The sequence below is a fragment of the Semicossyphus pulcher genome, unplaced genomic scaffold (genome assembly GCF_022749685.1).
Source record: "Semicossyphus pulcher isolate SPU_LCO1_2020_fin unplaced genomic scaffold, fSemPul1.0.p SCAF_7, whole genome shotgun sequence".
NCBI lineage: Eukaryota > Metazoa > Chordata > Actinopteri > Labriformes > Labridae > Semicossyphus > Semicossyphus pulcher.
The window spans coordinates 4,977,917-5,096,689 of NW_027211748.1; the positions used below are offsets into that span (position 1 = coordinate 4,977,917).

Below are 118,773 nucleotides of genomic sequence, written 5' to 3' on the forward strand. Positions count from 1 at the left end.
CTAACATGGCGTGTGTGTGGATGAAAGGCCAAAACGCAGAGAAAAAGCTACGTTCTGTGAAAACACCCGAGCACGTGTGGACATGGCCTCAGACGTTTAGCTCTTATTAATCTCTTTTTTTTTTTATTTGTGGATTAACATGACAAACAAGAAAGTGACACTGAACAGAAAAAACAAACAAATGAACAGAACAAACAAACAAACAAACCCCAAAAAAAATAAACCAATTGTTTAGAAAAGTTACGACAGTGTAAGTGTTGATATCATTACAGTCTGGGAGTAGAAATTAGACTCAGGTATGGTGTGTGTGTGTGTGTGTGTGTGTGTGTGTGTGTGTGTGTGTGTGTGTGTGTGGCTGGATGTTTGTATGACCTGGACAGGTGGGGGGTTCGGCAGTTGTGGCACAGAAATAAGTGAATAAAATACAGAAATGAATAACTAGGTGTGATGTTATTGTATTAGTAATAGGGTAGTATAATAATTATCATAAACATGACAATCTCATGATCAGTTTAACCTGATACCATCAGCAACCACCAAATAATATAACAATATAATGATATCTTACCACAATACGATATAATATAATATGATATTATGTATGTAATGTGACATAATGTACAATATAGTATTGTGTATTATGATAATGAGTATTATGATAATTAATCAAAATGTTATACAGCAATGAAGAGCGAGGCAGACCAGGGCATCAGAGAGGCGAGCAGGACACCCCCGGCCCCTAGAGGCACAACCCGAAGCCCCGACAGGAGAAAGGCGGGACAGGTCAGCGAGGGCCCCCCCCCACACCCAAACACCCTTTATTTAATTATTTATTTATTTATTTATTTATTTGTGAGCCGTCCTACACATGGGGCCGCACCCAGGCCCAGAGGTGAGTGCTGGCCTGCTGCTGCTGCAAAAAAAAAAACCTCATGGCCCGATGGCCGTCCTGTATATGGACCACTCCCAGACCCTTGGTGAGGGAGTCGGTCCAGTGAGGGGGCACTTTTTTATTTTATTATTATTTTTTTTTTCAATCTTATTTCGAGTCGTACTCTTATTAGCTCTTATTAGTCTCTATAGAAAAACATTTGTATAGAAATGCAGACAGAATCTCTTGAACTCCTTTCTGAGCCAGAGCAGGCGCCCCATGTACGTGGTCAGATAAAAGCAGATGAGTTCAGAGATTGCATAAGATTAAGCATCGCCAGCTCAGGCAGCACTTGCATACAAACTTCTATCTGCTGTAAGTGCACTGTGTGGAAAACAATTTGTGATGAATTGTTTCAGGACTTTGCAGGTTTTTCCACCGTAGCGTACAGGCTCTCTGGCTGAGTGTTGCTTCTAGCCTCCGGGGATCCCACAGTGCCGGCGTGAGGTCCTACCAAGCAGTAGGTGGAGGTAGGAGAAACAGGTGCACTAGTTGTTGGGATCTGATTCAGAGGTTGGTTTGTATTTTCGACCTAAAAACATACAAACAAAACAAAAACAATAAAGGTTATTCAGTATTTTAAATTCATTATTTATTTCAAATGGTGAGATGGTGCTATTAGACTGTGTAAGCATATGAGGTAATCGCACTACAATAAACAACAGCTCCTATGCAGTAAAAGCCTTAAAAGTTATAACCCTGTTTTTATGTAACAATCTATTTTTTTGTGTATTATTGTTGTAATTTGCTGTCAGACAGCTGGGATAGGCTCCGGCCCCCACGCGACCCTGAACAGGATACGTGGTGTAGCTAATGGATGGATGGATTGCTGACTTTTGCAGTTTTTTTTCGAGAACCCTGTACGGTGTCAGACGTGGTTCCACTGTGCCTAAACATAATAACTTCTCGTTGACCTCCAACAAATCTGTTAGGTGCAAGAGATTCCTTTGCAAACAACAGAGCACAACACACAGCAACCTAAACACAAAGGGTTAAAGAAAGCATTTACACTTACTGACAACACATGCATCTGTTTTATTTAGAAATATACATTATCCATACCGCTTATCCTGCTCAGGGTTGCGGGGGGCTAGAACCTATCCTAGCTGTCATTAGGTGCGAGGCGGGATAAACCCTGGAATGATAGCCAGTCAATCACATAGAGACAGACAACCTTTCATGTTCACACTCACACCTACTGATGGGCAATTTTAGAGCCAGCAATTAACCTAATGAGTCTTTGGACTGTTTAGAAACAGACCCTATTTATAAACTGACACTGCAAAATATAGTTTTCTTATATTGATTTGCTACATATATTTTTTGTTCCCTTTAAACAGGTGGCCTTTAATCTTTACTGAATAAGAGCACAAGAGTAAAAATATTGGGGTCAGTAAGAAGTCATATTTAGCTTAGTATGCCTGGTGTGTGTCAGCAAACGGAAACAAATGCAGAAAGCAATGCATGGCCGAATGTAGATGGCATTATTGCACTGATGCTTTTATCGACACCAACATGTGGTTTGTGAAACTTTGTGTTACCTGCATTTGCTGTTTTTTGCAAACTACAACACACCATTGGCAGACAATGTTTATTTTTCTCAAAGATGGACTCTTTGTTTCTAAAAAAAAATACATAATTACATAATTAAAAAATATATATTGAAAAAAGCAGGCAAACATACGTAAAAAGCACTGCAGTCTGAGATAATAGGAGTCTTACTGATTGTGAGATGGCACAGTGGCAGCAGGTTGGAAGAGATGAGTCGTGGCTCGTCTTGAAATTAATCTGGTTTATTTTGACCAAAGTGAGACGATGAATCAAAAGAAAGCAGAATGACCAGAGGCACAAGCGTGTGGCAGGTAAGAGCAAGCAGCACGACCTGGAACAGCAGACCGATGCAGAGGCTTCTTTAGCAAGGACTCAAAGGTCAAGAACAGTTTATAGTTCACATTGTATGAAAATTGTACAGTAATTGGTGAGCATGAGCATGGCCAATAGACGCATAAAGTTTTTGATTTTGTTTTTTTGCCTGTTTCACTTCACTTGTTAATTTTCTCAGAATCTGAAAGTCTGTTCTCTAATTTGGGGAGTGAATTTGCGAGAGTGGTGTTCTTTGGTGGTGTTCTCCTTCTTACCTTTGGATCTTCATATATTGTATTTTCCGTGTCCACAGTTTTATCTGCAGGTCAGTCATAAAAAAAATGACATTAACATTACTTGAGCTGCACCAACATGGAGTCCATAATTTAGGTGTCTAAATAACTCTGTATTCAAACAGTAGCTTCCCAGCCTCTGTGTGTAGGGTTAGTTATTTCTTTAGATGTTAATAATTCCCATCAACAATAAGTTGTATCATAAAATGTGCTTTTGCAAACAGCACAGCCTGCAGGTACATCTGGCCCTGATGCTAAACATGAACAAGCTACAAAATAAAGACGGCACTGAGTTTAAGATTGTCTTGTTTTCCGACATTAAAAAACCCACTCTGGTAAAATAATAATTGTACAATTAAGTTGCAATATAATTAATAAAACATTGATATATATATGGGCTTAAATTTACGTAAAGCATTACATGTATTTTGTAAATGTATACGTACATGAGTACATGTAACAGTGTGTGCAGGGCTTCAGATGTTGATATGTGAAATGTTATTTCATTGCATAATAAAACAGGGGGCGGTGATTCACTTGTTTAAAACGTATATTTGAATGAAAAGTGAATAATTAGGATTTTGCTGATTTTTTCTAATTCTGTTAAAATGCAGACTTTGACTTACACTTTCCTCTCTTATAACGATGAAGAAGATAAAGAAGTAGAAGTACTGCAACAGCAATTATGATCAAAACGACGAAGGGAACAACAATTGCAGTGACATCATTGTTGTTGCCATGACCTGTGGAATCTGTGAAGAAAAACAAAAGCCAGATTAGAACATCATACCTGTTTGAAGTCATGCTGCTTTAATGACAGTTTGCTACTGTAGCTTCACATGCTGCTCACCAATGCTTTTGAAATAATGCAGTTTTACTCACAGAGCTGATGATTAAATATCATACAGTTTATTTCCAACAGGCATTGTTACAAATTTAAACTACCAACTTTATGAGTACATTTAAACAGCAACATCCTCCTGATTATACAAGTCACCCCTGCAGAGGTTAATTATGAAAGCATGTTTTGAAAGTCTAATAATAGTGGAGAATTTCACTCGCCATTTTTAGGTCTACAACTTTTCATCTTAGTCAATTTAAATGGCAAAACTTTTCTGTCTTTTCTGTAGGTGGTAGTTTTTATAATTAAAAAAAATGTTTTTGTTTCCTGTCCAAGTAAGCACACAGCAATTAACAGTGAAAAAGTCTAGCTCTTGATTTAATAATTCAAGCCTGCTATGGTTGGACCTAATGAATGATGTTGAATCTGCAACCAGAGCAACTGTTACTTGAAAATCCTTAAATCTTACGACCTACATACCACTAAAACAAAAGGACAAATACATGTTTTAAACCCATTTTTTGAAACAAACTGAATTTATCGATTGTTTCATCAAAGCAGCTGATTAACTTTTCATTCTAATCCAGGCTACAATAAACACTTTGCCTGACAGTAAGACAGTTGTTTTGTTTTTCAGTCTTACCATCAGACTTTTTACAAAGATCTTCAATCCTCTTGACGTCCTTTTTCCAGCTGACCTGGTTGCTATGGTTACAGATGACAGAGCCATTCTCCAGGTAGACACGGAGAGAAGCAGCAGATGTCGTAAACTCTGATAGTTCTCCTCTCTCATGAGAGCAGGTTTGGTTTACACATGTAAAAGTGCTGCTGATGAGAGAGTCCAGAGTGCTGCAGGTCACTGTGAGGTTACTGGAGTCTGTGCTGCAGTGTTTCACTGTCAGCTTCACCGGGGACACTGGATCTGCAGGGACAATAACAGGTGTGAAGAGTTTTGAAACAGAGAAGTTCTTTGTATTAACATTTAACATTTTAAGAAACTTACCCTGAACTGTGACCTTGTATTCACCTACATGTATGCGATGGTCAGCAGAAACCTCTGCTCTGTAATCTCCACTGTCATCCTCTTGCACATTCTTCAACAGCAAAGAGAGATTTTGTGCAAAATATTCAGCTCTTCCTGAATAACTCCTTACAATTGTTTTACTAGTATCAGTATATCTTGCAATATCTTTACTGCCATTGACACTCCATGTTAATTGATCTGACTCTCGTAGATCAACAGGTTTCTCCACATCCAGGAGTAAATCATGTCCTGTCTGCACAAACACAGGAGTCACAGAGCTGGTACCTGCAAGAAGAAAAGACATTCAAATAATCTGTACGTATATTATCTGTATTCAGTATTTACATATTGATCAGTCACACTATCAGTCAAGGTATTAACAATCTACATAACATTATCACCTAAATCTGCAGGTACAAAACACACCTAGACAGAAGTTAATGTTACACTTACACTACATAAATAACTCTTAATGAATGCTAATGTAGCTCTGTATATGATGAATGTTGTAGGAGCCAAATTTCGATTTTTGTTTATTCTAATGCTTTCTTGTTTCTTTATCATTAATATGTGAGAGTGTGTGTGTTTTGTGTGTGTGAGTGATGTAATATGGCCATAGATGGATCTAACCCCATCTGGTGGACACCTGAGAGGGGGAGCCCAAGAAGGGAAAAGTTATAATTACCCAGAGGTCACAGCTTCCGGGGGTGGCTGAGAGAGGCAACAGTTCTTTGACCGTGTGGCCATAGCTATACACTATATTAAGTCATTTTTGTTTGTTTTCAAGTTATCTGTTAAGCAAATTTCTGTAATTAATGGTCACTGGGAACGACTGGAAGACACTTCTTCTCCTCATCTTTCATTTGCACGTGTCAAACCTTGAGTCCAACACAGCCACCAAAGGAAACAAAGGAACCAAAAGTCAACTGGAAATTGCTGATACAAATGTGTATAACTTCAACAGTGAGATCTCTGTATTGTTGTGCTACAGGGATATTACAATGTTGGGGAGTGTTGGGTAAAACAAAACTTGCACTTGTCATGTTGCAGTTTATCCTCAAAAACTGTTCTCATGATCTCTTATGAAAAGTTAAGCACAATTTTTGGTGCTTAAAGGTACAAATGTGGCTTTGACACGGCCCCTCTTGTTACATAAAGATGCAGAGGGTAGTGACTGTATAGTGTCTGTTTCATGTAGCCCTTAAGCATCTATTTGTAGGTTGTTTTTCTCTCTTTCTAACACATTGTTAAACCTACACTGTTTAATTTTTTCTCTGCTTGATTTGATTTTATGCTTTTTTTTCAGCATCGTAAGCCTCCCTCTTTTTCAGGTCAGACCATAGACGGTATAAAAAGATGGACAAAACATGACAGCTCCCTAAAAGGAAGGCCAAATCATTTTGTACTCCCCTGCTGACTGGCTGCAGTACCTATAGGCCATAAAGCCCAACTTCTCCATGTTAACAGATGGGACATGGGCCAAACTATTAAATCAAAATACACGTTAAATACATTTTTTATGATGATTTTTGTCTGATTAGTTTAGTTTTAATTAGTTATTTGATTCCATAACACTCCTGCAGTGTTCTGTTCCTGATTACAGAAACGTAACTAAAACCATGACTACAGTTTTTGAACTTTCCATATCCATGATGAAATCCTTGTACAACAAGAGCTGGAGATGGTAGCTTTATAAGTGTTAAATAAATGTAAAAGTAGGAGGGAGAATTTCAGTCTGATCTGGTATGTTGCAATGTTGCATAGTTTGAAGTATTCAAATTGTATTCACACGTTGGACACTTTTCTCTGACTTCACAATCAGGGTGGGGAAATCAAATGCTGTAACGATGTTGTACTGTTAGCTCCCAGGTTGCAAGTCATATAACTCTAGGATATCTGACATAGTGTTAGCGACTCACAACTTTTATATTGATCACTAACTAAAAATATAACGGGTAGTTTCAGGTTATAGCAGCATATTCACAAGGTGAAGACGGTTAAGTCAATATAGGCTAACATTTAACCAATTCCTTGCTAACTGTTCTGTTAGCTAGTCCATATGTAGCTAGGAATGTACACTTTTAAATCCAACTTAAATGTTAGCTTGTAAGTTGTGGAATGCTAACATTTGCTGTTGTCTAGCAGTAGCTAACAGGTTATTAAACATGTTGTTTTCCTTGATATACGGCCCAATGTCACTACAGATATTCACTCTCTGTCTCTTCAGGAGGTGATCAGGCTTGGAACAGGGACATGATAAAGATTTGTCAGTTTACCTTTCAAATACTACTACCTGGAAAACCAGACTAAAACATTATTACAGCATTTGATGTCGCTCAAAGGAAAGCTCTCCAAAAACAACACAATTTGATGTCTGCAATTTTTAAGAATCAAGTGTACAGATTTAGATTGACGCTAATTTTATCATAATAAGTAGTGTTTTTAGTTTTTAGTCTCAACTGTTACATCTATGAAAATATACAAGTTAGTCAACAGATAAAAAAAAAGGTTTCAGAAACTAAATAAGAAACAAAATGAGCTGACCTAAAAAACAGTGTGACCGTGAAGCTGTCTGGTTTCAAGTGGTTATAGAACATAACATGTATCTCTGTTGTTGCACTTTGCTGCAGCTCTTTTCTCACACAAAATAGTATCTGCTGCTGTAAGGCTCTGACACACACACACACACACACACACACACACAAACCCTCATGTGCTAAGAGGAAGATCATTTTCAAAGTTCTCTTTTATCCTCTAGATTTGTTTCAAACTTTGTATTTAATTTAAACAATCGTTCCCTATTTAATTGTGTTATCCTTGTTGGCGTTACAATGTTCTGTACGCAGGACAAACAGCACTGATACTGAGTGACTTATCCTGCTGAAAGGAAGTACATTTAGTAGATTAAAGGCCTTGCAGAGAAAGTCCACCCTAAATTTTACAAAATATTATTTTCTGTGCTTTGTTAAAAATCTTTAATGTAAAAAAAATAGCAATGTTTGATTTAGCTGAAAACTCTCAGTGGTCAGTCAGAGTCTGTTTCCCCCGACCCTCTACATAAAACACTGAGGCGGCTGTTTACACGTTATCATTTCAAGTTGTTTGCATCCAGATTAAATCCGGATTAAAATCATTGAAGTTACACTTGTTTTCCACGCTAAAGATAAATACTACAAAGTTTCTCAGTAAAGAAAAACATAACGATATCCGGAGGGAGGGTCCAACCAGAATTTCAGGGTGTAGTTAGTTTAAAGCAATTTAATAGAATTACTTTTTGTTGAAATAAAAAATGTGTTGAAATTCTCCGTGACTGTATGAACTACTGCAGGTGCATAAAAGAATCACCATCATACTGAAAGCAAAGTGTTTGTAGCTTAAAATGATAGCCTGGTCCCCGACCTCTGAATTACCGCTCACACCTTTGCTTTGTGCAGCGATTCAAAAAGAGTTCATAAGGAGCTTCACTGTGATTAGCAGACTATGCTGATTCCAGTATTTTTTATACTCTGTAGTTAGCAAATTTGACTAAATGTCGTCCAAGAAAAATAAATCCATCGGTGAGAGAGATACAGAAATGTTTAAAGGTGCACAGATAAGGGGCGCCTCTTTAGGTCGTGGTTAAATCGTGCAACATATAGAGAGGCTACAGTCCTCCATGCGGCAGCCCCGGGTTTGACTCCCGTCCTCGGCCGTCTGCCGCGTGTCATCCCGACTCTCTCTTTCCCTGTTTACCACACTATGCACTGTCCTCTCTCTAACGTGTAAAGTTTGGTTAAATGTAATTATATATATCATCACTAGTGACGAGTCGAATCTCTGTCTGTGACCCCTCAGTCGACCCCTCGAGTGAGCAGTCATTTCTTTCCCTCCATGACATGCCCTGTTGGGGGCAACTGAAGAGAGATCACAGATCTGTGTGTTAATCAGTCGGATCTTTCTATTTGTCTGTCACTTCAGTCCGTGATCACGCTCCCTCCCTCCCTCTGTGCTCGTGCTTTCCCCCTCTCAGCGCTGCGAGTCTGCATCACAGTTTTTAGGATATGATGTTTTCAGTCTAATGAAGGTGAACGAGGCTCCTTATATTCACAGGGCCTAAGGCTGTAATATATTTAATCAGAGTATCCCTGATAATTGCTGATTATATAATAGTCAACTTTGTAACCCCTGTGGTGTTCCCGGTCATTTATTTAAATTATATTAAACCAGGAAAAGCCTCATTGAGATTAAAAATCTCTTTTACAAGAGTGTCCCGGCCAAGACAGCAGCAGCACAAAAATGACCACCAAAGGAAATGAATGCGTAACACTACATTATGTTCATCCATCAGATGGAAAACATCCCCATACACATCCACACACTCCCCTGCAAGGACAACACATTTCAGACTGAACCATTTTTGAACCAGATGAAGAGGAGACTCAAGTTGCTAGAGGTAGAGGAGGATGTCTCAGAATTGGAAGACAACATCAATGGATTTTGGAATACATTTTCAGTGTCTATTCATGTTAACCACTAGCTTGAGTCATTTTTTTACAGCTTAAAAAGGTATTAAATACAATTCTAGAGTTCTTACCTTGTGGTTTAAATAAAAGTAGTAGCGACGCACAGAGAAGTACGATGGGACCCATTTTTCACAGTGACAGAGAGAGGGAAGTGGTAAGGCTTTATGTGCACACACCGAACTTCCCACTGAAGTTTCCGGTTCAACTTAAATTAACATAAAAAGAGAAGTGGTCTCATGTCATCTCTCCTTCTTCTTATTTTACTTTTAAGATGTTGATGTTAATTCTTCTCGTCCTCGCTCTACTCGTCATGTCTTTCCATCGTTGTCGCCCATTTCAAACAGAATCCTTTGTAACTTACAACATCTCTTTCACATCATCCTTCATCACTCAGCTGTAGTCTGGTGTGGTCATCTTACAAGTCCACCTCATGTCCTTGGCATCTAAGAGGTAAAAGGGGCCTCGACAAAAATGTGACAACATTAGTAACTGGAGGGCTCCTACTACACACAGAAAGTTCACTGTAGTATTTTCAAACTGTAACATCCAGACAGCATTTACATGCATGTTATTTACAGAAGTTTTTGTGATGACATAAAGACATTAACCCATATAAAATTTTGCACTTGCAACAGTCTAAGTGCTTTATTAGTGTGATAAACATATCTTCTTTAATTAAGGCTTTAAACATAGGAAGCTAAACTTCCTGCAAATGTACATAGTGTATTTGAATAAAGTGCTAACTTTCTGTCTTTAGCCGCAGAAATCACCCTCATATAAGAGGATAGAAAACACAGAGCACCGTGAACACATTATATGTAGTCTAAAGCTTGTCTAAAGTAAACTTGTAGTGCTACATTAATGTGACACAATCTCCAACATGCTCCACCCAGCAGAGAGCATTTCCTTGTGCAGTACACACATTTTACACTTTGTTCATGTCAGTTGCTGCAGGTATTCTGTGGTTTTGAAACAGGAAGTTTCAAAATATCATGAGAGAGATGTAGGGGAGCGGAAACTGTGAGTGCTACAGAATGTGGCGTCAGTTTAGTTTTTACCTGCTAGAAGCTAACCGAGCTGAAACTTATAATAGTGTAGCTGCTTTCTGTGTTTGTGTTTTAACTGCATGGGTATTTTAGAGGACATATAGAGAGTTACACACATTTATACCAAACTGTGTGTGGGTGATTTCTGGCCCCATGACAGTGGAAACTTCACACTCATTTCAGCTTACACATTTTTATGACAAAGTTTTTCAGGGGGAACCCAAGTTTTCCGTACTTTCCCACTCATGGTTTTGTTTTTGTATTTATATTCCTATGGGGTTTTTTCCTCTGTGATCAATAAATCCACCCGTTATTAGTTTAGTTATGAGAGTGTCTACAGTATATTCTCCAAAATACATTCATTAACTAGAGTTAGGCTGAGTGTTATGCTGCCATGTTAATAGAGTCAAACCCGTGTAAAACACATATTTTCCCAGCCAACGTGCGACTTTGCCAACCGTGACGTTGAACAAAGCCTTCCATTTTTGCTGCCTGCATCATTTGGTGCTACTAGGACCCAGATATCTTTCTGATATGAGTCCAAACTGTCTAAAAACACAGTCTCAAACTGATTTTCTGTTGGCACTGAACTTGCCTGTTTCCTGCGCTCTAAATAAAATGCTCCAATCTCATCCAGTCCATCTCTTCACACACTGCTGATACGAACACTGTGAGGAGCGTCTCTGGCACGGCCTCGCTCCTCCCCTCTCTCCCTGTAGCTCTGCTCCAGACGAGTCTTCTCTGGATCGGACACCTCGGCCACAAGCCCACCCCCGTTGTTCTTGTACACGTGCTGGGGGCTGGGTGTCTTAAAGATGGGCGGGGTCTTGGTCTTGGTCACTTTGTCGAAGAAGGCAAAGTCCGCTACGTATTTGACCGGATCTACTTTTACAGAGTCTGCATAAAAAAGCATAATATGTAGGCGAAGGACCAGATTTTGGAATTGAAGGCTTTTGTTTATAATGCCTTCATAGTCCAAGTAGTATTGACCAATCATGTAAGCAGGCTTTGGTTGCATGCAAGTGTGGAGAGCAAAAGGGGCGGGAAGGTGGTTATTCATCTCTATAAACAGACATCTGCATGCAAGTGCAGCAAACGACCTGTTCTTAGACGTGATATCTTAACTGCAACTCCATTCTGGCTTCTCAAGTTGCTGGTCGGACTGTAAACAATGCAGCGCACCTTGGTTGTCAGACGATGGCCAATGGGTTCCGAGATTGGCTTTCTGACAATCATTGATGGTTACATTGATGATTTTACAGTAAATAATCGGAGGTGCAGATTTCCTGTCTACTTGCAGCCAGTGATGACTCAAGCAACACAGAAACCGTAGTTGAGCACACGGCTCTCACCTTCTCCATCACTAACAAGAAGTTTGGTCTGAAGAACATGCACTTTAACTTCCTGTCAAAAACATCTTAGTGAGGAACTTTTTCTTACTTGGAACCTAATTATTGCTGAAGTGTAGCTGTAGCTTATTTTAATGTATGTATATGTAAGTTTATTTTAACAGACCATACTGTAAAGATGGAAGTACAGACAGGAAGAGCAAAAGTATCTTCAACTCACTTTAAATCCGCTTAATTACATGTGTTAGGGACCAGGCAGTAAGGCACAAGACAGCAGGAGTTTTGAGTAAACTTTGGGTTTTTATTTTACCCAAAAAGAATATTAAATGTACAAACCAAAATTATAACAACTAGGCCTATAAAAGAGGTCAACTTAATATAACTCTACTTAAGCTGAGAAGAACTAAAGTGTGAAAATAACAAACAGACCTTCCATAATGAGATAACCAGGGAACATATATAGGGGTTTGGCCAAACCAACTCAAACACAAGGGGAAAACAAAATGGACACCAAGTGAAACTTAATACAAAGCTAAACTAACTAAACCCAAATCCCCCCCATGACATCAGAGCATTTGGTTGCTTCCAATGAGCTGTCTCCAGCATTAGAGAGTTCACAACCCTTGGCCAAGCCTTTTGCTCCAACCAGGAAGTGCCATCCCCCAACAGTCAGGTAACTCACGGACAAAGAAAAGATGATTAGTATAACAGAAATGTGTGTCTAATCTTACAGTGTATACATGTGCGCACTAAATTTAAACAATGTAAGCTCAACTGCAAAAATAAACTAATACCAAACCAAATTAAGAGTATAAATTGTTTGTGTGGTTAACTACGAAATAAAAATGAACATGTTCTGTTAGAAAACCAATGAGGTGAGAGTGTAGGTGAAGGCGAGGGTGATATTACCCTTGTGTGGCTGTGGCCATCACAACATATATGGTAGTGGGTTATTTTTTTGTAATCTCCTCTAGACTCTAGTATTCTGAAAATACAAGGTGTTAAATACAGACACATGAGAAAAGAGGACAGGTTTCATGTGAGTGCAGAGAGGCCCCAGCAAAACCTGAACTAATACACAGAACAAACTACAATGTTCTGTAGTTTTAATGTCCTGTTTCTTTTCTTGTTTTCGTTTCTCAAGTTTGATGCATTTTTCATTTCTTTTAAATAACTTTCAAATAAAGTTTAAAACATACTTAAGTTAGGTCTGGTGCAACATTAAAGACTAGCTTCTCTTAAGGGAGTAAATTAAACATAATAATGGAGCTGATGTTAATAATCTAGGAACCTGCAGGATTTGATGAAATACACTGCTCAAAAAAATTAAGGGAACACTTAATCGTCACATTATAACACCAAGTCAGTTAAACTTCAGGGATATCAATCTGTCCATTTAGGAAGCACAAGTGATTGTGAATCAGTTTCACCTGCTGTGGTGCAAATTAAAGAGACAACAGGTGCGATGGAGAGGCAAAAGCAAGACAACCCCCAACAAGGGAATGGTTTTGCATGTGGTGGCCACAGACAGTTGCTCTCTCCTGATACTTCCAGACTGATTCTTCTTTAGTTTTGTGTTCTGCTCGTGTCCTTGTCACTACTGGTAGCATGAGGCGGTACCTGCAGCCCAATCGGGTTTCACAGGTTGTCCAGCTCCTCCAGGATGGCACATCCATACGTGCAGTCGCAAGAAGGTTTGCTGTTTCTCCCAGCACAGTCTCAAGAGCATGGAGGAGGTACCAGGAGACCGGTTGTTACACGAGGAGAGCTGGGCAGGGCCGTAGAAAGGCTTCAACCCAGCAGCAGGACCGATATTTGCTACTTTGTGCGAGGAGGAACAGGAGGAGGTCTGCCAGAGCTCTACAGAATGACCTCCAGCAGGCTACTGGCTTGCATGTTTCTGACCAAACTGTCAGACTCCATGAGGGTGGCATGAGGGCCCGATGTCCTCTAATGGGACCTGTGCTCACAGCCCAGCACCGTTCAGCTCCATTAGCCTTCGCCAGAGAACACCAGAATTAACAGGTCTGCCGTTGGCGCCGTGTTCTCTTCACAGATGAGAGCAGGTTCACACTGAGCACATGTGACAGACGTGAAATAGTCTGGAGATGCCGTGGTGAACGTTATGCTGCCTGTAACATCATCCAGCATGACCGGTTTGGCGCTGGGTCAGTGATGGTCTGGGGAGGCATTTCCTTGGAGGGACGCACAGACCTCCATGTCATAGCCAATGGTACCATGACTGCTGTAAGGTACCGGCATAAAATCCTCCAAGCAATTGTTAGACCTTGTGGTGGTGCAGTGGGCCCTGGGTTCCTGCTGGTGCCAATGCCCGGCCTCATGTGGCTTTTTTGAGCAGTGTACATGATCTTGTTTATCATGCTTTTATGGGTTTTTACATTCTGATCTGCTCCCTGGACAAACTAACTTCATCAACAGATCTCAAGAATTAAAGCAGAACTTAGAGAGACGTACATTTATTCAAGTCATCAGCTGTGTAACTTACTGACAGTCTGTGGGTTTGACAGGAAGTCACAATGTCGACAGACTTTAACCTTTGGTGTGTTTGTTAGAGTTTAACAGAACACACGTTATAGCAGGCAGGACAACAGAGACTCTATGATGGTCCATCTGTGCCAATAATGCCAATAATAGTGGTACACTAGTGTAAAGATTAGCAAAAAATAAATTAGCTAGAGAAGCAAAGTAATGATAACAGGTTTATAATAATGAATTAGTAAGAACAGCATAGTAATGATAAAGGCTTTAGTAATAGTAATTGTAACAGTTGAAGTCAACAGGTCTACTATTAGCATTAGCAGCAACAATGATGATACTATGGAGAAGGCTGATGTTAGTAGTTGTTGCAGTTTGAGTCGAGGAGGTCCACAGCACCAGGTGGTCTGCAGCAACGATCCTCAGGAACCTTCAAGACAAGGGAGCACAAGAACTCCCGGGAAGATATGTGGTTAGTAATGTTAATGGGACCAGAAGATACAGAGTTAATGAGCTGCATTAATATGACAGAGAGGGGGGGGGGGGGGAGACAGAGAGACAGACAGAGAGGCAGAGGGAGAGAGAGGAGCTTGGTGTGTCAGATGGTCCAAGCCTGAGCCAGCCCTAACTATAAGCTTTATCACAGAGGAAAGTTTTAAGTCTACTCTTAAAAGAAGAGAGGGTGTCTGCCTCCCAGACCTTGACTGGTAGATTGTTCCAGAGGAGGGGGGCCTGGTAATTGAAGGCTCTACCTCCAACACTACTCTTAGAGACTTTAGGTACCACAAGCAGGCCTGCATCCTGGGAGCGCAATGTTCTAGAGGGGTAATATGGCACTATGAGCTCTTTAAGATATGATGGTGCCTGACCATTAAGAGCTTTGTAAGTAAGAAGAAGGATTTTAAATTCTATTCTAGATTTTACAGGAAGCCAGTGCAGAGAGGCTAATACAGGAGAGATGTGATCTCTCTTCCTAGTTCTTGTCAGCACACATGCTGCAGCATTTTGTCTCTGTAACAGGATGTGATGGTCTAACGTGTCAAAAGCGGCACTAAGATCTAACAGGACGAGTACAGAGAGAAGTCCTCTGTCTGAAGCAGTAAGTAGATCATTTGAAACTCGCACAAGTGCTGTCTCAGTGCTGTGGTGGACTCTAAATCCTGACTGACAGTCCTCAAATAAACTGTTGTTATGAAGAAAGTCACATAATTGATTAGCGACTGCTTTCTCAAGGATCTTTGAGATAAAAGGAAGGTTAGATATAGGTCTATAGTTAGCTAAGGTGCCTGAATCTAGGGAAGGCTTTTTAAGAAGTGGCTTAATTACAGCTAGTTTAAAAGACTGGGGTACATAGCCCGTCGATAAAGACATATTGATCATATCTAGTAAAGAAGTACTAATTGAGGGAAAGACTTCCTTAAGCAGCTTGGTTGGAATCGGGTCTAAAAGACAGGTTGATGGTTTAGACGAAGATATCAGAGAATTTAGCTCAGGAAGGTCAATTGGAGAAAAACAGTGTAAACATCAGGTTTTTGAGCAGTTTGCAAAGACACATCTGCACCAGTTAACGGCAGGAGGTTACAGAGTCTCTAATCTTTAGGATTTTGTCCTGAACTTTTTACCTGGCTTCGGACCACTGTACTGTACCTGTTGGCTGGATTATTAAATGCTATTTTGGAAATGAATAAGAATAAGAATAAGAACTCACTTCATGCTAACATGCACTCACATGCACTAATCACTCTCCTGGAACTTCAAATCTAAAGCCACCATCTAAGAAATCAAAGACACTGAATAGTGAGGAGGACGAGCAGTCTGTGCTCAACTCTCGCCTGCTGTCAGCCATGGAAAGAGTTGAGAGGATGCAAGAAGAATCCCTCAGACGGCTACGGTCTCTAGAAACAACTGTTAAAGGCAACACAGACACTTTGAAAAGCGTTACAGACTCCCTTGAATTTTTGGGGAGACAGGTGGAGGATGTGACAAAGAAAACTGACAATCTCCAGACCAGAGTAGAAACTCTGGAGAAAGAAAATACAGTGCTCCGCGAAAAATGCAACGACCTGGACGCCTAGAAGAGAAGATGGAACCTCCGGGTCGCAGGGATCCCAGATCTCCCCCGACATCAGTGACCAGCTGCCTCTCTCTGTGGACATCGTGCACAGGTTGGGTCCCCGCTCCGGAGAAGAGCGCTTCAACCGCCGGATCATTGTCCAGTTCCTGTCACGGTCTCACAGGGACAAGATCTGGAAAGACGCCAGAACATCTGGCTTACTCAAGGAAAGAAAAATTCAAATAATGGAGGACCTGACATAAGAAGTTAAAGACGCGAGGAACAAGCTGTGGCCGCTGGTGGCGCAGGCGAGAAAGGAGGGGAGGAGAGCAGGCTTCAGAGGTGCTGCTGCGCTTATTGACGGTAAAAAAGTTACAGTGAATGACATGTAGATGTTATTAGGCTGCTCTATCCAGCATCGCGGGCTCTGTGGCTAATTATAGGCCTACAGGATGTGTTAAAGTGCATATGATTCATAAGGATCTATAGACTGTGATGAACTTGTAATATTATCCCTTGTTATGTCATGAATACCTGGATAATATTGCATAGACCTGCTACAGTAATTTAGAGCGGTAGTTCAGGTTAAATCTAGCCTTTTTCTTTTTCTTGGTGTTTCAACTAGACTTAAAATCTGGGCTCTTTAATAAGAGCAAGTAACGTCTCTATGTATTTTATCTTAGATTTAGGTAGTCAAGCCAATATATTTTTGGGGGGGAAATGAAATGTAATAATCTCCCTAAGATCTCGACTCATTGATCTGTCGCAGATACAACAGCAGCTCATATCCTAAGAGAGGATTCTGAGTGCTTTTTTATTTTGTTCTCTTTTTGGGGTTCGGGGTTCGAGCTATTCTGCTCGGCAAGTTTACAGGCCGTGTAATTAAACAGCTTACAGATACAGAAGGGAGATGGATCATTTTGATTACTGAGATTGACCATCAGCAGTTCATTCTTGTAAATGTCTATGCTTCCAATAATAAAAAACTAATATGACCTTATTTCTAACAATAGAAAATAAGCTAAATCAGTTAAAAAACAACTTTTCGTGCGGTTAAGGTCTTATGGGGGGGGGGGGCTTTAACACAGCGATGAATGAGAGTATGGATAGGTGGCCTCCCAAGGATAAACAGACAAATGAATTGGATAGGCTTGATTGATATCTGGAGACACAGGCACTCAAATGAAAAAGCATATACCTGGAGTAACAAAGATAGGTCCCTTCAATCCCGTATAGACTTTTGGTTAATTTCGTCAGATATGGAGGATAAAGTAGATTCAGTTATAATAGAACCAACAGTTCTTACAGATCACAATGCTGTAACAATAAGAATTAATATGGGGGTAAGGGAACAGAACTTTAATAGAGATTACTGGAAATTAAACAAGACACTGTTACAGAATAAAGAATGTCAAAAAGAAACTCAAAATATTATAGATAAACACTGGAAACAAGCAAAGTTATTTAATAGTTTTAGCAAATACTGGGAGTTAATGAAATTTGAAGTTCGAAATCTTGCCATATTAATGAGTAAAAAGATCTCTAGAACAAACAAAGAGAGAGAGTCTCAAATGGTCACAGAGTCACAGAAATCATAAGATTATCAAGTAAATCAAATGTGTCTGTAGGAGAAATGAAAGATCTGACAATCGCACAAGCTGAACTGGACAAAATATATGAAGAAAAGGCCAAGGGTGCTTTTGTGAGGTCTAGGAGAAGATGGCTAGAGCAAGGTGAAAAATGCACTAAATCCTTTTTGAACTTGGAAAAAAGAAATTATGAACAGTCGTCTCTGGGCAAACTCAGAGTTAATGATGTAATATGTGATAACGAAAAGGAAATCTCAACGTGTGGCCAAGTTCTATGAAACACTGTACAGTGCTGATTCACTAGACCAAGATAATACTGCTGTGTTTCTTAAAGGTTTAGAACCAGGTATTAAAAAAATTGATGACATATTTAAGTGAATCTGTGATCAAAAAATTAGCTTAGAGGATGTACAAACTTTAAAGCTTTGAAAGAAAATAAATCACCTGGAAATGACAGGTTGATTGGAGAATTCTATAAAGACTATAGCAACATATTAGCTCCATTTTTAGCAGCAATGTTTGAAGAAGCTTTAGAAAAAGAGGAGTTACCGCCAACCCTGAAACAAGGTCTAATTAAACTAATTCCTAAACCAAACAAAGACAAACTTAGTGTTGAGAACTGGAGACCAATCAGTCTGCTGAATAATGACGCAAAAATATTCACTCACCAAAAGGTTAAAACTTGGACTAAATGATATTATTGATGAGGAGCAATCTGGATTTATGCCTGGAAGAAACATAGTTAACAACATAAGATAATACTAGATATGATTGATTATAATTATTATATACCCGATGATAGCCTTATTTTGTTTGTTGACTTCTATAAAGCATTTGACACAATCAGTCACCGGTTCATGATTAGAACTATTGAGTTTTTTGGATTTGGAGAAAGGTTCCAAAAAGCAGTAAAAACGTTATATGAAGGATGTAACAGCTCAGTAAAACTGGCATGTTGTACGACCCCCAGATTCTGTATCAACCGTGGAATTACACAGGGCTGTCCATTAAGTCCGTTTTTATTTCTTTTGGTTACACAGATCATGACTGTACACATTAAAAAGAATACATTTAAAGGTATAAACACTTTAGACAGAGAATTTAAATTGGCTCAATTAGCAGATGATACAACAATATTTTTAAGGGATAAATATGAAGTAAATAAAGCAATTAGCTGTATTGATGAATTCTCAGCTGTATCGGGTCTAAGGATGAATTTAAATAAATCTGTTCTATTGCCAATCAAAGAAAGTGATCTGTTGGACCTGAATGGTATTCCTGTAAAGAACACTGTCACTTACTTAGGTGTGGTTGTTGATAAAAATGAAAATGATCGCTGCAGTGTAAATTTTGACCCAATAAGACAACAAATAGCCAAGAGGTTCAATATGTGGTTGATGAGAGACCTGTCACTGAGTGGTAGAGTTCTTCTGTCTAAAGCTGAAGGTATATCCAGATCTGTATATGTGTCCCTGTCTCTTGAAATGCCCCCAGCTATTTACAAAACATTAGATAAGACTGTATTTAACTTCATCTGGAGGAATAGATGTCACTATGTGAAGAAACAAATTTTATGTAACCCTAAAAGTAAAGGAGGCATGGAGGTATTAAGTTTTGAAATGCTGAACAATACTTTCAAAGTGCAGCGGTTAGCAAATCTAATCAAGGAGAGAGATAGCATCTGGAACACTTTTCCTACGTTTGTATTTAATGCTGTTGGTGGAATCCATTTTTTATTGAAGCGTAACTACAAAATAGAAAAACTACCGGGTAAACTGTCAAACTTTTATAAACAAGCATTACTTGCCTGGAAACTGATTTATAAGCATCATTTCTCACCAACTAATCTCTACATCTGGAACAATGAGAATATTCTCTATAAAAACAAATCGTTATTTTACAGGAAGTGGTTTGATCATGGAATTATATATGTTAAACAACTTGTTAATGCTGGAGGACAACTGCTCTCTTACCAAGAATTCATGAATACATTTCAGTTTCCAGTCCCACCCAAAGAGTTTGCAGTAGTGTTTGACGCTCTACTAAGAGGTGTACTGCAGCTTCTCAGAAGCTCAGGAGCTCATGATGTCACTTTTCCTACAGCTGGTTCTTTTGATAGTCGAATTTTTGTGGAGAAATCGACATAACAAAGAAAAAATGCTCAAATAAATATATTAGAAACTGCATGCAAACCATATCTTTACCCTCAGGACAATCTTTTTGGAATTCATTTTATGGAGAAATTAACTGGCAGAAAGCATGGATGGTTGGTGAGAAGTTTTGTTTAAACAATAAAGTTAAAGAGGTTTCATTTAAGATACTACATAAGATTTATCCAACACAAAAAAAACTAGCAAGATTTAATATTGATATTGATTTGATGTGTACATTTTGTGGGAATGAAGAGGAAACAATTCATCATCTGTTTTATCATTGTGTATTTTCCAGAACATTCTGGACTGATGTACAGCATTATATAAGAACAATAACAGGACAAGTAATTCTTTTACAGGAAAAGGGAAACGGACATTTTCATTTATTTCGAAGAAAATTTGGATGATCATATAGTTTTTTTTTGTACAACTAATCCTATTGCTTGGGAAATTCCATATTCACAAGAAAAAACACTGATCTTTTTGTTTTGGAATTGCAGCAATACGCTGCTACAATTAAAGACTGTAAAAATAAGAAAAGCTATCAGAACAAACTTTGTGTTTGAAAGTATTAATATTTATCCCAGTTAATGAGGTATGTATACCCTCACTGGTGAACCCTGGCAATATTTGTTTGCTTGTAATAATTTTTCTGTTTCTTTCTTTTTTGTTGGTTGTTGGTTGTTGGGGGGCTTTATGTCTGTCTCCTTCTATGGTTGTAGGTATTTATTTTCCGTATTTGATGTCATCATGGCTGTAATGCAGCACTTGTGTAAATAAAAAAATAATAATAATACAAAACAAAAAAATGTACGATTATCCTTTGTCAGGAGTTTTAAATTGGACTCAATGTCGCCCGCTCTGGTCCCAGGAATACATTCATACTGGCTTCGATGACTTCACGTTTCTGACTATGGAGCTGCCAATAACCAGAGTTGGTTTCTCAGCGGGTGTGTCGCTGAGTGGGGAAAACTTGTTTGAAGCGTGAAGTGGTTGGTGGTGAACCGTGTGCTTCGTCTTGTGGCTATGCTTCCTTCTGAGAGTAACCCAGCCACTGCATCCCGGCTGCTCGGGAGTTGCCGGGGGAGAAGCTACGCTAGGTCGGCCCGCACCGGCTACAGGGCCTGGGGGCTTGCTGCTAACGATGCTTAGTTTTCCAAAGTGCGGACTGCGGAGCCGCGTCTCTAATTTCGTTATCTTCGCCTCCATAGCTCCAAAAATACTACATTTAGTACAAATACCCTTGTCTGTAAAGGAGGTCGAGGTAGAACTACACACCTGACACACCGAACAGAGCAGATCAGGAGAGCAAGCGGGAGAAGGAGAAGCCATTTCAATGGATTAAGCTAGCTGCTAAGCTAACAGCTAAGCGAGTATAAAGTTAAGGGTTTAGCAGATATGTCGCTAATACAACAACGAGAGTGCTTAATGAAAACTAGTGTCTGTTTAAGTACACAGCGGCCAAATAACCGCAGTGATGACAATTACAGCAGATTAATCGATTTAGCTCGAGCTCTAGCAACAACTACAAACAGCACAGGACAACACAGTAGCAGCAGCGAGAAAACAGGAAATGACGCAATACGCTCACCGTGGTACGTAGTCACGTAGGAGTCACCCTCTTTTGGCAAGTTACTTGAGTTGCTTGATCCTTTAAGTAACACGATTGCTGTAATGGGAGATTTCAGTGATGACATTTTGAAGTCATCAACAATCTGCAAATTCTTAGCAGGAGGCGGGTAAGTTCAGTTTGTGAAACAACCCACCACAGAGAGAGGCACACTGATTGACCATGTGTATGTGAAAACAACACAGTATGAAGTACAGTCAACCGTGTGGCCAACTTATTTCGTGATCATGAGGGGATCGTATGTTCTTTGAAATCAGCTTGTAAAATGAGAAGGGGGATTATATAGGGTTTATAGACTGATTTGTTGGCTTGTCTTGTGGTTGTGCCCTTCTTGGTGTATTTGCCATTGTATTTGTTGCTAGAGATTTGTCTTGGTTAGTGTATCTAGCATCACACCTATCAGAGGACAGTTGCCTTGTTGCCTTAATACATAGTGGTTTTGTGTTTGTATATTGAGCAAGGATTGGAGTGTCATCACTTCCACGATTGTTAACAGAATCTTCCCTTTATGTTTGACTTTTGTCTGTGTGTTGTGGTATATGTTTTCATATAAAAAAACCTGCAACGGATAGAGTTCATGTATTTTCAGCATAATTATTTTAAATCTTGTTGAATTTCATTGAATGTATGAAATAACAAACAATAAAAATTGCATGCCCACTGTTCAGCATTTGCATGTTTTTGCAGACAGGTTTCATTTCTTGCATTAGAACAGCATTTTTAAGTAAAACATAGTTGAGCAAAAATTTGCATTTATGATAATACCATTTATTGAAAACTGCAGCACTATACTAGATATGTACATTTGGTGAACCCAAAATAATGATAATGAGGCCATAACATGAAATCATGCTACTTGATGCTGTTGATAATGCTGGTTTTGCTTTGCCTTCCATGTTGTGTCAAAAAGTAAAAGATGGGGTTCGATTCCCTGCGGTGTCCTGCTGATGATTTGACATACGTGAAAGCAAAATTATTTCAACACTGTCAATATAGTCCAACAATTTTTAGTATCAGCTGCCATTACAATAAAATAAGTAAAAAAAGAATAGGCCAGAAAAAAAGATTAGACTCCCTGTGGCCACAAGGTGGCACTAGAGAATGGCTGTAAAATGCTAAATGTACTGTACGTGAAGTGAAGACAACACTGTAAAGTCCTGATTATGTTTGTCATGCAAGACTTTCTGTGTTTTATCAATAGGTGGTGTTATGTGTATGACACAATATGTACATACAGATCTTTTCAGGCTTGGACTGTGATGATGTTTGTGAAAGTTTGTGCGAGAACAACATTTGAAATATTTTAAAATAGTTACAACAACTTCTGTCTGATAATCATCGGTACTGCGATCAAACATTAGAAATTTGGAGCAGATTGAAGAACTCATTTGACAGTTACTACTGAAACCTGTGAAATTTGGAGCAGATCAAATATTGTATATGAGAATTAGTAATATAGGCATGAAGATGTGTTCAGAATGGGACCCTTATGAAAAATGTGAAATGTTAACAGATTCAACATAGTAAATAAGAGTCACTTGTGGCTTTTACAAGTAGGTAGCGTTTAGATAATGAGCAAATAGATATATGTTGATCCAGTCAGGCTGGGACTGGCATCATGTGACATTTTGAAATGATTAAACATTGTATATGAGAGCTACTACTGTGTCTTTCCACTAGGTGGCGGTATGACCATGACAGAAAATGTATGCAGATGTGTTCAGGGCAGCACCCTCATCCAGCCTGTCAAATTTGGAGAAGATAAAGCAATGTATATGAGAGTTGATACAGGCTGTCACCAGTGGATGGTGCTTTAGGTAAGAGAAAGACATTTGGATGTAGATATGCTCAGGGTAAGACTGTTATCAAGCACATATAATATGGTGTAGTTATGAAGAAGTACAGCCGAGTTATAAGAGCCTAAATGTTATGGCGAGGCATCATGGCATAGGTTGTATTCGCCGTACCGCCACGGACACACCCTCAAATGAAACGTGACAGTTTTTTCTCCTAACCTTAATGAAGGTCTTGAGGCTTTTCTGACAATAAATTGACATGTTTTGTATGTAGAGTAAAACCTGTTCCTGTTTCCAGTACTAGTACACTATGGTAAATGGTAAATGGACTGCACTTATATAGTGCTTTTCTAGTCTTTGCAAAGCTGCTTTTGCACTACATGTCACATTCACCCATTCACGGCAGAGGTTGCTACGTAAAGTGCCCAACTGTCAAATAATGTATCACATTCATACCCGTTGGCTATGCCACCAGGAGGTTCAATGTCTTGTCTAGCCCAAGAACACTTCGACATGTAGCCTGAGGGAGCTGGGGATCGAACCTCCAACCTTCCGATTGAATGACGAATAACTCTACCACTGAGCCACTGCCGCCCCAATTGGTGATGTTGAGTATGAGTGAAGGATAAATATGTAGACCTGTTCAGGCCGAGACAGTCATCATGCATGTGAAATTTGAAGCTGATTGAAAATTGTATATCAGAGGTACTACTGGCTCGTACCAGTAGGTGGCGCTAAAAATATGAGGGAAAATGTATATGTAGATCTGTTAAGGGATTGGTAAGAAAAGGAGTGAGAAGATCAGTTCAGGGCGGGACTCTTATCAAGCATATGAAATTTGGTGCAGATATGATGAAGCACAGCCGAGTTATCAATGCCTAAATGTTATGGCGAGACATCATGTCAAAGGTTATATTCGCCGCGCCGCCAGGGTCACGCCCTCTGTAGAAACCTCACAGAGTTTTTTCATAAACCATCCTCAAGGTGTTAAGGCTTTCCTGGGCAAAGTTTGATGTTGAAATGTTATACCACCTTGGAGGAGGGGCTTGTAGTGTAAAACATGTAATTTCCTGTTTCCAGTAGGGGGTGCAATGCCTGATGGGAAATTTTTTCCTGTAGTTCTATTAAGGCTGGGATGCTTGTGATACATGTGGAATATGAAGAACATTCTGTGGTTCCTTCTGTTGTCCCGTGTGGCTCCTTGGCTCCTGTCTCCCCTGAGCAGGTTTAGACTGGGAGGCCCTTTTGTTTTTCACTGTTTTAACTACAGTGTAAAAACAGTCAAGTAGTCAGGGCGATCACTCCTTAGGCCCTGTCTCCCCAGGCGGTCATGAAGACTTAAACAGACCTCTGTGACTCACGCCATTCATCACAATAAGTGAAACCGTACACCCAGAATGCATACAGTTAACAGTCGTACTGTAGACTATCAGTGGGTCGTCCAGTTCAGTGACTAACGCTGACTCCACAGTGTTCTGAGGTCATACGTCTTCACAAAGTAGATCCATCTGATAAGGGGTTTCAAGGTTTGAGTCTAGAACAAACAAGCTTTATATGCCAACCGCATGAACAATGAAAACCATCTGAATTTTTGGCAGCTAATAGCTATCTTTAACAGACTTTATCTGTTAGCAGTCAGCTGAAACTCAAGGAGCACACTTCTACAGGCTCAAATGTTCCTTTGTTTGTTATCTTTGGGTTACAATAGGTGTTTAAGTTGACCTCTTTCTGTCAGGAAAAAACCTCATTAAATAAATCTGGCTCTCACAATCCCAGCTCTCGCTTGCGTGCTTTACAACTAAATGAAATATCACTCCTCTGTATGTTTAAGACGAATAAGGGAGAGTGGAAACTGCAGCGCATTGAGCCTTTCCAGATCCCTGCAAATGATCGTCCATCTTAAACAAGTGTCTGTAAAGCTTTCAATCAAAAGGGCACTTAGGTACGGCTTAGTAATGGGGTTGTTTAACTGTCCCAGTTCAGGCAGAAATTAGTCACGGTGCTTATTTTCAATGAAAACAGCTCCACATCCTGTCTGTTGATTTGCTGGTTGACACTAACTGAGCTAATGAGTCACTCTCACGGACTCGCCGCCAACTGCAGATGTCTTTCAGTAAACAGCCGTAGAGCCAGCTTCTTCCAGAAATCTTCCGAGCCTCTGTGCCATTTTGGTGGTGAAACTCACAGACAGAGGAGCTTAACATGGTGACAAAAAGGGCTCTTTAACCTGCAGCAGTTCTCAGAGGACCACACGGCAGCAGCAATCAACCATCACCAGTCTGCTGGTTGTCAGGTATTCGACGTGGTGCAGGCCTGAGTGTGGTCCCCTCACCAGAGCCAAGGATGTCACCTTCTCTGTTCCAACGTCTGACTGTGCAGGAGTTTGGTTTTTGTGGGCTGAACATGCATTTCCATACCCCCATGAGGCTGTTTAAAATGTGAGGGTTCAGTGTGTGGTGGGCAGAGTCGTTGGAAGACTTCAGTTACAGCCCCTGTGGTGACGGAGCATCCCACACTGGCAGTCTGTGGCATGTAAGGCTCCATGTTTAAGAGGCAGACTTGTGACAGGAAGGTGGCCCTGTCTGGTTAGATAACTAGTATGCGCGGAAGGGAAGCTGTTCAATAAAACTTGACCTTTTCATAGCGTGACTATATGTTCTGACGAAAATTCATGCACACTCATGCACGTGTAAGGAGTAAACCTCTTGGAGCTATGTTGAATCATAATGCTTGCCTATCAGGGACTATCAACAGCAAATTTATAACAACACATTATTGACATACAAATCAGTGTTGAATTTTTGACATATGGTGCACCATTTATGCTTGACAAACACCTGCATTCCAAAAAAACGTTTAATATTACAGTTTTCTGTGGAGAAAAACCAGAACGATATGGTAGTGGATGTTGAAACTGGATGTCTGGAGACTTGGGACGCTCAGCTTGAAACCAGAAAATGACATCTGGTCACCTTGTAGCAGTTCAGGTACACTTCAGTAAAAGGGCTTGTGTGGGCTGATGAAGCAACCTGTTTATTCTCATTAACACACACTTAAATTTGATTTGTACTTAATTCTATAATCTGAAATTTTGGGAGTCGCGCATAACTCCTTTCTTGCTGAGAATGAGAAGAAAATATCAGTATGCCTCTCTCCCTAAGTCTGTTTGCTTAATATGAAGCTAGAGCCAGGAGGCAGTTGTTTACGTTAGCATAAAGACTGGAAAATTGTTAATAGCTTACTTTCCTCTGCCGAAAGTTAAATAAAAACACCCTTTAACCTCACAAATGAACAGGTTATGTCCCTTTCTGTACAACACTGAACTACCACCTACAAGTTTTTGTTTTAGAGGGTTGTATGTGAAGTATTTCAAGTCGCAGGAACATTAGTCTGCAGGCTACTTCTAGCATGTAGGCTAACTACCCACAAAACCACAAACATTTTGTTCTTTGTATGGATTAAACAAAAAAATTACATGTTAATAAAATCTTCTAAAATTTGGACAGTGCCCACCTTTCTGGGCTTGCTTCCTGCATTATGCTCACGTAAGCTAACCCCCGTTGGCTCTGGTGTCATATTACCATACAGATACCCTGGATATGAGCTAGCTTAGGTAGAGCTTCAATTTCTTTTGATATGCTAAGCTTATTGCCAGTCGGCTGTTGCCTCATAATAACCATACAGATATGAGTTAGAGTTGAAAAAGTACAAACTATTTGTTGTAAATCCTAACTAACACAGGCATTAATGTAGACACAACCTCTATTGAAAGCAGTTTAAGGTATAAGGGTATCCATTGTGCTTTGTTAGACAATGGAACAAAGACAAGACAATAGGAAATAGTGTAGTTTAGGTTGTGAATCAGACTTGAACTGATGAGCTGGCATTTACAAGTCATCCGTTGAAATGTGTTGCCACATGAAACAGGACGTCTCTGTAATGTGCTCATCTGTATTCTATGACTTTTTCAACTCAAAGCACACGCAGCCAAGCTAACTGTTTCTGTTTTAGCTTCATAAATCCAGTTGGAAACCTTCTTTGGCATCTCCTTCCAAATAGACTTACAGTATCTGTTTGAATTACACAACATTTCCTCTGCATGACTCACACATTTTGACAAATCCTAAAAACTAACAAGTCATGCCCTAATTATGATTTGGTAAGCAGTGTAAATCAGTACAGGACTCCTTTGAATTTGAATAAATAACACTGTCCCCTGATGTGACCCTAATGTTCTCCATTTATTGACTGTCTCCTGGTGATATTGTTCTGCCAAGCATTGTGACTCACTGGTTTCAGCTTTTATTGCTGTTTTTTTTAACATTACAGTGCTGTTTTTATAAGACAGGCTTTTTTTTTTTACGTGTTCATAAACATGCTTCCATGTCCAGCTGGGTTTGACCGGTATCCTCGTTTTGCTTTATAAAACTTTCTTAAAGAGATGGGTGTGAGGGATGTTGTGGTCAATAAAAAAAACAAAACAGCACAATATGAGGGTCTATTTTCGTCTCAGAGACTGAAGCCCGCTGGATGTAACGTTGTTGTTCGAAGCAGACCCACCACATCAAACCCTCAGCCCCCTCGCTCCCCTCTCCTCGGGGACGGTTTCCCCACAAGGATGCTGCTTTCTTTCCATACCGGTGATTATAGAGTGCAGGAACCCGTGACTTTGTCAATGAAAGATACTTTTATGAAAACATACAGTTTGAGCACTTTTCTGTGGAAAGAATGTAAATTTCTCTGTATTTAAAAGGAAGAGGAGGGGGGAAATAAGCTGGAAATTTGGACTGGTTCCATCCCAGTTCATCCCCTGCCCGCCCTCCTCTCCGTTTCGTTCTCCATCCTGTCTGGCTTTCAGCAATGTGTTTCTCGTTGTCTGCCTATAACTCTCAACGCGCTTGCTCGGCATATTTTTCGTGCTCGAAAACCACTCAAAACATCTTTTTTTTCCCCCTCTCGACAATGCTTGTTTTTCCCAGAATCATACTGAAATTTAATCAACAGCCAGATGAGAAAAACATATAGGAGCAATCTCCATCCGTGTGAGCACACATTGAGAATGATTGTCACATATACAGTGGAGGAAATTAGCACTTTTTTTCTGCAGGATCATTTAACGTTCCCTCAGGACACCTGGCCCTTTTCACTGTTATGATAAGTTAATTATACACATAAATTATCATTACTGGACATCTACTCTTGCACAAAGCACTTTAACATACACTATAAAGGTCATATTCAGTTTAAGAAGAAAAAACAAAATCTGTACTGTTTCTGCGTAATCGCCTTTACATAAAGTAGAAATTTAAACCTCAAATGTTTTCTGATCTGGAGGTGGATACAGAGTGTAAATAAATCTTTACAGGCACAAATGAAATGTGTTTTCCAGCTCCCAGTAACAACAGCAAAAGTTAAATACCATCTATGAGTGTTTCCACATCCTCACCAGTTTATCTTGGCGAGGTAGGAAGAGCTGCTTATAGATCCCATGACGTTAAAGCTTATGAATGAAATTAATACCCATGAAGTTGTGTTAAGAGTGGCGCCTCCTCTCACTGGGCCGACCTTGTACTGAGGATAACACTGTGGTATCTTAATAAGTTGGTCATCTTTTGGCAATTATTCTAAATTTCCATTCAACATCATGAGTATTTGGTGGGTAAAAGAGCCGTATGGCTTACTATAAATAGTAATGTACCCTAAATCCCGCTATGAGTGCATCTATTAAAATATAAAGACAACGATCTTCACACAGAGTCCATGTCTGTCTACAACAGGCACTTCAAGTCACTATTGAGGTTAATGAGGTTCATGTTTGCCCTGGCCTCCATAGCTGCCCCTGGCGTACAGGATCTCCTCAGTCTATGGGCCTGATCATCATTCGGACAGACTTCATGGAGTAGAAGCCTCCGCCGTAGTCGGCCCAGAAGATCCCGTCCTGGAATTTGCTGCGGTAGACGCCTCCGGTGTACCAGACACCGTTCAGGTTGGCTTGGCCGCAAGCATTGTACCACCAGCCTCCTTTATGGAAATGGGCGCAGTTACCTGTAGAGGGGAAACAAGGAGGGTCATGATTAGTTATACCAGGAATTGTGTTTAACTGAGAGAACAAATCAAAAAAGCATATCGTTGTCGTCAGATGTAGTTCTTTTTTTTACTTTTTCAGATAGACTGTTGGTAGTGTGCAAAAAGACCTCTTTCTCCAACCATTAATGTGACGAGCACTGCTACTGCGTAATTTGTTAATTCATTTTTTATTGGATGAGAGTGAATTACTTCATAAGGCATTGTGGGATTCCAGGGAGATGTGCTGCATTTGACATGTAAGAGTCGAAAGCCCTTTTTACATTGCAATGCGGCCACAGTGCCGTAACGATGTTCCGCCCTTGCCATTTTACATTGGACCAAGCAATGCAGGCGTAAAGCCGTCCCAGCGTGTGGTTATAAAAAGCGCTCCGGCATTGCAGAAGCAGAACATGCACAAGGTGTAAACAAACAGTGCACCTTTTTTTCTACTGTTGTTAAGGCAACCACCGAATCATTAGCTGTCATTAACCTTACCGATATATTGTAAACTGACAGAATGCTCGCCTCTCCTTTCATCCGATTGGACAATCAGAAAAAATGGCAATGACGTTGGGCGCTTTTCTGCTTTGAGTTTAAGTTTTTTCAACTCAAGGCACTCAGAGAGCGTTTCCTCAAAAACTCGAGGCGCACAGAGCGGGAAAACACGAGGCGCTCTGCAACGCAAAAGCAGCACGCAAAAAGCCTCTCACTGAAAACAACTACAAAAAAGCCACCCCCAGCTGCTAAAACAAGTTTTGTCGTCAAAGAGGGAGTTTACATGCTCATTTGTATCCAGGTTTTAAGCCTTGTCCTGGTAAAACTTAATCAGGGTGTGATGTTTACATTGAACATAAATTATTCTTAGCCCTGTATATTTCTAGGTAGGTCTATCTTGATCTTTTCTGTCCCAACAAAGACTGTTCAGAAACCTGGAAAAGGTGTTTATATGCCACAGTGTCCTAGTTATATTGGAGTACTTTTGGAAGCAGGTCGAGGTTCCTCAAAACCAGGATAAGGGCTTAAGCAGATATCTAAAACCAGGACAATGATTATGACCACGATACTAGTCTGATGTAAGCGCCGTTGACATTAGAGGATGGTTTGGCATTTCAACAAAATATAACACTTTAAATTTCACTACATGCTACAACAGCACAAAATAAGGAAATCTATGTTCGTGTACCTGTGAAGCCATCCTTGTCTCGATCCAGAGTGGTGAACTGTTTCCCGTTGTGGCTGCTCAACGAGTCCCCGGCGTTGCCCTGGTAAGTGCCCAGGCGCAGGCGGAAACTCTCGCTCTCAGGCTCGAGATGGAAGCTGCTGTACTGGGCATAGACCTTCTTGTCCATCCAGTCCTCCAGCTCCACCAGCAGCTTGTAGTCCCCCTGCCTCCCCAGGTTGTAGATGCCTTCCAGACCGAGCCAGTATTCCCCATCGATGTTTCCAAAGCCGCTCTGAGTCAAAGGAAGGTAAGGGAACGATTACAGAAAATAATAGAATAGTGTTTTCCATGTGGTAGCCCGAGGAGTTTAGAAACATGAGAATTGTTTGGGAACATGAAACCTAATTGTTGATGCGGCTGTGGGATTGTGAGTGAACAAATGAACAAATTTTCTTTTTGATGACGTTTCGGTCGTGGTTTAAGATAAACTACAAAACTTCACAAGAAAGATTACGCTGTGGAAAGAGAATGTCTGACTCTCTTTGAAATGACTAAAAACGACATGTTGTTGAGTTTATGCAGGAAAATAAGCATCCATCTCCAGAATTCTGGTTTCTCGCTCAAACCTCACAGATCTTTTGGATCACGGCTAATGGCGAAACTGGCCTGGGCTCATCGTGTTGAATAACCGCGAGCAATCTGCGTCTGGCATGTGCGTCCAGAACACTTCACTCGGTAGAGAAAGTTGAAGTTTGTGATTGTGGATTAGCTGGGTGAGCCAGCAGATGATGAATGATGTAGGGTTTCAGTCCGTGGCCTCGTCTCTGCTGCTGTGTGTGCGTACATGTGGTGGCTTTGTGGGAGAGCGCAGAGGCAAATCAATTTTGAAGAGAGCAATTTAGCTTCTAGTTACACATGCGCAGGCCCGGCCCGGCTGAATGGAAACCTGGATCGCAAGGGGCTGCCAGCAGTGATATACTCCGTCTCATTCTCACAGAGCTTTGATGAGTGGGCCTATATGGTGTGGCGGTGTAAGCCAACCATGCAATCCATCCAGGAAAGCACCATAGTAGTAGCGGTTTTGGAAAGAAATGGCTGCAGATTGAGCTGTGGAACATACCTTCCTAGTGGGGCATCTAATGTTTCATAATGGGAATCTCAAACCAAATGACCTTCACAAAAAGTGCTGCTGACAGGGCGTTATATTTTACAGTAAGTGAAAACACAAGGATTCCAGCCGGGGAAATAGTCCAAAAGACCCCTATTCGGATCATATAACATCACCCCTGTTGTCTCTGGATAGGTCAGACATTCTGGTCGTCTCAGTAGAGGAGAGAGAAAATAAGACAGACAGGTCAGGGGAAGTGTCATTGTCATCACCTTGTAGTTATCCCAGTTCCTGAAGAAGTTAACAGATCCGTCTCTCCTGCTCTGGATGACGGTCCAGCCCCCGTTGTCGATATCCTGTTCACACCAGACCTGCACTGGCCTCTCTGCTTCGTCTGGTCTGATCAGGTACATGCCGCTGGTGCTGTGGCCAGCTTCCTGCGCATCCAGACAGTCTCTGAACAGACCTGACAGAAGGAACAATAACAGAGGGAGGCAGGTGTTAAGAAAGGGAGGGCCGACTGGAAAGGAGAGTGTGTCACAGTGTAATGCAGAGTTGTGAAATCTTATTTGAAGGTTCATTTTGGACATTTATCGCAACTTTCACCCCACAATCCACAAAGATAACAATAATAAAGCTAGCTTTCTTTGTTCTACATTATGATTAGATTTAGTGGCTGCCTTATTTACAGTATGCGAGTAAAGAAAGATCTTTATTTTTAACACATTTGAGCAACAAAATGTTTTTTATTTACAGAAAACAGCTGGAAAATGGAAATAGGTTGAATTAGCTTTAGCTAAGGCTAGCTATTTCTGTCCTCAGGCTAGCCTAGCTAGCATGCAGTGCTGGTTTTTACTCTGTAGTTTCCATGACATAAAAAAATATAAATGGTTTAATCTCTGTCAAAAAATATCTCTATTACAAAGATGTGTAACACAATTGTTTTTTCAGATCCATGTAGTCACTGAAGGCTTAAGGAGAACCTGTAAACACTAGGTAAAACAGCAAATAATTAACCAATAACCGGTATAAGGGACCAACGTCAACAATATTCTCAATACAAGATATTTTTAAGATAATTACCACCAATCTTCACCACACAACCCCAAACAAAAAGCAAAACAATCTGACAGTCTATAATCTGTGAACGGAGCATCTTAGCTAGGACAGTTAGCTTTAAGAATAACTACTTTTCCTGGTGTTATCCCCTCCATTCACTTGACCTTTCAATATAGCGCCTGCCATGTCTATGAGCTAAGAATGACCAAGAAGTTGGCGCACTGCAATTGGTTTTTTGATCAGGAAAGAGGTAGGAAAAAGACAGCAAATAAGCTTTAGCTAAGGCTAGCTCTGACAGACTAATCTAAGATGTAGGCACTGTATGCTGTTTGTTTTTACTTCATATTTCATCGTTTCTGCAGCATAAAAATGGTTGATCTTGTGTCAAAAAGTCTGATTTAATTTTGACTAAGCATGTAGTCACGGTGTTTTTGCTTTGTAGGGCAGTGTCAGCCACATCTGGTGCCAGAGCACTGAGACAACACGATGACTGCTTTGAAATTACATAATAGACATTGTAGTCACTGTCTGAGGGCTAAATAAGTAGGAAAAAACAGTAAACAAGAACAAAAATCACACAAGCATGCAAAGTAATAGAAAACAGGATCCTATGCAAACATGCTGAGAATAGAATGGGGCACGTTACGTCACTCCAACAATAAACAACTTGCTTTGATTTGAGTTTAAACAACACATCAAAAGAGTGACAAACATCTGCCCTTTGGTAATTCAATACTGTCGTTATAAGATGTTTTAGGGATAATATCCGGCAACTTCACACAACTCATCAAAAATAAAAAAATATATATAGACAAGACCAGACAAATGTTTGAAACATGAACAGGGCATCTTAGCTAGGATGGTTAGCTTCAAGCAGGACTTTATCTGGTGTTATTTTTCCCTATCCTTTCCTCCTTCTCATTCGATCTATTGCCTGCCTTTTTCATGTGGTAAAAATAAATCTCAATTACTATGTTTGCATAACACAATTGGGTTTTCAAATACAGGATAGAGGTCAGAAAAATACAGCAAATTAGCTTTGGCTAAGGCTAGCTATACATGCCCTCCGGCTAGCCTAGCTAGCATGTAGTCAATGCTGGTTTGTACCTTTATTTTCGTAGTTTCTACAGCATAAAAAATCAAAACGGTTAAACTTCTCTGAAAAAGGCTTAATCTGGTTTTAACTAAATTTTGACTAAGCGTGTAGTCACTGTGTTTTTGCTTTGTCGGGCAGTTTAGCTACCTCTGGTGCCAGAGCACTGAGACAACTACGTGACCTCTATGAGTTTACATGAGAGACATTTCTGTCACTGTCTGAGGGATAAATAAGTAGCAAAACGAGTAAACAAGAATCACACAGGCAGACAGAGTAATAGAAAACAGATTTAGGTTCCTAGGCAAAGATGTTCATTATGTCCTTCCAGAACAGCAGCACAGAAAGGAGAAAATTACGTCACTTCAACAAGAACTTGCTTTCATTTGAGGTAAAAAAAACAATAACAAAAAAACTTAACAGTTAACCCAACATATAAGTGACCAACGTCTGCTTTTTCTCTAGGTAATTCCACATTCTCATTACAAGCCTTTTTAATTAAAACCACATGTCGTCGTAAGTTTATTTAAAGGTGGAGTAACCCCCTCCCAGCTAATAACAATAATAATGTAAAGGAAGTCCATTCAGTTCATGAAGTGTAGCAGGAGTGCGTCTACTCTGTGGTTTGTAGGATCACGGCAGCCTGGTTTTGTCTGCATCTCACATGCAATGGAACAGTCTCGCAAAGGATCATTTCCATACCCAGCCGCACTGAAATCCTACAGACTTTATTATTCTTGGGCGAGGGCGATCTAAATGTGTCAGGACTTTCTGTTGATGAGCAAAATCTCACTGGTTAGGTCTTTCTTTGCTTTGCTTTAAGTCCCCTGCCTCAATTGAGACGTTACAACATTTTTATTTCCATCCTGGTTTGTGTTCTTTCTGTCGAGCGGGGGAGCTGAGTTCCAGCTGAGTTTGCAAATCCTTAACCTTTCAAAGTAAGGCCACTGGCCCACCTGCAGCTGTATTTTAACTCTGTGATTATTATTTTGTTATAGTTGGCAAGAAAAGTCATGACTGCCATATATTTGACCATGATTTTTTTGAATTTCTTGACTGAATCAATGAAGAAAATAATGAAAATAAATTAGATGGATGGATAGATAGATTAATGGATGGATGGATGGATAGATTAATGGATGGATGGATGGATGAATGGATGCATCAATGAATAAATGGATGGATGGATGGATGGATGGATGGATGGATGGACCATTCACCATCTCACTCACTCACCTTCAGCACTGAAGTTTCTCTGTGGAGGTTTTTGAGCCTCCAGGGTTCCACTTGTGGGTGATGGTCCAGAGCGAGAGCCCCTTTCTCGGGCAAACCCTCTGTTGTTGTCCCTCTGGATCTCATTGGTGAAACGTGGCACATTAACAGGAATGTTCTCAGGCACCACCTGCACAAGTGGAGGTCCCATGGGTGGCTGCTCATGCCTGCGGCTGTACACCTGCATACAACGTTCCTCTAAAGCCCCAATCAGCACTGACTGGTTGTTCACTATTGCAGAGAGGGCTGCGTATTTGGTCTCCAGTTCCCTGTACCTGGAGGCCAAGCGCAGTGACTCAGTGGTGGCATTGAGGATACGCGTCTCCAGCTGCGCCAGCTCCAGTGAGTTATCCCTCTTCCTAATGATCTCATGCAGCAGCTGCATGTAGAGCTGGGTCACCCTGGAGTTCATGTTCCTGCTCTCTTTCCTCAACAGCTTCATCTCATTCACCAAGTTGCCGTCCACATCCACAACCAGCTTCAAAGTCTCCATCTCCCGACGCTGCTTCGACAGGAGGTCACGCACACCAGCCACATCCAGTCGTGTCACTCTGTCTTTGTCAGTTGAATATCCCCGGGCAGCACAGATGGGACCTGTGATCTTCTGCTCAGGGACCAGGAAGGTGTAGGAGCACTTCTTGTTTTCTCCGTTGGCCTCAGGAGCCCTTCGTATCCTGGAAAGGATGGGGTGCTTGGCGAGGGCTTGGCTGTTGCTCCAGAGTGACAGACCAAACAGAATAAAAAGGCTCCATGTTCCAGGTCCCATGTTTCCTCCTCTCTTTAACAGCAATCAAGCAAAAGGTCTATAACAAGGAGTGAGATGTGGAGATCAAGGAAAAGGTTAGTATTATTCTTTAATCAACATGTTGTCAATAAATCCCATAAAAAGACCAACCAGAACCAACAATGTCTGCTTGTCGATACTTTCCAACTTACCTACCCTGTTTTTGACTCTCTACCTTGAGTCCATTGGTTCCTACCAATGATGTGAATATTTAAAATGGCTCACAAGTGTAGATTCATTTATGGCTATGATTTTGAATTGGCTCCAGGGATGGCAATGTTGCTCTGTCCATCAGTGGTTCCAATGGTTTGTCAGTTATCTCAGATATTACAAAACCTAAAGGATTTCCATTAAACGTTGGACATCATGGATCCAAGGGAATATGACTTTTGTGATCCTCTAGCGCCACCAACTATTTTTGGTATGCGTGAGATGCTTCAATAACAGTTGGATGGAATTCCATGAATACATCATCCATGTCCCCTTCAGAATAACTTGTAATCACCTAATTGAGCTTCTGAGTTAACATCTGGCTCCATCAACAGCTCAGAATTTGCCAAAAAATGTCATATTTCCACCACAAAGAATACTCAGCCTGAGCTGAACTTGGTGTTTTGTGTAGCATGTATATAAGCTCATGTATGATGTCGAAATGGCCAACTTAATACCTGCTAAACTGCAGCATGTTAACATTATCATTGTGAGTGTGTAACCCTGCTTATTGTAGCATTGAGCTCAACAAACTGCTTCGCTTTAGTACAGTCGTTTTTGTTGAGGACCACTTTCAGCCATTTAAGCCAACATTAATTTGGTGGGTTAGGAGTATTGACAGCACAAGGATCGAATTGACTCTAAATAAACTCGTGCCAATGTTTGTCATGACAACGGACAATGTCTCGAAGTGCAGTGCCGTTGCTTATTGTGCGGTTATTAATAGTTTTATTACTGAAATGGCACAGAGGATTATGAATAATCAAACTTTGGCTTTACAAACAATAATTATAGGGATAAATTCATTGTTGGCTCTGGCCTTTTCATTAACCTCCCTGACAGAAAGAATAATGTTGAAAATCACCAGACTTATTCTTTAATTTGGGCCAAGAAGTTGCAAAGAAGTTTTCTTTTTCGTTACCACTCATTTTGTACTTTTTGTTCCATTTCCTACCAGATGTTTTCCTTCCACCTCTAATCCAATGTAATCCTATATAAGCACCGTGCCTGCAAATCCTACATAGTCACGGTGCATCTGTTGGCATAGTACAGGAGCGTGCTTCCAGTTAAGACTCAACACAAGAGTCTTACTTAATTATGAAGTGAGTGAGCGTGGAAATTTGAAGTGAAAGGTAACAGACTGTGGCAAAGACGCAGCTGGAATCACACTGAGTGCTGCAGACAGTCCTGCTCTTGGCTAGATGCACCTTCTGGTACGCTTGGAGTAAGAGCAGTGCCACCCACCCACTGCAGATCTGTTATCGTAACTGAAATTTTCAATACATTCCCTCATGACTTCTCTGTCCTTACAGCCCACATCTGTATCAGGTGTCTGGGTGTGTGCGAGTGCTGGGATTTGTTTTTCATATTTCTGTAGATCTCCTGGATCAGACCTTCCATGAACCTCCCCTATAGCGTTTCAGTGGACCTCATCTGGCACGAGTGGAGAATTAATGTCAGAAAACATCTGAGTCTGACAAATATTTGACTTAAAATGAAAAGTATTTGTCACAAAATTTAGTTACCGTGGCCATGGTTGACATTTACATTTTAATGGGATGGCATTACTCGGCCAGTTTTTGATGGCCTGTCCACCAATGAGTCTTGTTCTGCTCGAGATTTGTGCCTGCTAAAGATACATGTCTGTGAAGGTTCTCAGTCATCCAGGTCATGGTAATACGATGCTTAATCCAAAAGGAACTGGACTTGGTTTACGTTCCTTTCAGATGAGAGGAGAACGTCAACCAAGTCCAGTTACCTTTGGATTAAGTTAAGAGAGGTTTTCCTTATCACTGTTGCCAAGTGCTTGCTCATTAGTGGATTAGTGTTGGGTCCCTTGTTGTGATTTGGCGCTATGTAGATAAAAATTGCTTTATTGATTGATTGATGCGGTGCAGACCTGTATATATCATTAATAAGCACGATGGCAGAAGTCAGAAGTTGGTAATAATTGGGCCTCATGAGTCATTTTAATGTCTGACATTGCTCTCTGGCTGGTACAAGCAGAAAATCAGATCTTGGTGAGGAATAAGAGAAATTGAAGTGTTTGAGGAGCAGCAGGGGGAGCAGGAATCCCTGATTTATGAGTAATGTTTTCTGGAGTCTATTTTTGGAAGGAGAGCTTGCAATTTGATCTTATTGGTTTTGACAGCACAACGAGTGGAGCGGGGGGGGGGGGGGGGGTGACGTTCAGAAATGCATGCTAAGTGAACGTCCCTGCTTCCACATTCAATAAACAGGCTTGGATCCGAAAGCGGAGCTAATCGGGAGCCAACTTGAGGCTGACTTTGGCAGTCGGGCCAAATCCAACCAGAAGGCAGACTGGTGAATGTGGCCAAGGAGGCTAAGTAACCTTCATCTAACACTTCTGACAGGCACACAATATGATCCACTGCACAGAGGAGCTCATCAAAACAAATCTGCAGAGGATTTTAACAGATGCCAAAGAAGCACAGATAAATGAGTCGGAGACAGAGACAGCAGAGGCTTTGAATCATTGCTGTGGTTTCCTCTTGATGTTTAGCTGCACTGAAGAGTCCTGACCACACTTAATGGGACAGATCCCAGAGCATTACCTAAGCTCAAACTGCTGCTGTAGTATAATAGTAACCTTTTATCATTGTCAAAGGAAAAGAAGTGCTTGACTCATGGGAAACATAAAATATCAAGTTTTTCATGTTTTCCTGAAGAAAAACGACTTGTTGACACGAAGAAAGTCTGAGCCAACTTTATGTTTTAATAACTGACTTAAAAGTTCAGCAGAACAAGAAAATCCCTTTTAGTGTGTCTTTTAGCTTCAGCAGATTGTTGCTACAGATTATAAACCATCTGAGGGCAAAGGAAAAGGCCTTTTAAGGAAAATGGGCCATGTGTCGGAGCTCAGAAACACCTTGGCACTGTCAGTCCGTTATTATTACCCGGAGAGGACTTTCCCCTGTCTTTCCGTAATCACAGGTCATCCCCTTCTATAGCTTGGGCTCAACTATTTGGCCCGTCTGCACGTCTCCGACCGCACAATATGAATCTCACAGGCCCCCGGTCTGACAGGAGTGACAGTGTTTACACAGAGGCTCCTCAGCCAGGGCTGTGAATCTCATCGGCCAGGTTCCTCTCTGTCGTTCACACCCGTCTGGTCTTCATCAAGTCAACCACAGCAGCAATGTTTATTTTGTCGACTTATAAAGGAGGCTATTTCCAGACCTGGACAGATACAACCACTTCATCTACATTAATGCAATCCTTGCTACCAGACAGGTCAAACTTTGCGGTGGCAAGTTTGCCCAACTGTGACGAACAGGAGGACACTGCCAATCGGCCCACTGACTCTAAGTGGTCCCATTGAGATCTTGCAGTCTGCCGGTAAGCTCCCCAATCAAAAGGTTTTCTTTGACATGAAAACCTTCAAGGAGCTTATGCCTGGGAATACAATTGTGTCCCCTAATTTCTATCCAACTGTATTTCAACATACAGCCTGAGTATACTGCAGATCAGAGACACCAGTAGTCTCACTTTGTTGTGGCTTTTGCTCGGGGGCCAGCGGATTTTCAAGACTGCGCCAATTAGCCCGCAAGTTATTCTGATGGTGCCACTGATTACGTCTGTCTGCTGAGGGGACGACAGGATTCATGAGCTAGTTTGTAAAGGGTTTGAACTTAGGTTTTATACCAGGTTTAGTGTTTTAGCATTTTACAGTCATTTTACCTTCTTTATATGGACACATGCCTGTCTAGAGGACCCTTCTTCCACCTTGAGTTTCAATCTAACTTCATTGTTTCATTTTCCCTTTACTTTTATCAGTAAATATTCCATTTGGTGATGGTTGGGAGCATCTCAAATTTTAGCAGTCTGACTTCATTTCAAAGCACAAAAAACCTACAAATGTCAGATTAAACTTCTTACCTGAGTCAGTGAGTAAGTCAGCGGTCCAGGAGGTGCAGGTAAGACCCAGCTTGGTGTCTCAGCAGTGTTTCCTACGCAGGTTCATGCTCTCCATTCTCCTCGTCTCACTTTCAGTCTCCCTCTGTCTGTGCTCTCATTGAAAATGAAGGCCTGCGTGCAGCTATGGCACAAGCTAACCCCGTCCACTAGGAAACAGTAGAGGGTGGTCCAAACACAGAAAGAGGGAGGCTGATGGTGTGAGTTTTGCAGCAGAGGGAAAGCTAGGCCCTGCCTTCCTCCTCTGATGTTGCATAAAGTTTGGGAACAAAAAGAGAGAGACTCCTCCTGATTTAAGCTTTCAACACAAATGAGAAATGAAGTGTCGAATCAGATTGGCTGGAAGTCAGAAGGAGTTGCAAGGACACTCAAAATCAGTCAAGCTGTTTTTTTAACCCTCCAAGGTCTTGTTTACAATGTTTATTGTCTCCCCCACATTTTTGTCTGTCAGGTTTGTATGACCTGCAAATAAACTCTCCTTTTCTTCCTTTTACACTCACAAATAAACACACACACACACAAATGTCAGCTCCATTTTTTCCACTATTCCTCATAGTCTACTTCCTGCTCATAAAGCTGTTTCCCATCAGCACAAATCTAATGACTGAGTGATTCTGGCGATCCAGTAGCTTAAGCATAATAACGAGAGATTTGTTTTGGATGTGCGCGATTCTCCTGTGTTTGCTCCAAATATGGGATGTGTGTGTCTCTCGCAGCCATCCAAAAGCTATTGGCAGCTGTGTTTATTTGGTTATGAGGACAATAAGCCGAGGGCTTTTCAGACAAAAAGAACGCCCCTCAGCTAAATGTTTTGGATGGAGGAGGAAGCGCAGGCTTTGATGCATGGGGATTCTCTGCGTGGGGAGAAATACTTCAGCATGTGGGAGGACGGATTTGCTTATAAGCATTCGAGGCAGCACATTCATAATGTAAGAGTGTGTGTGTGTGTGTGCTTTCATGTTACACGCACATTTATGAGAGCATATGTGTGTGTATGTGTGTTGGGAGTGTGTCTCTCCTAGGTGGTCTGTTGTGTATAATAGAGGTCATGCAATTTAAATAAATTATATATGGGAGAACATGTGTGTGGAGGAAGCTGTTACCGAAAGAAGCTAAAAAACACAGTATGTGCTAATTCAAACCATGCCTGGAAGTCTTTATCTGTAGGCCCTATCTGTTGCACATTAAACAAGCCCTGCTGTTAGGTCAGTGTTTCCCAGCATGCGGGATTAGTCAAACTAAGGGGTCCCAAGATAAATCTGCAAGGTCCCAAGGGCATGAAAGGGATAAGGAAGACAACATACTGTATAATTCTTTAAAAACAAAATGGTGTATTTTGCTACTTGTGGCTTATAAAATGTGGCATACTTCTTAAATTGTCTTAATTTAACTGCTTATAATTCATGTACACATAAGAGGAAAGTGGGCAAACGCCATATCTTTTTCTGTTGGGAGTGCTTAGAGTGTCCTTTTTAAAAACCTTTCCTTAAACATGACTTGTTTGTGCCATAATGGGACACTTCCATGCTTTATTTGTGCCCTAATGTCACATAAGATGGACACTTCTCTAAGGTCCCTTTTCACTTCATGTAGGCCTAGGTGTACACAGATGAGTTGCCCTCTTTCCATTTTTTCCACTGCTTTTGGAAAGTCTGTTTATGCCCCAGGTAATAGTTGCTGATGTTTGTAATTGTCTCTTTCACCTGTACTGACAAGCTGTCATATTGGATAAATGTTGAATCCGGCTCTCTCTGTGAGCCCCTCCTTGTGGCTAAACTAGTTTATTACCATCTCTAGCTTCACCATTGTAAATCCCCTTGTTCACACTAGGTAGAAGTATTTTGTAGTCCAACAGATAGATAGATAGATGTAAAATCTGTAGCCTATTACCTCGAATTAACAAGTCCTTCAATCAAACCGTCAGTGACGTCATATATACTGACCAATAGGAGGCGGTCATCTTGTCACAGTTGATACTCGACGCACAGAAGCAACGACCGAAATCAAAATAGAAGATTTCAAAACCTTTATTTGATTTAAAAGGAAGAAGCGGATTTAAATAATGACGTCTTTTCATGTCAAAGTTTCCTGAACAACTTGCTGCCGTTTGTATTCCTTTATTTTCGTTTTCCTGTCGTCTGTTTACTCTCCAAGCATGGTGAGTGTGACCCAGTCCCCCTTATTCATTAACTGTTTGTGGCTTTCGTGAACTTTGTGTGTCATTGACAAACGTTTCAGCCTACAAACCGCAATGTAGGACCAACTGCTGCGGTCCACTGTGCCCTACAGAGAGCGGTTGGATTAGGTGATTTAAACGGGCTTTACTTGTGTGCAGTCACTCATCTCTTGCGGATAAAATTAGACTCCTGCAGTGTCCTGTGTCACCGTGGATCTGCTGAGCCCCTGAGGAAGAAGCCTTGTAGACAACTGTCAGGGCTTATATGTGCTTTCAAACTGCATTTAAAGCTCCTGTGAGGAGTTTTTCACTGGTTATGAAAGAGTCTGAAATTAGTTCTGATCACTCTATATTAGCAACAAAGGCAAATCAGAAGATTGGCTACAAGATTGAATATTTCTATATCGTTATTTTTAATGCCTGAAACTGCTGGCAGGGGTAGGTGTCAGACAAAGCAATATACTGCACGGTGCACGCTGCCTTTATTTACATTGTCCAGGACAAAAATTTAAAGTGAGTGATACATATGACTGTTAAAGAAAGCAGGATAAGTTTTTTGTAAAAAAAAAAACATAACTTAAAGATATAATCTTGAAGATTTTAATTTAAATAAATGTCTCTTCAACCAACAATATGTTAAAATGTCTCCCTTGATAACCTGTTGGTGTGTTGCAGGATGCTGCTGAGGGCCCCCGGGCCCTGTGCGACCTCTGTTTGGCTCAGGTGTGCCGCAGCCTGGACGCTCTGTGCAGCAGGCGAGCAGACGGCTCAATGTGCCTCAGCTGGGCCCCACTCTTCCCACAGGAGATGGCTGATCAGTTACTGCACAAGATGGCCACTAAAGGTAGGTCAGGGGGCAGAAAAGGCTCCTAACACATCAGTGTCAACAAGTGAGGGCAACTAACTGCAGGCAAATGTTTTAGAAATGGAATAAATAAACTCACACCATGACAAATTTGACATTTGGTATTTTTATTTTTGTAAGCACTCAACTTCCTGTATAAACGAGAGGTAATTACTGTGGCGGAACATCATTACCCTCAAATAACCCTAGCATCGTATGACATAATAGTCCACAGTGTACAATGCCAGGCTGAAATGGTGGGAAAACTCTTTTCCCCAAATGGAAATTTGGCTTAACTGATGCTACTTTTTCCTACAACATCCCTCTGTTTTTTCTCTCTACAAGGCATACTGAATGACACAACTGTTGGCATTTTCCGAAACTGTAAAGAGCTCCGCCTCCGGCGAGCCTCCATCCGCTTCTGTCCAGTGTCTGCAGAAGCATTTCGCCTGGCCCTCTGCCCTCACAGACTCCAGGAACTAGACGCCTCCTGGGTCTCTGAGGGCCTCACTGGGGCTAACATTGTCTCAAGCCTGGCCTCCAACCAGGAGTGCAGATCCAGCCTGCAGAGGCTGTCCCTCAGTGGGCTACGTCTGGACTGGGAGTCAGTGGGAGAGGTTGATGGAGGGTCTTGTGTTGGCTTCAGCTCCCTGCATGGCTTGAGGATGCTCAACCTGTCCAACACAGACCTGACGGATGCCGTCCTTGAGGATATCTGCACTCTCCCTCAGCTGGAGAGTCTGGACATTTCCTGTAGTACGGTCTCAAAACTTACCGCGCTCCTTGATTGCAAGAACACGCTGAAATCTTTGATCGCACACCAGCTGCAGCAGCTGGACATGTCGCCTGCCAGGTTTCTGTCTGTCCTCAGTCGGCTTCATGCTCTCAGGCATCTGGACTTTTCATATGACCACTTTACTGTGGATGACAGTGATGGAAGAGACGGAGATGAAACAGTGCGGCAGCTTCTGGAGGGGAGTCCCCAGGTCCTTCCTTCCCTTGTCTCTCTAGATATCTCTGGACGGAAGAGAATCACGGAAGCAGCAGTCAGACCGTTTGTTGAGGCCAGGGGAGGACTGGTCTTCTTAGGCCTGTTAGCCACTGGGGCTAGCTCCTGTAATGTCTTTTCATCACGTAAAAACCTAAAAGTAAGAACCCAGTGCTAACATTGTTGATATTTGTGACATCATGTAGACACACGAGTTCGGCTCTGGCATAAGTTTCCCATTTGTCTTTGACCTTAGGCTCTGTTTGTATAAGTAGTGAACATGCCCGCTGCATTTCCTGTCCCTCTGAGAGTGCTGATTTTCTGTGTGTGTTCAGGTAACTGGAGAGGCTAATGAGAACCAGGTGTGTGAGGCCCTGAGACGCTACAGAGACCGCGAGTGTTTCGTACGAGAGGCCCTCGTCCATCTCTACAATCTAACCACTGACAGCGACAAACCACGACCAGATATGTTAAAGGTACTGTGGTTAGCATTGTATTTAAAGAAGTTCATTACCACGCAGGTCTTATTTTTGTCCTGTTGTTTAGTTTGGTGAACATTTAGAAAATTAGGACACAGATAAGAAACTAGAATTGTAGTTTAATAGTTGCCTTACACAGCAAATTGAATATGATTTTTTTTTTACCTTTTTGTTCTAGTTGTTCCTAATATCTTTGCCAAATTAATAAGGGTGATGTGCTGTACTCTTAACTAGTTGGTTCGGTAGGAAGTTAGTGACTTATGAAGTCCTATTTTTTAAACAGGAAGTCTGTCTGGGATTTAATTCGCAGGAGAGATGTTTCTAAAAGAAATAAAAATATACACTATAAGCACAGAAAAACACACAGAAATTCACAACACAGTATTCATGGGAAGTTTTAAGTAGTATTCAAAATTTTCAATCGCAATGTTTTCAGATTAGAAATGAGATATTAGAGTGATAATCTCTAAGATTTTCATTTAAATAAATGTCTGTTGAATCACTATCTATCGCTGAATGAGGTAACACGATGGTGACTGATCCTATGGCCCTCTGATGAAAGCCTTTGCATTTGCACTATTATGGACTGGGAGTGTGTGCCGACATTCGCTGAAAAAATCACAAGCGGCGCCCAGTTAGTGACGTGTTTTACATCAGCCAGCTGTGGTTGGTCTGCCAGAGAGGGGAGGCGGAGCTAAGCGGCTGCGTTCACGGTCTCTGCAGTCTGCGAGTAAACAGTGATCTAATGTGGCTGAACAAACAAAGAAAAGATGGATGACTACAGATACAACTTCAACAATAATTCGATGCTCTGATGAAGGCAAACAGTCTAAAAAGGAAAGCGACCGTCAGCGAGGAAAATCAAGCGTTGCAACCGGAACAAAGGGAGCCAACCGTACATGTCTGGTTAAATTGGGATATGTCCTCCCTCAATTACCATATACTGCCACTAGGTGGCGCCCAAGAGAACAAAACTGAAATCTTCAAGCTTGTCACTATAAATGAATAATATTTCAATATGAAGGACTTTGGAACTTACTCCCATTTTGAAAACCTTTTTTTCAGGTTCAGTTTGAACAAACTGTACAGCTAAAATTAAACTGTCCTCTGAACTTATTATATACATTATAATTACAGTATTCAGGCCTGATTGGAAAGAGGACTTAAAGAGGCTAGTAGAGCCTTACAGAAAAATAGTTCGATGCAACTTCACAGCTGGCATGATTGGAGTAATACATGCTTATAATATATGGGAGATGTCCTGTCCCACAACTGTCTGATGGTAGCTGTAGAGAGAAAAGAGCTTATGTCATCCCTTCTTATCCCCGACCTCCAGCCTTTTCTTGATAATTTACATGATGACAAACCAACAACAGTCACAACCACAAACTGTTTGTTATTCTGAGGCACACATGATTATAAAGGTAACTTTTTGGTGTTTCCTGTAGTTGGTGCTGAGCGGGGTGCAGAGCCACCCCACCTCCCTGCACGTCCAACTGGTGGCGACAGCGTGCATATTCAACATGACCACTCAGGACCTGGCAGAGGCCATGCCAGTCAGCCTGCTCAGCTGCACCGTCACCCAGCTGCTGCACGCCATGAAGACCTTCCCCAACCACCTACAGGTCAGCGGGTACGCTCAGTGTGTATCTGATTACAGATCCATGATGATATCATGTAGTTACACAACAGCAAAATGACATTCAGATTTGTTTTGTTGCAGTTTTTTCTGACCTCATTTTGCTGCATTTGGTTGCAGCTCCCATTCTTCCGCCTTGACACAGTATTTTCTCTTACTTTATAATACTTTGTAATGTACCCATATATAATATTACACCCATGCTTCTTCTATTCTTTTTCCATCTCTCCAGGTGCAAAAGAACTGTCTGCTGGCACTCTGCAGTGAATATATCCTTCAGGACGTCCCTTTTGACAAGTAAGTTTTCCTTCTCTCAGCTATAATATGATGCATGAGCCCACGGCCACGCACAAGCCAAGATAATTAGAGCACTTACAGTTAGTGCCACTGTAGTGTTTTTCCTTCATATTGTGATCCAGCTAAAATATATTTTGCCTTGAAATGTAAGAGCCAAAAGAAATAGCCCCCAGATGTAAAAGTGCAGACCTGAAGTCAGATTTTCCTGCGGCTTGTCTGTACATCTCTGCTATATTTTTGTAATGCTGTGTTCCTCACATCCGCGCTGTGATCATGGTTCAGGTATTTAGCAGCCACGCTGGTGATTAACTGGCTGAGCAGCCACGAGGATCCGACGCTCCAGAGGATGGCCGTGGCTGTCATCTCCATTCTGGTGGCCAAGGTCAAGACACTGCTCACTTACCGTGCATTAGTGTGCTGCAGGGAAAATAGCATGGCACCTGTTAGTCCAACCTGCTAAGAGCCTCCGTGCCTCTGTCCCCTCCTGTAGCTCTGTGACACTAGTCTTAACAGCCAACAATGCAGCCCTGTTAAGTTGGGTGATAAAACACAGTTTGACATTTAAGAAAACGGCCAGAATTCAAAGAAGCACTCATGTATTTGCTGTATTTGCAGTTGTCCACAGAGGAGACTGCTCGGCTTGCGCAGGACGTCTTCATAATGAAGGTACATTTGCACTTTTAGAGTGTTTAGTTTCCTACTTACACAACGTCCGGATTAGCACTAGATATGCATGAGCGTATTTCTAGTTCTCTCTTTGTCTTCCTCCCAGCTATATTTTCCATTACCTCCCCACTCTGTATTCTCATTTACTCTCTGTCATTGTCACCTCGTTTCCCAGCGCACTCGTCCTTCTCAGTTTACTCAATCAGGTCTCTATTTCACTTTTTGTCTGTGTAATCAAGCTTCCCTCTCTCTGCCCCATTTATTTTTATTTATTCTACGTCTTGTTTAATATGTAAACAATTCCATCCAACAGTTGAATCAGTACTGCTACAAGATGTTTCATTTTCTCCTTCTCTCTATCACTCCGCTCCGTCTCGTATGTGTGTCTCACAGCAGCTGCTGGCTATCGTGCAGCAGAAAGCCATGGTGGGAGTGGTAGACTCCACTCTGAAGTTCGCCCTGAGTGCTCTCTGGAACCTGACGGATGAGATGCCCACTGCAGCTCGCAATTTTATCGAGTGCCAGGGCCTGGAGCTGTACGAGGAGGTTCTGGAGGTAGAGGAGTTGAAAAAAAAATAAGCTGATAGATGCATTCATAGAGCAATGAACCCACACAGAGGGTCAAGAACATCTTCCTGTCCCCTTTTTGTGTTGCAGTCCTACTACACTGAACCTTCCATTCAACAGAAAGTGCTCGGACTCCTGGTGGGTCAGAGTGTGTGTGCGTGCGTGTGGGTGTGTGTTGTTATTATTGTACTGCCTGTTCTAGTTTTTATAGCTTGTTTAAACCAAAAAGTGATTGCAGTCTTTACCGGCTTTGTACAGTCAATCCCACATTCAGGCTGTGACGTACGGCAGCAGCCGAATTCGAGAGTTCTGTTGAATATTTTCATTTGTCCCCTCAAGCGTTTCAAATTATTTGTCCACTAGGAATAAAATTAAATCCATCTGTAGGCACTCTGATGTAACACAGCCCCTGTATTCCCTCTGGCTGTATCGTCTTCCTGCCAAGTTACATCCAACATTGTTTTTGCTGTCATCACTGCTGTCGTCCTTCTGGCTGCGTTTCAGAACAACATAGCAGAGATGGAGGAGTTACAGGCTGACCTGATGGAGGACGACCTGCTGGAGCACGTCCTCAGCTTGCTGCAGGACTCGCAGGTGGAGTTGGGGGTCAGGTACTTTGCAGGGGGGATCCTGGCGCACCTCGCCTCCAGACCAGAGGCCTGGACCCTGGACGAGGAGCTCCGCTGCACAGTGCTGGAGCAGCTGGTGTGTGTGTGAGAGGGAAACAGCTCCTGATTCGCTTCAGTTGCATTTAACAGACAGTTAAATTCACATTTTGTGTGTTTCTGTCTCTGCAGCACGCATCCATAGTGACGTGGACCCAACTGGAGAGAGAAATGGTCTCTTACAGGTGAGGGAGATGGAAAAAAGCTTTTTAAAAGGGGAGTCATTTTTAATGCATTTATTCATCCTGTCTGTTCAGCTCACAACCAAACTGTATTTAAACTGTTTCCAGTCAGTAAAACACATCCTACAATCTGTCTACACGCTCTTACATAACCTCTAACCCAGTTGTTGCTGATGTATTTTATATAACGTATGCAGAGTTTGAAACAAAACTGCAACATGAACACTACCTTAATGGGCTCATTTATCTGGATAGTTGGGGTAACGCAAGAAAGCAATGTAAACTCTCTTTAAAATCTTTTCTGCGACACCTTAATTAACATTACCCCATACCATTTATGCAAAAGAAACTAAACTGTTAAGTAGGCCAAGCACATACAAAAAATGATCAGAATCAGGTGCCGATTTAGCTCAGTGGTTAAATTACGTGTCCCATGCACACAGGCTACAGTGCGCTCAACTCCCACCCTCGGCCCCTTGCTGCGCATCATCCCCACTCTTTCCTCCCCTGCTCTTGACACTATCCACTCTACTTTCTCTCTGAATACAGGCATAAAAGGCCAAAAAATGAAAGCTCAGAATTACTCAGTGGTCCAGTTATTTTAAATCTCAGTGTTTTCTCTCTCTTTGTTTCCACATTTCAGATCGTTCAGTCCGTTTTTTCGATTGCTGCAGACTTGTCAGCCCTCAGGAGTGCAGCTGTGGGCAGCCTGGGCCATACATCTGGTCTGCAGTCAAAACAGTAAGACACTCAAACAGACCACTGTGGAGATCCTGGGGGTAGATTTGACTATGGTAAACACATGGATTTATTTTTTTAAGATTATGTTTTGCCTTTATTTGAATGGACAGCTGAAGAGAGACAGGAAATGTGGGGAGTAGAGAGTGGGGGGTGACATGCACCAAATGATCAGGGGTCGAGCCTGCAATCAGTGTGACGAGGGCTTTAGCCTTTGTACATGGGGCGCCTGCTCACTAACTGAGCTAAACCAGCGCCCTGTAGTCAGAATATTTATATCACATTTTTCTTAAATGAAACTTTGAAACGCTGAACTGCGTATGTGTTACAGAACTAGATCTACAAAGATTAGTCAGATAAGTGATCCGTGTTTGACAGAAAAGTATTTGTCAACAATAAATTTTTTTTTTTGATTTATTACTATTATTAAATTCGATTAATCATTTTAAGTCTTTTATTTAAATGTATTTATTTTGCTGTTTATTGATAGAGAGAGGACAGTGGCAGTGGGAAAGAGTGGGGAATAACATGCCGAAGGGGTTTGAGGGTGGGAGTCGAACCTGGGACCGCTGCACCGAGGACTGCTGCCTCTGTATGTGGGACGCTCGATTCAACCGCTGAGCTAAACCGGCCCCATGTTTTAAGTAATTTTTAGTTGTTTTTTGTCCCACTTTTTTCTATTTTTATATCGTATTAAACAGAATGACTTTGGGTTTTTAACTCTTTCTCTTTCTCATTTATCCCCGTTGGACTTTAAAGAACTAGAATTGTAGCTTTTTACTACTTTCTGACATTTTTTAAGACTCGATCATACGTGAAAATACTATTTAGTTCTACCTTATAAAGTATCTATTTCATGTAAAATAGAGCTGTTATTCTGCCTTGAATCATTTTACAATCCCCATAACTATAACACCCTGTGCAATGTTAAACAGACTCGTACAGACCTCTCCGGAGAATTAATATTCAAGTGGATCAAGGTAAGCTTCCCTTCCTCTCTCATGTTCTTATCACTTCTTCTCTCTATCCTCTAGCTTCACATTACAGCAGCATGCTGGAGCAGGAGGGCGTGACTGAACTTCTGAAGGCTTTGGCTGCACATCCCGACACTCACAGAGACATTAAAGGACTTTCAGACAGCATCCTGCGACTGGTGGAGCAACACCAGAGTCACCCGGGGCCCTCCAAGGACCAGCTGGGGCCTTGAAAGTCTTGACGAAAGTGATTGATTTATTGTCTTTGAGCTGCGACTCAAACATGCAAGATGAACAGCTACAGACAGATAATGTAATGGAGTGAAAGTTTAACAGAATATATTTTGTAATGTATATTTTATGGAGAAAGTATGAACGCTGGTTGTGAGAAGCAAGTTATGTTGTCTATTTTTAAACAATTGATTTAGTTTTAAATCCTTTTCAAAGTAATAAACAAAAATTTATTGAAAGATATAATAAATATTTGCACTTGTCTGAAGTCAAAGGGCTGTTAAATGTAGAAACTTTGACCTTCCAAATAAATATAAGAAGCTTGTGTTGTAAATGATGCATCAAACCAAAGCCTGACACTAGAGGGTGCTTTGGTACCGTAGCTTCAGGGCTGTTTAGCCCTTAAGATCTGATGTGTAAAATATTCTGTCTTTATATGTATAGATTAAAGATCATGCATGATAACGGCAAGATACCAGAGCAGGGAGAATCTGCTGTGTTTATCTGTCTGTACTGAGGGCCTCATTATAAATCAGTCATGCTCTAAAATAAGTCATCACTCCTCTCGCTCTCTTGCTCCCTCTCGCTTTCTCTCCCTCTGGTACTCTAGATGCTGAATTCATTATATTTTATGTAACACAGCTGGAAGACAGGACTGCTCGTAGGCATCCGCAGTCTATTCTAAGTTGGTCTATTAATAATTCCTTTTGAAAAGTGGATTAACAGCCTCACATGAATATTTGAGTTGTACCGACACATTCAACTTTTAAGTGTCAAATCCCCTTGATTCACATATTTATACCCCCCAGAGGAACTCAAAGGGATCTAATAGGATATGGCTTTGCATGCGTGTGCAAGGTTAGTCATCTTGCCAGTTGCAGGTTATACCTTAGAAAAGAGCAGCGTAAACTGATCCAGGGTCAGCATTTAACAGCCGCATCAACCCCTAAACACATCTCACAGTGGCAGCCCTGTGGGATCAAAGGTCAAGTGCTCTATAGTGAGCTCGGGCTGGTGCTACTGTGAGAAGTTCAAGTCATGAGAAGTGTGGGAAAATGCTACCGCTTTCCAGGGGCTGTAGGTCACTCAATAGCCTGCATGGTGACTTTAAACCAGCGTGGGCTGTGTTTTGTGGAAAACGTAGGATGTGAGGAGGTAAGGTGAACAAAAGAGCTAAAGGGTAACGGTGGTGTGCTTTGTGTTAATCAGGTCTTAAGTTTCTGTTTGTGGCTGAAAGCTTATCAATATTTAAATGAAACATGAGGCAGAGGCTGACACAAAGGCTGTCAAATAGAGGAAGAAAAACAAAGGATGTAAGTAGAAATAGAGAAGAGTAGTTCAATATGTAGGGGAATTAACGTATTTGCTTTCTTGACGAACGTTTGTACACTTTACATGAAGCTACAGACAGCAGCCACTTAGCTTAGCTGAGCAAGACTGGAAATGAGTAAACAGCAAGCCTGGCTCAGTCCAAAGGTAAACAAACCCACCAAAAAGCACTTTAAAAGCTCATTTTTCAAAAAATGAATCTGTATAATAATCTAAAGTTACAAAACCACAATTTAGGAAATAATGTAGGATAATATCTCGGCTGGCGCAGCAACTTCCTACAGTTCCTGCTCAACATCTACTCCCAGCCAAGAAATAGTATGGCACACACCCCATTGTAAAATATTTTAATGATTTTATACTTGGAACACTTGGCTTTGATATAAATAAACAAGATGTAGCTCATGTAGCTAGAGTTAGCGAAAGGTTAGATTAGCTTAAAGAAGAGGGAAACAGCTAGTCTGGCTTTGTCCAAAGGTAACAGTCTGTCTACCAGCAGCCCTAAAGATCAATAATTAACTTATTTAATTTGAACTAAATCCAATGCATTAAAAATACAATTTGGGAATTAATTTGTCAGAAGCGTGGACTTCCTGGAGTCTCAGCTTGTTTCTATCAACTTCTCCCAGCCAGGAAATATTGTGGAACAAAAACACCACTTAAAACCACAACTAGACGTTTTTACGTTTAGGCTTTTGTATAGCAAAGAGATATAACCATGTCTGTACGAGCTAGCAGCAGGCTAGCCTAGCTTAACTTAAAGACTGTAAAAAACTACAAGCCTCTCTGAAGGTAACTAATCAATACACTATATCTTGTGTGTTTAATGTTCCGTTCCGTTTCTGCAACTTGGATTAAAAAAAAGGTAATGTAAGTCATTATACTGAGATACTTTCTCAATATTTCGACTTAGTATCTCAGTATTTTGACTTATATCTCAGTATGACTTACTATCTCAATATTTTGACTTAGTATCTCTAAATAATCAGTTAGTATCTCAATATAATGACTTACAGGACCTTTTTAACCAAGTAGCGCAAACGGGCTTCCTAAGTGCCATACTGAGTTTTTAGCCGCGACTACAATGATTGTCCAAGAAAATGTCTAATACATAAGTTGTTGCAAAACATGTTTTAAGCTCTGGCTGTTGAATTGCTTATAAAACAAGATATAATAATAAGTGAATTGGTGGGTTTTATAGCGGCTGGTCGACATTTTGTTCCCTTCAAAATCAGCCAATTAAGGCTTTTTTTAGTCTTTATGCTAATATGCTAATTTGCCGACTGTAGCTTTAAACTTACCACTTGTATGAATTGATAGGAATCTCCTCATTAAAATGTAGGCAAGAAAGTAAATATTTCCCAAAATGTCTACTCAGTTATGAAAACAAGAGGAATAAAGATTGGGAGACTGACAGGTGCGAATACAGGATTTATGGGCAAAAATATCTTTAGACAAGATAAATAAAGCATGGTAGGGATAAAGAGAGACATACAGGAGATAAGAGGAATAGAGTGAGTCAAAGGAAAGTGCAAAAATACCACAGACCAATTTGCAGATTCCCTGTCTCACTTTGAAACATCATTGTGCTGCTTTTGAGTTGGAGCTTAGTCTGAGTAAGCACGTTGTTATCTCTCTTCTGCAGCCATCTCCACTGGATTATCATAATTGTGGACCTGTCTGGAGACCAAGAATACACTAGCATTCAATACAACACATGTCCAGCTGTGAGTGTGTGTGCATGTGCTCGCTGTTTGTGCAGCTATGTCTGCGAGCTTACGAGGCCTCAGTGTAGGACATGCAGGCTTTTGAATAGGATGCTAATTAGACACTAGTTTCACCTCAAAATACCCAGAGAGCAAAAGAAGGGGGGAAGTAGACTCAAAGAGCATGAAGAGGTCAGACAAGACAAATAAAAAAAAAACACTTCTCCAGGCAGAACTGTGACGCACAAAACGACACACCAACTCCTCTCAAATGACCTTTTATTGCTGGGGAAGGATACAGAGTTGGCAGGCCCCTGAGCCTGTGTGCAGATATGTAACAGCAGTAGGACCAACCTCGTCTCTGCCAAGAGGAGGCAGGGGCTGAGTATCAATATGCAGTCCCATAGAAAACATACAGTATGTAACAGAGGATTGAATACAATTATTTCATTCAGTTAAAATAAATCCCAGCTGACAAACAGTTTCTGATAATGACGGAGAAAGTGAGGGAAATTAAACTGGAGAAAAGTCATTCCTAACCTGGAATAAAAACATGCATATTGCAAATTCATGTCCATCTTTCTGTGCTTTTCAGTGCGGTCGGATAATGCAGTGACAAATAATCAGAGCAAAAGAAAGAAAGAACAAAACAGAAGCACTTATTTTACACTGTTTGTATGTTTACAACTGTAAGCATTAGATATATATGTAACTTAATATAAGCAGCAGTTCCTTCATTTTATTTTCCAGCTTAGCAGAACCTCAGCAGTATGGGCGCTTGGATTTGGCAGAGTAATTTTTTGCTGTCGTCCTTATGTGGCAGTGATTAATGATGTAATTTTGTTGAAATAAGTGAAAATAAGCCCCCAGTTTCCAAGCAGCAGCACTCTGGAAATATATCCTCATTTTCAACTTTGGTGTAAGTCATCCCACTGCGCCGTGACTAAAGGATTTTCTTCCTATTTGTGTGTGTGTTTGTGTATGAGTGAGGGTATTTGTAAGTAGATGTGTCAGAGGGCTATTACGGTCGGTTAGAGACAATCTTACTTGATGTCACATCGACCATCTGCAGGCGTTTTGAACTGGCCAGTTAGCCTTCAGCTCAGTGGATGCACACAATGGTGCAAAAAGCACGAGTTACACCACCAGAGGCGGGAGCGAGCCTGCAGGAGCTCCTGCATTCAGTCGCTGTGTGAGATGCATTTCCTCGTCTATTCACTGAACTGACTTTGAGTCACAGCTGTGCTATTGATGTGACCACAGCCAGCTGAGTGCATCTCTGTCCTCAAGCACATCCTGACAACTACACCTCGGCCTGACGAACGTTGAGGTACACAAATGAAAGCAAACATCCAATCTCAAGCACTACAATGTCCCCATCAGTACCACTCGTGTCAATTTAAAGCAAAAGTTCAGCCTCCAGGAGAATATACACTTATTTGCTCTCTCGACAAGAGTTAGTACGCTAAAGCTACAGTCAGTGGACTGTTAGCTTAGCGTAGCATAAGGAAATGGAAGCAGGTTGGCCGAGGTTTGTCAAGACAATAAAAAAGACATTTCTCTACAGAATTAAAAGTGAAAGATAAAAGTCGTGTACATGCCATGGACATTCTTTTTTGTTGTTTTATTCAAATTAGTGAGCGCATACATTTTTATATTCAGGATTCTGACACTTGGGAAAGGTAAGTACATGGCTGACTTTAAAGCAATAGTTCAACATTCTGGGAAATAAGCTCATTTGCTTTCATGAGAGAAAGAGTTCTATGAGGAGATTGTACCCACTCTAATGTCTGTATGCTGAAGCTACAGTAACCTGTTATCTTAGCTTAGCATAAGGACTGGATGCAAGTTAGCCTTGCTCTGTTCTAACATAAAAAAATGACATCTAATTTTTAAAAATCAGAGTGAAAGTTGATAGTTGTGTACATGCAATACTTACGTTTTTGTTCCATTATTAAAATTATACTATGCAAACATTTTCTATTTGATTCTGACACTGGGGAAGAGTAAATATAAGTAGTCGCTTAAATCAACATTCGCGTATTGCTTGGCAGGAGCTTTATGCAAAGATTGTTACTTGTCTGCACTGTTATGCCTGGTAGCTTAGCTTAGCGTAAGGACTGGACGCATGAGGAAACGGTTACCATGGCTCCCTCCAAATGTTAAAAAAAGACATCTTATTTCTATATCTTTTTTCCACATAAAACTCAAAGTAGCATCACTCGAAAACTATTAGGGGTTTGGTGGCTTGCTCAAAAGCAACTTCAGGTTACCAAGGTAGTAACCAGTCCACACTTCATATGACAGGTCCTTGCTGAAGTTCAACTAGCCACTCTCAGGTCTCCAAGCCAGGCCTCTATCATAGACTGTATATAAAAAGTGAACCTAGCCTATTGAAGTCCCCCTTTGCTTTTGGAACTACTGTTTTAAAGCCTCAAGTATTTTGGCTGCAGACATCAAGTTTTTTTGCAGCCAGAAGTAACCATATTTGGACAAGAGAGTGGATAGGTGTTGCTATCCTGCTTAACAGGCTTTTGTGGTAGCTAATTGTACATCACAGGTAACCACACCTTTTTACTCTGAATGGAACCATTACTCACAAAATTAACTTTGTGCTATAGTGAAGAAGACTCGAAACTAGCAATTGAGACCATGTACTTGTTAAGTAAATGTTTACAGAAGTAATAAATCAACAGAGTAGGAGTGTCATTTTTTGGTTTGTATAATCTGACATCTTATTGCAACCAGTGGAGTTGCCCCCTGCTGGCCTGTGAAAAGAATGCAGGTTTCTTTTCACATTGGATTCAGTTTTTAAACCAAGAGGCTACGTCCACCTCTGAGGGGCCGATGAACTGAGCTACTACTGGCCCTAGATATGCTGCCACTGTTGATGCTTCCAGCAAAATCAATAGTCAGGTAGTTCCCTTGGGTTACCAAAAGTTGTTGTTGTTTACACACGGCTTTTTGTACTGATTAATGTTAATTAATGAGCTTACCAGATGCTGGTAGGATTTTTTTTTAAACGTTGGAAAGTCAGGCTAGTCGTTTCCCCCTGTTTCTTGTCTATATGCTAAGCTAAGCTAACAACTGCTGCCTTTAGCTTCATATTTAACAGGCAGGCATGAAGGTGGTATCTATCTTCTCTTCGCTTTTTCAGCAAGAAAACTAAAAAGCACATTTCTAAAAAAAAATAACAAAACTCAAATAGTCGATTTTGTTGTATTGCTGATGTGGGAAGACTCTGTTCTGGTTACAGTCAGTAATGTAGCATCAGAGAGAGAAGAGCACTTCTTTTCCACAGTACATTATTCTCAGAGGTTATTCGTGTTGGAGTCGATGATGGAGGGAGAACTGATGCTTTTGTCTCTGTGTGTCAGAGCACATGCATACATGTGCCTCTAAATATGGTCTGAGATTGCAGTGTGGGGGCGTAAAAAGTGCAGAATATTGGATTTCATCTCATCCACTTAGTATGTCATTGAAGCTCGCCATATTCAGCTTGTGTAAAGTACCTCCAAGTGCCCACATGGAGCGAAAAACTGTCAATACTGAGAGCTTTCAGAGCCTGGTGTTTGCTTTGTGTGCTGTACACGAGAATAGCAAGTATGTACATGAATCTTAAGAATAACTAAATAAAGAGACATGTGGGTATACCTTGTCGTTTCATCTGTGTCACTGTGCTGAATTAGAGCAGGCTGGCCTATTTCCAGACCGCACCCTCACCCCTGCCTGTGGCGTCACGTGGCTTCATCAGTGCACTTAGCAGAATTCAAAACACCCTCACAGTTCAGACTATATGCTTGTAATGTATGTGGATATAAATTAATTTAATACACAGACTCCAGTTGACATGAACATTATGCAATGCAGTTTGTATATACTGAAAGACCTCATGCAAGTATTACACACAGAGCCACGAGAGCAACCAGCAACCCAGGGTTCAAATGTTCAGAGGCATCTCTGCATAGTGCTTTAGCAGCAGCTTACAGGTACAGCACATGGGTCACTAGATTAGATTGACTCTTTTGGCATCCAGTGACGTTTGAGTATGTTTGTTTAGGTTGGTACATGAATAGTGCTGCATACTGCCACAGGGCAAGATCGATCCTTTATATGACGAGGGAGCGCTAACAAACACACGATTCAAGTGTGTTGTATATCTGTTGTGTTATGAAACTAATATTTCAACAGAGACTTAATAAACATTTTCTCTAACCACTCCAACTTATAATGTTGAATGTTCAATTTTAGAGAAGCACTGATGTATTTCATGACATTAACAATGCATGAGGGGCCCTGAAACATGAGCACCTAGGTGGAGGAATACAATCCTCATTAATGTTATTAACTACACGTGTGCCTTTATTGCACTGAAGGTTATAGGTTGTGTCCGCTCCTCACTGCTCACTATAAAGGCAGTTCTATCTAGAGGACTTTAAAGTGAACTCGTCAGCTAAATGAAAAACACTTCTGGGCAAGACTTGGGGCATTTTCTCTTCGCCAATAATTACATCATCTGTTTTTTTTTCCCTTTCAGCTCAATGCATGATGGTATAAAGTGCTGGGCTAGTGACCAACAGTTGTACACCACTTAAGGATGCATTGTGGAATTAATTTTTTTTTAAACATAATTTTTTTGGCTTTTACCTTCATTAGATAGGACAGCTGAAGAGAGACAGGAAATGTGGGGAGGACAGAGCGGGGGATTGCATGCACCAAATGATCACAGATTGGGAGTCGAACCTGCGATCAGTACATCGAGGCCTGTAGTCTGTAGCCCTTTTTACACTGCGGTTAGGCCACAGCGGCGTAACGAAGCTCCACCTTTATGCTGCCTTTATCATTTTACACTGGGCCAAGCAACCTGACCTGCCCCAGTGTGTGTTTTTATATCCCGATGTGGCGTTGTGGAAGCAAAACTTGTGTACGTACGTGTAAACAAACAGCACGTGCTTCACATACACACACGCAGCGCTGTACCGCCTTGCTGGCTCTGCTGTTCATGCTGATGCTGTTTTGCCTTTGTTACGCATCTGTCACTACCGCTGACGCCGGCTCAGAGGTTGAACGACTACGCCCAACCATTCCACCTCCATGCGTTCTACATGGAAGACGTAACAGAGACGTAATAATCCCGCCTTGAACTGGCAGTGGATAAGGGGCTAGTGTATATGGGGCATCTGCTCTACTTAGCTAAACCTCCTCCCTGCATTATGGGATACTTTGAGTCCGCTATATAGTGTATAACATTCCTCACTAAAAGCTCAAAGCAAAAGTAATTAATATAATAAATCATGCATAAGATCTTAGGTTCCCTGAAACCTGAAAACCTAAATGGAATGCAGCCGTCTTTAATGTAACTAACCTGTGCCTTTCATGCTATGGAAGTTATGAAGGTCTATAACAATCCAAACAGGAAATAAACGTTGCAGCTAACACTTTAATAGCATCCGTATGTAGCTTTGTTGTATATTGTACTTTAATGATGCTTTTTGCTCTTCAGTTCAAACAATAACTTTGTGTTTGTAGCTCATTTTGGCCAACACCCAACAATACGCACATGCGAGTGCCAGCAAATGTGTGAAGAAAGGTTTCTCAGTAGTATTGCAGAACACATTAGAGAAAGACGACACATTGTGCAAAGTCAAAGAGCAGAGTAACTAAATAACTACTCCCACATGATGATAATCCATTTCCTCTTAAAAACATTTGGTAGAACCGCCTCTTTGTCACCCTTTGTGCCCTTATAGTCACACAGTTGGACAGTCCTACAGTTAGTAATTAAAAGTCATATGATTCCAACATAGTGGGTGTTTTTCTAATATGCATTTAACTTGTCATTGTAGAAAAAGCAGAGGTATTCTTAAAAACAATATAAATGGCTCTGGTTTATTTATGTGTCCATCGTGACAGAAAGCCAGCATGCTCAACGCAAGACCCTGAAACTGGAGCAGCTAAATGGAATTCAACCATCATTCATTTAATTATCTACACCTGTGCTTCTCTCAATGTGTTGCAAGAAATCACAATCAGTACAGTAACTCACAAGTTGAAACCTGTAAAATAACAACATACAATGGGGGGAAAACAGTGACAGGATACCCTCCCCCTCTCAGGTCCCTAAAACTTATTGCACAGCTAAAGCACACACACACAGGACAGCAAGTGTCCTAAACACTTCCCTAGTCCAACAAGGATTTGGTTAATTTCCGCTCCTTTCCAAGTTTATAACAGTCAATGCCAATGATGTGGCAACACAGACTGTATAAAAAGATGGACGACATGACAGCTCCCTAAAAGTGAAGCCAAACCCTCTCTATCGCCCCCTGCTGACTGGCTGCAGTATAGGTCATAAAGCCCGCCTCCTCCATGTTAACAGATGGGACATGAGTCAAACTATAAAATCAAAATACACGCCAAATACATTTTTCTCAAACATGGTTTCTGTCATTATAGTTAGTTCTTATCATGCTGATTTATGTCCAAGTGTTTATTTTTCTGACAAGTTTATTTTTAATTAATAATAATAATAATATAATAATAAGTTATTTGATGCTAAAAATAAGGGGGTGTAATGTCATGATTGACAGCTCTGTTGACAAATATGGCTCCTGCAGCCAATCTGTTCCGGATTAGCAGAGTAGACGAAGGACCGTGAGAGAAGACGTAACTAAAACAATCACTACAGTCATTGAAGTTTCCTTAAGTGTTACTACCTGCTTCCGTCCCACACAATAAGCGGCTCTGCTGTTCAATGTATCGACATGAGGGATCTTCACCTTTTTTTCTACAAGTTCAATGTCTGTTTTGGTTAGCGGATGGACGTCAATAACACGGCTCCACCAGCAGGCCTCTACTGCCCAGACTCTTGTCTCCAAATGTGCAAGATGGCAGTGCCTGCTGCAGGGGTAATTTGACTTATTTATTTTTTTTACGATGAGAGGAGCTGAAGTCACGTTGTCCATTTTTATATACAGTCATTGAGTGGTACAGACTGATATCTATAACTATACTGTAAAAAACTTTAAAAAATCTTAAAAAATGTTGCTATTTTTCCTTACACAACTGCTCTCCTATTGCTGGAGTAAAATTCACTTAATCCAAAGGGTAAATTAAAAGTGTAACTTACTACCTTAGAAATAAGGAACATGGGTATTTTTAAATATATGTTTAAAATTATTATATAGTATGTTGATGTTTTTATTCGTCCACACCACATAAGGCTTTTTGGTGCATCAACAGTGCATGCAGAAACAGAGAGGACACTGCACTCAAACCAGTTCCCCGACAATGACAGGATGAAGTAGAAATCAATTATCACACTCTGCTGTTTACTCGACACCCAGCGGGGCTCGCTGCCAAAACAGTCCTCAGCAGCCGGCTCGCAACTTCACAAACACATCTCCAACACAAACCCTGGACTGCAGTTTGTTTCTGGGCTTATAGACGAGGGAGGTGAACTATCAGTACAAAACATACAGCTGCATATACACAAGTGTTTAGTCATCTGCACTGGAATAAATGCATTGTATGAGTGCATCTAATCCTCTCACTTTAAGCAGAACGACCACACCACTTTAAATTTAGAGGCTGTGAGTCACAATTCTCTTACTGTGCTTGTTTCCATTATGGAGGTCCACTGGTGAGTGTTTTGTGTGCAAACAATGCTATTGTAGTAGGAACCATAAATAGTTATAGTCATATAAATTAGTAACTAGTGTATTTATACATTTTATAACAATAAAGGTAGACATATATTGTATATCTGCCTCCCAATAGCTCAAATTCTGTTTTGTTTACTGAGAAAACATGTCTAAATATAGGAAAATAGTTTATTATCACAAAATGTAACAGTGGTGTCGAATGGATGTTGTAACTCAGGCTAAAATTAGGTGTGTCATTAAACAATTATTTTTCAGTATACTATGAAAGGTTTCCCCCTTTCAAAAACAGTTTAGCCTAGCATTAGCTTGCTGATGGTCTGAGTACTGCTGCTTCATTGTTGGTCTAAGCTGGACCCCAATGTTAGCTTAAGGATAAAATACTTTTACATTTCTTGAAATATTCTCTTTGAGTTCGATGAAATGGTTGACAAAACTCTCATATCTTTCTGTTTAATAAAAAGCTAAGTCAGCAGCTAGTTAGCCTAATTTAGCATAAAGACTTGAGACTAGAGGAAACAGCTTGCCTCACTCTGTTTAAAGCTAACCACACTGGAACACCAGCACCTTTTAAACCTTTTTGTTAAGATTATTTATTATTTATTTATAGAACAGCTGAAGAGAGACAGGAAATATTGGGAGAAGAGACTGAGGAAGGACATGTAGCAAAGAGCCAAAGGCGGGAGTCAAGCCTGCGGCCCCTGCGTTCCGGTCTGTAGCCTCTATGGACGTCTGCTCTACCAAACGAGTGAAACTTTTTAACACCTATCTTAATTGTGTAATCTGCACAGAAACCGAAGAGCAACAATGACATTTCATTGTTTAAAGCTAGGTTTGGTGCCGGACTATTTCTTGGCTGAGAGAAGCTGCCGAACGATACAGAAAGACTCTGGTAAATTACTGCTCCTAGACATTCTCCGCTACATTACCTCAAAAACTGTTGTTTAAATACAATGGGATTGTGAATATTAATTAAGCATATAATAAGGGAGCTTTAGATATGCTGATTGGTGGATTTTGTTACCCTTGGACGTAACCAGGCTAGCTGTTTACCCTGTGTTTGTGCGAAGTTAAGCTAACAGACTCTGTAGCTTCAAAATCCATCGACTACTTTAACTCTCGGTAAGACAGCAATCAAGTACATTTCCCAAAATGTTCAACTACCTTACTCTAATTTTCAAGATATCACTTGGCCGGTAGGTGGATTTCGTCATCTCTCAACCAGGCTGGTTGTTTCTCACTGCTTGTAGTTTTTATGCTAAGCTGCTTCTGGCTGTAGCTTCATATTAAACAGACAGATATGTGAGTGGTATAAATCTTCTCATCTAACTCTAGACAAGAACGTCAGGAAGCGTAGTAAATATGGGATATTTGCTAAGATGGCAGATGTGACAATTGATACTGTAACAGAAGCCAGAATGACAATGTGCTAATATTATGCTAATAAAAACAAGCTGCTTCCAACTTGGCTAGTGTAGCCTTTGTCACCCCAAATGACCTCATCCCAGGTCAAACATTAGAAAGTTATAAACCATATAGTAAAGTCAAAAATCTGCATACATGGTCAGTAATAAAGGGCTGGGGACGTCCACAACGGCAGCCCGAGTGTGTGTTACCTGAAAGCACACTTCAAATCAGAGGAATGACACGCCTCACTTCTGTTGAATCCTCTCCCCTCCAGAGTCGAGCCTGTTAAACAGACTCAGTGTGACAGGAGTGTGATTAGACTTCACAGACAGTCCTGGAAGTTGACAGGAGGCACTGTAGGAATCCATGGCGTGCAGAGTGTGAATAAATCTTTCAAACAGTATGTGACGTTTTCAAGTTCCCGTTCCCCTGGTCACTCCTGGCACGCGAGGTGCGGCCCGTCTCGATGGTCTCCTCCTCGTCGTCCACATCCAGCTGTTCGTCTTTCTTCTTGATGTAGCGCTCATAGAGCACCATGATGACGCCCATGACCCAGGCCGACACCGTGCCGGCAGCGAAGATGACAAAGCCGATGACAACAAAGAAAAGATAGTCCCAGGAGCCCAGAGTCTGGTGACATAACGTCCGTAGCTGGATGCCAACCTCGCCCAGACGACGACCCTGCATGTCAGTGGGAGAGCCGCACACCGTCTGGCCCTCATCTGTCACACACACACACACACACACACACACAAAGAAGGATAATGAGGATTAATCAAGGACAATAGAATACATCAACATGCTTGGTTTGGAAATATAATGTATTTTCTATCTTCTTTCATATATAAAAACTCCAGGAGGCTTTTAAACTAAGCTTGGCCTTTGAAAATCTGTATTTATCTGAAACATCTCAGTTCTGGGCTGCACTGTGGTGCGGTGGTTAGCGCTGTCGCCTCACAGCTAGAAGGTTCCTAGCTCAAATCCAGTTCGGACGAGAGTGGGCCTTTCTGTGTGGAGTTTGCATGTTCTCCCTGTGCATGCGTGGATACTCCAGCTTCCTCCCAAAGGCAAACACATACTCGTTAATTGGTGACTCTCAATTGCCTGTGAGCGTGAAAGGTTGTCTGTCTCTATGTGTCAGCCCTGTGATTGACTGGTGATCAGTCCACGGTGTACCCCGCCTCTCACCCAATGACAGCTGGGATAGGCTCCAGACCCCCCGCGACCCTGATCAGGATAGGCAGTATACATAATGGGTGGATGGATCTCAGTTCATAACACATTTCTAACGTGTGTTTCAACAGTTGCAAACCAAAATTCCTGTGGACGCTACGACCAATCAGAGCTTTAAAATGTGCGACACAGCAGTAGGCTGCTACGCTAGCTAGCACAAATTTCAATTAATTTGTGTTTCAACACAAATTAAGTAACTAAAGTATTATCTTAAAACACAAACATTTTGCATGACATGAATCGAACACAATTTTGTTAAATACTGACGCTATAGCCGATTAAAAAACGTAATCAATTTTAAAGCCCCTAAAACGTTGGTTTGCAATCTCAATTTTATTTATTGTTTGAACAAATATCGTTGCAATCCTTTTGTTTTGTTTTATGAAATGGACGCAGTTTGGATAGGATGATGCGCCAAAACTACTTGGTTAGGATTTGGGAAAGCTCATGGTTTGGGCAATAATCAAATGTAAATGTTGTATGTTGGTTTCAAGGGGACAAAATGGTGAACAATAACAGAGGTCACCAAAGCTTTCACTGCTACATCCTGCAGAACCACAACCATCTAAATGGCAACAACTCATAACATGCATGTAAACTCCCGCACACTGTCCAACTTGCAGAAAATACATTTATTTATTTCAACGCAGAGTCCCTTTTACTAGCTGAGTGTGGCTGCACATTTGACAAATAAACGCCATTTAATGTCACGTGTCACATTTACAGTGGCACAGAGTAAACAGTGGGACCAGAATGCTTTAAGTTGTCAAGTTTGATCAGAAGAAACATCAGGAGAAGCAGGACGATAACAAGGCCAGACTGCGTAGTGGAGGAAGAAAGAAGGTAAACGATCAGATGGAGCTTAATGTGCAAGTGGATACACAGCATGCGATCACAGCATCCAGCATGATGATCAGGATGAAGGCCAAAGAAATTTAGCTTGATGCAAAAATAATTAGAGACCCGTCTCATACAGACGGCTGTCCCAAATAAAGGCAGGCTGAGTTCACAGCCTGAAGCGAAAAAAAACCCTGGCTGTTAAATGAAGTTTGACGGTATGATACAGTCTGACGGCTGATGAACTCTGCATGCACAGAAGTGCATGACCTCAGCTTTCTCTAACTGTGCCATGCCCTCGTCAAACCAGCGATTAAACCAAGGACAAAATCAGAAACACAGACGTCTTTCATGTAAATTGACTAATACTGTTTTAACTTTGTATTAACATAAAGTGTTCACGTAGGACCCTGTCAAGCTGACTAAAGCTGACGTTTACCTGCTGATCTGCTTCAAGTTACTTTATTTACATACACCGAACAGAGACGAAGCCTTGGCACATAGTTATAATATGATTTAAGGATTCTTTGATGTTTTGAGAGCCATAAAAAAGTAGCTTAGCTCAAGGAAAATATTTTACATAAGCTATTAAACAGAGCAGCCTGTTTAATATTTCAAGCATATTACTTTTATCGTTTTGCAGAACATTTGTAATTGGCTACAAACTGAGCCGAAGACATAATATATTCAGGTTCACAGATGACAGACTCAAATGCAGATAACGGCTCTTGCATAACGATGTTGCCTGTTTGCCAGCCTGTAAACTGCGGGCTTCTATGTGTACTACAGTCTTGAGTTGATGTAGCATTAAATAACATTTTTTTAAAAAGAAAAAAGTCATGGATGAATTATTCAAAATCTTTTCTCCCTCTCAGGATTAGAGAGTGACTCGGGCCTTTGTGTCTGCCTGAAACCAGATAATAAGGTTTCTCATCATCAGGCGAGGGATATGACTACGACTAAGACCTTACTGAAATCCTCAAATCCTAATGAAAACGTAGAATTTCTTCTCTTTAAGAAACTACAGTGGACGGATACATTTTTAAAAGGCCTATCAGTCAAAATTAAATACTCCACATGACGGCTGTTGAGCTCTGCAGCAGCCGACAAGAGAGGCTTTTTAGAAAATAATCCTGCAGCCTGGCTGAGTCTTTCCTTACTGTGAGCAGAAACACAACAAGAGTGTTGCCGTCTCCATACCGCCAATGTTTTTAATTGGCTTCTGTATTTTCAAAGATTTACTGCTAGGGGGGAATTCCCACTGGGAGAGATCAAAGGACTTTAGGTTTGTGCACGTGGAATAGTTTTCTGTACCCCTGCTTCAGCAGCAACAGCCTCAGAATGCACATTCTCATTTAGCTGGAATATTCTGGTATAAAAATGTGGTTTGTGAAAATCTACACCTAATGATTCTGGGAAAAAATGTAATATATTCATAGAGACGTGCTGCTTTGGTTTTCTGCACCCTGCAAGATATTTTGGGGACGGTGGCGGATCTCAGAATTTTTGTGTGGTATTGTATATTATGTTACATAGTTTAAAACTATGACAGATAATTCATTAATTTTATTTGGCTTCTTTTTTTGGAAAGACGTAAGAGGCAACTCTAATTGTACAAAAAAAAAAATCATTTAAATCATTGGGTCTCAAACTTTTAATGACTTTCAATGTCCATCCGTCATGTTCTCAATCAATTTCATTCAAATCAAAGTGGATAATAAGACATACAACAAAAAGTGTACAAGGCTAATCTTACATTTTTTATCTAATGTCAGTGTTTAGGTTTGGTTAAGTTTGTAATCCCACAACCCACTTATAGTGACACAGTTAATCCATTAACCTACTTCAAGCTAGTTTTTTCACTGCCTATTACTACTTAAACCACGTATCACTTTAGCTAACACCTGGGGTCCGTTTCACAAAGCAGGTTTATTGAAAACTCTGAGTCTGTTAACCCTGAAATGAGGGAAACTCTGAGTTTTCCGTTTCACAAAGGGAGGTAACTCAAACCAGAGAAAGAGGGGTAACTCTAGCCTGTTTCACAGAGAGAGGTAACTTAAGCTCTCGGTCAGTTACTGTAGTAACAGACTCTATGAACCAAACCTGGTCGGGAGCAGGTTTTCTTCAGGAAACTCAGAGTTTCGTTCCGTCTCCTCCCTCTAGAATACAAAAAACTCTCATTCGACTTCCTCATTTATTCAGCCCGTCTCACGCGTGTTTAAGCGGTTACAAATTTTAAAAAAAGAAATGTTGCGTCTCTGTGCTGCTCTGACCCCTTTGAAAAAGTCTTTCATAATTATGATAAAAAAAATCAAAAGACAAATCTGTGTCAAAGTCATAACTTTTTGATTTTTCCACCACTACTGCCGAGAGCACTCAAATAAGACGTTTAATAAGTTATTGGATTTGTTTTTAAACTAACACAATTCAGTTTAATCAACATAAATTATAATGTATGTGAAGTCAGCATCATGGGATAAAGCTAATGCACTTTAAAACAGCCACTGAATGATATTTAATCTGTTTAATATTTAAAATATGACTGAAGTGAGGTTCAGCCATGAGCCTGTTCTGCCTGAGCCGCACGTTTGAATGATGTTCTGGAATTTTTTTTTTAATTGCTTCCACGTATGTTTTTCTCTGGATTGCTCCTAAATTAATATAAATTTTAGCTTCCGGTCGTGATTAAGTATTAAATAAATAGACCAGTTCAAACTTGCAAATTTACTGGAGCAGCAGTTTCTTCCCACGCCGCTTCTCTCTCTTTTGCAGCTGCAGCCGTGTTACTTTATTTTTCTAAAAACATGCTCGTATTCGCTGAACGTGCGCATGAGGATTTCGAGCTCCACTGGTGTGACGTAGGAGGACCTCTTTTTGTGTACCGTTGCCATGGTGAATCGTGGTATCGGGGCTCCATTAATGCTGGCTTTTGATAGTCAGCGTGCACGCACTTAACTCTGGCTGAACCTACTCAGAGTTGATTGAACTAACTCTGATCAGCTGTTCTGGAACCGAAAACTCTGAGTTTCCTATCTCAGAGTAGATCAACTCAGAGTTCAGGGTTAGACTCAGAGTTTGTTGAACCTGCTTTGTGAAACGGACCCCTGGTAATCCATGAGTTTCAGCAATTCATTTCAACTGCTGCTGCCTATCGGTTTAAAATTAACATTCTTGTATTACTTTAAGCCAACTGCTTATCCATTTATGTCAGCTCAATATTTCTACTGTTGTGTTTTGCTTTTAGCTAACAATTTCAGCTATTGTCAATACCCTTAGCTACAGGAATGGTTTCACCTGTTTGCCCATAAAATGTTTATGCTACATATAAACCATCTTTCTGTTACTTTGTTTTAGCTAACAATTTTAACCGTAGATTAAGCTAACACCTGGTTATCAATTCGTTTTAGCTACAGATTTAAAGTGTTGGGCCATCATTTCCTTGCTAAATAAGGCATTTAGCGTTTGTGCATTTTTTACTTTTAGCTAACTATTCTATCCATAGACTATATTATATATCATTTTAGCTAGCACATGGTTATAACTGTGTTTGTGCTACAGATTTGAACTGCTGAGCCATTATTTCTGTGCTAACTAAAGCATTTAGTGGTAATGAGCTTTTATACTAACTCAACTCTCTATACTGTATCATGTAAGCTAACACCTGGTTATAAATGTGGTATAGCTGCAATATTATAGCATATTTCAACTGTTTTCACATCTTTCACCCTTAGCTAACACAATGTCAACAAAATATAAATTACTGTTGGCCACAGCTATTTCACCTGTTTGTCCATTTGTTTTTGCTAATAATTAATTTAATAATTTTTATACTAACTGTCTAAACCTTCTGTTACTTTAGTTAACTATTTTAACCATTGACTGTATAATGTATCATAATTTAGCTAAGACCTGGTTATAAATAAGTTTTAGCTACAGATTTAACTTGTTGAGCCATTATTTGGTAACTAAACCATTTAGCATTTATCATTACCTTTATGCTAGCTGTTTGTCTATTTATTTCTTCTATTTCAACTGTTTCACTCTTACAATTTAAATCATATGCTATCCATTTCATTTAGCTACAGCTATTTCACCTTTGTCTATTTATTTTAGCTGTTCAAATGTTTATCCCCTCTTACCTAGCTATTTATGTTACTTTTTCATAATTTTAGCATTTTTAGCTAACTCCTGGCTATGCATTAGTTTTAGCTAATCATTTTATCTGTTGATCCATTAGTTTGTGATTTTAATAATTCAAGTACCTTAAGCTAGCAGTTTTTCCCAATAATTTAATATTTAAACTGTTTCTCTTTTACTTTAAGCTAATAATTTCAACCATATTGCCATCTTAGCTTTAGCAACTGTTTCACCTGCTTGTCTATTCATTTTGACTGATTATTTGATATGTTTAACAAACCCTTTAAACTATTTATCTGTTACTTTTAGCAAACTTTTAAACCATAGACTGTACTTATGTATCACCAGGTTATGCACTATTTTTTAGCTAATCATTGCAACTGTTCATCATTAATTTCTTTGCAAAATTAACAATTTTACTCAGATCATGTATTATTATAGTAAAGCTTATGGTTCATGAGTTAAATTCAGCATAACAATTTAAATGTTTATCTCTTACATTTAAATACCAATTTATATTTCCATTACCTTTTGCTGCAGTAACTAGTTCCTATTTTTCATTTTAGCTAATTGTTTGAAATGTTTATTGCTTTCTTTCTTTTTTTCCAGCTAACCATTTGTCTTGTTTAGCTATCAATTACATGATAACATTAACTGTTTATTCATTCATTTTGGATGATCATATGTTACTCCTTATTTAGCTTACTATTTAAACCATCACTTTCAGCTAACTATTTAAACTCTTCTGCTTGCTCACTAGTTTCATGCATTCTCAGTAGCAACACATGAAGGTGTTATAACTGACTCAGGCTGGTGGGAGGTGTGATTTGATGGAGGGTGAAAGAGATCATACTTTAGCTTTCAATCAAACCGCTTGACAAATTAATTTCATAGCATGACTGAAATGTGAGTTCTCCTAATATTTTATTCACTCGGTGCACAAATCTCCGTTCTTATCCTCAGAGAAGCTCTTCTGAGGCTGACAGATCTGAACACGAGGCCCGTCAGCTCCTCTCTCTCCATCTCGCTCAGAGAATTCAAAGCGTATACTCTGATCCTCTCAAAGGCTGCTGCTGTGCACTGTTAACACAATATGATGTTACACTCGGGCTACAACAAACAAAACCATCCATGCATACACACAAACACACATGCACACTCCCTCTTAACATGCGCAAACACCCTCCACAAGACTTAACTTTCCCATCCTTTATCTCTGTCTTTGCAGAGTCTGCTTATGTGTGCGTGCACGTGTACATGAGGTTTTGCCTGACAGCCAGGGAGGAAACCCTTCTGGCTTCACCCCCCTCCTCCCCCCTAAGGGGACTTGCATCAAAGCAGAGGGCTTCCCCTCCCTCCTTCCCCCATCCACACTCTGCTCTATTTCTAGATGCTCTCCTTATATAACAGCTGAGGGAGAGTGCTAATCTAGCCAGGAAGGCGAGACAGAGGAGAATCTGTTGGTTCCTTCCTGAAGCTTCCTCTCTCTCTTTCTCTCTCTCTCTCTTCCTTGCCCACTCGTTCGCTATTGATGTGTTTCCTAAACCGAGGAGACAAGCGAAGCCATGTTGCATGAACCAGGTGAGACCCAGACGCAAGATAACAAGACTTTGGAGACAGAGCTCGCAGCCTAAAACACAGTGGACTGTAAAATGTTATCATCTGTTCCCCTTCCTCAAGCACTAAAAGTGTGCTTAAGTGTGTTTAAGTGTCTCTGTGCATGAATCAGTGAATGTTCATTTGTCATTCATTTGACAGATTTACATAATTAGTGAGTTTAAACATCTTGCTGTAGTAATGAGTCCAAACATTAATTTTAAGAAAGATGTTTAAAAATGTGTTTAATACTAACGACATATTTTAGTCATATTCGAACCTGTCTTTCTTTGGATGTTAACAAAACATTAATGCATGCTACAATCCTTTTCTCTTATTGTATCACATGTAAGGGTCAAGTTGGTGAAACAGTCATTAAACCCCTGGAGTCTTTGTAACGACACACCTCAAATATTGTGAATTTTAAAAAAATATGCAATATCATCGGTGCAGGATTCTGGAGAAGCATTATCTTTTGACCTTGGGAATTTGGGATTTCTCTTACGCACAACATTTAAATGGTTTGGTCCTACCTCCATTACGTCACCATGGTAACTTTCACTTGGAAGTCTATAAAATCCACAAGAATATCTTCCTTAACTGATTATTCTATATCCTGTATTTGGGTAGTCAGCTACCCAAAGACAGTGTTGTTTTATAACTATCTCTATCTGGATGTTTAAATTGTGACCTCCCAAGGGACTGCAGATACTTAGCTTCAAGCTAACTCTGGAGCAATGTACCAAATAGTAACATTTATGTTCAACATATTAGATGGTCCCTTTACAAATTGAATAAATAATGAAATACATTTGTATGTATGCCTAATTGTATGTATTGTGTGTGTCAATTCACCATATTCACATGGCAGCCATTTTCCTTTGATGTCACCCCAGGGGTGGGAAGGTCAAATGCTGTTATAATGTTGTAGGCTACTCACCAAAAAAAACATTTGATCATTTCACAGCGTCTTGATTGATCAGCAAAGGAAAAGAGTATTGACAGTGAAAATCCTGATGCAAATCAGGCAATACCATAAATTATAACAACAGAGTTGGTGGCTAATGGTTGCTAACCGGTTAGCCATGGTTCCTAGCTTATTACTGTTTGATAGTGCTACCTATTTGTAGTGTAATATCATACTAAAGGAGAGGCGTTAAATCATACTCAGGATGTAAGCTAACAAGCGGTAATGAACTAAAAAATATGCCATTGTTTAAGGTTAACAACATGACTGATATGTTGTTAGCAAAAATCTGCTTAGTCACAACTATTAACGTTAGCATTCAATTCCTAACTAACGTAGTTATTTCGTTGTCATTACCGTTAGCTAGGAATTAATGTCTTTATTCTATCTTAACTATTTGAATGTCTATCAAATAGTTCTGTCAGTTTAGACGTCGAATTCTAACGTTAGCTGTTTTGTACCATTAGCTAGTAAATATCAGTGTTGTGACCAAGTCGTCTTTGCTCAAGTCCCAAGTAAGTCTCAAGTCATTTGGTCCAAGTCTCAATCAAGTTTTGAGTAACTTTTTCTTGGGCAAGTCAAGTGAAGGCAAGTTACAGGTTATGCCAATCCAAGTCCCAAGTCAAGTCACTTTTTTCCACCCAAGATCCAGCACTCTTACCTGTAGTATCCGGTCTTAATAGACAGAGAAAAGACAAGGTATTAGTTGCCCGTCTAATAATGATATTATTGGCCAACTTATATAAGGTGTTCAAAAAGTATGACAATGAATTGTATCTGTATTATCTGGCACAGACGCAGCCATGATGATGGTCTGCTCTGAGACCGTATTGTGTAGTAATGAGTAAGACTGATGAGGCTTCTCTTTGGGGAAAAAACATCAGGTATCGTGTTGCCATAGCGAGGAGTTTAACTGACAGCCAGCCATTCAATCATGACAATGAAATACCGGGTAGCTTTTTGAGTCGTCAAATCATGATTCCCAGTTTGCGCTGCGTACATACTGGATAGTTAGACAGAAACTAATCATTTCATCACAAAATCATTTTATATTGAGCAGCTAACATTCAAACTTATGAACACACGCAAGTCATCCGAGTCATTGTGCCTCAAGTCAAGTCTCAGGTCATTAACTTACAAGTCCAAGTCGAGTCTCAAGTCATTTATTTTTGTCAAGTCAAGTCGCAAGTCATCAAAACAGTGACTTGAGTCAACTCGAGTCCAAGTCACCAAGTCTCAAGTCTACATCTTAATAAATATGTTGTTTTTGACACATGGCCCGATGTCCCGCAGGGTTTTCACCTTCCATGAAATGATAATGATTTATAATTCTCTTCATTTATGAGATTTGCTATCTGGAACACAGCCGTACGACATGATAGCATCATTTGAGCTTCCCACCTTGAGCGTGATGTCATAGGAAAATGGCCGCCGTGTGAATATGGTGAATATAATGCCTTTCTTCGTGCTTTCCTCGACAACAGAAGTTTGAGATAGTTTGAGGTGTTTCCTGAGCTGTCTGCTTAAAAGAGATGGACAGACTGTGTGTACACATAACAGAGGAAGTGTGTGTGTTTGTTTGTGTGTGTGTGTGCGTGTGTGCGTGTGTGTGTGTGTGTGTGTGTGTCTGTGAGTATATGTATGTATGTGTCCGCCTTCTCTCTTGCTGGCAGCTGTCACTTGAAGAGGCTCCTCTCCAAATTAAACTAGACAAAGCAGCAGGAAAATAGGACAGCTCTTGCAGGACTTGTTATGGATTTGGCCTAAGCTGCACAGGGACCATGGTTTACTATAGCATGTGTGCGATTGTGTGTGTGTGCGTGTGTGTGGGAGATAGAGGAGCAGGGGATGCCTTTTTCAGGAAGCGTGGCGGGTGTATTATAGCTGTGGTGTTGGAGTTATGACTGGCTTCTTGCTCAGTAAGACTCACTATAAATAGCTGCTGCCCTTTTGCATAGTGACACATCCACACCAGAACATGAGCACATTAACTCAAAGTAAGAAAGATTGTTGAATATCAGATGCATCCATCAGCCTGACAGTAATAAAACAAAAGGAGGGGATCGATATTTGATGGTGCAGCTATGATGCATTAATCACATTTGCTGCACAGTATCCTGAAAGGCTGGATTAAAAGGGGATTGATTGGTCATTTCAAGATAAAAGACCCTCTTATTTCGCTCCGAAACTGCAGAGCTGAACGCAGTTCAAACGGCTTCCCGATCTGCCTCCGATCCTCTTTCACCCCTTTTGTCATTTGATAGTCTGAGTGCTGTCAAGCTGCACGGCTGTCACCTGCATCTCATCGTGCTGAAAGCCGAGAAAGGGGCTGAACTTTGCGGACTTTGCAGGAGCGCATGATGGTAAACATACAGCTGCATACTTTGCTCTGCCACAGCTAACATGAGTGTGAGATGATGGCGTGATACGATCAGCTGTGCACACATGACATGGTGTTTTTAAGTAACATGATGTGCAGGAATTCCATCAGCGAGGCCTCTGCATGTGCTGGAAAAGATGTTAGCACGGAGTCACTCCTTCCTTCGAGGCAAACAGCCCTGAAGGCTCCAGTGGTTCTGTGTTAACTAGTTCATGCTAATTTAATTGAAAATGTATCAGGGAGCAAATATAAAGTGCCATGATGAAGCCCTGAAGGTGGGTTATGATGTAATCTTGATGCAATATCATGACGAAAATCATCTATTAGATCTTTATTATTTCAGTGCTGCTGATATTCAGTCATTTATTTAAAGCTCCTGAGGACGATTAGCTGGTTATGAAACAGACTGGAATTAATGCTGATGTCTTTTTTATGAGCTAGAATATATTTCTATATAGTTATTCTTTATTTACGTCTGTTACTGCTGACACCAGGTCAAGAAGCAATTACTTCATTAACAGCCTTTTTTTTTTTAACACTTTCACAGTGAGTGAGACATTTGACGGTTCAAAGGCAGCGGGAGGATTTTTTTTTCGTTCAGCAAAAAAATAAGACGCATAGTTTTTTCTCCACAGGGGTCACCAAGATCAACACAAAATGTTCCCTGTATCTTTATTCAGAAACATAAACATTATGTAGAGAGTGGGAGGCATTGAGGCCTAGTTTTTATCCCGTAACAGGTTAAACGGGCCTGAGAAGGAATGTTTCACAACCTGGCAGCGCTGATTTAAAGCACAGAGGCAATGAGGAATGCAGTTTAGCATCAAACCAGACAAAAATCTGTTACGTGCATGGTATTGTTCATAACTAGTCACAGTTTGGAAACCTTATATAAAGTGCCATCCATCCATTATCTATGCCGTCTATCCTGTTCAGGGTCACGGGGGGGGGGGGGGGCTGGGGCCAATCCGAGCTGTCATTGGGCAAGAGGCGGGGTTACACCCTGGACTGATCACCAGTCAATCACAGGGCTGACACATAGAGACAGACAACCTTTCACGCTAATGAACCTAACGAGCATGTGTTTGGACTGTGAGTACCCAGAGGGAACCCACGCATGCGTGGGGAGAACATGCAAACTCCACACAGAAAGGCCCACTACGTCAGAAGCAAGATTCGAACCAGGAACCTTCCAGCTGTGAGGTGCTAACTCTCTATTTTGTAGACATTCCCAATTAGTGTAAAACACTTACAGCTCCTACTGGGAACAAAGTAATTCAATTCCCATCCCTGGGGCTACATTACCTTTCAGATATAATCAACAATGACGGCCTAAGATTTGATTTGCACTTCTCTTTTTTCTACTGTGCACTGCCATGCGTTTGAAATCGTCCTCTGCCAACACACCCAATGCTTTAGATCTTATGCAGCTTAAATGATGGAAGCGGCTTTACTGGTTGATGTGTATTAATGTTAGTTATCAATAATGTAAACAATGCTAAAGGTGAAACATTAAAGGGCAATACTCGAGCAGCAGACCTGCTTATATCGTGTATAGACTACAGAATATGACTCTAGATATGCAGTTCTATATTCAGAGGGCAGAGATTGAGAGGATAGACGCTCAGCTTAGTGTACAATTAAGATTTATAGGCCTATGACATGCCTGTGATCAGGCAAATTTTCTATGATTGCGAACAACCAATATTAGCAGTATCTTTACTGAGATAGCCTTGTACTCCTTTGTTTGTTTGTTTTGTGTACTCATGTTTGCATAATTTGTGTACACGATGTTCATACAAATGGAGTTGTTCTCATTCCAACACCAGTATCGTTATCGGCCTCTGATGCAGCCTTATATGTGATATCACAAAGTATGTCAATCAATGCACTGATCCAATACCTGAGTATACAAGCCTCCCAATAATTTATTATGTGACGATAGCAGTAAACAACAGTGCAGAAAGTGATGTTAGTCAAAGCAAGCAAACTGTCAACAATCAGGGTTTTTCCACCAAATGTGTTTTAAACGGTATTGGAGAGGTGTCTCACTAATGGCCGATACTCAGGTCAAGGTATCGGTAAGGAAACCATGGTATCACAACATCTCTACATGCCTCTGTGTATGCTACAGGGAAAAATTAATCGAAAGTTTAAAAACACGACAGCTGTATTTCTTGTATTAAAGGGGCTGTCATCTTTTATGGGATGCAGGCAGCCCCCAGCAAATGTCAAAAGTTTACATAAGCAAGCTTTATCTAATAATTAATCACTGGAGCAAAGGTGATTGGCTCTCTGAAGCCTTCTAACTTGACTCTAATGAGAAAGCCTCAGTAAAGGTCACGCTGTGATGACATTAGAATAAAAGAGATTAAAACCTTGGAACTTGAAGCCCTCCAGGTGCACCCACAGACACAGGTCCTCGTTGTCGCACTCGCAGCTCCACGGGTTCCCGCTGAGCCCCACGGAGCGCAGGGCGGGCAGCGCGATCAGGGAGGTGATGTTCAGGACCGTCAGGTTGTTCCGACCCACATCCAGCACCTGCAAGGCCGCGTTCTCCACAAAGGCGTCCGGGTGGATCTCCGAGAGCCCCGGGTTGTCCGTCATCCTCAGCATCACCAGGCTCGTCAATGGCCCGAACGTCCTGTCCTCGATCCGGGTCAGAGTGTTGAAGGAGAGGTCCAGGTAGGCCAGCTTCCGTAGATTCCCAAACGTGGACTCGGATATCTCGGTCAGGGAGTTGTTGCTGCAGTCCAGGTACACCAGATCGGAGAGGTAGTTGAGCGCGAGCGGCGGCAGCTCCACGATGCGGTTGTTGGAGATGATGAGCTGCCGCGTGGCCAGAGGCAAGTTGACCGGGAAGGTGGTCAGGTGCTGCCCGGCGCACTGAACCACCAGCTGGTCATCACACACGCACCTGTCCGGGCAGCCCGTGGAGAGCACCGGGGATGTGCTCACGCGCGTGGCGACGAGGAGCAGCAGAACTATGAGCCGCAAGGGTTGCGCGCTGGGCTGCGGGGCAAGACGCATGACACCGCCGCGGGCTTCATCCACCCCGTTTGCAGAGAGTCATGTTCAGTCACATTCTTCATTGAGACATCCTCACCGAGTTGTTTGTCCCAGAAATGTCCACAGAGGTCAAACCCAGTGCTCGCCCGTGGCAACCTCTCGCGCGTAATGTGTCTCAGTTCATCCTGTCGCTGGTTCTGGATCCAGCGCGCATCCACTGCCTGCTTCCTCACAACCAGCTGCCTTCATGCTGCTTCAAATTTCACTGATTTAACGAGCTTCTCCCATTAAAAAAACACAGCTACTCACCCACTGAATGCTCTCTTAACGTGCTCTCACGCTGCGCTGCTCGCAATGATCACGGTCAGTAACGTGTCTTCCCATTGTGTCGCTCGCGGAAACTGAGTCCAAATGAGCGGAGCGCGCTGAGCTGAGCGGAGCGGCGGGTGGGGGCGGGAGGAGGGGGGACGTTGTGGAGTGAATTCACGCTTTGGAGTGAGCTGGCGCGAGAGGGGGGGAGGCTCTGGGCAGCGGAGGGGAATGCAAATAAAATGTAAAGGGCAGCAAAGTGTAACCCATGCACATGCCTCAGGTGTTTGGAGGCTAATGTGTCTGTTTGTGCGCCTGTAGTGCCGTAAGTATTCACCCTCTTTGAACTTATGTTATGATGTTACTGCAAATTAATATTGATCTTATATGGGGTTGTATGTAATGGGCCAACAGAAAATAGTGTACAATTTAGGGTGGGAGCTTTGAGTGCGTCCCTAACTTGGATCAGGTGCAACCAACAACGTTCATCCAGGAGATCCCTGCTTTTTGGACTGTGTTTGTATGTTAATAAACGGTAAAACCCTCCCAAAAAGTCTGCCTGAATTCAGCGTTGTAACACTGGTGAAGGTGTGAAAGTCAAAGGGGGTGAATACATGTATAAGGCCCTGTATGTGCATTAAGAATATCTGTGCATTGAACATTGCACACTGATTTTGCAACACCTTACGCACCCCTGTGCTAACTTTGAAGCTCTTTTCATTCATCAAACACACATATTGTACATACTTTATAATATTCCAATATATTTATATGTATTTTATTGCAATTATGGTTCTAACACCAAGAGAAATTCCTTGTATGTTGGCAATAAACCTCGATTCTGATGCTTTCAGGACAGGTCCTATCATCTTGCCTCAGGTGTGTGTGTAGAGATGGAGCAAACCTGACACCTGGGACACACACTGGATGCGAACATGATGTGAAACAAGATCGAGGCACATGATAACAATGTGTGTAGAAGCGGGGATCCATATCAGCTGCACCCATCAGACCTCCATGTGCAATGAGGCTTACACAATAACGTCTGACACATCACCCATAGGCGAACGATCCCCCCCAGTTGAAACCATTACACCAGCGCACATGCAGACGAGATGCGATGGGACAAGGTGGTCTCGGGCATGCAGCAGTTGTTTTTCCTCCTCTCCTGTCTCACTGTGAGTCCTGAGTCTATTCCTGGTTCTGTGTGTAGGTGTTGAAGTGCTGAATCAGACTCGACATGATGGAGGAGGAGGAGGACAGATGTGATGCTGACTGAAACACCCCGAGTCAACAACAGTCAACAACCAGCTGCACTCTGACCACACTCACTCCTCATCTCTCTAAAACACACACACAAAGGAGGCTTAGCTTAATTTTTGTGTGTTTTTGAAGGTGTCAGAAATAAAGCAGGAGGCCTTCACGCATTCATAACAATGCTTTGCCCTCCTGTGGACTGAACTAATCCACACAGCTGTTTCCTGTCAGTGATGTTCACTGACTGTATGAGGACATCTAGTGACCGAACCTCGGTAATGTTTTGCAGCCACCTTGCAACAATGTTTGTATTACTTTCCCCTGCATGGTTTGCAGCTTGACAGTAATCACATGAGACCCGTGCTTAGGCAAATTCAAACTCATCTGCATTATTTACAAAACACATTGATGTATTCTTTAACCTCTGAAAAAGCAGTGGCCCGCTCATAACTCATGCTGCTCAGTCAAACAATGTTCAAACCCGAGAGCTGTTTTTATGATTTCTTGAGGGAAAGTTCAAAAGTTACCAAATATGTCAGACTGAATGTGAATAAAAAAGTTGCACAAGCAATCAAGATTATTTCCTCTTGATGGGAGGATGCTCCTATGCAGCCGCAGTGTCATTGAGGAGTCAGGATGGGCAGGAGAAGATGATTTGGTCCGCTTAAAAGACGGGGAAAGAAATGTTTTGGGGTCAAAGAAAAGACCTAAAAGAGAAAAAGAGTAGCTAATGTATTTATTAAAACAGTTAAATTGGTTCTGACAGCAATCACAAAGTGCAAAAGAAGACAAGTTAAACGAGACTGTGACTTTGTTTTCGTAATCCCCTGGCTTAGAGCATTTCAGTCACGTTTTCCTGCACTTGCAAGAACTTGCCTCCCATCTTTATCCGTTTGGACAATCTGCATTCATAAAACCTGTTTTGGCTACTTCAGCCACTAACATGTGGTTTGACCTACTTTCAGCAAGTGTCGGCGTGTGAGAAGTCAAACAAAGACTCATTTGCTGTTTGAGTGGTACTGCTAAATGATGACCATCAGTTACACGGACATTATAATATAAGATAAGTAGTAGTAAGAAAAATAGCAGGAAGTAAATCAACAACAGATTATAAACTGGAGTTTTGTTGCCAAGCAACCCAAACATTCTCCTGCACTCTGCTACTTAGTTTGTCTGTACTGTGTGATTCAGAGGTACCAGCTTGATCAATGTAGACACACACGATCTGCTGTGATGTTAATTAACAGTATTTCCAGTGATGTTTTGTCTCTATATCAGCACTCATGGAATGCCTCTTGTCGAATCAGATTACTCGGGGGGAACTAACTGTTGTATACAGTATAATTTAATATAATATAATATGGCAATTTTAGTACTAAGCCTGCTTCTGATGAAGAGGAGTTTGCACACCTCAAATTAACCCGAGGAGGAAACTCTGACCTTTCAGGTCAACTCAACAGTCGAGTCCAAAAGTTTTTGGCTTCCTGCCATTTCAGTTTTCCAGGATCAAGGCCTGAGATTATGAACTGGCTCACTTGACACAGTTTAGCACTTTAAAAGCTTTCATTACTCGTCAAATGTCAAAAAAAAGGATTGTTGCTCTGCCTAATAATCATATTGATTAGTCATATACTGTATAAATATTGTTTGCTGTGTTTTGGACTTTTGGACCCATCATTTTATATCTGCATTAGCTGATAATAATTAACCATATTGAATTATGGTCCATCTATTAGTAATAGATCTACCACAGGTTATAGATTAAACTAGGGTGGAGGAGGTGACAACCCATATCTGCAATCACATTCTAATTTTTAAAGGAACAACCGTCTGCTCGTCTTTGGCAGTGAAGCTTTAGAGCATTAGTTCCCTACATTTTAGGTCTGATACGCCCTTTTATTGTAACACCTTTTTTAAAAAATATATTTATTTATTTATTCAATAGAACCTTAGTCTGCTAAAAGTACCATTAAAAGTTACTACAATATATTATATTACTTGATTGTTAGGTTATCTATGCATAATTGTGTTGCCTAGTTGGTCATGGTGGAGCTTTTTGTGACTAAATAGTTTTGTTGGGGTTGTTTTATGTATATCTGCATATTATAATTTATCAGGGCATCTCTGTTGTGGTTGTAAAATCTTTGTCAGTAAATCAACTTGCAACTAGAGCTGCGACCACTTATTTTGATTGAATATACTATAACCCAGTATAGGCCTAGTTCCTGCTGAAATAAGGTAAAATAAAATACGTTTTTATAACTTTATTGATCCCCACTGGGAAAAATGTTAAATGTTAAAGCAGCTGAAGTAATCACGCTATAAATAATGTTAATGATATGTAAAAAATTTATTTAAAAAAAGTATATTAATAAATAAATTCAAATAAGTATGGTAAAACTGTACTCTAGAAAAAGACAGTCTGGGTACTTTATATTCGTTAGGTTCATCACCCCACTTTGTTGTTGCAGTGAGCCCCAGATTTAGCTCTGCCTGTTGAGGAGTTCCCTATTTGAACTGGTTGCCTGGTAACGCTCGTACATATCACAGCAGAATACCTGCAGTCTATTGCGCATGTCTGACAAGTGGAACTGATTCTTCTTCAGGAAATGTTGCTCTGTAACACTATATATCTCAGAGTAACTCAAGTAACAAGTGAAACCGGATGTTTCACTGACACATTAACTTTAAAAGCTGTCGCGTAAATCATTTATAATAAGACGGAGGCTCAGTAACGGTCGCCACGCCCTCACTGTGTTACGTAAGCGTCACGCACAGGACGCTTTTACTAGGAAACTTCAGTGAGGAAGGCTCGTCGCTGTGTCTTCTCAGTCTTGCAGCTGTCGGTATCGTGCTCTAGCTAAATCTGTAAGTAAAACGCTTTAATTTGTGTGAGTTTTGGAACTGGTTTATGTTTCCTGTTAAAGTTGTTGTTCAAACATTAATGGCGCCGTTTGAGTCCTTACTTGACCTTTCGTTTTGAAGGCGTCCTTGCTCTTTGCTGCTGGTTGTAGGACACAGCAGCCCCAGTTCTATCCTTTGATAGATTTATAAATCATTTGTTTTAGAAGAGGCTAAAGAAGCACCTGAATGATGTGTATTTATATGCATGAACTTCCAAATAAAGGAGTTACTACTTTTAAAATATTTGCACGTTTTATTTTGTAAATGAATAAGGCTGTGTTATTTTTCCTCTTTCAGACTTGTCAGGATGGTTGTGCTTTCCAAGGAGTATGGATATGTGGTGTTGACTGGTGTCGCCAGTATGGTGATGGTTGGACATCTGGCCTGGAAAGTAGGCAAAGCCAGGAAGAAGTACAACATCAGTGTGAGTAATAGTGTTCAAATATATTGCAGAATATAGCCTATATTTTGTCACACACAATGTTTATATCTGCACCCGCCCATTCAAACACCTAGAGAGCAAGTCTGCAGTTTGTTGGCGTAGTCTCATGGTTGGGCTGGGCACTACATTTTTAGAGGCTTAGTGTTCATCCCTTTCAATTGACTTTATTCTTACAAACCTTGCAGTATCCTCAGATGTACAGTGATGACCCGGAAAATGGGAATATTTTCAACTGTATCCAGCGTGCACACCAAAATACGTGAGTACAACTTAAATTTTTCTGTCACAGTGCCACACTTTTATGATTCATAGTAGTAATAAAAAAAGAGTTGAAAGTTAACATGCTTATGTTCCCTCCCATCAGTCTGGAGATGTACCCCGCCTTTCTTTTCTGCCTCGCTATCGGAGGTTTGAATTGTCCTGTAAGTTGATTTTTGTAAACCTCTGTAGCACCAACATACTGTGTCCAGAATAACATACAACTTCGAGAATAAGGTTTTATATACAAAATCTGAATCAAATAAAGCAGCAGTTTGAGTAATTTTTACAGGCATGGTTGCATTCTGAAAGAAATGTGTACTCTTCACATTACCTTGTCATATCTGAGTGTTTCCTTTGCTTGTGTCTGCCTATCACAGCGTTGCGCCACCGGACTTGGAATTACATGGATCATAGGCAGAGTGGTGTACGCACATGGGTACTCTACAGGAGGTAAGAACATCTTGAGTAGGCCATGTTTCATTTACACATTTTTTATGTAACATAAAATAAAAGTACCACTGTTATTACGATTATTCTCCATCAGATCCTAAGAAAAGGATGCGGGGAGCATTCGGGAACTTGGCTTTGCTCGGGTTGACGCTGTCCACATTTAACTTCGGCCGCCAGCTGCTCGGCTGGACCGGACCACGGATGCGAGGCCCCTTCCGTCACATTAACGCTTGAAGCCTTCAGGTTCAGCTCACTAAGTCATTCGCCTTGTAATCAAAGCTAATTTTTTTAACCCACATACCTTGCAACATGTGTGCTAACCTGTGACCGACTTAATGTAAAAGTCAGGTGAAGTTGGTGCTCTCAAGTGACCTGACCGGTTCTCCAGGAAGGGACATGCCTTGTTTAGAATCATGGTGTGTATTACCTGATCACACTCCCACAGAATACGAGACCTGTCCGTCTGTCTTGAAAGCATTTTCAGCTGCACCCTGATTATGAATTTATAGAGATAATGGAGATTTATGATTGCAATAAACAAACGAAGATGCTGTAATAAAAGAGGGATATTTCAGAGGCATTTTAGAGAATATGACCCTGTGTTTGAACATGCTTGACTGAAAACATCAGATTTTGTACATTAATGAATGCCTGAAAATGGTATTTAAAACGATTGCTGTTAAGTTTAAAAAACGTAATAATTCCAGTCATAGTCTTTGTGTCTTTCTTGTTTTTTAAAGATTTTGTCAGCCAAGCTGAAAGCAGGGTTTTGACTTGCCATACTGATGATATTAAATATCACACATTGGTTATAAATAATCTTTGCTTTCTGTTTTTATTGGCCGTTAAATGTTTGAATGTGCGGTCTTGTTAGCTCTGGTGTGCTCAAGGGAGCGGCTTTCTTTCTTTTTTTTTTATCTGATTAATTGTTCAAAGTCCACATTACTTGTCGAGACAGGTGTTTTTATGGCTCTGCAGAGCTGTCAGGCTCAACAACGACAGAAGACAGTCCCCTTCATACAATGACAAAGCAGAAAACTCACCCACACACTTAAGCTGTAATCTAGGTCCTCACCCTCTATGCATATATGAGGCTTACAATACTGTGGTTTATGTTTTATTATCAAACAGGAAATCCTTAATGAATAAATTCTTACAGCCCACATTTCAATGACATATTAATATACATCACTGATACTCAGAACGCACTAAACACTCTGGTACGACAGCTTAGTTCAAGTACATTTGCATAAAACTCCAGCTAACACACGTACAGCTAACAACAGTCTAAACCTGTAAACTCCCCCGTGCCTCCTCTCGTCGTCTCCACTTTAAGCATTTGAAAGAAACAAATACATTCTTCAGAAATATGATTTTTACAACACATTTAACCACAATAATGTGTTTACAATTTTGAGTGATATTAAGGTTTAAGTTTAGGGAAGCAAGGTCTCTTCTCAGTGTGCAACAGTCATCATCAAAAACAAAAGCCAAATTCATGTTTCGTATAACAGCATCAGAAAAACCATGAACACGTTTAACTGCACATTAGAGGCTGCAAAAGTTTCCACATGTATTTTGGTTAATATATTTAAACAATTGAATAAGTTATAGAATTTGTGTGTTTGTTTTTTTCCCCAAAGATATGGCTTGTCAATTTAAAAATGTTTTTCTTCTGCTGATTGGTTTGTTGATTCTCGAGCAAGGCCTCAGTATTAAGACAACATGAGCAACCTGGCAAAGTGGTTTGAAAGTGCACTTCACTATTTGGTCACCAAAGGGATCGTATTATTTATTTAATAATTGTTTTAGGCATGTTGGCAGCTTTCCTTCTTAGAGCACTTTATATCCTCGCTCTGTCCTTGACTCCCACTCTTGTTTCTCGCTGGATAACCTGAGGTTGTGTATTAAATTCTTGGAGGACTTCATGCTACCTTGATCCGCACTACCTCAGAAGTCCCCCAGGGGGCACTGTGACCATTCATACCACATTAAAGTGCTGTGCATACATGAGGGGTGAAGAGGTACTGTTTACTCGCCTCAGGAAAGAAAGAAAGCAACATGTTTCCATCAGAATAAAGATCTCTGGAAATTTAAAGGGAATGTGGACAAAAGTACAACTGAATCCTCTCGTTTAAAGACGTTAAGATTCCTTCTCATGTTTCACTCACTGACCCAAAGCTATAAGAACGCCTGGTCACATTCAGGGAACGGCTCTCCTCAGACCTGCACTGGTCTTCCTCTCTTCTGTTCTCTGAGTGGTGGAAGTGACTGACTGGATGATTCAGTCAGTAGCTGTATCGGGAGAGTGGAGTGTCCTCCATCAAATCATCCTGGAGAAGAGGATTAAAACAAGAATAATTGTATATTGTATATTTACAGTTGTCAGTCTTTGAGAATGACTTTGCCACAAGGTGAATGTTTACACTTGCCTGTGTGTTCGGGCATTTTGGTGTCATTTGCTTTACCTATAATCACATCAGTGTCAGTCACAAAAAGTCCCCCAAAATTAATGAGACATAATATTGTGCACAGCAGGTTTTAAGGGTTCAAGATTCAAGACTTGAAGGAGCAGTTCGCCCCTGGAAAAAGCCTCTGTCAGTCAAAGCTGGTATTCTCTGTAATCGATAGAAGCAATACTATTTGAAATTGGTGCCATAGCTGTGGAGAAAGTTGTACAAACAGCTTGTGGTTTTGCCCATTCTACATTCCTACAACACCCAGCATGCATTGAGCCCCTTCCTCTGAAAGGAACGTCCAAGCTAGAGGCGCTGGAGTGAAATACTAAAAGCTCAGAGCGGTACAGAATCCGAAATACCGGTGGATCGTCTAAAAAACCTTCGGGTCTACAGTCTACATTTCAAACATGACATCGGAGGCGGGCATCCTAGATAGAGGAAGTGTAGTTTAGCGAGCTCCCTGGCCTCCGCCAGATGGTTCCATAATGGCATTAGCTCCCCATAATAGCATGATAGGACTGAGGTAGACAATAGGCGAACTGGCCCTTTAAGACGTTTATTGTCACTCCAGTCATACAAGTACAGTTGTGTGAAGTTCTTTAGCCGGGAGGCTCCATTTAAAAAGGGGTACTTATTAAATATAAAAGACATAAAATGTAATAAAATAAATACAGATGACAAAAAAGGAAGCAGTACTAAAGAATAAAATATGAAAATTTGAGGGAAAAAATGTACATTTAGGCTAAATATAAACATCTCAGAGGGGCAGAACTATAAAAAATATACAAATGTATAAATTCAAAAGTCAAGTGTGTTTTGAACAGAGGGGTTTGATTGCACTGTGTTTTATTATTTTATTTAATAGGGGCTTTATTTGTTCTACAGGGGCTCTATAGACAAACATGGGGAATGGTACTGTAAGAATAAACAGTCACAAGTAAAATGTGACTCAAAGACTTTATATTTGTGCACTCATCACATGCATTTCAAAAGGACTGGCTGAACTAAAGAGTTTTTGTTAGACTGGTAAAATGTCTAAAGCTGGACCACTGAGCTACTTTAGATTGATTCACTGTAAGCTCTGACTGAGGGATAGAAGAGTGCAAGTTATGTCCCAAAATTGGGAAAGTTCACAATTGATATTTTCAAAACTTTAGCCGTAGCTATGAAGAAAATTTGATTATTTGGGGTTGCAATGCACCATATTCACACAGTGGCAATTTTCCTCTGATGTCATGCACAAGAAGGGAAAGTCAAATGCTGTAATATTGTGGTCCTGCTGCATTCTGGGTTTGCAAATCATATAAATCTGACAAGTCAAGTATAATTTTAATGCCACATAATTTCTGGAGGGACATCTGGCTATATTTTAGGCTACAACCTGCTAAACCATTAGCTTTAGCCTTTAGCTTTGAAAAACTTTTCGCTACCATGTTTGATAGTCAATCCACACTTCCTTAGAGATCGGGGGCTACAGAGAGAAAAGTATTAAAAAAGGAACATGCAAAATTGTGCCAATGTGGTCTTCATGATTTTTCTTTAAGGGGCCAGTTCACCGATTTTCAACCTCAGTCCTATCATGTTATTGTGAGGAGCTAATGCCATTATAGTAAGAAAAAAATGCAATTTGGCTCTGTGCCTGTGGAGGACGCTATCTGCTTCTCCAATGGGCCCTGGAGCTCGCTAAACTACACTTCCTCAATCTAGGACGCCCGCCTCCGATGTCATGTCTTGTTCCAAATCGTCAGGATTGAAATGTAGACTGCAGACTTGAAGATTTTTGAGACGATCCGCCGGCATATTCTCGTTGCATTTTGGATTCTGTACCGCTCTGAGTCGTTGCCTGCAGCGATCAATGTCCTTGACTGTAAAACAGTAGTAATTCACTCCAGCGTCTCTCGCTGGGCCGTTCCTTTCAAAAGAAGGGGTGCAATGCACTCTGGGTGTTGTATGAATGTAGAATGGGCGAAACCACAAGCTGTTTGTACAACTTTCGTCACAGCTATGGCGCCAATTTCAAATATAATTGCTTCTATCGATTACAGAGAACACCAGCTTTGACTGACAGTGGCTTTTTCCAGGGGCAAACTGCTCCTTTAAGCTTATAGTATTTTGTCATGTCTTTCATATAGTAGTGTTTTTCATCAAAACCTCTTTGCATTGTCTCAACACCCCAGCTCATAATAACATAATAACGCCAGAAACCCTGATAAAGTCAGGTAAACCTGATTACAAGGCATTATTCTCTCCTCCTACTTTAGACAGCTCCTGTAGAATCACAGCAGCCATTATACAACTGTTTTGACATGGTTAGCCGTACTCTGACTTTCATGTGTAGAAAAAAATCAGTCCAGTGCCCCTTTAATGTTTTAAAAAGAACATGGAGGGCCTTACTTTATTTTAATACATGTAAGAACAAAACGGTGTTTCTCACCATGGGTAGATCCTGCAGCCGATGAAACTCTGGGTGGTTTGTTCGCTGGCGGAACTTGAGGAAGAGGACGACGAAGATGATAGCAGTGGTCACGATAAAAACTGACAGCAGGCCAGCCAGCAGGGGGTCCAGAGGGGAGCTTGAGCGTGGACGCTTGTGGTCTTAAAAGACACCAAAATGGACAAATATATTATAAACACATTTAAGCAGGAAAGAGGAAATAAAGTAGACATAGGAGGCCTCAGTCAACTCTCAGCTGTGCATCAGCTTACCTTCATCTCCGACATTAAGCTCAGATGGGACCCCCTGGTGCGTTGGCCCTGCAGGACCCCGGCCCGAGGCTGAGGTCAGAGGGAGTCCTGTGGTTGCTAGCTGTGTGGTCAGTGACTCAGACTGCTGCTGGATGGTGGAGGCGTGGGCTGTGGAGCTCGTATCCTGCACCGTGTGGGCTGGTGGAGATGAAAAGGTGGTGAGGGGATCTGTGGTCAGCAGGGCTCTGCCTTCAGTGGTGGTGATGTGCTGTGGAGGGGTGGAGCTCTGCACAGTGGATGAAAGGCTGTCTGCAGGAGCTGAAAGTGGAGATGTAAGGGCAGTAATGTATCAATTCAAAACAGTACAGAGGATGCTTCAAAGCAAACAAACCATACACACACACAGCAGTCACAGGTAACTCATAAAAACAGATCACTCCCTCTGACATTAAAGACGTCCATAGAGTTTTTTCTTGTGATGTTTGACAACGAGAAAGCCAGTTTGTCTGTTAAAGCAAGCCAGCACAAGGCCAGTCGCAGACACAGTTCCTCTAGTGGCCACTTGAGGCTGGCTCCAAAAGTGAGTCGACGCCCATTAGGCCCCATATTAAACCTTGCAGCAGAATTAAACATGTTTACAGCCTGGTACAAACAGTTTTGGTCTCTATAGCTAATATCTCTATTCATGAAACATTTAAGGGGGTGAATTTTTATATAGCGCTCCTGTTTAAATTTTTTAAGGCCTTAAAGTTATGCATAATTAGGGGTGTGGCGGCTCTGAGTAACAGGAGGGTGCTTTATATATTTTATGTCAGTAAACTGAACATCTTTTGAGTTGGACCGTTGTTCAGACAAAACAGGAGATTTGAAAATTTCACTCTGACTCTGGTAACTTGATTACCATAAAATCAAGAATATAAGTCGCACTGGAATTTAAAACACAGTCTGTTTTGGGGGGTATCCCAGTGGGAAAAATAGTTTTCTATGGCTATTTATTAATAAAAATGTGTATACAAGTTATTTCAACACTATTTTAATTTTTTTTTTTTTTTACTAAAACACATTCAAAACGCACACAAATCCTGCAATCCTGCTAGCTACCGGTGCTGTAGTTGAGCTCAGTTTACAGTAATTTTGAATGTTGTGAGGATGGCGGCTGCACCGGCGATCATGATGCCGCAGCATGCATTTAGCTAGATTATAGTGCCATCATCTGGGTAAAATACCATAACACAATAACATACCTCTCTCTACATTATTTACTGGTACATTGGTCGCACCGGTTTATAGGACGCAGCCCACTTTTTAGATGAAAAATAAAACAGATTAAAAGTGCGTCTTATCGACAGAATTTTTTACCGTACATGTTGCAGACCAACTTAATAGTAATATGGTTGGGAAAATAATCAGTACAGGCCTGGCATTTGTTGCAGGTAGTTATATTGCATTATGACTTATATTTTTATTTACAGGGGTGAGTTTCTGCATTATTATCTTGATGATGTATTTATTTTCTGTCTGTACCTAAAAAACATACACTAGATTAAGATAAGCCCAGTTTGCCATTACCTTCTTTCTACATGATTATATTCTAACTCCACTTGAAGCACATGTGTCTGTTTACATCGTGTTTGACAGCTCACGCTGACAGCTGGGGAGGGGGCTGGGAAAGAGGGTGTGTTCAAGGAACTTTGCAAGCTGTGTAATTACAAGCTTCTCCACTGTTTACAAGTTGGATGAGGGAAACAGGCAGTTTTTAGTGCTCCTGTGGGCAAGCTGGCCTCATTGTAACACAACACTGATGCTTGGCACTGTTGGAAAGAAAGAATAAACACTCTCACATCTTGTGCATATGCTGCATTAGCTCACAAAGCAAGTAAAAGTAATAATAGTGTTATATTTTAATCTTTTGGACTGAGAAACTCCAACAGAAGCTGAAGCCAAATGAAGACCAACACATTATTCTACAGAGACTTAGAGGAGTGAGAGCGGCAGCTAAAATATGCGCCTGAAGTGTGATCTGGAAGGCGTGAAGTCCCATTGTTTGTTATTTATGAGCTGCTGAAAAAGGCAGCATGTCATCAGCAGAGGTTATATTTATCTGATCTATAAAAGGAGAACTCTATAATGAGGTTACGGCACACACTCTCAATCTCAGTCTAGTCATGTGGGGGTCAGGGGGATGGGATACGTTCCTGGAACTCTTCTGGCAATGGAGCCGAGTGTGAGGAGGACGTCTGTGTTTTCAAACAGCGTTCAGTTTGTGGGAGGTTTTATTTTAAGAATCTGGACGAAGTAAACAGACCGGGCTGCACTGGAAAATTACAGATGCACAGTTTTAGAATTATGGATGAAATGATGACCATAATTTCTATGTTTCAAAGGCCCTAACTTTACAAGAAGAAGCATTTAAACAGTGCATGCAGGTCGGTCTTTGTTACCTGAAGGTGAAGCAGTCGCAGGCTGAGCAGTGATGACCACAGGTACATGAGCGTGTTCAGATGTCGCCCCTGTAGAGCTGGAAGTCAGCGTTTTAAATACAGCATTTGTGACTGTCTCTGGATGGACTTCAGTCCCTGCGACGGTGGTTGCAGTTGTGGTTTCATCCCTTCCTGCAGGATCGTGTGTCCACTGTGGGAGCTTGTGATCCGGATCCTCTGTCGGGTCAGGAGATGTCGAGGTTACAGGAGGCACAGCAGCACTGCTCTGACCTGTGAAATAAAAGATCAATCATACAATAATATCAATCATTGTCAAAGATCAATCATTCTAAAAAGCATACAAATTACTGAATCAGTGATGTCTCTTTGATTTTACTATCCATGACTTTTTAGTTAGAGGGTCCATGAAAACAATTTCTCCTCTGCAAGAATTTTGAATTGCACTACTATAAAGTTTGGGTTAAAATGATGCCACCTAAGCAGCCTGACTTTTAGATTACAGTATCAAACTTAAAAGCCATTTCCATACATTTCCCATAAAGCTACTGCATAGTGTCTACTAAAGGCATGGAAATTGTTTTAGCCTGTCTACAACTCGACAGCTCAAAACCACAAGATATTCAGTTTCCAATCAGACACAATCAGACAAACATCACTAGAAACGATTCACATGGGAGGAGCTGGAACCAGAGAAAGTTTTTCCATTGAAATAACACAAAATTATTTTCTGTTTATAAAATATAGTTGCAATCTTATTTTCTCTCAATTGGCACTCAGAATAATCTAGTAAGTGCAAATCTAGAGTCAAAAACTGAAATATATACAGCTGACTATCATCAAAGGTCAGAAAACTGGAGAAACTGCATTTCTAGTTTTAAACTATGTGGAATTGTGTATTTTGCTGCTCCACTGCATTAAATGAGATAAATCATGCACATTATAAACAATGACAACTCTAAATGAGGTTTAACATGTATTAAAAGTTTAAATAGATCATTATGAGACTGATGGAAACTAATAAATCTAACAGAAGAGACCATACAGGTTTGAGAAAGAATCTAAATTAGCTGCTGAAAATACTGTTAGAAGTTACTAAAAAAGAACTGCACATAATTTAACAATGTAAATTGTGTAACCATTGTGTTATTTCCTCTGTATAAGATCAATAAAAGAGATCACCATGTGCTGAATCGATAACGAGTTCAACGTCAGCAGGATGTCAAGTATATCCACCTCAAACAGAAACGCACACACATACACACACACGCTTTCTCTCTCTCTCTTTCTCTCTCACACACACCAGGGATGACACCTTACCTCTTGTCTGCGATGAGCCGGTAAGGACCACCAAGACGCAAAACACCAAATGATTTTCAAATCTCATCTCATCCGCGGGTTTCTCTCTGCAGATCACAAAGAAAAAAGGATCCAAAGCGGGCTCTCCGCGGCAGCTCTGCTTTTCCCAGCTCTGAGGTTGTTTCCGTTACGTGATTTGACAGGGCACATCATCAGCGCTAAAAATATCCGGAGGGAGTCGGGCAGAAGAGGAGCAGGGGTGGGGCCGCGCGGTAGGCAGGCGGCAGTGGGCGCAAGGAAGACTCACGCTCTTTATTTTTAAGAGCGACATGCGTCACTTATCTCACTAAAAACTAAATGTTTCACCATCCGGCGCTGTGTTTTTTCCTGTCAGAGTCACTCATGTCTGCATCGATTCCTCCCACATGCATCAGTTTGAGTCGCTGTTGCTCCGCTGCTCCAATCAGACGGCAGTGCGTCAGAGGCGCAGCTGTCTGCGTCAGGAGCGCCTGTTGTGCGGCGCCTTAGCGTTAAAAACACACTGTCAAGCTATGGGCAAGTTTTAGCCTACTGTGTTTAATGTAGCCTATAGCAAGGACTTTCTGTTATAGAAACAGTAATGAGTGATTGGTGTTTAGGTGTCGGTGTTTGTTGCCGGTAATGTGAGACAACAACTTTTCAGCCCCCACAGAGGTCAGCGTGTCGTCACGCCTGAGCGCACTGCCCACATGTGTGCTGTGTGGACAGCTGAGTGACCCGCTCCGTCCTCTGTCAGCGTGCTAACACACACTTTAGAGGACACCGCATGCTCTTTGTTATATTTTCTACTTTTTTTTACGGACCAGGCTGTAATTTCTGAAGGATATAATCCAGCAGCAACAGGGAGACACCTTCCTTCACGCTGCGGGAGATGGAGCCTCCAGCCAATCCGGGAGACAGCCCGGTGGAGTTCACGGTGGAGAATGTAGAGTCGGTGAGTTACTTGACAATAATCAGCTACCTATGAGTTTATGCTCACAGATGGAGCCTGTGGTATCCATTTTTTGACATTACAGCCGGTTTGAATACGTGTTCTGCAGCATCATATTAATAGGAATATTTTAATTATAGAATAAATCAAAAATAGAAAAAGAAAAGCAGTTTGGTTCAATAGAAATCTGCAGTTTGTTTGTTAATTGTAGTTTAACATAGGCAGATTAGACAAACTGGACCTTTGTAACATGATACCAGCTATAAGCATATGCTGTCCTAATAATAACTAACACCATGTGCTTTGGATTAGTTGGTATGACAACACATTTTTCTTACTATGTTCAAGCGCTCCAGCATGTTTGATTATTCATGCTTGTAAATGCATATCAGAAATGTCATTTAAAGTTATGTCATATAGGGAAAAACAGTCATTATTGTCCCCCCTCAGTGAGCGTAGAAAGTCAATATGGGGATCACGATTGTTTGAAGTCTTGTCATTGTCAGGTTACTCTTTCTTCAAGTGTGCCCATCCCTTTGTCTTGGGTCTTCTCTTCCTCCAGGCTCTCTACCAGCTGTACTTTGACCCGGACATGGAGCGGAAGAATGTGGCCCAGAAGTGGCTGACCCAGGCCCAGACATCTGCACAGGCATGGCAGTTCTGCTGGGCCCTGCTCGGCCCTGAGAAGGTCTGTTGTTGTGGGTCTGCTGGCTAATTTTACAACAGTACAGTCTACATTTAGGCAACGTCAGCTGTCCAATAAGAGCTAAAAGACTTGATTATTTTGCTGTTTTTGTTTCAAAGGGTAATGTATATTTCTGCAGCATCTATTCTGTCTGTTACAGTATCTTTCCTTCTCTCTGTAGCTCCCAGAGGTGCAGTTTTTTGGCGCCAGCACCCTCCACACTAAGATCTCCCGTCATTGGACAGATCTTCCTACAGACCAGCACGAGAGCCTCAGGATGCAGCTCCTCTCCCACATCCTACTCTTCTCCTCAGGGCCTAAAATGGTGCTAACCAGACTGTGTGTAGCCCTGGCTGCTATGGCTCTTAACTTAATCCCACAGGCTTGGCCCCAGCCGGTGGCAGACATGGTGAGAGCCTTCCAGCCACAGAAACCAGACTCTGAAGGTGCAGAGGCCACCCAGGAGCCTCACTCACACTGCCTCGCCCTGCTGGAGCTCCTCACCGTACTTCCAGAGGAGTTTCAGAGCAGCAGGTTGGCTCAAGCTCGTCGTTCCCAGCTGAGGGAGGCCCTAGCTGGGGAGTGGGCGGTGGTGTGTCCCCTGCTGCGCCAGCTGCTCCAAAGCCAGGACTCCTCGGTGCAGGTGAAGGAGAAGGTGCTCCGCTGTCTGTCCAGCTGGGTGGGGCTGGACGTGCCATTGGGGGAGAGTCATGAACTGGTCCAGGACTGTTTCACCGCTCTGTCCAACCCGGAGCTGTTTGACACGGCTGTGGAGACGATAGTTAATGCCATCTCACAGCCGGACTGCCAGAGGTGAGAAACACAAGGGAGCATACGTTTATTAAGGGTTGTGTGATTCAGAACATGTGTGTGTTATGCCCTTACAAATTAGGAGAAATAATCACTAAAGTCATGTTCTAACAGAAAAACGTAGACGGATTTATTTCTACAACCATATAACAATTTACAAATAAACACATGTACAGGAAGATAAACACCCTGTTTCAGTTGGATATATGATTGAACTAAAATATAATTACAACTTTCTCTCATATTACTATTAAGAACAAAGTACGCCTACCTTAACTCAATAAATACTGACAAAACTCATCAAAAAACAGTATAAATGTATGTGATCAATCGTTGATAGAAAATAGGGCTACATTCTGGTAAGCTACAGGGTTTCCACTACTACTCTCTGCTCAAAAGTTAGCTTAACACTCTTCGTGTCACCTTTGAAATGCAAGTTTTTACAGCCAAGTTACTCTGTAAAAAATCGTCTACATACCTGGAAAATGAGGAGAAATAATCTGGTAAATCAAAGGGCAATACTTCCATGTGCGACAACTGTAATCTTGTGAGGAAAATACCGCGATTTCCATAGATACGTATGTGCAGACAGAAGCAATCAATCTCAGACAGATTAAGACCACTCTGCTGATCACAGATCAAAAATGTTGCATTTTAAATAAAACAAAGATAGCAATGTAAGATAAACACCTTTCTAGCATGTTTTATTGATATTTTTGAAAAGCATTTACAACCATCATATTTTGAATTTTCACAAACTGTTACTTTGTTTTTTGTTGTTTTATCTAGATGCAACAATAAAAAAAGATAGAGAACAAGAACAGTCCGTTTAAACTTTGACATGACCAGACCTCATTTATATCCTTGGCAAATATAAAGTGACCAGTATGATCAATATCAACAAGAGAAGAAATAGGACAATAAATTAAATAGATAAATAAATAAAAACAACCAAAGACTACAAAAGGAGTAAAAAATATTTCAAAGAAATGGGATAAGCCCTGTACAGCCAACAGTGAGCCCAGAAGTTACCTAATGACCTGGTCATAAGCCATAATAAGAAAAAAACCTCACTTGTAACAGACTGTTGTTTTATTTGTTACTTGTCACTTGTGCAGGTACGTTGACGCTCTGGTGAACTTAGTGCCTCTGGTGCTGGGTCTCCACGACCAGCTGAAGACGGCGGCTCAGGACGGGGACATGGAGACCTCACACGGCATCTGTCGTATTGCTGTTGCCATGGGGGAAACACACTCCAGGTACACACAGGATGTGACACACACAGACAGATCATCATCATGCTTGCGACATTAAAATACTTGTATCTCTTAATTTGGATCATTGTGTTTGTGTATGACAGGGTTTTGTTGGAACAGGTGGAGCACTGGCAGGAATATCTGGCTCTGGTTAACATGATTCTTTTTTGTACCGGCATCCCCGGACACTATCCAGTCAGCGAGACCACCAGTTCCCTTACACTCACTTTCTGGTACACTTTGCAGGTAATTAAATAAAGTCAGATAAACACTTGGTTTGTACATTAATTATTTTCAGTCTTGTAAGTTCACTCTTGTAAGTGTGTTTTTCTTGTATGTTCAGGATGACATCTTGTCCTTTGAGGAGGAGAAGCAGGCGGTTTACCTGCAGGTCTACAGGCCGGTTTACTTCCAACTGGTGGACGTGCTTCTTCATAAATCCCACTATCCCTCACAGGAGGAGTACGCCTCCTGGTCCTCTGACGACAAGGAGCAGTTCAGAATTTACAGGTCAGACACAAAATGAAAAGAGCTCTACATCTGGATGCTCTTGAAAATAGATCCACATGAAAAGTAAGAAGAATAACAAAGTGACTACAGTTCATCCTGAGAGGAAAATGTCTATACCAATTTAAGAGACATTTCTGCTGGTGAGGCTCAAAATAGAAGCTAAAGATTAAGTTGTTCCAATGGCAATTTTGTATTTCAGGGTGGACATTTCCGACACTCTGATGTATGTGTATGAAATGCTGGGGGCAGAGCTGCTCAGTAACCTCTACGACAGGCTGGGCCGACAGCTGATGGATCCACAACAGTCAGCGGTATGGCAGGTAATGACATCCATTACTGACTCCCACTGGGACAAAAAATGTGTAAATAAAATGCTTATTTAAACGTTCAGACAAAATCTTCAATCCTCATGTTTTCATATTAAATAGTTGTACCTACTTCCTCTTGATTGTGTCCCCTCTTCCTTTCTCTTAAACATAACCTCCTGCTTTGTTTACGCCGTCTAAAGGACACAGAGGCCTTGTTATTCGGCTTCCAGTCCATCGCTGAGACCATCGATGTGAACTACTCGGATGTTATCCCTGGTCTTATTGGTCTCATCCCCAGAATCAACATCAGCAACGTGATGCTGGCTGACACCGTCATGTACACTATAGGTACTGTACAGACCCAGACACGTGTACAATAATTTGTGGTGGACTCAGACTCAGTAACCAGAATATCATTCTTGTGTAAATGATGAATTAACTGCCGCTCACCATATTCACAACCATTTTCCTCTGACATCATGTTGAGGTTGGGAAGCTCAAATGCTGTTATAATGTGGTAATGGGGTTATGCAGGTTGCAAGTTATGTAACCTTGTTAAACTGACAAAAATATATAACTTTGTCTCTTCTATGTTGATCAGCAACTAAAAAGACATAATCTGTTACCCCTTTGGTACCTTAAGACAACAGCCAAAATTAGCATTTAGCAACTTCTTAGCTAAGCCATTCGATAGTGTTACACCACAAGATGGAAAAAGCTTAGTTTGTTCTTAAATATCATGGAAAGTCTTGGACAACTGGAAGTATTCAAGATGGCAATTTCATGCTAACTATCTTCATTTCTTCATTCAACAGAAAATCAGAAATGCTCTCATTAATGTACGTTATATGAAAAGATGCTTTGTGTTCAAAGCACTCTGCAGTGTTTTGAGAGGCTGCGGAGGACATGCCTGCTTCCAGACCAAAAAATGCTTCAGAAGATTTATTATTAAAGTGTCCTATCAGAGTTAAGTAATCAATTTACCCTTGTCCTGTAGTATCTTGTTACATTAATGTTTTGAACGGTCGGCTCTCGGCTCTCAGCCATTTTCCACTTTTTGCTCAGTAGAGGAGCGGTGAGATGATAACGATGGTCAGAGATACACATTAAGCCTTTCATAACAGCATTTGAGCTTTCCACACTTATCATGCCATGAGAGGAAAATGGCCGCTGTGTTAATAGATCTACATTTTTATAACTCTAACAAAGCCATTTACATTCACTATGCATAACATGTATATAACCCCTGACTAAGTTTCCCCTGTTGGTCAGGGTCCCTGGCTGAGTGGCTGGCTGACCACCCCGTGATGTTAGGCGGCATATTACCCATGGTGCTTCAGGGCCTTGTGAAGGCTGAGCTGTCTGTGTCCAGTGTTTCCACGCTGAAGAGGATCTGCAGGGAGTGCAGACACGACCTCGGCCCGTACGCTCAGGACATCCTGACTGTGTCACAGGTCAGACACATACATCTTTCTTTCAAACATTATGATTGATTACGGTCTCTGTATTAACAGCTGTGTTCCTCTGTAGGACGTGCTGGTGAAAGAAATCCATAAGGTGAGTAAATCCACCGTATTTTCACCTGTTCTGTAAACATGATTTCACAACCCGTCTCTCTCATGTGTCATGATGTGTGCTGTCATGTTCCTGTGTGTCTGTGTGCAGAGCAGCCAGTGCATGTGGTTGATGCAGGCTCTGGGTTTCCTGCTGTCCGCCCTGCCGGTGGAGGAGATTCTGGTCCGACTTCACGCTCTCATCACGCCTCATGTCCAGCAGCTGGGCTCGCTGGCCCAGCAGGAGGTAAAATAAAACTAGTGCTACTTCTACAGAAACCCCACAAAGGCTGAAGTTATGACTGTGTAAGAGAATACATCTATACTACTACTGCTAATGTGAGTACTACTATAAAGCGTATTACTACTCTAGTTCTTCACTGTTCTTAAAACACATTATTATTTCTCATTGTTAGGGCTTTTCTTAAATAATATTTAAAAGTATGATTTGACAAGCTTGAATAGAAATCATTATTATAATGACTCTTGTGTCTATTAACAGAACTCAAGTCAAAATCCTGAGTGCTAAGCTTATGGGCATCAGCCAAAACTGTGTTTTGAAATAGATGTTGACTCAAAACAACACCGTCTGTCATAATACATACAACACTGGACTTTAAATAAAGGTACAGTTCAAGTGTATTTTCATATATAAGAATACATTATCTTTTTTGATAAATTAAGATGGGAGTCATAGTCCAGTGCACTTAAATGAAGAATACGTATAATTAATAAAACATTTTAAGCAATTTAAAGGTTAACAAAAAGAGTACGCTTCAATCTGTCAAAATGTTTCTGTGGTCGATAATTATATTTAATGGATTTTTATTTTTATCGAATAAAGAATGTAGAACAATCCTCTCCTAGTTAACGTTATTTATTTAAAATAAGTATACTGAGCTATTTCTTCAATTGTAAATATTGTGTTCAATATCGGGCCAACATTGTGATAATTGACCTCTTTATCCAGACAGTCAGTGAAAAGTCAGGATTCATTCTGACATGGGTTATCAGACACTCAGATACTGTGGCTGCATTTCATAGCACCACTTTTGCAGCATTGAGCAGAATCTTTACTGTAAAAACTGATTCTATAATTATTGTCACATCTGACTATATTATTTCTTTAATTGTCATTATCATCACAAAGCTACATATTCCACCGTCTCCCTTTACAGCCTAATCCCACAAACAAACAGTCTATAATCCACATCCTGGGGATGCTGTCCAGCCTCTTCACCACTCTGGACATCAGACAAGCTGACAGCTTAGAGGGAGCATCCAGCCCCAGACTCACTCCCCCTCAGAGCGCTCAAAACCCTGTAAGTGTAGCTTTAAAAACTGTGTGTATGCCTGTGGACATGGGCAACACTCGCTCCATTATCATGTTTTATACCAATAATCCCTCAGAAAGAGCCTTGCTTGAAATAAATTAGATATACAGCATATTATTTAATATATTTGCTCTTTTCAAATGTGCACATATTTTATTTAAATGTATCTCCAGGTTGTTGTTGTGCTACAGCAAGTGTTCACGTTGATCCAGACCATCCTCAGCAAATGGCTCGATGACTCAGAGGTGGTCGAGGTAGGAGGTTTTCTACTGCGTGCATTAATATTCACTGTATGTCTGTGATGATGTGTGTGCGAGTGGATGTAGGATTTATCCGTGTGCGTTCGCTGACTCACATCTCTTCCGTTCCCTCCCTGCAGGCAGTGTGCGGGGTCTTCGATAAGTCAGTTCGAACCCTCCTACATGATTTCGGGCCGATGGTGGCTCAGCTGAGCGAGATGCTGGGGCAGATCTACAGCGCCTTCCCACAGGCCTCGGCTCTGGACCTCGCTCGGCAGGTACACCCCCGCAGATCAGGAATAAAAGCATTATGTCTATAAATGTATTGAAGGCTCTTTACGTGCTTTCCTTTCTTTGTTCAGATGGTTCACATATTTGCTGGAGAGGAACACCACATCTCTAACATCCAAAGCCTGATTGAGGTGCTGACTTCTGCCACACTAACAATATTTCAGCAAGGTAACAAACACCTTCAAAGGCATTTCAGACTTTTATTAGACGTATTAGTTCGTCTCAACTTATCTGATCTTTATGTGACAGGTCCACGGGATCATCCTGATATTGCAGAATCATTTATGCACCTTCATGCTCAGGTAGTTTAACTATTATTTGTCTGTTTTGTTGCACATCTGGATCAAACAGTTCATAATTGATTTTATTTGTCTGTACGATTAGATTCTTAAAAGGAAGCCTGATTTGTACCTGTCTGACCAGCTGGATGCTAAAGCCCTGTTTTACTGTGGTGAGCATCAGTACATGTTTTTACTGTATGTCAGTCATTCTCAGAGATTTGCACATTTCTGCACCTTTAAAGGTGGGTTATTATTATGCTAATTTCAAGCTTTATATTTCACTCTGTGATACCTGTGGTGTAGCTTAGCATAATTTACAGTATAAAAAAACTCCTCATGTTTCTCACACTGGTGCCCTGTGCAGGCCCTCATACAGCATCTCCCTTAAACGACTCAGTCAGCTCTGTCCCTTTAAGAAACCCCGCCCCTACAAACCCACTTTCTTCTGATTGGCCAGCTCTCCGAAGCCTGCTGAGGCTGCACTTTGTGACATCACAAAGTGCAGCGTGTATAAAAAACTGCCTGCAGACTGAGCTGAGAAGCCTGGGGATTTACTGAAACATACTTTTACCTACAGATTTGAAACTTAGTCTGAACATCCAACATCATAACATTATATATATATATGTGTGTTAAAATGTGAAACAGCATAACAACCCCTCTTTAAAGACAGTAAACTCTTTCTGATTCTGCCCGAGATGACAATTCGTTGTCTGTTTTCCAGGGATTCTTTCGTTGAAGTTTCCAGAGACGCCCACAGTCAAAGCTGCCAGTCTCTTCTTTGTAAGTCGCAGCAGAAATGTGATTTAATTTTAAGCTTTTGTTTGACTTCATTTGAACTCATCAGCTGATTTTTGTTTTGGCTCGGTGCCTGGCAGACAGAGCTGCTGCCCCGATGCAAAGACGTGCCCTCGCTTGGTGAAGTGTTGCAGAGGGACGGAAAGCTCCTGACGGAGACTATACTGCACGTGAGTCAGCGTCACACTAGATATATTAATCTGTATCCTGCACTGTGCAACATATTGCTATCAAACTAGTGCACATATTTATTACTGAGACGTAGTTTCCAAATTGTCTCTAAACTCTTGTACTTTTCTTTCTGTGTCAGGCGGTTGGAGGCGGGTCTCCTCGCAGTCTGACAGAGCACTTCTCAGAGGTGCTGCTGAGTCTGAACAGACACTGTCCGGCTCTGCTGTCTCAGTGGCTCAAAGAGACGCTGCAGAGTCCAGGGTTCCCGTCCGCACAGGTCACCACAGAGCAGAAACACACCTTCAGTCAGCAGCTTCTGAGGTAACAAGAATAAACTACTTACAGTGTTTCTAAAAATGTTTCGATGCCCTGTCTGAAGAAGTGGTGACTCAAACACCAGATCTTTCTTTCTATTCAAATATCAAGCTTTACAGAAATAAATAAAAAGATCACATGCCTTTAACAAAAAAAGAACAACAACCTTCAGCATAACATATGTCATACGTACAAACCTGCTGTCATGTTGTGGTGACACTACAAAAGAAAAGAAAGCAGCTGGCAAACAGCTGGCTCTTATTACATCCAGTCATGGACCTTCTAGACCTTCTTCTATTATCATAAGATATTTAGCAGGCCACATTTTATATTTGACAGTAGCTGAAAAAAGAACAGAAACCATTTGTAGTTTCCTGAATACGTTTTTAGCAGTTACCAAATGTGGTTCAATTCCAGGAAGAAAACTGCAGGCTGCACGGTGGTGCAGTGGTTAGCGCTGTTGCCTCACACCTAGAAGGTTCTTGGTTCCAATCAGGGTTCGGACATAGGAGGCCTTTCAGTGTGGAGTTTGCTTGTTCTCCCTGTGCATGCGGTCCCCTCCAGGTACTCCAGCTTTCACCCACAGTCCAAAGACATGCTCGTTAGGTTCATTGGTCACTCTAAATTGTCCGTAGGTGTGAGTGTGAGTGTGAAACCTTGTCTGTCTCTGTGTGTCAGCCCCGTGATTGACTGGCGATCAGTCCAGGCTGTAACCTGCCTGTCGCCCAAAGGCAGCTGGGATAGGCTCCAGCCTGAACAGGATAAGTGGTTAAGAAAATGGATGGATGGATGGAAACTGTATTATTATGAATCTGTGATTGACAAACTTAAAAGAACAATTCACCCCTGGAAAAAGCCACCGTCAGTTAAAGCTGGTGTTCTCTGTAATCCATAGAAGCACATTCTACATTCCTACAACACCCAGCATGCATTGCACCCCTCCCTCTGAAAGGAATTGCCCAGCGCGAGACGCTGGAGTGAAATACTACAGTTTCCCTGCAGGCGATGTTTCAGAGCGGTACAAAATAAGAAATACGACGAGAACATACCGGTGGATCGTCTAAAAAATAGATCCTAGATTGATGACATGTAGTAGAGCGAGCTCCCAGGCCTCCGTTAGATCACGCGTTTTACGTAGTCTGGCGGAGGTTTTCCAGGGCCCATTGGAGAAGCGGACAGTGTCCTCCAAAGGCACAGAGCCAAACTGCATTTAATTCCTACCATATTGGCATTAGCTCCCCATAATAGCATGATAGGACTGAGGTTGAAATTGGTGAACTGGCCCTTTAAAGATAATAATAATAACAAACTTGCTGATCATACTGGCTGTAATTTTGTTCCATATTACTGGATGGTGCTGTTGCTTCGTCACATCGCTCATAGACTTGGGTGACAGATTTGTTCTCGTGACACTTTTCTTTCTTCCAGGGAGCAAACCAACAAGCGGCATGTGAAGGAGATAGTGAAGGAGTTTTCTCTGCTGTGTCGGGGCCTGCAGGGGTCGGGATACTAGATCACTACACTGAATGTAAAGGAGGAAAGAAAAAACAACCCAAATGTGAATTAAATTATAAATGTTGTTAAAGAGGACTTTTTACTTGGACAGGTGACACTGGACTATTGAAAAAACACCACTGAACCAATGCAAACACAGATGAAAGTGACTGTTATGAGGATGAGAGGAGCTCTGTGCAACATGTTTTTAATAAAATAACTTTGTCAGGATTTAATGGAAGAAAAAAGTGTCACAAACACCAATAAAATGTTCATTCTTTACAGCTGCGTGAGCAACTGTGTGCGAGTGTTCACTTATTTATTGTCTCTTCTTTTGTATACTGCATGTAGCTCATATTCACACATTATCAAAATATATGAAACCCCCGACCCCCCTCCTCCACCCGAGCCGGACTGCTTCTTCTTTTGCTCCTCTCTGTTACGAAGGAGAGCCTTTAAAAATGTGACGTCATGATTTTTTATAGCTTAGATCTCTGTTACATGTATACTTCTGCTGATATATATAATAAACAATTTCATCACTTCCACAACAGAAAAGAAAACAGGACAGATGAGTTTTAAATCAGACATGTGTCAGTGTTCGTCAGTGACATCACTGTGAGGGCAGGCAGTTGTTGTTGGAGGTTTGGACAGCTGTAGAAAAAGATCTGAGAAGGAGTCCTCTGGTGGTGTTTGGTGCACGGAGAGACGGTGCTGAGATGAGAGGGATCTAGTCTGTGGGTGTCTTTGTGGACGTTGTGCAGCCACAGCTCAGAAGGCTCCTCCTGAAACCAGTCCTGACCCGGGCTGCTCACTATCGTATTCTAGTGAAGAGGTTCAGCACGGACTTTGATTCCTGTGAACAGAAAGAGATTTAAACAGTTTAAAATCATATTTTCTATAAATGCACAATTGTTCATTTCAGAGATTTCAAGCTCTTGTTTAACTTGAAGAAACGTGTTATTACTACGCAAATCCAGGAAAAATCTACTTTTAAACTGCTTGTTTGTCAACATAAAGTTTCCATTGAAGAGATTGATGCATTTGCTATTTGAAGTTACTGAACAGAGCTTTATATATATATATATATACACAAAATAGTTTTGTAAATCTCAAGATTCATACTGGTAAATGTATCAATTCTTTTGACAACAATCAAATACTTAGAGGTATCACAAAGGCCATTTTTACACTGCGGTTCTGCCACAGCACCGCTATGAAGCTCCACCGTCATGCCGCGTTTGCCATTTTTCATTAACCAAGCCACGCTGGCCTAAAGCCACCTCGGTGAGTGTTTTAACATAGTCTTACGGCGTTGCAGAAGCAAAACGTGCACAAGGTGTAAACGTGTGCTTCACATACACACACATGGCGCTGTTCCGCCCTGCCGGCTCCGCTGTTTACATTGTTGCCGTTTCGCCTCTATAACGCCTCTGTTACTACCTCTGACGTCAGCTCAGACGCGGAACGACTTCGCCCCACCATTACGCCTCCGTGCGTTTTACATAGAAGACGAGACGTCACAGAGGCGTAATAATCCCGCCTTGAACTGGCAGTGTAAAAGGGGGGTCGATTAACAATTCTAATTCTGGGGTCAATATAATACAATGTAATAGGCCAATATAACACAGTTACATTTTCAGTTACAATTTTATTACTGAACTTGTCAAGCAAATTAAAAAATGTATATTTTGTAAAATCTAAAGATATATTTAGTAATATATTTGTATTTATTGCTTAAATTATAGATCGATCGGCTTATCTTAAAGATGATTATATAGATTGATGTTTTCACTTTCTATTAATGATATTAAATTGTTTATCACTGATAATCAATAAATTGATCCATATCAATGTTAAGTGGCACCATAACTGTTAATATTATTATTATTATAACAAATATTCGGTACCTTGGTGCAGCGTGTTTTACTGAAGACGTTCCAGAAACGTAGCGTCTCATCCCCGGCTCCTGTAACGATGGCCTCCCCGTCTGGGGACACGGCCTGAGAGGGGCGGACAAGGAGAGAGAGAAAGAGGTGAGAGGGTGAAAGGTTATGGCGCGTATATCAGGAAAAGGACTCAAAATGCTGAGAAAAGCTCTACATTACTGGAATGAAAACACTAACAGGCATTTTAGAAACTAAGAGCAGGCGGACATTATACTCCCGTTACACTGACACTGAACATTCCCATCCATTTAAAGCCTAAAATTCTTACCAGATAGAGCACCCTGTAGGAGTGTCCTGTCAGCTTGGCCACCTGTGTGAGAGACGGATACTTCCACACCAGGATCTGGTTCTGAGAGTAACCGTGAGTGCTCACCTGTAAACAAAAGGAGAACAGGTAAACAAAAAGGCAACAACAAATACACTTCTACTTAATCTGGAAGAGTGCAGCACTCTGTTGGACTTTACTGTTTTATATAGAAACAACTCTTAGAGTGATTATAAAACCAACAGCGCCTGCAGTAAGTTTAATAAAGTTACTATAAGATGAGCAGATTTCTGATTTTGTTTCCATCAGGACTGCATATCATATGACTGGCTTCACATACAGTCACCTGCTACTGCAGAAATATTGCACTGCCTTATGTGTGATAGTATAAACAGCATATGTAGTGAATAAATGTCAACTGAATGTTTATAAGCTGGTAAAAAAATTAAAAACTGTTCCTCTACTTTGGTTAAAAAGGTGATAGAAATGTGAAGATATTGCTTGATACTGTCCTAACATCTCAGCCTCATAATATGAACAACATATTCCAGAAGCTCTGGCTGTCAGTTTGCTGACCACACAGTGACACAGATCTGGTCCATCACCTGGTTGATATATACATACAGAGGGATTAAATCTAAAGGTTGGGGGTCTGTTCTCGTGTGTCCTCACCAGTTCATTGGCGTGTTTGGACCAGGCCAGGTTGCACACCTGGGAGCCCGTGTCTGTGCTCTGCAGCGCCTGACCCGTCAGCGTGTTCCAGAAGCGCAAGCAGCGGTCTGCGGTGCCGCCCCCCGACGCCAGCAGCCCGTGTTGGTGGGGGGACCAAGCGATGGCCTTCACCGCCGCCAGGTGGTCGCTGTACTGCTGCACGGGCAGAAGGCTGGAGCTGTTCCACACAAGCAGCTGAGCAGGAGACAACAAGGAACATTAATATGATCACTTTTACTCTCACTTGGGATTAATAATTCAAATCAGTAAGAACTAATTTTTAAAAAAATTCTGTCACCTTGTTGTCGTTGCCTCCGGAGGCGAGGTGCTGGTGGTCAGGTGACCATTTGAGGCCGCACACTTCCTGTCTGTGACCTTGCAGCCTCCTCTCAGCAGTAGGGGGGGTTCTGACGTCCCGCTGAAGGATCACTCGGTCCCGACTCCCCGACGACAGCTGCTCCCCATTCCACGCCAGAGCTCCTTGGACACAAAGGGGAGGGAGGGTGTTATATTTCACTGAGGCTGTCATGAATACATGTGCTGTTTCTTAATATGATAAAAGGACATGTTTGGTGGTAAAAATATACAGTATTTGTTGTCATTTCTGGCTTTGATAAAGTGCAAAACAAAATCCTTTGTTTGGAGATTCTCCCTCTCTTTTAGTTTGCCCCAAGTCGACTCAAACAGATTTAATCAGCAGACTGACCTACACGTGCCGAGTGACCCTCCAGACTGGTCAGCTTCCTCCCTCCTGCTGCGTCCCAGATCTGAACATAACCTTTGTGTGTTCCAACAGCAACAAGACTCCCCTGATAGGACCGAACAAAGCAAAACACACTGTTATTTCCACATTTCTTTTCTTATCTTCTAATCTTAAAAACATGAGATTCAGCTCACCCTTTCATTCCAACAAACCGATGTAACAGAGTCTCCGTCCACTGAGAGGTCACACAACCTTGTCACCTGTTAAGATAAACAATGATTAGATAAGGAGAACAAGTGTGTTATACCCAATCATAATTTACATTTTTAACATGATTTTTTTATTTTATTTTAAGGATATCAATTCTTTAATGGCCAGTTCAGATCAATGATTCCAACAAGACTGGATGCAACTGTCAAAAGAATCCCCTGACATCTGATCGTAAATGTTCTGGGCCGTTCACATCAAAGTAAAGCAACGCACGCAGCTGACCGTCTCCTTAGCTACGACGCACTGACATACCCCACTACTTCTGCGCTGATACTATAACGTTAGTATTAGGCCCAGATAACATGAGTTAACTAGCTGGATTTCTGTTATCATTATAAAAACAAATGGATGACAGTGACGGTGATATGCTCACAATGTAAGCTGTAATTAACGGCAAAGCCGGACAGTTTGGAAAGAGAGGATCTGGAGCCGTCTTTGGCTACTGCAGCGGCAGAGACAGGTGCCTACACCAATTTATGCTGTTTCCTGATTGGCTGAAGTGAAATAGCTACATCATTCTGTTCTTAAATTGCATTTGGAGATTTGAAGTAAAATCTTTTGCAACTCCACGCAACGGCTTCAGACGCTCTGCAACTAACCAGCTCACACCGCTGCAATTTTCTCCGTAACATTCTAAAATCGTTGATTTTGATTTTATGACCTTAGTGTTTTATTTTGGTGCCTCTGGGAAGCACGTTCTCCTCCTTTATAAATAAAGGTTTCTTATCATATTAAAAATGTTTTATTTTTCTCTCTGCATCAAAACTGTACACAAATATCTGTCAGTGTTCGTCTGACCTGGCTGGTGCAGGCGCTCCACAGGTAGACGCAGGCTCCCAGCCCCACGCTGAGCAGGTTTCCTGCCGACCAGTCTACCAGGTTGAGGTAGAAGTCGTCCTGCAGCTCCGGAGCATCTAGCACTTTGAAGGGGATCTTGGAGATCTTGCGGGCCGGTTTACGAGGGGAGCGGAGCAGCTTGTGACTGCAGAGAATTTTGAGAAGAAAGAAATGTTATCTGGGAGCGCAGTTTAAGTGCTGTGTTCAGGATTATTTAAGCGTGTAGGCTAGTTAATACCTTTTGTTACTGAGTGGAGAAAGGGAATATGGGGAGACTTCATTATCGCTATCAAAAGGCACTCTCTTAGTGTGGACAGTGTACTGCGGAGAATAAACACACAAAACTGAATTACATTCAGGATTTTTTTGCAGTTGAAATCACACGCAGAGGAGAGTCTCTAATTCAATCTTGGGTATTGTATCTTTAATTACAACAGAATATGTAAATTTTTTCCAGCTTCCGACTTCTTCAACTGCCAGTAGTATAGGAGCTATTTGGAAACAACTAAATAGCCATGTTTTTTCATAACTCATACCCTAAAAAGGCTGTGAGAGTCTTGAGAGAGGACTGCATGCCGCCGATCGTCTGTGTGAGGGTCTGGTACGCTCTCTATCCCCGCTCCCAGCAACTCATTCCTCAACAAGGCCGCATACGCCACAGCATCTGGAGCAAAAAAAAACGATGGACACACAGCTAGAGGAAAGAATTTTCTAATAAAATAACAACAGAGATGGGAAGTGAAAATGTCTGACCTTTGCTTGAGTCTGAGCTGGCGTCCTTTGCTTTATGGTTCTGATTTGGGGAGCGACAGTTCTCCTGCAAAAAAAAGAAGGGATTTTGATGTAGCTTTGATTATTAATCTGTGTTTAATGAGACATTGAAACTGGTCATGAGATAAGATAAGTCACTGCTCACATTGGCATAGTGGAAGTTGATGCTCCAGTTGCTTCCAGCGCGAGTGGGAATGAAGCGATCCCCTGACTTCACGCTGACAGGACTGCAGGTTGCACTCACACACTGTGAGAGACAGAGAGTACAAGCGTAACAATTCCAGGGTTAATTATGTGAATTAGAAGTAGTCCAGAATAAATCACACTTTCTTATGTTCTGTCCTTTTTGTGCCCTTAATAAAATTAAATGCATGTTCAAAAGCCTGACATTTTTTGGTGCACTGTTGACAACGGAATGGAATATTTAAGCAATATCACAAAGGAGGGAGTGCTGTTGTACTGAATATCAGCATGGCTGAGATTCGGTCCCATACACTAGCTAAGAGCCAAGCTAACTGCAATAAATATCTAAGGTTATGAGGTGGCTGTTTTGGTTTCTATAGCTTGGGAAACACTTCAGGATGGTTTATATCAGAAATATTATTTGTAACCTATATGTCTGCTTTTGGTTTATCTTTTTCTTTCTTTCTTTTCTTTTTCTTACTAAATAAGGGCTTCCGTAAATACACACAAAACTCACTCACATGTATATGTTTATATCATTATCTGTATCTCACCTTTGACAGGCGGGCCTCTGGCAGGTTCTGGTGGTTGATTTGCCTCAGCAGCCGCCTCTCGTACTCCTGGTCCATCGCGTCCGGCCCCTCTGCTGCCCTGCCCGCCCCCCTTTAAACCTCCGCTCCCTCCCGTTGAGGAAATCCACACCGGGTCCCCATCTCTGTGAAAAACAGGTCATTTAAAACAGAAACCACAGCTACAAGCAGCTCTTTTAGCTGGTTTTACGCACACAATATAGCCTGGTTAGCATGTTGTCTGTGCATGTCAGCGCAGTTAGGTACTATTAATGTCAACGTTACGTGGTTTTAACGACAAGTCTGCCAAGTCGTTTAATACTCGCTAAGAAGAGACACAATCAAGCCAAAATCGCCAATGTACGCTAATGACAGCCGCACCGTTGTCATGGCATCAAGCTCGCGCACAACCTATTTAAACGCAGTGTAATATCAGCTGACGACCCTGCTGCTCGACAGTTAGCCTCTCTTACCGTCTGACTGACACGGAGGCTCAGGTGACCAAATCCACCGTCATCTTCCGTTAAAAAGATCAGAGCAGTAAAGGTGAGACTGTGGTGGTTTTCTTCAGAACAACAGCTGTACATGTAAATGCCAACGCGACTGGCTGGTGTTGTTTATGTTCTGGACAAAGATGGCGCCCGAATCAGCTGTAGCAGAAATTCTTTGGTTGACTTCTGCTGTCTGAGCAGTGGACGCAGTGCATGGCTCAACAGCGACGCCCGCTGGTGATATTTGGTCAATGCATTTAAAGTGTGTTTATTCCTTATGTTGACACAGGGCGTCGCTGTTGCACTGTAAAACAACTTGCATAGCAATTCAAAGCAGAGGTATGCCTATTATTAAGCATAAATGTTTTACTCTAAGTGGAAGTAATATAACAGAAAAAAGAAAATACGGATTATTTAAATGAGTTTATACTTATATTTGTGTAAAATACTGTCTATTATCTATGCAAAAAAAACAAAAAAAACAAAAAATAAATACGTTAACATTGTTTTTTCAGCTTTATGTTGAAATTCTGAAATTTTATGAGAAATGCTCAAACTGTAACATAATTTTGAATTAATGACACGTTTGTAAGAAAAGATGTTAATACTTTTTTATACAGATCCGAACCAGGAAAATATTGCCATTTAACATGTTATAAATGAACATAGAAAGTACTTCAAACTTTTAGAGACCAACCTCTGAGAATAATTTGCATACCATCTGTATTGTCGTCAATAGTTGTGTGTCTAGCAGTGAGTAAGCATTGATAGCACATGCTTGCTTAAGGGCCCTGCAGCGTGAGCGTGCCTTCAAAGTAAACAAAGATCTTACATTTGCCCTCACTGATACTACATTTTCCATCCCCCGCTATTAGCCCCAAAGAGCACACTGTACACAGTAAAAGTCAGATAAAGGTTTAGTCTTTGAACTATTTCATGTGTGGATTTTGCAGTGAACCACTAAAACAGAGAGAGAGAGAGAGAGTGAGAGAGAAATAGAGACAAGAAAACTGGCATGCTTGTGCCAGGTCTTTAATGAGACTGGCCGACATGGTAGAGTGGAGACAAGGCATGGCATCTCTGGTGGCATTCTGATCTGCACGTAGGCCCGTCTGCTATGCTGCCCTTTGTCTGCAAGACGCTGGGCATACTTTCACATGTCAGCAAACCTATGAGCTACTGTGCACGGGCACTGTTTATAGATCGTCATAGATTTCCTATCTTGCATTATGGTATCTGCTGTTTTAGTACAGACAAAGCAAATATGCACAACAGTCACCGGTGTTGATTAACTAAGTACAATTTTGAGGTTGTTGTACTTGACTTAACTTGTGTAACTTCACGTCATGCCACTTTATACTTTTACTTTGCTAAATTTCAGAGACTGTATCAGCTAAAACAGGACAAGCATTGATCTCTGCAAGTTGAAAGCAGTTTAGACAAAGAGACCTCTCGCCTCTTTACTTCTCAGATGGATTCATTTAATTCACTTTTAGTGGCCCCAAAAACTAAAATAGTTCACAAAATGATTAGATAAAAGGGGTGTCTCCCATTTCTACCATATATATCCCCTCAGTCCTGTCCCATATACAGTTACATCAACATTTTTTACTTTAGCTAAGTGTAAACCAATTCATTTTCGGAATATATTTCGACCATTTACCCATTACTTTTTGTTATTTTCACCATTTAGTCTTCCCATTATTTTAAGCTAAAGATTTAAACCATTTATCAATTACACTTCCTTAATTACACTTGGCTAACTTTTGTAAACCTTTAGGCCAACAATTTCAACCTTTTTCAAAACTTTAACCTAATAATTCAAACCCTTTAGGCTAACCGTTACATTTAGCTAACAATTTTTTTTTACCATTTAGGCTCACCATAACTTTACGCGTACAATTTCAACCTTCCTCATAACTGTTAGCTAACTATTTTCACCATTTAACCTAACCATAATGTTTAGCTAACAATTTCAACCATTAAACCACTCATTTTAGCTAACTTTTTTAACCATTTAGGCTAACCATTACTTTTATCTTACAATTTCAACCTTTTTCAAAACTTATACCTAACAATTCAAACCATTTAGGCTAACTGTTACATTTAGCTAACAATTTCAACCATTTATCCTTTCATTTTAGCAAACTATTTTTTTTTGCCATTTAGCCTAACCATTACGTTTAGCTAACAATTTCAACCATTAATCCACTAATTTTATCTAACTTTTTTAACGATTTAGGCTAACCATTACTTTTAGCTTACAATTACAACCTTTTTCAAAACATTTAGCTAACAATTTTAAGTATTTAGGCTAACCATTCCTTTTAGCTTGCAATTTTAACCATTTAGACTACCTTAACCTTTCTGCTACGATTTCAACCTAGTACTCATTGCTTTTAACTTACAGTTCAAACTTTTTAGCTAAAAATCCCAAAACTTTATCTAGTACTTTTAGCTAACAATGTCAACCATTTAAACACTACTTTTAACATTTCAACCATTCATCCACTTTAAGATCAGCCTATCTGCTCACTTGCTAACTAGTTTTCATACATCAACACACATCAGGTGCTGACTTAACATATGACTTAAACTATTTTTTAAAATTCAAATTATAATTTGTGTTTACAAGGTAGCTATTGTCTCTCCACATATCCCATGAGAACTTTTCCTATTTCCATCATATTTGTCATCCCATGGTTAGCTTTATCTTTCTACCTTTTGGCAGGGCCTGATCCCAAGGTTAGGAGCCAATGAACTAATGTAGCTAAAAAAAACTCAGATTTTACCAACCAGCTACAACATGCAATGCCACTGCACTTGTGTATAAATACATATGAAACAATCTAATATCGTGATACACTATAATCAGTCACAGGGGCAAATTTTCTGCAGAATCACTATTTAGATACTTTAAGTTGTTCTTCAGATGTGCTATTTTAAATTCAGGCTTTTATACTTGTAAAGGAATAATTTTCAGATTGTAATGTTGTTAACTGTACTTTTTTAAGGGTATGAGTATTTTTCCACCTCTGTACATTATACATGTTTGCACCACTTACCATGCACACATCCTACACATGCAGACACAGATTACTTGCAAGAAGCTATCTGACCATCATGCATTTTGCTTTCAGTCAGCCCAGTCACAACAGCCTCTCTTATCTGCATCCTCCATCAGGTCCAAACAGTGCAACGTGCAGCCAGGCCCACGTTGTTGCAGCCTGATGCCGGCATGGAGGGCAGCGTCTGAGGGGTGTAGAACAGCTGTCTCCCCCGGTCAGGGTGGAGGGGGAAACACTGCAGCCTTATCGCTCCTGTAATACAGCACAGTTCAGTGAGCACAGAGGAAGCTGGGGCAGTGCTGGCAGACTGTGACGCTGTAAGATCCTTACTGGAATTCACAGCAACAACAACAAAACAGGACTCTGACTCATCTCCTCTTTTGTATGATAACGAGACAAATAATAGTTTCAGTAAATTCAAAAATGGAAAATGTTTACCGTGTAACACTGAAGGTGCTGAACACAGGCTCAGCATTTTTCCAGACAAACAAGAATTGCTTTGTTTTTCATATCCTGTCAGAGAAAGTTGTTATTGAAAGAGCTGGTGTGTAATAAAGAGATGTCTGGAAACAGCAGCATTTTTACGCCTACAGTTTCCACCAGTTATCTTTTTATCTTTTTATTTATATTACTTTTAGCTTCGTATCTCCCCATTACTTTCAGGCTAATGATTTCAGCCATTTATACATTACTTTTAAACATATAATTTAACAATATATCTATTCATTTTAGCTAACTACTACTACTACTACTTATAACTACAAGTCAGTCAAGTTATCCTTGACTTTTAGCTTACAATTTCAACAATTTATCTATTACTCTGAAATATTTCAACCATTTATACAGTATTTTCAGCTTAATTTCAACTATGTACCTTTGGCTAACTACAGGTTAACCATTCATCCACAGCTTTTAGCTAACTATTTTAGCCATTTGTTCATTACTATTAGCTACGCACATCCCCACTGTACCATTTCCTTTAGACTAACAAATTAAATCATTTATACTTTACTTTTAGCTCACAAATTCACCCGTTTATACATTACTTTTACGTACAAAACCATTTATCTTTGACTTTTGGCGAATACTTTTATCAGTTTATCCAATATTTTAAGCTAGTAATTTCCACCATCCAGCCATCACTTTTAGCTAACAATTTAACGTTCTTCCATGACGTTTAGCTAGCTATTTCAAGCATTCCTTCATAACTTTTTAGCTAAGAATATCCACCATTTATCCACAACCTTAAACTATTTCATCCATCCCTTACTGTTAGCTCACTACTTTAACCAGTAGTTGACGTTAGCTAAAAGTGTTTAAATATAATCTGGAAATCATGTCAGCTGTGCCACATTTCTGATTAGTCACTATTTACATGTGGTGTTGTCAAAATTCAATTATTTAATAATTATTTATTATTATCTTATATAGTTATTGTGTATTTTATTTGAATCAAAGGTGAGTGTACTGTACTTTGGTGATTATTGAGGAACAACATGAAACAAAAGCTCCTTCGTCATATTCAGACCTCAGTGTTGGGTGTATGACCTTTAATGTAGTTTGTATTGAGCATGTGTTGTTTATCTCACCCTTATAGATGTGGTGTTTTTTGATATTTTCATACTGTGTGGGCCTTTCCTTCTCTTTTTCTCTCTCTTTGAGTCTCTTTCCCTCCACCACAGACTGTGCCACTGCAGAGCATGCTTCACATCTCCTCCCACGCACTCGCTCAGTGTGACACACCAGAGAGCTACAGAGCTGCATGCTCTCCCTGTTTTCTCTCTGTCTTTGTGTCAAATAAGGACAGTTATTGATCGGGGCAAAATCAATTGAAGGGCATGTGGATTAAACGTGATTTGGTTGACAGTAGACTTTTATCTTGATCCATGGAGCCAAATTTCCAGCACTTCTTTGTGGTTGCAACAGCAGACAATTGGTGGAAATTCCACATATGCACTGCATATGAATGAGTATGTTTACCTGTCTGTACATGCATAATCACTGTTCTTCTTTTCCCCTCAGGTGAAGTAGGTCTGTGTGCTTGTGTGCGAGCATGCATGTGCACCAATGTGTCATCTTTTAGCATGCGTGGACACCCAGAGGACATTTTTATTCTTATTTATTTATCTTTTAGACAAACAAGGATGACAGTGTGCTCTTGTGTGCCGCTGCGTCCCCACAGGGATGTTCCCTTCCATGTCCGAACAATTCCCAGGCCGGCTGCTTGCTGGGTACAGAGCCCAGAGGAATCAGCACAAATGTCAGGCTGATGCCATGTCTTTAAACGCATCATGATTAATGTGATTTGACACTGACAAGTGCTTTACACACAGTCAAAGGATACACTTAATGTTCAATTGCAAAACGACATTTTATTTCAAAGGAATGATTCACAATCATAAGTCAAAATTACCATCATATTTTTCGGGGGGCTTTTTGCCTAAAGGCTGATTAATATGACACAAAGCTGGCTTTAAACACAGCATGAAGGGTCCCTTTTTCCCTCATGAAAAGGTCAGAAACATACGTCTTACATTTTTGGGTGTGCTTTGACATTTCTCGTGCATTCGCTCATTCTGTGGATTATATAACTGCTGCCATGCTGATTCTATGTATATGAAGGTATTTGTTGCATGCAAAGACAAATCCACGCTGGGAGAAACAATGGCATATCTATGACGACTGTCGCCGTGCTTGATAACTGGATGATTTGTGACATTTTTCTGGGAAGGACACATCCTGTTATTGTCCTGATGCTACATTTTAAACTCAACACACACAAACACACACATAGATAGAAGAGGCCTGAGAGGAAGAGGACTGCCTCATCTGATCTTTGTCCAGATCCATCATTTTCTTCAGGACTGTCTTGTGCAGCACACTTCTTCACCCATGTGTCTCAGCCACTCTGAGCTGATGTTTCCCATCCACACACACACACGTCTGCACTGCTATTGAATTATCCTGGAATGCCCCATTTTACCCAGAACTCCTGCCCGGTGACTTCAGTCCTCACAGGCAACCCATCTAAAAACAAACAGCAGCTGACCTGGAGAAACTGCAGGAAGACATTTGTTTTTATAAAGTGGATATGTAGAGAGCAGGTTTGTTTTGCTGGAAGTGGTTCTCTTCCTCTCTCTCCTTGGCCCCGGGGTTGTGGATGCTCTCAGGGCCTGGCTGGTAGGGTGGAGAAACGAGGTGGACTGGCTGTCAGCTGGATCCCCTGGCAGCAGGAGCCTGAACAGGGCGGTTCACAGACACCGGGCCAGTCTGCTGACGTCAGACACCAACCGACCGCAGGACTTGTGTTAGAGATTCAAACAAACTCGCTGCCCATTGCCATGGCAGTCCGGACCACCACTATGGAAAACACTGGTCCTCGTGTGAGCCGTGTTTACCATAAACAGCTGCCTCGTTTCTGCTGAATCTGGAGGAAGAGGACGACTGCTCAGGTTTCCTTTAGTCACTCAGACATCCGGCTCTCCAAAGTGAACTCAACGTCTGAGAAATCTAAACTGTGATTCATGAATTATTTATCCCACACATGGAGTACACAGAGAACTTTTATGTAACACATTTAATGTCAGTACTTTTTGTATTGTTTCGGGAACAAAGGACTTTTAGATCAGTCTATGACTACTGCCAATTTCCTTCCGAGTGGTTTTCATAGCTAAGTAATAGGTGCCCTATTAAACTCTCATTTAGGGCAATAAATCACTTGGCATAATTACATGAAGTAATAATGTTTTATGTAATCACAACTACTATATATCAGTCCCTTTGAGGATTACGACGCCTTTTTTGTGAATCTTGCGACCTAAAAACGTTGGATTTTGCTTCAACTTTTAAAAGAAATTAAAAGTTCTCATGTTTTTAGGTCAGTGTTTTCAGTGATCTAAAGACAAAAGGCTGTGGATTTCAAAAGTTCCTTAAAAATAGGGCTTGTTTATAGATAAAGACGTGCTCTTGGGAGGTATTCCTTACAGAAACAAAAGGTTTTTTAAGCTTCTGATGTGCGAAGGAGATTTAACACAATATTGTTTACAGTTATGCCGTTGTACTCATTATTTTCTCTACTGCGCGAGTGTAAAATTATAGACAGTTTTTTTATCCCACTGAACAATGCCTCTTTGGGATCAGCACTTACATGCAGACATGTCACCTCACATCTAGACAGAGCCTCTGCTTGGTGGAAAGTAAGGAACACAGCCTCTGATTGGTCAATAGACTCAACATAAGACATGATGGGATAGCTAAGTGGACGGCTAACAGTTTTCAGCACTTAAAAATTGATAAATAAACTCAAAAAGACTTTGAGTGTTGGATTTATTTTTGGGATTAACTCAGAAAAATTACTGTTGTTCAAGGCCCAATTAGAAAAACAGCAACCCTCTAGCATGCAGCGTTCCAAAGACATTACAGATACAGTAAACTATACACATGCTTTATACAACATCGCAAATTTAAGGGGGTTAATTTTGAAAACAAGAAAGTGAGTTTAGTAGCGTACGTGACTTTGTGTGGAAGTATGGTGATTGGTCAAATCTGAAGAAAAGTTGCGATGATTGAACTCTGGTGGAGTGCACAGGGATGGGTTGATTGTGTGTGCTGCTGTGTCCCAACAGTTCTGCCTATCTAAAGGTTAACACACTGGCATGAGAACGTTGAAGGTGAGATAACATCAGTGAACATGTCTTTAGTTCTGTCTTTCCGAGAATGAAATTATTTAGAGGCTTAAATCTGTTAACGCCATCTCACGGCTTCATTCACGGCCTCCTGTCGATCACGTATTCTGATGTTTATCAGCGGGTCAAGGTGCTCACAGCCATGGGAGAGTGAATGCCCTGAGGGCCCGGCACATAGCATCACTATCTCTTCTCTTCCTGTTTACATTGTTGCCTCAGTGTCCAGCAGCACTGAACCCAAATCTGTGGAAAGACGTGTCAAAGGTGTCACTGCAGGGAAGTGACGGAATCCACTTTTGGTTTTCCCCTCAGAGTTGCAGAACTGGAACTGTGACGTTACTATTCCAGTTAAATTCATTGACAATAAATAATGGAACTAGGCACTGTGGTGTCACCCACTGGTTTGGCAACTACCCATTTACCCTGGCTGTCATAAAATGAATCAGTGTTTTAGAAAAAGACAAAGAGTTCAGGAACAGATACCAGCTTATTATTGCTAACATATAAAAAATATGAATACTAGTTTTCTGTCACTAAAAATACTAGAGCACCAACACAAACAAGGGCAAGAGGTTCAGTTCAGGGACTGTATAAACTGTGCTGATGTCTAGCAGACAGCTAGCAGCAGCTGCCTGTCACTCTAAACCACGGCCCTTATTACGCAGAGCTTAGCCAACCACAGCGTATAGGTGAGAGTCGGAGTGGTGCAAATTAGCAGCTGGGCCCCATTCAGACCGGCGAACATGGCGAAAGAGCGATGGCCTTCTTTCTGTTGGACAGGTAGGTGCCTCAAACCAGGTTAGCATGCTAGCACAAAGGTAACGGTGGGTTTGCGTGCTAGCACAAAGGTAACGGTGGGTTTGCGTACCAGCACAAAGGTAACTGTGATGTTGTCGGTGTTAGCTCAACGGGTGGGCGTGTTCTCGCACAAGAGAGTTAGAGTGACCTTCTGGTGATGAGAACCAAGGAGGAGGCGCCCAGTTTGAATGTGTTGTTGACGAAAAGGAAACATCCTACTTATTATACCTTTAAAACTTTTGCTATGATTTAAACTGGTGAGTTATATAGTTCTTTGTGTAGCAGGCTGTAAACATATTTAATTCTACTGTTAAGGGTATTTTAATATGGGACCTAATGCGACCTAATGATTGACTCACTTTTGGAGCCAACCTCAAGTGGCCACACAAGGAACTGCAGTTTTTGGCACTTCTGTGACGGTTTCTTCTGCCAGCCTTGGAGGTGACTGCTTGGCTAAAACCGAACTACCTTTTAGTAAAATTCATTCATCCCTCTGTTTTGAACTGCCTTCACAATAAAGATAATGTAATATATATAACTTCAATGTACTTCAATAAGTCTTACGATGAGTTTCATGTGATCCAATGAGACACAGAGCAGAGAGGTCTGTAATACATGCCCATTTTAATAATCTGATAGAAAACATTTGTTGAGCACAACATACACCGTTTTACAATATATTGTGAGGAAAACACTGAAAAAATATATTTGAAACATTGTTACATATTTCAGCAAATATTCCTTTAGCTGTACAATGACCCGTCACTGTACGCGATCTACTGCAGCACATAACCAGCCTTCATCGTCCGCCTGGAAACAAAGACACAAACAAAAGCCAGACGTCTTCTTCTGCACCTCACCGGAGGTGCTGTCGGATCATCGACCGTACAAACATTTCAGATCGTCAAAATTTAACTGCATAACTTCACGTTATGGTCGCTTGTTGAATACAATAGATCAGAACCACCAGACAAGTTCAGTCAGACTGTG

The 118,773-nt window shown here is 41.0% G+C and overlaps 8 protein-coding genes and 1 pseudogene across 8 annotated transcripts; 3 read left to right on the forward strand and 6 right to left on the reverse strand.

Moving 5' to 3' along the window:
* Nucleotides 1-1,090: 1,090 nt before the first annotated feature.
* On the reverse strand, nt 1,091-5,129 carry LOC138611186 (uncharacterized). Its single transcript, XM_069684161.1, has 7 exons — nt 5,124-5,129; nt 4,932-5,022; nt 4,572-4,850; nt 3,714-3,839; nt 3,070-3,113; nt 2,654-2,719; nt 1,091-1,463 (listed from the first exon to the last, which is right to left on the reverse strand). The coding sequence occupies exons 1-7, from the start codon at nt 5,127-5,129 to the stop codon at nt 1,287-1,289; spliced, it is 789 nt and encodes a 262-aa protein (XP_069540262.1). The 3' UTR covers nt 1,091-1,286.
* A 15,721-nt stretch (nt 5,130-20,850) lies between these two features.
* Nucleotides 20,851-21,472, reverse strand: LOC138611187 (uncharacterized; annotated as a pseudogene).
* Nucleotides 21,473-27,788: 6,316 nt separating this feature from the next.
* Nucleotides 27,789-40,340, reverse strand: LOC138612154 (angiopoietin-related protein 1-like). Its single transcript, XM_069685463.1, has 5 exons — nt 40,221-40,340; nt 35,291-36,129; nt 32,175-32,368; nt 30,816-31,086; nt 27,789-29,611 (listed from the first exon to the last, which is right to left on the reverse strand). The coding sequence occupies exons 2-5, from the start codon at nt 36,090-36,092 to the stop codon at nt 29,424-29,426; spliced, it is 1,455 nt and encodes a 484-aa protein (XP_069541564.1). The 5' UTR covers nt 36,093-36,129; nt 40,221-40,340; the 3' UTR covers nt 27,789-29,423.
* LOC138611189 (protein zyg-11 homolog) lies at nt 37,523-51,217 on the forward strand. The gene is made up of 14 exons (XM_069684164.1): nt 37,523-37,534; nt 43,108-43,276; nt 43,622-44,424; nt 44,600-44,740; nt 46,192-46,368; nt 46,615-46,679; nt 46,962-47,061; nt 47,295-47,345; nt 47,739-47,900; nt 48,003-48,050; nt 48,417-48,617; nt 48,710-48,762; nt 49,403-49,500; nt 50,532-51,217. The coding sequence occupies exons 1-14, from the start codon at nt 37,523-37,525 to the stop codon at nt 50,702-50,704; spliced, it is 2,253 nt and encodes a 750-aa protein (XP_069540265.1). The 3' UTR covers nt 50,705-51,217.
* An 11,958-nt stretch (nt 51,218-63,175) lies between these two features.
* LOC138612181 (leucine-rich repeat-containing protein 52-like) lies at nt 63,176-77,323 on the reverse strand. Its single transcript, XM_069685494.1, has 2 exons — nt 76,334-77,323; nt 63,176-63,527 (listed from the first exon to the last, which is right to left on the reverse strand). Exons 1-2 carry the CDS (start codon nt 76,983-76,985, stop codon nt 63,199-63,201), a joined length of 981 nt encoding a protein of 326 aa, XP_069541595.1. The 5' UTR covers nt 76,986-77,323; the 3' UTR covers nt 63,176-63,198.
* Nucleotides 77,324-81,294: 3,971 nt separating this feature from the next.
* mgst3a (microsomal glutathione S-transferase 3a) lies at nt 81,295-83,406 on the forward strand. Its single transcript, XM_069685332.1, has 6 exons — nt 81,295-81,398; nt 81,732-81,858; nt 82,062-82,135; nt 82,241-82,298; nt 82,515-82,587; nt 82,682-83,406. Exons 2-6 carry the CDS (start codon nt 81,742-81,744, stop codon nt 82,819-82,821), a joined length of 462 nt encoding a protein of 153 aa, XP_069541433.1. The 5' UTR covers nt 81,295-81,398; nt 81,732-81,741; the 3' UTR covers nt 82,822-83,406.
* Nucleotides 83,407-83,691: 285 nt separating this feature from the next.
* LOC138612033 (uncharacterized) lies at nt 83,692-91,798 on the reverse strand. Its single transcript, XM_069685331.1, has 5 exons — nt 91,490-91,798; nt 90,173-90,442; nt 87,753-88,049; nt 87,481-87,641; nt 83,692-84,920 (listed from the first exon to the last, which is right to left on the reverse strand). Exons 1-5 carry the CDS (start codon nt 91,554-91,556, stop codon nt 84,876-84,878), a joined length of 840 nt encoding a protein of 279 aa, XP_069541432.1. The 5' UTR covers nt 91,557-91,798; the 3' UTR covers nt 83,692-84,875.
* A 417-nt stretch (nt 91,799-92,215) lies between these two features.
* LOC138611547 (importin-13-like) lies at nt 92,216-102,765 on the forward strand. Its single transcript, XM_069684720.1, has 21 exons — nt 92,216-92,441; nt 93,001-93,126; nt 93,305-93,936; nt 95,052-95,192; nt 95,294-95,435; nt 95,533-95,699; nt 95,899-96,019; nt 96,208-96,355; nt 97,280-97,461; nt 97,538-97,564; nt 97,673-97,807; nt 98,739-98,882; nt 99,068-99,148; nt 99,274-99,411; nt 99,496-99,592; nt 99,674-99,726; nt 99,809-99,875; nt 100,430-100,488; nt 100,584-100,673; nt 100,814-100,995; nt 102,418-102,765. The coding sequence occupies exons 1-21, from the start codon at nt 92,379-92,381 to the stop codon at nt 102,500-102,502; spliced, it is 2,880 nt and encodes a 959-aa protein (XP_069540821.1). The 5' UTR covers nt 92,216-92,378; the 3' UTR covers nt 102,503-102,765.
* On the reverse strand, nt 102,676-109,386 carry fzr1b (fizzy/cell division cycle 20 related 1b). Its single transcript, XM_069684721.1, has 14 exons — nt 109,215-109,386; nt 108,727-108,887; nt 108,135-108,236; nt 107,972-108,035; nt 107,755-107,882; nt 107,457-107,539; nt 107,180-107,363; nt 106,306-106,371; nt 106,115-106,217; nt 105,707-105,888; nt 105,370-105,603; nt 104,701-104,805; nt 104,394-104,486; nt 102,676-103,339 (listed from the first exon to the last, which is right to left on the reverse strand). The coding sequence occupies exons 2-14, from the start codon at nt 108,799-108,801 to the stop codon at nt 103,298-103,300; spliced, it is 1,461 nt and encodes a 486-aa protein (XP_069540822.1). The 5' UTR covers nt 108,802-108,887; nt 109,215-109,386; the 3' UTR covers nt 102,676-103,297.
* Between the last annotated feature and the right edge of the window lie 9,387 nt (nt 109,387-118,773).

Bases quoted from the DNA above. Each gene is read 5' to 3' on its own strand.
- mgst3a (XM_069685332.1), top strand. From the start codon at position 81,742: ATGGTTGTGCTTTCCAAGGAGTATGGATATGTGGTGTTGACTGGTGTC. The intron at 81,859-82,061 runs GTGAGTAATAGT...CAAACCTTGCAG, and splicing joins GGAAGAAGTACAACATCAGT to TATCCTCAGATGTACAGTGA. The intron at 82,136-82,240 runs GTGAGTACAACT...CCCTCCCATCAG, and splicing joins CAGCGTGCACACCAAAATAC to TCTGGAGATGTACCCCGCCT.
- LOC138611186 (XM_069684161.1), bottom strand. The intron at 3,840-4,571 runs GTAAGACTGAAA...TTTTCTTCACAG, and splicing joins TCTTTGTAAAAAGTCTGATG to ATTCCACAGGTCATGGCAAC. The intron at 1,464-2,653 runs GTAAGACTCCTA...GTATGTTTTTAG, and splicing joins ACTGTGCCATCTCACAATCA to GTCGAAAATACAAACCAACC.
- fzr1b (XM_069684721.1), bottom strand. From the start codon at position 108,801: ATGGACCAGGAGTACGAGAGGCGGCTGCTGAGGCAAATCAACCACCAG. The intron at 106,218-106,305 runs GTGAGCTGAATC...CGGTCCTATCAG, and splicing joins CGGTTTGTTGGAATGAAAGG to GGGAGTCTTGTTGCTGTTGG. The intron at 103,340-104,393 runs GTACCGAATATT...TTCTGTTCACAG, and splicing joins GTAAAACACGCTGCACCAAG to GAATCAAAGTCCGTGCTGAA.
- LOC138611189 (XM_069684164.1), top strand. The intron at 44,425-44,599 runs GTAAGAACCCAG...GTGTGTGTTCAG, and splicing joins CATCACGTAAAAACCTAAAA to GTAACTGGAGAGGCTAATGA. The intron at 47,062-47,294 runs GTCAAGACACTG...CTGTATTTGCAG, and splicing joins TCTCCATTCTGGTGGCCAAG to TTGTCCACAGAGGAGACTGC.
- LOC138612154 (XM_069685463.1), bottom strand. From the start codon at position 36,092: ATGGGACCTGGAACATGGAGCCTTTTTATTCTGTTTGGTCTGTCACTC. The intron at 32,369-35,290 runs GTGAGTGAGTGA...TCCTTCTGTCAG, and splicing joins GAGAAACTTCAGTGCTGAAG to GTCTGTTCAGAGACTGTCTG. The intron at 31,087-32,174 runs GTGATGACAATG...CCTTTGACTCAG, and splicing joins GGAACTGGGATAACTACAAG to AGCGGCTTTGGAAACATCGA.
- LOC138612181 (XM_069685494.1), bottom strand. From the start codon at position 76,985: ATGCGTCTTGCCCCGCAGCCCAGCGCGCAACCCTTGCGGCTCATAGTT. The intron at 63,528-76,333 runs GTTTTAATCTCT...TGTGTGTGACAG, and splicing joins GGAGGGCTTCAAGTTCCAAG to ATGAGGGCCAGACGGTGTGC.
- LOC138612033 (XM_069685331.1), bottom strand. From the start codon at position 91,556: ATGAGATTTGAAAATCATTTGGTGTTTTGCGTCTTGGTGGTCCTTACC. The intron at 90,443-91,489 runs GTAAGGTGTCAT...TTTATTTCACAG, and splicing joins CGGCTCATCGCAGACAAGAG to GTCAGAGCAGTGCTGCTGTG. The intron at 88,050-90,172 runs GTAACAAAGACC...CTCCACTTTCAG, and splicing joins TGCGACTGCTTCACCTTCAG to CTCCTGCAGACAGCCTTTCA.
- LOC138611547 (XM_069684720.1), top strand. From the start codon at position 92,379: ATGGAGCCTCCAGCCAATCCGGGAGACAGCCCGGTGGAGTTCACGGTG. The intron at 97,808-98,738 runs GTAAAATAAAAC...CTCCCTTTACAG, and splicing joins GCTCGCTGGCCCAGCAGGAG to CCTAATCCCACAAACAAACA. The intron at 99,593-99,673 runs GTAACAAACACC...TTTATGTGACAG, and splicing joins ACTAACAATATTTCAGCAAG to GTCCACGGGATCATCCTGAT.